A 111,064-nucleotide genomic window follows, 5' to 3' on the forward strand; every position below is an offset into this window, starting at 1 on the left:
AAAGATGGCAACAAATCGAACCCATAATACCGTTCAGCCCGTCTATAGGTTAATGGAATCCAGTGTACTAAATATTTGTGAAATCGGTTGAAAGCGCGGACTTTGCTGCATAGAGAAGATTTTTTATATTTCGGGGCGCCATTTATTAAGAGTAACGTTCCTGCAAATTTTCAGCCTTCTAGGGCAAGAGGTTTGGGCTGGGCGTTTATTATCAGTCAGTCTGTTTTAAGCACCACGTGAACACGGTGGTTTATCGTAACTCAGTCGCTACTTTTTACAGCAATATTGCCAATTACCCTAAACCATAGATACGGCAAGAATGTTTTGTAGGAAACGCTTTTCATTTTCTGTATTACCACACTTCGCGTTTCGCTTACTTTTGCGCTAGACGTGACTTGTTTCATTCAAAACTAAACATTGGAGGAAAACTTCGTATGATTTCCCTCGAGGTATCTCCGAAACTAATTAAGCTCATTGTCTTTCGTGATAAAAAGTTGTTGCGTTTGTTTTGGTTTTGTCGAAAATCGTTAAACGTACCATTTAGTTACACGGTTTAAGGCTTTATTAGCTGATTGATAATCCGAAAGTACTCAAGTACTCAAACGGAAAAATAATTATGAACTTAATTGTGTTTACGTGCGAAGAAAAGAAGAAACTAATCATGATGCTCGATACGAATCTACTTAACCAAGGGAAATTAAACCTAGCTTTGAAACGCTATAGAATTGATTGACAACATTGCATCTTTAAATACATTTCTATGGAGGTAGCGATATAGTCTCCGGACAAAGACAGGCATCGTAACTATTACAGACATAGAACCATCTCTGTGGGTTCAGTAAATTACCGTATTACTTCAACTCCTTCATTGTTCGAAAGATTTATTAGTCTTCAATAATCGCATCCCCGTAATTAAGGCTACGCGGAGCCTCCGAGATATCTAGGCCCATGCATGTCGATTTTTACGTGGGGAAATATCCAGTTTCATAGGGGAAATATTTTTACCCTTTGTGTGTACGAGGTGGCGCTTTAATGACCGTTGCGACCGGGGTCTTCCATAAATTATCGATGACATTTTAGGGGCCAATTATAAACCTTTAATGAAAGAGAAATTTTTCACCTTTAAATTAACGTAATTTTTTAGGGGCTATTCACTTTTTATTGAATCTATTGGTTAGATTGTATGGACAAAAAAGTAATTATGAGATTTTAACATCGTTGTTTTTTTAGTAAAACAAAACTTCTTGAAGTTGCTAATTCACAGTTTTCATATACCATTAGAGGATTTTTTACCCCTTCAAAACCTTTCATTTTTTTAACCTTAACATTTTTATCCTTTACTTCTTTGGAATGATTGTTTAATAAAGGTCTTCGGAAATTTTCAGAAACATTTTTTAACTGTCCGCGAGCTCGGGTTCACCGCTCTACGTCTATACCTTGCCCTAATATTGTAGCAGTCGACGGGGTCATGAAGCTGAACTTGTTTATTTTACGGTGCTGAAAGCGCCACCAAGCGGGAAAACACGGCGAACTAAATTAGTCAAAAAAATATTCTCGCTTCGCTACATGCATGGGCCTAGATATCTCGGAGGCTCCGGGCTACGTTTTATTGCTGAGATAAAAAAAAATCAGTCAATAGGGGCTATAGAATGGCTAGAGTGGACCGCGCACAAACGAAATATATCGATTCAGTCCTCCTTTAGAGGGAGAGAAATCAGAATTCAAAAACTCAAAGTAGATGGTTTTTGCGAAATCAACCAGGAAATATTCGAGTACTGGGGGTGTTTCTATCATGGGTGTAAAATACACTTTCCCTTAAACAGAAACAAGGCTTTGCATGGAGATCCTGCACAGACTTTGAATTCCAGATATTTTAGAAGCATGAACGTGCTAGCCACATTAGAATCCCTCAAAGCTATCGGTTCGCTGTTACGATCAGGTACTGTAATGAAGGCGGATTCTGCCAATTTAGTTGCTTCTTCCCAAGTTGAATCAAAGCGATCAGAATTCCTATATTCTTCTAAGGTCTTTACAGTAGCTTGGCAAATGGCAACGGCTTCCGTAAAATTAACCATAGTACTTTGAAAGTACACCGAGAGGGAATTTGTTTCACCTAATACTTCATCTAATGCAACAATCAATAACAAATTGCTAAAGTTGTGCAACTGGGATATATACCCACGGCACTCAGCAGCTTCCTCGGGTTTTCCATTTTCAATCAGATTCTCTAGTGTTAAAACTACGGAATCGAGTCTGTTTCTAAAATAATTATTACCTTTTTTTACTCCACCACCGAGTGTCGCAGGTTTGTGGCATTTTAAGTATGTCATGGCCTAGATCTTTTTGGGAGCTTTCAAAACATTCGCTTCTAATAGCCGAATTGCTTTGAAAATTGTAGATGGCATGAACCAGACCAAGCAGTTCCCTAACTGTCATTATTTTGGAGCAACAATCAACTAAAACTAAATTAAAGCGGTGCGCGTAGCAATGCACGTGCGGACAATATCCGCCTACTTCGTCTTCTATTTTCAACCTCACTCCTTTTACGTGTCCACTCATTACACTGGCCCCTGTGCAACAAAATTCTGCAGTTTTAAACCACTTGCTGTCAAAAGATTTATTATTGCAAAGCTGATACTCTCATAATCAAACTTATGTAAATCTGTGAACCCTAGAAATCTTTCTACGACTCCTATTTCTATTTTAGTGTATCGAATACAAACACTTAACTGCTCTACCCCTGCATTGTCTCGAATTTCATCGGCAATTACAGAGTAAAAACCAACAGATTCATTAACCTCTTCGACAATCATTCTCCTTACAAAATTGGCACAAATGGCAATTATTTCATTTTGAATTGTGCTATGCATATATTTGGTTTTTTGGCATATTCTCGAACTTGACTTTCAAATCTGGACATTTTCTCTTTAAAAGATCTAATATAGCAATAAAGTTTCCATTATTTTCAATTTTATCGGCAGATGTATTCCCCTGAAGTGCTAGATCTTGTTGGCACATAAAAGTATAACCTCCACATGTGCAGATAGTACCTCTCTATTTCTAATTACGTCTAGCCTATGATGGTCATCAACCTGACATGCTATTGATCCACGAGATTTGGATTCCATATAGTCTAAGTACATTTTATAGGCTAGTTGGTGAGAAGATTTTTTCGAAGTGAAGTGTTCTTCGAATTTTTTCGTCATATTTTTGCAATCCGAAAATCCATTAATATAACCAGTATTTGTACTGTCAAAAAAATAACGGCAACAAAAACAATAAACTGCATCCTTTCCAACAGAATATTCAAGCATTGGGTATTTGTCGTACCAAGAAGAATTGAAACCCCGATTTTTACTACCAATTTGAGTTTTAGGAAAAGGAATGAGTTTAGGCTGAAGTGGAAGACAATCCTTATCTAAACTAGTATCCATTGCAAGCAAGTGCTTTGCTTTCAAATTTTTTGGACTATCTAGCGCATAGTTAGAGTGGTTAATAGGCTTTTTAATTATTTCTCCTTCATTAGTTAGTACGATTTCCAGAGTAGCACTGTCTGGACTATCTAGCGTGTGTTTAGGGTTCTTGATGGTGTTTTCAATTATTTCCGCATTAATAATTAGTACGATTTCCAGAGCAGGAATGTCTAGACTGGATGCACTGCAGTTTGAAAGAACCTCAACAACAATATTCTCCGCATCGGTTTCTGAACCCTCTTTATTGCTTAGACTTTGGCTTTTCCCTAAACTAGCGTTATGCTTATTGGACGACGATTGCAAAAAACGTGCCATTGCAACTTTCTGACTAGTAACAAAATCCTCTTCTCTCTTGTGTTTTTGGGCCCCTGATAAACATTTTCTGGTACTAATAATTAAAAGAGCGAATTAGCCTTGAAAAAGGCTGTTTGAAATAGCAGCTACTGAATGGGCCTTGAAAAAGGCTGTTTGAAATAGCAGCTACTAAGTTAGCCTTGAAAAAGGCTTTTGGAAAAAATCAACTATTTTAGTTAAAGTACTGACTGAGATAGACTCGAAATGGAAAACTAGTCTACTTTGTTCAGAAGTTCAAGTCAAAATGATAGAATCAAATACTAACTTGCGAATGTACCTGCTCGGCGCACATGTGACTTCGCAAAAATGAGAAACTCAAAAATATCATAATGCCCAATTTTTCAAAGTATTATGCTTGGACTTTACCCCGGTTCTAACCCTTTCGTTTCAGATAAAGAGAGAAAACATTATTTACAGATTCCACCCCCACTAACGTCGTCAAAGGCTCAAAGCTCAAATCGTCAAACTCCAAGAAACAAATCTCGTGTCTGTACTTTTGTTGTGTAGAACAGGTGCATATGGCGTACGGTATTTTCCCTCCCAATATTTATCATAGATGGTCCATTATTATGGCGATGGCCTAAGGTATTTTCCCTTCCAGTTTTTTTTTGTAATTTTTATCTTTACAAAAGAGTTGTAAAGAGATAAAAAATTCAATTTTACTTTTTTTTGGACCTCTAACATTTTAGACCCCTGATCAAAAATGTCTTTTGTAAAACATATATTTATACAAAAGAATTCATTTCTAAATACCTAAATTTTCCATTTAGCCGTTAAGAGAGAGAAATTTGGAGTGGCGCGAGTTTTATTCGCCTCAATATAGCCAGGGGCAAAAAAAAGAGATTCTAAAAAAAAGGTCATTAATCGCGCCTTCAGTGAGAGATATTTCCGGAAGCGTTTTTCCAATTTTAACGAGACTCAATTTATAAACTAGATACAGAATAAATCATTATACATTTTTTTAGCTTTAACAACGACAAATAAGACGGGAAAACTAATATTTTCATCCTTTTGTAAGGCGAAAAAAAGAACTCAAATATTGGCCAATTAGTACGATCTTTAAGGGAAGATTCTGGTCCACACCTCGAAAACTCAAAACATTTAATCTGCATTAAGAATGCGTATTGCAGAGCAGGATCCCCCCGTAAATAGTAATTTTAGCATTCCTTAACTACTTTACAAGAACCACCAAAGAACCCTCGTCAGACCCCTTGGTTTATGAATCTCGACAAGTAAACAAGCGGGCTTTTTGTCGCATATAAAAAGATTTCCTGTAAAGCTTTTACAGAAAAACCCCATTATGTGGCAAGAAACTCGCTTCCTTGCCTATTGAAACTCATAGATTAAAGGTAAATGATAACCCATTGGGGCGTCGCGTAATTCCCGGAGAAAAAAATCCGAGCCGCATCTTGACAAAATATTAATAATCCTCAAAAAGCGGGCTGCAACAAAAAGAAGAAATTAGCTAAAGTCTGGTACGTACCAAGTGGCTGTACATACCGAGTCACGCTTCGGAACTTAGCCATCAAATTATCCCTTTTTTTCGGTTTTGAAGACTTTAAATTGGGAAAAACTCGGATTCAAATCCTTTTTTTTGTAATATTTTAGAAGTGACGAGCCCCTCTTTATCGCTTTCTACGAGTTAACGATGGCTTTAAAGTACCGTAAACAAGATCGTAATGCTCAGCCGTCGAATTCAACTTAAACAATTTGCATCAAGAAAATTTTCTCACAAATATTTATTGCTAAGCCTATCGAATAAATTTCTTTAACTTGCACGAAAAAGAGATTTTACCCCGTTACTCACCGATTATAAAGAGAGACGCATTCAGAGTTTCAAAGAGTTTAAATTGTTAACATTTAAAAAACCAGTATATATACCGGCAAAAAATTAGGTCACCCCACCCTTTTTTTACGTCTAGTCTTAGATAGCTTACCTGTCCAATTTTTTCTATTACAAGGAATCCCAGTTGAATATTATGCTAGAGGCAAACCTCTGAAATTGATGCCAATGATAATTACGTCAATCATAGAGGTGATTAAATTGAATATGCTTTAGAGAGTGGAGGGGGGTTTAAAATAAAATGTTAATTAGTGGCTTATTTTTTAAGCTGTATAATTAACATGTTGAATAAATCTGTTTCCTTTTCTATTTTTTATACTAGAGCTATCTTTGGAGTCTGTAATAAGTATACATGCCTCTAAGTAAAAAATATTATAGGATAATTCATTTAATCTTTTGTGACTTAATTATAGTCCTTCTAGAGATAATTTTATAAATTTACCCAAATAAGCAACCGTTACTCTTCCAAACAAATAAGAAACATGACTAGAAGCGTAGATAAATATTACAATAAGCTAACCAATCATTTTTGACAAGTTATGTACTTTGAAATATAACTCTAAGGTAACGCAAAAGAAAAAATCCTAATGTATTTGTGGCTGAAAGGTGAAAAAAAACAAAGCGACTATAATAGAGAAAATTCTTGACATGTCCTATATGACGAATTAATCGTAACACTGTTTCGTGTGTTTCTCAGGTTTTCGAGTATTAACTCGCACATTTTGATTTATGGCAAGCGAAAACACCTTGTATAATGGGAGGAGCAAATGTTAAACTTTCCGCTAACAAATTCATACTTGATTTTTACATATATATTTATAAAGATAGAAATCTCTATTTAGCTCAAGGTCTGAATAATTTAATTTGAATATTTCACATAAGATCGCATTATATAAAGAAAAAAATTTTAATGAAGGTTAAAAGTAATTATTTTGGAGGGAGAAAAATAGTTTTTTAATATGATTTAAATCTAAATAATTGTATATTAATATTAAACTATAGGGGTATTTTTTATATAGGCAGGTATGGTGACATCCTTTATAATCTTTAGTATCAACTCCACAATAAATAAAAATGTATTTTTGGGGCGTAAATAATATCAATTTTTTGAGTATTTAAAGACCAGAGTCTCGTTACTTTCTTCATTCGAAAATTTTCTAGAAGCTCTCTTTCGCTTTACAAGCTCTTAAACACTTGTAAGTAATGTCTATTTTAATTCCTTGCGGTCGCTCGATGATATGGAGGGTAAATAGATAGCTCTATGACAATCCTGATTTAAAGGATTTTACTTGGGAAGATTTATTTAGAGATGTTTGGGATAAAAATACTTTAACGGACGCTCAGAAAAGGAACATTTGGCGTAGATTAACAGGAGCGTACAGTGCTTCTTTCTTAGTGTTTACGATTCAAGATGTCTATAATCACCACTATCGACCTAACGCGAATTTACTCCACGCTCTCGTTAGGGGTTGTTCCAATTACACGGACCATATGTTTTTTAAAGTCGAAAACGATGGTATCTTTACTAACTGGTGGTTTAGCCCCAACGCGGACAAATTTTGGTTTTCAAACCCATTTTGCGTACAGGAGCGAAAAGAACGCGATAGAATAGAAAGCTACGAAATACAATACGATATGGCCGTTGATTATACCTTCAATGCTTTGGAGGATTTATGCTGGCTGAGACTATTTCGCCAACATAGAATCCTGGAAAAACCCCATGTCCAATTTGCATTGCGTTTAATTTCTAAACACCTTTTTCACGGTAGCGTTTTTGTCAGCGTAACCCAATCTTTTACGACTATAAACAACCCCCAAAACGATAGCCCGGTCCGAATGAGTAGATTTACAGCGTGGATAGTTCCCCCGCAAACCTTTTCTAAAATAGAGTGTCCGTACGGGCACATACATCACGCTTCGGTGAAATGTACGGCGCGTTATTGGTATTACGGGGGATATTGTTTTCACGAAGAAACGTTCTATAGACGTGTCTTAGACATGTGTTTTAAACTATGCTTGCTGCAACTCACGAGGATAAATAGACCGTGCCCTAAAGAAATGACTCACTTTCGACAGTCCCTAGCTAGATGGTATTTAAAGAAAGCCATGTATATAGCGGGTGTAGCTCGCCTATATTGCAATACCACCTGGTGTTTAACATTATCAGACATTATGCAAGGACTGATCGACAGCGACGCGTTACCCTTTTTAGTAACGTTGATTTAAAATAATTGAATGGTCAAGCGACGGTGAAGATTTAAAACGGCCGGCGGATAAAGACAAACAGTGAGCTCAAGAATTAAATTATCAAACTGGTCCTTAGTTTTGCTAATTACCCGAATTATATGTTTTTTAATATTAAGGCTGTTAATCTATTCTGTAGTATATTAGAATAGGGTTATAATTAACTTTGCGTAATTATATATAAGTTTCAGTTTAAATAGTACAGAGAGTAGTTGCGATAATACAATTGTGGTGAAATTTTTTTATAAGAAATTCTAATCCATCTTTGAAGCGCTTTTATTCTCCAAAAAAATGTAACTAATATATTTGATATAAATATATTTGTATGTATTTCTTTTTAAAACTTTGGTGATAATTTAAGGCCAGCGTCGAGAGCTTTGTGGACGTTATTAAGAAGCAAGCCTCTGCCCTCATGCCCCGTAACGGGCATCTTTATTGTCCACATGGCGAAGGGACATTAAATGACACGCCCGATTATGGCCAATTAAATTACTATTGCACGACGCGCGAGTGTAATTATTTTAGAAAATGCGTTTTAGTCCAGTGCAAGCAATATATCAGTTTTGCCAAGCGTAGCGACCAGCGGCATTTGCTTAGCACACGGAACTTTTTTTCACTTTGCGGTGAATTTAAGTACCGTGTAAAAGACATATGCCCCTGTTACGAGTGGTCCTGTGATTGACGGGTAATTCTCAATTGGTACTATTATTCGTTTTTAAAAAGTGTAAATTTTTTTGACTGAATGTTTTTGTGTAAAATTTAGGTTGAATCTCAACACAAGGATGCAGATGTTTTTATTTTTTGATTAATTTTATATTTTATTTTTTATGTTAATTTTTTTAGTTATTTATTATTTTATTTTTCTATGTTAATTTTTTTAGTTATTTAATATTTTATTTTTCTATGTTAATTTTTTTTAGTTATTTAATATTTTACTTATATGTTAATTTTTTTAGTTATTTAATATATTATTTTTGTTAGTGATTAAAACACATTAGTTTTAAAATAAATTATATATAAAATATGGTGTTATTATTTTAATTATTGTATTTTGACATGCAAATGTATACATTAAAAAAAAAGGTTCATATTGATTCAAGACGTATTAATTCTTATCTAAACTACCTTGATAACCTCAAAAAGAAATAATCGCACTAAAGTTTACTTTAAAATAAGACAGATTTTAATGTCTGGGAGTTTTAAAAAACCTTTAATAATCTCTGAATAGAGGGAACAGGCAAGAGGTCTTTAAAAAACCTGTTCTCATTTTTTAAAGAAATGTTTGGAAATTAGTTTAGCCTAAAGTGTTTAAGAAAGTATTTGATTAAAAATATCTTTTAATAGCTGTCAATTTTTTGCTTATTAAATTTCAACCCGCTTAAAAATTTAAATTAACCAAAAATGATTTTTTTTCAAAAAAATTTTAAATTTTAAAATTTTTTAAAATTTTAAAAATCTCAGGGAATTTTTAAAATTTTTTTGAAAAAAATCATACATTTGTTATAAAATTTCAACACCTTTGAATGTCAGAATCTTAATGCAGAATGTCACGTTAATGAATCTGATAACGCAACGTATTATTGCCAATGTCCCATTGGTTTGATCCCTGATCCCGATTTGTAGTGCGTCGATATATGCGAAATCGAGGGAGATGATAATTGTTCCGACATCAAAACCGTTTGCAGCCCCAAATCTTCCAATAACAGTACTAAAAAATGCGAGTGTTACCCGGGATTGGTCTTAAGTGAAAACGGACAATGCAAGGATGTTTGCGAACGAGAGGGGAAGGAAATTTGCGCCAAAAAATAACGCGCATTGTGTTTTGGATATTAGTTGCGAATGTACGGATATTTTTTGTTCTATGTGTCAAGATAGTTCCAAATACACTTGCAAATGTAATGAAGGAAAAAAAAGTCATGCAAAATCTCTGCCAATTTTTAATTTTTTTTAAAAAATGCATGCTTTTATTATAAAATTTTAACTTCTTAACGAACGAACCCTATTGAATACAAATGTTCCATTAACATAGAACGTATTTTATCAAATTGAATTTAGTTGTTTTTGTACTTCTAAGTGTCAGAATAAGGTACTGGTATATTTGAAAAAATTGTTACACCCAAGTCAGCAGCACGGTCTAAACTAGAACAAATTTACAAACATTCGCTGGCGTGAAAAGGCCTGAAGTATTACCTAAATTTTGCCCTAGATAACTGACCAATTGTGAACTGAATTCAAATTTTGAAGCGTGAAAAGCTTTCTAAATGAAATCCATTGTTAATACTTAATTTTTCCAGCATCGAAATAATTTAGATCAAGTTGACCTCGATAAATTATTGAAGGCAATTCGTTACGGAGTGTAGTTCCAAGTTGTTTCTCCTCGAAAGAGAATCATTAGGCTTGTTTTAATTGCTTATTTTGTTGCTTAAACTGTAGATTTTTTTAAAACGTTTTCTAATGTGCTGGGTGAAAATGCTAACGTATCGCTGTGTTATGTCGTCCAGTATTTATAAATGGCTGTAATATTATCCGCTTATGAAATCATCACACGAGACACTACATTCTATCGCATTACTACTCTTGTAAAATGGCGTCTTTCTTTGAAAATCGACAGTTTTAAGGTGGGGGGATATCGGAAAAATTAAGTTAAGGAAGATCGTTTTATAACGTACTATACCATTTTTTATTTCACAATAATAATTTCTATTAAATATTTTTGGTTAATTTAAATTTTTAAGCGGGTTGAAATTTAATAAGCAAAAAATTGACAGCTTTTAAAAGATATTTTTAATCAAATACTTTCTTAAACACTTTAGGCTAAACTAATTTCCAAACATTTCTTTAAAAAATGAGAACAGGTTTTTTAAAGACCTCTTGCCTGTTCCGTGTGCTAAGCAAATGCCGCTGGTCGCTACGCGTGGCAAAACTGATATATTGTTTACACTGCACGAGAACGCATTTTCTAAAATAATTACAGTCGCGCGTCGTGCAATAGTAATTTAATTGGCCATAGTCGGGCTATCCTTTAATGTCCCTTCGCAATGTGGACAATAAAGATGCCCGTTACGGGGCATGAGGGCAGAGCCTTGCTTCTTAATAACGACCACAAAGCTCTCGACGCTGGCCCTAAATTATCACCAAAGTTTTAAAAAGAAATACATACAAATATATTTATATCAAATATATTACTTACATTTTTTTTGGAGAATAAAAGCGCTTCAAAGATGGATTAGAATTTCTAATAAAAAAATTTCACCACAATTGTATTATCGCAACTACTCTCTGTACTATTTAAACTGGAAATTATATATAATTACGCAAAGTTAATTATAACCCTATTTTAATATACTACAGAATAGATTTACAGCCTTAATATTAAAAAACATATAATTCGGGTAATTAGCAAAACTAAGGACCAGTTTGATATTGTAATTCTTGAGCTCACTGTTTGTCTTTATCCGCCGGCCGTTTTAAATCTTCACCGTCGCTTGACCATTCAATTATTTTAAATCAACGTTACTAAAAAGGGTAACGCGTCGCTGTCGATCAGTCCTTGCATAATGTCTGATAATGTTAAACACCAGGTGGTATTGCAATATAGGCGAGCTACACCCGCTATATACATGGCTTTCTTTAAATACCATCTAGCTAAGGACTGTCGAAAGTGAGTCTTTTCTTTAGGGCACGGTCTATTTATCCTCGTGAGTTGCAGCAAGCATAGTTTAAAACACATGTCTAAGACACGTCTATAGAACGTTTCTTCGTGAAAACAATATCCCCCGTAATACCAATAACGCGCCGCACATTTCACCGAAGCGTGATGTATGTGCCCGTACGGACACTCTATTTTAGAAAAGGTTTGCGGGGGAACTATCCACGCTGTAAATCTACTCATTCGGACCGGGCTATCGTTTTGGGGGTTGTTTATAGTCGTAAAAGATTGGGTTACGCTGACAAAAACGCTACCGTGAAAAAGGTGTTTAGAAATTAAACGCAATGCAAATTGGACATGGGGTTTTTCCAGGATTCTATGTTGGCGAAATAGTCTCAGCCAGCATAAATCCTCCAAAGCATTGAAGGTATAATCAACGGCCATATCGTATTGTATTTCGTAGCTTTCTATTCTATCGCGTTCTTTTCGCTCCTGTACGCAAAATGGGTTTGAAAACCAAAATTTGTCCGCGTTGGGGCTAAACCACCAGTTAGTAAAGATACCATCGTTTTCGACTTTAAAAAACATATGGTCCGTGTAATTGGAACAACCCCTAACGAGAGCGTGGAGTAAATTCGCGTTAGGTCGATAGTGGTGATTATAGACATCTTGAATCGTAAACACTAAGAAAGAAGCACTGTACGCTCCTGTTAATCTACGCCAAATGTTCCTTTTCTGAGCGTCCGTTAAAGTATTTTTATCCCAAACATCTCTAAATAAATCTTCCCAAGTAAAATCCTCCCAAGTAAAATCCTTTAAATCAGGATTGTCATAGAGCTTTCTATTTACCCTCCATATCATCGAGCGACAGCAAGGAATTAAAATAGACATTGCTTACAAGTGTTTAAGAGCTTGTAAAGCGAAAGAGAGCTACTAGAAAATTTTCGAATGAAGAAAGTAACGAGACTCTGGTCTTTAAATACTCAAAAAATTGATATTATTTACGCCCCAAAAATACATTTTTATTTATTGTGGAGTTGATACTAAAGATTGTAAAGGATGTCACCATACCTGCCTATATAAAAATACCCCTATAGTTTAATATTAATATACAATTATTTAGATTTAAATCATATTAAAAAACTATTTTTCTCCCTCCCAAAATAATTACTTTTAACCTTCATTAAATTTTGTTTCTTTATATAATGCGATCTTATGTGAAATATTCAAATTAAATTATTCAGAACACGCCCAAACAAGCTTTTGCATACAAAAAAACTAGGACCTTGAGCTAAATAGAGATTTCTAACTTTATAAATATATATGTAAAAATCAAGTATGAATTTGTTAGCGGAAAGTTTAACATTTTCTCCTCCCATTATACAGGGTGTTTTCGCTTGCCATAAATCAAAATGTGCGAGTTAATACTCGAAAACCTGAGAAACACACGAAACAGTGTTACGATTAATTCGTCATATAGGACATGTCAAGAATTTTCTCTATTATAGTCGCTGTGTTTTTTTTCACCTTTCAGCCACAAATACATTAGGATTTTTTCTTTTGCGTTACCTTAGAGTTATATTTCAAAGTACATAACTTGTCAAAAATGATTGGTTAGCTTATTGTAATATTTATCTACGCTTCTAGTCATGTTTCTTATTTGTTTGGAAGAGTAACGGTTGCTTATTTCGGTAAATTTATAAAATTATCTCTAGAAGGACTATAATTAAGTCACAAAAGATTAAATGAATTATCCTATAATATTTTTTACTTAGAGGCATGTATACTTATTACAGACTCCAAAGATAGCTCTAGTATAAAAAATAGAAAAGGAAACAGATTTATTCAACATGTTAATTATACAGCTTAAAAAATAAGCCACTAATTAACAGTTTTTTTTAAACCCCCCTCCACTGTCTAAAGCATATTCAATTTAATCACCTCTATGATTGACGTAATTATCATTGGCATCAATTTCAGAGGTTTGCCTCTAGCATAATATTCAACTGGGATTCCTTGTAATAGAAAAAATTGGACAGGTAAGCTATCTATGGGTGATTTTTTTAATCGAGACACATCCTTCCTCTTATAGCTATTTTATCCATTTCTTTGACCCCCCAACGTGTAACTTTAAACCATTCCTAGGTATTTTGTAGTAAGGTAAACATTTACGAAAATATTTCACTCCTCCCTTTCATGGTTAATTGTGAGTCTTTCGCCGCTAAAAGAGAAAGTAAATTACTCCGAAAAAAAATAGTTTTCTGTAGTGGGAAAAAAAAGAAAATCAAGGCGAGTACAAGACTAGACGTAAAAAAGGGTGGGGTGACCTAATTTTTTGCCGGTATATATACTGGTTTTTTAAATGTTAACAATTTAAACTCTTTGAAACTCTGAATGCGTCTCTCTTTACAATCGGTGAGTAACGGGGTAAAATCTCTTTTTCGTGCAAGTTAAAGAAATTTATTCGATAGGCTTAGCAATAAATATTTGTGAGAAAATTTTCTTGATGCAAATTGTTTGGGTTGAATTCGACGGCTGAGCATTACGATCTTGTTTACGGTACTTTAAAGCCATCGTTAACTCGTAGAAAGCGATAAAGAGGGGCTCGTCACTTCTAAAATATTACAAAAAAAGGATTTGAATCCGAGTTTTTCCCAATTTAAATTCTTCAAAACCGAAAAAAAGGGATAATTTGATGGCTAAGTTCCGAAGCGTGACTCGGTATGTACAGCCACTTGGTACGTACCAGACTTTAGCTAATTTCTTCTTTTTGTTGCAGCCCGCTTTTTGAGGATTATTAATATTTTGTCAAGATGCGGCTCGGATTTTTTTCTCCGGGAAGTACGCGGCGCCCCAATGGGTTATCATTTACCTTTAATCTATGAGTTTCAATAGGCATGGAAGCGAGTTTCTTGCCACATAATGGGGTTTTTCTGTAAAAGCTTTACAGGAAATCTTTTTATATGCGACAAAAAGCCCGCTTCTTTACTTGTCGAGATTCATAAACCAAGGGCTCTGACGAGGGTTCTTTGGTGGTTCTTGTAAAGTAGTTAAGGAATGCTAAAATTACTATTTACGGGGGGATCCTGCTCTGCACTACGCATTCTTAATGCAGGTTAAATGTTTTGAGTTTTCGAGGTGTGGACCAGGATCTTCCCTTAAAGATAGTACTAATTGGCTAATATTTGAGTTTTTTTTTCGCCTTACAAAAGGATGAAAATATTAGTTTTCCCGTCTTATTTGTCGTTGTTAAAGCTAAAAAAAATGTAAAATGATTTATTCCGTATCTAGTTTATAAATTGAGTCTCGTTAAAATTGGTAAAACGCTTCCGGAAAATCTCTCACTGAAGGCGCGAAGAATGACCTTCTTTTTTTTAGAATCTCTTTTTTTTTGCCCCTGGCTATATTGAGGCGAATAAATCTCGCTCAACTCCAAATTTCTCTCTCTTAACGGCTAAATGGAAAATTTAGGTATTTAGAAATGAATTCTTTTGTATAAATATATGGACACTTTAAGAACACAAATAACGCCTTTGTTTGGCTACTCATTTGTTTATTTTGTATTTAATTTTCTGTACAAGACGTAAGAGTAAATATCTTTGGTTTTTTAAAATGTGTGTCTGTTTTTTCATTAAATTTTGACTTAGAAGGAAACAAAGTTGATTTGGCTCAAAATCAGGTTTTTTTTGCCGGCGAATAATAAAAGGCAATAAATTGCTGGCGGGAAAATTTAAACAGCGACGGTCTGTACGTGCTCGAGTTAAGGCAAACGTAGTTAAATTGGTTACCCGTATTAATGGCGTAGTCAGGGTAAATGGTCTGATCTACGTACAATTAATTAAACAGTAACACCCTGTATACGAATCCAGGTTAATCCGAGCTTGTTTATTTGTACACCGGGATTTGAACTCGCTACCTCTTTGTTTACAGCATGAGAAAACCTTGCTTTTCGTCAACTAACCACTGGAAACGTTTATTTTCGCTAAGCCAACGGGGACACCCTAGTTAAAACATCATCCTTGGAACATCTACATGGGTAAGTAATCAAACGGTAGCAGGTACATAAGTAATCCACCCATTATTAGTCCAATCAAAGGGGGGTAAATCTATACTTGGACGAAACTTGGTTGGACCAGACATAATTGGGTTTGTTTTGACTAGTTCGGAAACCCTTCAATGGGTGACATCTATTTAAAGTACAGTTTAAGGCATACAATAACAGGGTGAAAGGCAGGGACTGAACTTGTTTCGGGTTTTTTTCTTGGGCTACAACCTCTACATCGATAAGCCTAGACTGATCCGGGCTACTTTCGATTTGTTCAATGGGTAAATTATCTTAATAGTTACTAAAATAGCCCGCTAGAAGCCATGGCTCGTATAATTATATAATTAATATATTTTAGTTTTGGTTTGAGTCTGAGTCTGGAGGATGACGTCATAGTCACCCAGGTTGAAAGCACCCTCTACGACTAGGGCTGGTCCGGACTTGTTTTAATTGATTATATGGGTAAATTACCTTATTAGTTACTAAAATAATCCGCTAGAAGGAGGGGCTGGTTGTAAGTTTTTTAAATTTGGTACCCTTTACTAGTAGGGCTGGTTCGAACTTGTTCATGACCATTGAACGGTCACAGCTATTAATGGTTACTAAAATAGTCCGCTAGAAGGCGGGGCTGGAGAGAAGTTTTTTAAATATGGCGCCAATAATTTCATATTAGTTTGAGTTGGAAGGATGACGTCATGGATGCCCAGGTTGAAAGCAGCTTTACCAGTAGGGCTGGTAGTCCGAGCTTGTTTGGAGGGTTATTAAATAGGTCATTTCCCCTTAATAACACGCTGGAAGGTAGGACTGGAGGTAAGCTTTTTTAAAGTCCGGGCTGGTTTGGGTTTATTAAAGGGGTACCGCCCATTACTAGCACCCTAGCAGGCAGGGTAAGATTGGGGGATGACGCCAAGGTTGAATATAGCTTGTTTTTGTTTTGATTAAGAAGATGACGTCATGGGTGTTGAAAATAACACAAGGTAGGAACTCGTGGTAGTCTGGAGCTATTAAAAGGGGGTAAAACCCCCTTAATAGCATGGTGGAAGGCAGGGTAAGTCAGGTACAGGGTTGGCACACTGGTATCCAGTCCGGTTTTATCCACCTGGATTAAACCGGTTTAAACCACGATGAAAAATCCAGTGGATTTTTCAAAACATATGATAAAGGAGTACAGCGCAGGCACCATAAAGTGAGATGGAAGGAAACGTTTGACCCACATGTCTTTACCTCTTTATTTCATCGAAATGGTCGATTCCCATATGTTGTGGGTTAGTTTGACGCGCCCTCCTCCCACTGCCCACCCGAAACTCTTGAGACTGAGTTGAATTTTTCGCAACGCTATATTGTTGGGTCGGACCCCGCATTTAGAAAAATCTTTATCAGACCCTGCCCTATTGAAGATCACAAAAAAGCCTACCCGGGCCCGACCCTAGCTGCCCTATTGAAGATCACAAAAAAGCCTACCCGGGCCCGACCCTAGCTGCCCTATTGAAGATCACAAAAAAGCCTACCCGGGCCCGACCCTAGCTGCGCTATTGAAGATCACAAAAAAGCCTACCCGGGCCCAACCCTGCCCTATTGAAGATAATAAAAATGTCTACCCGGGAAGACGGAATGATAACCCTACCCGACCCGACCCGACCAGCAAAACATTTTAAGTAATTTTCTCACCCAACCCGACCTAGGATTTTCCGACCCGATATGGGTCGGGTTGGATAGAAAAATCCTGATTAAATCAGGGGCCCTACTCATCTCTAAAGGAAATGTCTATAGTTTTATCAACTTTTATGTACAATAAAAATGATTCTCAATTAGACGGCCTAGCAGAAGACAACTAGCGCGCTAAATGTAAAAAGAAGTGCTAAAATTAAGCACTATAGAGAAGTTTAAAAAAAGCCAGATAAATCCAAAAAAATCCGGTTTAAACCAGCAAAAAACCATACCAGTGGCTTTTTCAAGAAAAATCCGGATTTTTGCCAACCCTGGTCAGGTAGGATTTTTTATGGTCCAATCTTTGGTTGGAGGGTTAATCCGGGCTTGTTTGGGAAAAATGGGTTAAACCCACCCCCGTTAATATTCATAGACGGCGACATAGCACGGTGGAAGGCAGGGTATGTCAGGTAAGATTTTCTCATACAATAACGTAATCTTGGGTCTTAAATTTAAACGGGGATCTTGCAAAAAGAACTACACCCTCCGAGGGTTAGCCGAGCTTGTTTTGGGGGAAAAATAGGTAAAACCCCTCTAAAGAGTCATAGCATGGTGGAAGATAGGGTTCATCAGGTAGGAATTTAGCTTAATCTTTGGGTGGAAATTTTGGTTTCAGTTTGGTAGAGGGCGGCCATCTTGGGTGGCGGCGTTCTTGGATCCATGTCTATCTGTATAGTTCCTACTACTAGTATCAAAACAATACCATTCAACATCTTTAAAAATGTTTTTCATTTTCCACTTTATCGCATTGTAAAGCAACGGCATCACAGACAACCTCAGCGTTCCTTCCTGAGGCATAGCATATCGTTGGGAAATTGATTAAGGGCTTCAGTGAATACCCTGAATCTTGGATTGTTTACTGTTTGATATGAAAGTGAAGCGTCTGCCAACCATGAAAGCAATAAACGATCAAGCATGGGACTCTGTCTTGGATTGCTATAATATCTGTCAATTGTTGAGTGAAATCCACGTGGCAGTGGCGTATGTGCAGATGAAGTTGTTGCAGAAAAAACAGAAGGGCGTGCCAAAATTGGAGACGGGGTACTGCCTGATACGTAATAGTCATCGTGTTGTTCATGACCATCGCTTTGAGCTTCCGCATCTAAATCAGCTGGCGAATCTACTGTTAATTCCTTTACAACATGATGTTGATCACTTCCTGGAAATGACTCAGAGTTGGCCGCATCACCAATTTCAAATTCTTTACTGGTGGACGTGATACGGGAAGTAGTGGAAATAGTGGAAGCTAAGCTTTCTGATACTGTGGTAACTGTACGGTTACTTGCACCAGAAGGATTACCAGCAAATAAACTGTAAATTGAATTGGTTTGCTCTATCGCTCTTTCTTTGTCCCGTTTATGCTTTTCAGAAGCTGCCCTTGCAGACTTTTCATGCAAAGGATGGAATCGTTTCAAGTGGTCCCAAAGACTTTTGGTTGAGGAATGGTTATTACTAACTTGAAAGCACCTTGACGGGCATACTTTTAATTAAGGCTGGCTTGACAAATTTTGAAGTTTGCACCAAAAAAGTTTAAATCTGTAATAAGTTTCTGAGAAGACTGATGTTCAAGAAATTATGATAAATAACCTATTCCGGACTTGCCCGCCAACCTTAATAACCTAAAACTATAAAACATTCGTGTACATGAATGATTACGGTTGTGGCTTGACACTCGCTAGCGCCTGAAGGACCGATCACTCAGTGGAATCGGTGTTCATTTGTAAGTGAGTGGACCATTTTGGAAATTACATAGAGATAATTAAAACACAGGGGTGATGCCACCATTGAGGTCTTCTCTCTCTCTTGCCTAGAAGCCCCGCTATAGGCAGTGAGAGTTGACTAGCCTCTTGCCTGTAGTGAACTTTGGCACAGTCTGGCAGTGACCCTTGGTGTGAGGGTGAATACCCCAATGGTGGCCTTGCCCCTGTGTGTTTTCCGAAATGGTCTTTATGCGTACTAAAATGATTACACGTAATGCGTAACCGGTGTACAAGTAGCGCCAACAATTTAGAAATGACGTTTCAAATGAAGACTGAATTATGACCAAGAAATTCTAAAGCACGGAGAGGGAAATTGCAGTGCAATCTTTTCTTCATAGAGGCGACAATAGAAATGTACCATTTCGATTAACGAAATTAAATGTATAAATTCATGCAACACCCTTGTTTGGCATCCACTATTAAATATTTACATTTTCCTTTCGAATTATGTCAAAGTTCACCTGCTCTTTTTAGAAAGTCAGTAGAATATTTCAAATATTCAATATTGACCCCTCAACACGTACTCCCTTCAAAATAGTTAATATCATGATAAAATGTTTTCGGAAAATGTAATTTTTCTTGAAAAAGCGTAGATATGTAATTTTTTCAATTAATTTAGAGGGAATGGATCAGTAAAATCAGTTGATTGAATTTAATATTGATTAAGGATTAAATGGATAAAAATAACTAAAACAATTGCAATATCTGAAACTTCAGTCAAATGATAAACCTCACACATATCGTTTGTTTTTTCGGACTTGGTCTAAACCAAGACGTTTTTTTATAATATCTGTCACTTCAGTCTTAATGTAATTAAAATTTGAATAATTTTATTTTTGCTTTACCGTCATATATTTGCGGTTGATCTATTTCTAATTCCTTAAAGAAGTACTTAATTATAGTTAATTACATTTAACTTATATCCAATAACATTGATTTTCATAAGCATATAATGTTGTGCTTTATTTATGAAAGTTTAACAAGATGGCCCCGGCCAAATTAGAGCCCCATCGTTTGTAAGGCTCCATCTGTCGAGGGCAATCTATCTTTGGAATAGGTATTAGTTACCCTTAATCCCCATCCATTTAAAATCATCAATAAATCCCTATCACATTTAAAAGCATCAATAAAAATCACCAATGAAAGAAAATCTTCATTAGTGAATAGCCCATCGACGCGTTGCTTTTAACAGTGCTAAAATGATTGCTTGGAACAACTAAATAATCCCTCAAGTACCTACAAACATCCACAAGTACCCGGGGCAAGCACCCGGGGCAAGTACCTCCAAGCACCCACAAGTACCTACAAGCACTTACAAGTACCTACAAACACCCACAAGTACCCGGGCAAGAACCCACAAGTACCCGGGGCAAGAACCCACAAGTACCAACAAACACCCACAAGTACCCGGGGCAAGTACCCACAAGTACCTACAAACACGCACAAGTACCCGGGGCAAGTACCCACAAGTACCTAAAATCACCCACATGTACCTACAAGCACCCACAAGTACCCGGGGCAAGCATCTACAAGTACCCTGGGCAAGCACCCACAAGTACCTACAAGCACCCACAAGTACCTACAAACACCCACAAGTACCTACAAGTACTAAAAAGTACCTACAAGCACTCACAATTACCTACAAGCACCCACAAGTACCTACAAACACCCACAATTACCCGGGGCAAGCACCCACTAGTACCCACAAGTACCTAAGAGCACCCGCAAGTACCTACAAACACCGACAAGCACCTACAAGCACCCACAAGTATCTACAAGCACCCACAAGTACCTACAAGACCCCACAAGTACCAACAAGCACCCACAAGTACCTACAAACACCGACAAGCACCTACAAGCACCCACAAGTATCTACAAGCACCCACAAGTACCTACAAGACCCCACAAGTACCAACAAGCACCCACAAGTACCTACAAACACCCACAAGTACCCGGGGCAAGTACCGACAAGCACCCACAAGTACCCACAAGTACCTACAAGCACCCACAAGTACCTACAAGCACCCACAAGTACCTACAAGTACTCACAAGTACCTACAAGTACTCACAAGTACCTACAAGCACCCACAAGTACCTACAAGTACTCAAAAGTACCTACAAGTACTCACAAGTACCTACAAGCACCCACAAGTACCTACAAACACCGACAAGTACCTACAAGCACCCACAAGTACCTACAAGCACCCACAAGTACCTACAAGCACCCTCAAGTACCTACAAACACCCACAAGTACCCGGGTTAAGCACCCTCAAGTGCCTACAAACACCCACAAGTACCCGGGGCAAGTACCGACAAGCACCCACAAGTACCTACAAGCACCCACAAGTACCTACAAGCACCCACAAGTACCTACAAGCACTTACAAGTACCTACAAGCACTCACAAGTACCCACAAGCACTCACAAGTACCCACAAGCACTCACAAGTACCCACAAGCACCCACAAGTACCTACAAGCACCCACAAGTACCTACAAGCACCCACAAGTACCTACAAGCACTTACAAGTACCTACAAGCACCCACAAGTACCTAAAAGCACCCACAAGTACCCACAAGCACCCACAAGTACCCACAAGCACTCACAAGTACCCACAAGCACTCACAAGTACCCACAAGCACCCACAAGTACCCACAAGCACTCACAAGTACCCACAAGCACTCACAAGCACCAACAAGTACCTACAAGCACCAACAAGTACCTACAAGCACCCACAAGTACCTACAAGCACCCACAAGTACCCACAAGCACTCACAAGCACCCACAAGTACCTACAAGCACCCACAAGTACCTACAAGCACCCACAAGTACCCACAAGCACTCACAAGCACCCACAAGTACCTACAAGCACCCACAAGTACCTTTAAACACCCACAAGCACCTACAAGCAACTACAAGCACCCACAAGTACCTACAAACACCCACAAGTACCCGGGGCAAGCATCTACAAGTACCCTGGGCAAGCACCCGGGACAAGCACCCGGGACAAGTACCCACAAGCACCCACAAGTACCTACAAGCACCCACAAGTACCCACAAGTACCTATAAGCACCCACAAGTACCCAAAATTACCTACAAGCACCCACAAGTACCTACAAGTACCCACAAGAACCCACAAGAACCCACAAGTACCTACAAGCACCCACAAGTACCCACAAGAACCCACAAGTACCTACAAGAACCCACAAGCACCCACAAGCATCTAAAAGTACCCACAAGCACCTACAAGTACTTACAAGTACCTACAAGTACCCACAATTACCTGGATCACGCGACTCGCTATAGGTTCAACTTCCACAGAATGAAGCAAACTGAAAATGTCAACATAACTTGTTATCAGGCACAAAGCTAGGCCCTCCCTTTTTCTCAATCTGGTTGAAAATTGACGAAATGGGTATCAGCGCGCTAACAGGTTAACCTGACGTTTAACTCAAGAGCCGTACTTCCGTAATTAACTAAAATTAACATACTTAGACTTAATTGTTTTTCATGCTACTTGCAAAAGGCACACCCTGAATACTTAATTGTTAAATTAAGAGTATTCCGAAATGTAACTTCGCTCTAGTTTTTCAGTTAGAAGTGGCTAAATATCATGAAAAACCCCATGTTAATCTCCATAGGAAAATTGGTAAAAGCATGTGAATTTTGCTTTAACGTTACAAAAGAGTATCAAGTCATATCTACAAGGGCCTACCGGCCCTGTAGAATTCTTCAAAAGCGGTACAAAAGCACTCACTCCGATACCGGGAATCGAACCCGCCCTTCTGGGTGAGAGCCAGATATCCTAGCCACTAGCCCATATCGGACTTGCTTAATCAAGTCTTAATTCAATTCATAAACCAATATCCTTAAGTCTATTCTTGACAAGCGGTACAAAAGCACTCGCTCCGATACCGGGAATCGAACCCGGACCTTCTGGGTGAGAGCCAGATATCCTAGCCACTAGACCATATCTGACTGGCCGGAACAACCCAAAATATTATTCCTATAAATGTGTCTTTAAGTTTATTCATCAAAAGCGGTACAAAAGCACTCACTCCGATACCGGGAATCGAACCCGCCCTTCTGCGTGACAGCCAGATATCCTAGCCACTAGCCCATATCGGACTTGGTTAAACATGTCTTAATTCTATTCATAAACCTACATCCTTAAGTCTATTCTTGAAAAGCAGTACAAAAGCACTCGCTCCGATACCGGGAATCAAACCCAGGCCTTCTGGGTGAGAGCCAGATATCCTAGCCACAAGACCATATCGGACTTGCTTAGTCAAGTCTTAATTCTATTCATAAACCAATATCCTTAAGTCTATTCTTGAAAAGCGGTACAAAAGCACTCGCTCCGATACCAAGAATCGAACCCGGGCCTTCTGGGTGAGAGCCAAATATCCTAGCCACTAGACCATATCTGACTGGCCGGAACAACCCAAAATTTTATTCCTATAAATGTGTCTTTAAGTTTATTCATCAAAAGCGGTACAAAAGCACTCACTCCGATACCGGGAATCGAACCCGCACTTCTGCGTGACAGCCAGATATCCTAGCCACTAGCCCATATCGGACTTGCTTAATCAAGTCTTAATTCTATTCATAAACCTATATCCTTAAGTCTATTCTTGAAAAGCAGTACAAAAGCACTCGCTCCGATACCGGGAATCAAACCCGGGCCTTCTGGGTAAGAGCCAGATATCCTAGCCACTAGACCATATCGGACTTGGTTAAACAAGTCTTAATTCTATTCATAAACCTACATCCTTAAGTCTATTCTTGAAAAGCGGTACAAAAGCACTCGCTCCGATACCGGGAATCGTACTCTCGCCTTCTGGGTGAGAGCCAGATATCCTAGCCACTAGACTATATCGGACTGGTTGAAACAACCCTAAATATTATTCCTATAAATGTGTCTTTAAGTTTATTCTTCAAAAGCGGTACAAAAGCACTCACTCCGATACCGGGAATCGAACCCGCCCTTCTGGGTGAGAGCCAGATATCCTAGTCACTAGCCCATATCGGACTTGCTTAATCAAGTCTTAATTCTATTCATAAACAAATATCCTTAAATCTATTCTTGAAAAGCGGTACAAAAGCACTCGCTGCGATACCGGGAATCGAACCCGGGCCTTCTGGGTGAGAGCCAGATATCCTAGCCACTAGACCATATCGGACTTGCTTAAACAAGTCTTAATTCTATTCATAAGCCTATATCCTTAAGTCTATTCTTGAAAAGTGGTACAAAACCACGTGCTCCGATACCGGGAATCGAACCCGGGCCTTCCGGGTGAAAGTCAGGTATCCTAGCGAGTAGACCATATCGTACTTGCTCAACCGAGTCTTAACTCTATTCTTAAAAGCGGTACAAAACCACGTGCTTCGATACCGGGAACCGAACCCGGGCCTTCTGGGTGAAAGTCAGGTATCCTAGCGACTAGACCATATCGTACTTGCTCAACCTAGTCTTAATTCTATTCTTGAAAAGCGGTACAAAAGCACTCGCTCCGATACCGGGAATCGAACCCGGGCCTTCTGGGTGAAAGCCAGATATCCTAGCCACTAGACCATATCGGACTTGCTTAACCAAGTCTTAATTCTATTCATAAACCTATATCCTTAAGTCTATTTTTGAAATGCTTTACAAAACACTCGCTGCGATACCGGGAATCGAAGCCGGGCCTTCTGGGTACAAAGCAGTCATCCTAGCCACTAGACCATATCGGACTTCCTCAACCAAGTCTTAATTCTATTTATAAACCTATATCCTTAAGTCTATTCTTGAAAACCGGAACAAAAGCACTCGCTCCGATACCGGGAATCGAACCCGAGCCTTCTGGATGAGAGCCAGATATCCTAGCCACAAGACCATATCTGACTGGTCGTAACAACCCAAAATATTATTCCTATAAATGTGTCTTTAAGTTTATTCATCAAAAGCGGTACAAAAGCACTCACTCCGATACCGGGAACCGAACCCGCCCTTCTGCGTAACAGCCAGATATCCTAGCCACTAGACCATATCGGACTTGCTTAACCAAGTCTTAATTCTATTCACAAACCTATATCATTAAGTCTATTTTTGAAATGCTTTACAAAACACTCGCTGCGATACCGGGAATCGAAGCCGGGCCTTCTGGGTACAAAGCAGTTATCCTAGCCACTAGACCATATCGGACTTCCTCAACCAAGTCTTAATTCTATTCATAAACCTATATCCTTAATTCTATTCTTGAAAAGTGGTACAAAACCACGTGCTCCGATACCGGGAATCGAACCCGGGCCTTCCGGGTGAAAGTCAGGTATCCTAGCGAGTAGACCATATCGTACTTGCTCAACCGAGCCTTAACTCTATTCTTAAAAGCGGTACAAAACCACGTGCTTCGATACCGGGAATCGAACCCGGGCCTTCTGGGTGAAAGTCAGGTATCCTAGCGACTAGACCATATCGTACTTGCTCAACCTAGTCTTAATTCTATTCTTGAAAAGCGGTACAAAAGCACTCGCTCCGATACCGGGAATCGAACCCGGGCCTTCTGGGTGAAAGCCAGATATCCTAGCCACTAGACCATATCTGACTTGCTTAACCAAGTCTTAATTCTATTCACAAACCTATATCCTTAAGTCTATTTTTGAAATGCTTTACAAAACACTCGCTGCGATACCGGGAATCGAAGCCGGGCCTTCTGGGTACAAAGCAGTTATCCTAGCCACTAGACCATATCGGACTTCCTCAACCAAGTCTTAATTCTATTCATAAACCTATATCCTTAAGTCTATTCTTGAAAAGCGGTACAAAAGCACTCGCTCCGATACCGGGAATCGAACCCGGGCCTTCTGGGTGAGAGCCAGATATCCTAACCATTAGACCATATCGGACTTGCTAAATCAAGTCTTAATTCTATTCATAAATCAATTACCTTAAGTCTATTCTTGTAAAGCGGTACAAAAGCACTCGCTCCGATACCGGGAATCGAACCCGGGCCTTCTGGGTGAAAGCCAGCTATCCTAGCCACTAGACAATATCGGACTTGCTTAACCAAGTCTTAATTCTATTCATAAACCTATATCCTTAAGTCTATTTTTGAAATGCTTTACAAAACACTCGCTGCGATACCGGGAATCGAAGCCGGGCCTTCTGGGTACAAAGCAGTCATCCTAGCCACTAGACCATATCGGACTTCCTCAACCAAGTCTTAATTCTATTCATAAACCTATATCCTTAAGTCTATTCTTGAAAACCGGAACAAAAGCACTCGCTCCGATACCGGGAATCGAACCCGAGCCTTCTGGATGAGAGCCAGATATCCTAGCCACTAGACCATATCTGACTGGTCGTAACAACCCAAAATATTATTCCTATAAATGTGTCTTTAAGTTTATTCATCAAAAGCGGTACAAAAGCACTCACTCCGATACCGGGAATCGAACCCGCCCTTGTGGGTGAGAGCCAGATATCCTAGCCACTAGACCATATCGGACTTGCTTAATAAAGTCTTAATTCTATTCATAAACCAATATCCCTAAGTCTATTCTTGAAAAGCGGTACAAAAGCACTCGCTCCGATATCGGGAATCGAACCAGGCCTTCTGGGTGAGAGCCAGATATCCTAGCCACTAGACCATATCGGACTTGCTTAAACAAGTCTTAATTCTATTCATAAACCTATATCCTTAAGTCTATTCTTGAAAAGCGGTACAAAAGCACTCGCTCCGATACCGGGAATCGAACCCGGGCCTTCTGGGTGAGAGCCAGATATCCTAACCATTAGACCATATCGGACTTGCTAAATCAAGTCTTAATTCTATTCATAAATCAATTACCTTAAGTCTATTCTTGTAAAGCGGTACAAAAGCACTCGCTCCGATACCGGGAATCGAACCCGGGCCTTCTGGGTGAAAGCCAGCTATCCTAGCCACTAGACAATATCGGACTTGCTTAACCAAGTCTTAATTCTATTCATAAACCTATATCCTTAAGTCTATTTTTGAAATGCTTTACAAAACACTCGCTGCGATACCGGGAATCGAAGCCGGGCCTTCTGGGTACAAAGCAGTCATCCTAGCCACTAGACCATATCGGACTTCCTCAACCAAGTCTTAATTCTATTCATAAACCTATATCCTTAAGTCTATTCTTGAAAACCGGAACAAAAGCACTCGCTCCGATACCGGGAATCGAACCCGAGCCTTCTGGATGAGAGCCAGATATCCTAGCCACTAGACCATATCTGACTGGTCGTAACAACCCAAAATATTATTCCTATAAATGTGTCTTTAAGTTTATTCATCAAAAGCGGTACAAAAGCACTCACTCCGATACCGGGAATCGAACCCGCCCTTGTGGGTGAGAGCCAGATATCCTAGCCACTAGACCATATCGGACTTGCTTAATAAAGTCTTAATTCTATTCATAAACCAATATCCCTAAGTCTATTCTTGAAAAGCGGTACAAAAGCACTCGCTCCGATATCGGGAATCGAACCAGGCCTTCTGGGTGAGAGCCAGATATCCTAGCCACTAGACCATATCGGACTTGCTTAAACAAGTCTTAATTCTATTCATAAACCTATATCCTTAAGTCTATTCTTGAAAAGTGGTACAAAACCACGTGCTCCGATACCGGGAATCGAACCCGGGCCTTCTGGGTGAAAGTCAGGTATCTTAGCGAGTAGACCATATCGTACTTGCTCAACCAAGTCTTAATTCTATTCTTGAAAAGCGATACAAAAGCACTCGCTCCGATACCGGGAATCGAACCCGGGCCTTCTGGGTGAGAGCCAGATATCCTAGCCACTAGACCATATCGGACTTGCTTAACCAAGTCTTAATTCTATTCATAAACCTATATCCTTAAGTCTATTTTTGAAATGCTTTACAAAACACTCGCTGCGATACCGGGAATCGAAGCCGGGCCTACTGGGTACAAAGCAGTTATCCTAGCCACTAGACCATATCGGACTTCCTCAACCAAGTCTTAATTTTATTCATAAACCTATATCCTTAAGTCTATTCTTGAAAACCGGTACAAAAGCACTCGCTCCGATACCGGGAATCGTACTCTCGCCTTCTGGGTGAGAGCCAGATATCCTAGCCACTAGACTATATCGGACTGGTTGAAACAACCTAAATATTATTCCTATAAATGTGTCTTTAAGTTTATTCTTCAAAAGCGGTACAAAAGCACTCACTCCGATACCGGGAATCGAACCCGCCCTTCTGGGTGAGAGCCAGATATCCTTGCCACTAGACCATATCGGACTTGCTTAATAAAGTCTTAATTCTATTCATAAACCAATATCCTTAAGTCTATTCTTGAAAAGCGGTACAAAAGCACTCGCTCCGATACCGGGAATCGAACCCGGGCCTTCTGGGTGAGAGCCAGATATCCTAGCCACTAGACCATATCGGACTTGGTCAAACATGTCTTAATTCTATTCATAAACCTATATCCTTAAGTCTATTCTTGAAAAGCGGTACAAAACCACGTGCTCCGATACCGGGAATCGAACCCGGGCCTTCTGGGTGAAAGTCACGTATCTTAGCGACTAGACCATATTGTACTTGCTCAACCTAGTCTTAATTCTATTCTTAAAAAACGGTACAAAAGCACTCGCTCCGATACCGGGAATCGAACCCGGGCCTTCTGGGTGAAAGCCAGATATCCTAGCCACTAGACCATATCGGACTTGCTTAACCAAGTCTTAATTCTATTCATAAACCTATATCCTTAAGTCTATTTTTGAAAAGCGGTACAAAAGCACTCGCTCCGATACCGGGAATCGAACCCGGGCCTTCTGGGTGAAAGTCAGGTATCCTAGCGACTAGACCATATTGTACTTGCTCAACCTAGTCTTAATTCTATTCTTAAAAAACGGTACAAAAGCACTCGCTCCGATACCGGGAATCGAACCCGGGCCTTCTGGGTGAAAGCCAGATATCCTAGCCACTAGACCATATCGGACTTGCTTAACCAAGTTTTAATTCTATTCATAAACCTATATCCTTAAGTCTATTTTTGAAATGCTTTACAAAACACTCGCTGCGATACCGGGAATCGAAGCCGGGCCTTCTGGGTACAAAGCAGTCATCCTAGCCACTAGACCATATCGGACTTCCTCAACCAAGTCTTAATTCTATTCATAAACCTATATCCTTAAGTCTATTCTTGAAAACCGGAAAAAAGGCACTCGCTCCGATACCGGGAATCGAACCCGAGCCTTCTGGATGAGAGCCAGATATCCTAGCCACTAGACCATATCTGACTGGTCGTAACAACCCAAAATATTATTCCTATAAATGTGTCTTTAAGTTTACTCATCAAAAGCGGTACAAAAGCACTCACTCCGATACCGGGAATCGAACCCGCCCTTCTGCGTAACAGCCAGATATCCTAGCCACTAGACCATATCGGACTTGCTTAACCAAGTCTTAATTCTATTCACAAACCTATATCATTAAGTCTATTTTTGAAATGCTTTACAAAACACTCGCTGCGATACCGGGAATCGAAGCCGGGCCTTCTGGGTACAAAGCAGTTATCCTAGCCACTAGACCATATCGGACTTCCTCAACCAAGTCTTAATTCTATTCATAAACCTATATCCTTAAGTCTATTCTTGAAAACCGGTACAAAAGCACTCGCTCCGATACCGGGAATCGTACTCTCGCCTTCTGGGTGAGAGCCAGATATCCTAGCCACTAGACTATATCGGACTGGTTGAAACAACCCTAAATATTATTCCTATAAATGTGTCTTTAAGTTTATTCTTCAAAAGCGGTACAAAAGCACTCCTTCCGATACCGGGAATCGAACCCGCCCTTCTGGGTGAGAGCCAGATATCCTAGCCACTAGCCCATATCGGACTTGCTTCATCAAGTCTTAATTCTATTCATAAACCAATATCCTTAAGTCTATTCTTGAAAAGCGGTACAAAAGCACTCGCTCCGATACCGGGAATCGAACCCGGGCCTTCTGGGTGAGAGCCAGATATCCTAGCCACTAGACCATATCGGACTTGCTAAATCAAGTCTTAATTCTATTCATAAATCAATTACCTTAAGTCTATTCTTGAAAAGCGGTACAAAAGCACTCGCTCCGATACCGGGAATCGAACCCGGGCCTTCTGGGTGAAAGTTAGGTATCCTAGCGACTAGACCATATTGTACTTGCTCAACCTAGTCTTAATTCTATTCTTAAAAAACGGTACAAAAGCACTCGCTCCGATACCGGGAATCGAACCCGGGCCTTCTGGGTGAAAGCCAGATATCCTAGCCACTAGACCATATCGGACTTGCTTAACCAAGTCTTAATTCTATTCATAAACCTATATCCTTAAGTCTATTTTTGAAATGCTTTACAAAACACTCGCTGCGATACCGGGAATCGAAGCCGGGCCTTCTGGGTACAAAGCAGTTATCCTAGCCACTAGACCATATCGGACTTCCTCAACCAAGTCTTAATTTTATTCATAAACCTATATCCTTAAGTCTATTCTTGAAAACCGGAACAAAAGCACTCGCTCCGATACCGGGAATCGAACCCGAGCCTTCTGGATGAGAGCCAGATATCCTAGCCACTAGACCATATCTGACTGGTCGTAACAACCCAAAATATTATTCCTATAAATGTGTCTTTAAGTTTATTCATCAAAAGCGGTACAAAAGCACTCACTCCGATACCGGGAATCGAACCCGCCCTTCTGGGTGAGACCCAGATATCCTAGCCACTAGACCATATCGGACTTGCTTAATAAAGTCTTAATTCTATTCATAAACCAATATCCCTAAGTCTACTCTTGAAAAGCGGTACAAAAGCACTCGCTCCGATATCGGGAATCGAACCAGGCCTTCTGGGTGAGAGCCAGATATCCTACCCACTAGATCATATCGGACTTGCTTAAACAAGTCTTAATTCTATTCATAAACCTATATCCTTAAGTCTATTCTTGAAAAGTGGTACAAAACCACGTGCTCCGATACCGGGAGTCGAACCCGGGCCTACTGGGTGAAAGTCAGGTATCTTAGCGAGTAGACCATATCGTACTTGCTCAACCAAGTCTTAATTCTATTCTTGAAAAGCGATACAAAAGCACTCGCTCCGATACCGAAATCGAACCCGGGCCTTCTGAGTGACAGCCAGATATCCTAGCCACTAGACCATATCGGACTTGCTTAACCAAGTCTTAATTCTATTCATAAACCTATATCCTTAAGTCTATTTTTGAAATGCTTTACAAAACACTCGCTGCGATACCGGGAATCGAAGCCGGGCCTTCTGGGTACAAAGCAGTTATCCTAGCCCCTAGATCATATCGGACTTCCTCAACCAAGTCTTAATTCTATTCATAAAACTATATACTTAAGTCTATTCTTGAAAACCGGTACAAAAGCACTCGCTCCGATACCGGGAATCGTACTCTCGCCTTCTGGGTGAGAGCCAGATATCCTAGCCACTAGACTATATCGGACTGGTTGAAACAACCCTAAATATTATTCCTATAAATGTGTCTTTAAGTTTATTCTTCAAAAGCGGTACAAAAGCACTCACTCCGATACCGGGAATCGAACCCGCCCTTCTGGGTGAGAGCCAGATATCCTAGCCACTAGACCATATCGGACTTGCTTAATAAAGTCTTAATTCTATAAATAAACCAATATCCTTAAGTCTATTCTTGAAAAGCGGTACAAAAGCACTCGCTCCGATACCGGGAATCGAACCCAGGCCTTCTGGGTGAAAGCCAGATATCCTAGCCACTAGACCATATCGGACTTCCTCAATCAAGTCTTAATTCTATTCATAAACCTATATCCTTAAGTATATTCTTGAAAAGCGGTACAAAAGCACTCGCTCCGATACCGGGAATCGAACCCGGGCCTTCTGGGTGAGAGCCAGATATCCTAGCCACTTGACCATATCGGACTTGCTTAGTCAAGTCTTAATTCTATTCATAAACCAATATTCTTAAGTCTATTCTTGAAAAGCGGTACAAAAGCACTCGCTCCGATACCGGGAATCGAACCCGGGGCTTCTGGGTGAGAGCCAGATATCCTAGCCACTAGACCATATCGGACTTGCTTAATAAAGTCTTAATTCTATTCATAAACCAATATCCTTAAGTCTATTCTTGAAAAGCGGTACAAAAGCACTCGCTCCGATACCGGGAATCGAACCCAGGCCTTCTGGGTGAAAGCCAGATATCCTAGCCACTAGACCATATCGGACTTCCTCAATTAAGTCTTAATTCTATTCATAAACCTATATCCTTAAGTCTATTCTTGAAAAGCGGTACAAAAGCACTCGCTCCGATACCGGGAATCGAACCCGGGCCTTCTGGGTGAGAGCCAGATATCCTAGCCACTAGACCATATCGGACTTGGTCAAACATGTCTTAATTCTATTCATAAACCTATATCCTTAAGTCTATTCTTGAAAAGCGGTACAAAACCACGTGCTCCGATACCGGGAATCGAACCCGGGCCTTCTGGGTGAAAGTCACGTATCTTAGCGACTAGACCATATTGTACTTGCTCAACCTAGTCTTAATTCTATTCTTAAAAAACGGTACAAAAGCACTCGCTCCGATACCGGGAATCGAACCCGGGCCTTCTGGGTGAAAGTCAGGTATCTTAGCGAGTAGACCATATCGTACTTGCTCAACCAAGTCTTAATTCTATTCTTGAAAAGCGATACAAAAGCACTCGCTCCGATACCGGGAATCGAACCCGGGCCTTCTGAGTGACAGCCAGATATCCTAGCCACTAGACCATATCGGACTTGCTTAACCAAGTCTTAATTCTATTCATAAACCTATATCCTTAAGTCTATTTTTGAAATGCTTTACAAAACACTCGCTGCGATACCGGGAATCGAAGCCGGGCCTTCTGGGTACAAAGCAGTTATCCTAGCCCCTAGACCATATCGGACTTCCTCAACCAAGTCTTAATTCTATTCATAAAACTATATACTTAAGTCTATTCTTGAAAACCGGTACAAAAGCACTCGCTCCGATACCGGGAATCGTACTCTCGCCTTCTGGGTGAGAGCCAGATATCCTAGCCACTAGACTATATCGGACTGGTTGAAACAACCCTAAATATTATTCCTATAAATGTGTCTTTAAGTTTATTCTTCAAAAGCGGTACAAAAGCACTCACTCCGATACCGGGAATCGAACCCGCCCTTCTGGGTGAGAGCCAGATATCCTAGCCACTAGACCATATCGGACTTGCTTCATCAAGTCTTAATTCTATTCATAAACCAATATCCTTAAGTCTATTCTTGAAAAGCGGTACAAAAGCACTCGATCCGATACCGGGAATCGAACACGGGCCTTCTGGGTGAGAGCCAGATATCCTAGCCACTAGACCATATCGGACTTGCTAAATCAAGTCTTAATTCTATTCATAAACCAATATCCTTAAGTCTATTCTTGAAAAGCGGTACAAAAGCACTCGCTCCGATACCGGGAATCGAACCCGGGCCTTCTGGGTGAGAGCCAGATATCCTAGCCACTAGACCATATCGGACTTGCTAAATCAAGTCTTAATTCTATTCATAAATCAATTACCTTAAGTCTATTCTTGAAAAGCGGTACAAAAGCACTCGCTCCGATACCGGGAATCGAACCCGGGCCTTCTGGGTGAAAGTTAGGTATCCTAGCGACTAGACCATATTGTACTTGCTCAACCTAGTCTTAATTCTATTCTTAAAAAACGGTACAAAAGCACTCGCTCCGATACCGGGAATCGAACCCGGGCCTTCTGGGTGAAAGCCAGATATCCTAGCCACTAGACCATATCGGACTTGCTTAACCAAGTCTTAATTCTATTCATAAACCTATATCCTTAAGTCTATTTTTGAAATGCTTTACAAAACACTCGCTGCGATACCGGGAATCGAAGCCGGGCCTTCTGGGTACAAAGCAGTTATCCTAGCCACTAGACCATATCGGACTTCCTCAACCAAGTCTTAATTTTATTCATAAACCTATATCCTTAAGTCTATTCTTGAAAACCGGAACAAAAGCACTCGCTCCGATACCGGGAATCGAACCCGAGCCTTCTGGATGAGAGCCAGATATCCTAGCCACTAGACCATATCTGACTGGTCGTAACAACCCAAAATATTATTCCTATAAATGTGTCTTTAAGTTTATTCATCAAAAGCGGTACAAAAGCACTCACTCCGATACCGGGAATCGAACCCGCCCTTCTGGGTGAGACCCAGATATCCTAGCCACTAGACCATATCGGACTTGCTTAATAAAGTCTTAATTCTATTCATAAACCAATATCCCTAAGTCTACTCTTGAAAAGCGGTACAAAAGCACTCGCTCCGATATCGGGAATCGAACCAGGCCTTCTGGGTGAGAGCCAGATATCCTACCCACTAGATCATATCGGACTTGCTTAAACAAGTCTTAATTCTATTCATAAACCTATATCCTTAAGTCTATTCTTGAAAAGTGGTACAAAACCACGTGCTCCGATACCGGGAATCGAACCCGGGCCTACTGGGTGAAAGTCAGGTATCTTAGCGAGTAGACCATATCGTACTTGCTCAACCAAGTCTTAATTCTATTCTTGAAAAGCGATACAAAAGCACTCGCTCCGATACCGAAATCGAACCCGGGCCTTCTGAGTGACAGCCAGATATCCTAGCCACTAGACCATATCGGACTTGCTTAACCAAGTCTTAATTCTATTCATAAACCTATATCCTTAAGTCTATTTTTGAAATGCTTTACAAAACACTCGCTGCGATACCGGGAATCGAAGCCGGGCCTTCTGGGTACAAAGCAGTTATCCTAGCCCCTAGATCATATCGGACTTCCTCAACCAAGTCTTAATTCTATTCATAAAACTATATACTTAAGTCTATTCTTGAAAACCGGTACAAAAGCACTCGCTCCGATACCGGGAATCGTACTCTCGCCTTCTGGGTGAGAGCCAGATATCCTAGCCACTAGACTATATCGGACTGGTTGAAACAACCCTAAATATTATTCCTATAAATGTGTCTTTAAGTTTATTCTTCAAAAGCGGTACAAAAGCACTCACTCCGATACCGGGAATCGAACCCGCCCTTCTGGGTGAGAGCCAGATATCCTAGCCACTAGACCATATCGGACTTGCTTAATAAAGTCTTAATTCTATAAATAAACCAATATCCTTAAGTCTATTCTTGAAAAGCGGTACAAAAGCACTCGCTCCGATACCGGGAATCGAACCCAGGCCTTCTGGGTGAAAGCCAGATATCCTAGCCACTAGACCATATCGGACTTCCTCAATCAAGTCTTAATTCTATTCATAAACCTATATCCTTAAGTATATTCTTGAAAAGCGGTACAAAAGCACTCGCTCCGATACCGGGAATCGAACCCGGGCCTTCTGGGTGAGAGCCAGATATCCTAGCCACTTGACCATATCGGACTTGCTTAGTCAAGTCTTAATTCTATTCATAAACCAATATTCTTAAGTCTATTCTTGAAAAGCGGTACAAAAGCACTCGCTCCGATACCGGGAATCGAACCCGGGGCTTCTGGGTGAGAGCCAGATATCCTAGCCACTAGACCATATCGGACTTGCTTAATAAAGTCTTAATTCTATTCATAAACCAATATCCTTAAGTCTATTCTTGAAAAGCGGTACAAAAGCACTCGCTCCGATACCGGGAATCGAACCCAGGCCTTCTGGGTGAAAGCCAGATATCCTAGCCACTAGACCATATCGGACTTCCTCAATTAAGTCTTAATTCTATTCATAAACCTATATCCTTAAGTCTATTCTTGAAAAGCGGTACAAAAGCACTCGCTCCGATACCGGGAATCGAACCCGGGCCTTCTGGGTGAGAGCCAGATATCCTAGCCACTAGACCATATCGGACTTGGTCAAACATGTCTTAATTCTATTCATAAACCTATATCCTTAAGTCTATTCTTGAAAAGCGGTACAAAACCACGTACTCCGATACCGGGAATCGAACCCGGGCCTTCTGGGTGAAAGTCACGTATCTTAGCGACTAGACCATATTGTACTTGCTCAACCTAGTCTTAATTCTATTCTTAAAAAACGGTACAAAAGCACTCGCTCCGATACCGGGAATCGAACCCGGGCCTTCTGGGTGAAAGTCAGGTATCTTAGCGAGTAGACCATATCGTACTTGCTCAACCAAGTCTTAATTCTATTCTTGAAAAGCGATACAAAAGCACTCGCTCCGATACCGGGAATCGAACCCGGGCCTTCTGAGTGACAGCCAGATATCCTAGCCACTAGACCATATCGGACTTGCTTAACCAAGTCTTAATTCTATTCATAAACCTATATCCTTAAGTCTATTTTTGAAATGCTTTACAAAACACTCGCTGCGATACCGGGAATCGAAGCCGGGCCTTCTGGGTACAAAGCAGTTATCCTAGCCCCTAGACCATATCGGACTTCCTCAACCAAGTCTTAATTCTATTCATAAAACTATATACTTAAGTCTATTCTTGAAAACCGGTACAAAAGCACTCGCTCCGATACCGGGAATCGTACTCTCGCCTTCTGGGTGAGAGCCAGATATCCTAGCCACTAGACTATATCGGACTGGTTGAAACAACCCTAAATATTATTCCTATAAATGTGTCTTTAAGTTTATTCTTCAAAAGCGGTACAAAAGCACTCACTCCGATACCGGGAATCGAACCCGCCCTTCTGGGTGAGAGCCAGATATCCTAGCCACTAGACCATATCGGACTTGCTTAATAAAGTCTTAATTCTATAAATAAACCAATATCCTTAAGTCTATTCTTGAAAAGCGGTACAAAAGCACTCGCTCCGATACCGGGAATCGAACCCAGGCCTTCTGGGTGAAAGCCAGATATCCTAGCCACTAGACCATATCGGACTTCCTCAATCAAGTCTTAATTCTATTCATAAACCTATATCCTTAAGTATATTCTTGAAAAGCGGTACAAAAGCACTCGCTCCGATACCGGGAATCGAACCCGGGCCTTCTGGGTGAGAGCCAGATATCCTAGCCACTTGACCATATCGGACTTGCTTAGTCAAGTCTTAATTCTATTCATAAACCAATATTCTTAAGTCTATTCTTGAAAAGCGGTACAAAAGCACTCGCTCCGATACCGGGAATCGAACCCGGGGCTTCTGGGTGAGAGCCAGATATCCTAGCCACTAGACCATATCGGACTTGCTTAATAAAGTCTTAATACTATTCATAAACCAATATCCTTAAGTCTATTCTTGAAAAGCGGTACAAAAGCACTCGCTCCGATACCGGGAATCGAACCCGGGCCTTCTGGGTGAGAGCCAGATATCCTAGCCACTAGACCATATCGGACTTGGTCAAACATGTCTTAATTCTATTCATAAACCTATATCCTTAAGTCTATTCTTGAAAAGCGGTACAAAACCACGTGCTCCGATACCGGGAATCGAACCCGGGCCTTCTGGGTGAAAGTCACGTATCTTAGCGACTAGACCATATTGTACTTGCTCAACCTAGTCTTAATTCTATTCTTAAAAAACGGTACAAAAGCACTCGCTCCGATACCGGGAATCGAACCCGGGCCTTCTGGGTGAAAGTCAGGTATCTTAGCGAGTAGACCATATCGTACTTGCTCAACCAAGTCTTAATTCTATTCTTGAAAAGCGATACAAAAGCACTCGCTCCGATACCGGGAATCGAACCCGGGCCTTCTGAGTGACAGCCAGATATCCTAGCCACTAGACCATATCGGACTTGCTTAACCAAGTCTTAATTCTATTCATAAACCTATATCCTTAAGTCTATTTTTGAAATGCTTTACAAAACACTCGCTGCGATACCGGGAATCGAAGCCGGGCCTTCTGGGTACAAAGCAGTTATCCTAACCACTAGACCATATCGGACTTCCTCAACCAAGTCTTAATTCTATTCATAAACCTATATCCTTAAGTCTATTCTTGAAAACCGGAACAAAAGCACTCGCTCAGATACCGGGAATCGAACCCGAGCCTTCTGGATGAGAGCCAGATATCCTAGCCACTAGACCATATCTGACTGGTCGTAACAACCCAAAATATTATTCCTATAAATGTGTCTTTAAGTTTATTCATCAAAAGCGGTACAAAAGCACTCACTCCGATACCGGGAATCGAACCCGCCCTTCTGCGTGACAGCCAGATATCCTAGCCACTAGACCATATCGGACTTGCTTAATCAAGTCTTAATTCTATTCATAAACCAATATCCTTAAGTCTATTCTTGAAAAGCGGTACAAAAGCACTCGCTCCGATACCGGGAATCGAACCCAGGCCTTCTGGGTGAAAGCCAGATATCCTAGCCACTAGACCATATCGGACTTCCTCAATTAAGTCTTAATTCTATTCATAAACCTATATCCTTAATTCTATTCTTGAAAAGCGGTACAAAAGCACTCGCTCCGATACCGGGAATCGAACCCGGGCCTTCTGGGTGAGAGCCAGATATCCTACCCACTTGACCATATCGGACTTGCTTAGTCAAGTCTTAATTCTATTCATAAACCAATATCCTTAAGTCTATTCTTGAAAAGCGGTACAAAACCACTCGCTCCGATACCGGGAATCGAACCCGGGCCTTCTGGGTGAGAGCCAGATATCCTAGCCACTAAACCATATCTGACTGGCCGGAACAACCCAAAATATTATTCCTATAAATGTGTTTTTAAGTTTATTCATCAAAAGCGGTACAAAAGCACTCACTCCGATATCGGGAATCGAACCCGCCCTTCTGCGTGACAGCCAGATATCCAAGCCACTAGCCCATATCGGACTTGCTTAATCAAGTCTTAATTCTATTCATAAACCCATATCCTTAAGTCTATTCTTGAAAAGCGGTACAAAAGCACTCGCTCCGATACCGGGAATCGAACCCGGGCCTTCTGGGTGAGAGCCAGATATCTTAGCCACTAGACCATATCGGACTTGGTTAAACAAGTCTTAATTCTATTCATAAACCTATATCCTTAAGTCTATTCTTGAAAAGCGGTACAAAACCACGTGCTCCGATACCGGGAATCGAACCCGGGCCTTCTGCGTGAAAGTCAGGTATCCTAGCGACCAGACCATATTGTACTTGCTCAACTTAGTCTTAATTCTATTCTTGAAAAGCGGTACAAAAGCACTCGCTCCGATACCGGGAATCGAACCCGGGCCTTCTGGGTGAAAGCCAGATATCCTAGCCACTAGAGCTTATCGGACTTGCTTACCCACGTCTTAATTCTATTCATAAACCAATATCCTTAAGTCTATTCTTGAAAAGCGGTACAAAACCACTCGCTCCGATACCGGGAATCGAACCCGGGCCTTCTGGGTGAGAGCCAGATATCCTAGCCACTAAACCATATCTGACTGGTCGGAACAACCCAAAATATTATTCCTATAAATGTGTCTTTAAGTTTATTCATCAAAAGCGGTACAAAAGCACTCGCTCCGATACCGGGAATCGAACCCAGGCCTTCTGGGTGAAAGCCAGATATCCTAGCCACTAGACCATATCGGACTTCCTCAATTAAGTCTTAATTCTATTCATAAACCTATATCCTTAAGTCTATTCTTGAAAAGCGGTACAAAAGCACTCGCTCCGATACCGGGAATCGAACCCGGGCCTTCTGGGTGAGAGCCAGATATCCTAGCCACTAGACCATATCGGACTTGGTCAAACATGTCTTAATTCTATTCATAAACCTATATCCTTAAGTCTATTCTTGAAAAGCGGTACAAAACCACGTGCTCCGATACCGGGAATCGAACCCGGGCCTTCTGGGTGAAAGTCACGTATCTTAGCGACTAGACCATATTGTACTTGCTCAACCTAGTCTTAATTCTATTCTTAAAAAACGGTACAAAAGCACTCGCTCCGATACCGGGAATCGAACCCGGGCCTTCTGGGTGAAAGTCAGGTATCTTAGCGAGTAGACCATATCGTACTTGCTCAACCAAGTCTTAATTCTATTCTTGAAAAGCGATACAAAAGCACTCGCTCCGATACCGGGAATCGAACCCGGGCCTTCTGAGTGACAGCCAGATATCCTAGCCACTAGACCATATCGGACTTGCTTAACCAAGTCTTAATTCTATTCATAAACCTATATCCTTAAGTCTATTTTTGAAATGCTTTACAAAACACTCGCTGCGATACCGGGAATCGAAGCCGGGCCTTCTGGGTACAAAGCAGTTATCCTAACCACTAGACCATATCGGACTTCCTCAACCAAGTCTTAATTCTATTCATAAACCTATATCCTTAAGTCTATTCTTGAAAACCGGAACAAAAGCACTCGCTCAGATACCGGGAATCGAACCCGAGCCTTCTGGATGAGAGCCAGATATCCTAGCCACTAGACCATATCTGACTGGTCGTAACAACCCAAAATATTATTCCTATAAATGTGTCTTTAAGTTTATTCATCAAAAGCGGTACAAAAGCACTCACTCCGATACCGGGAATCGAACCCGCCCTTCTGCGTGACAGCCAGATATCCTAGCCACTAGACCATATCGGACTTGCTTAATGAAGTCTTAATTCTATTCATAAACCAATATCCTTAAGTCTATTCTTGAAAAGCGGTACAAAAGCACTCGCTCCGATACCGGGAATCGAACCCAGGCCTTCTGGGTGAAAGCCAGATATCCTAGCCACTAGACCATATCGGACTTCCTCAATTAAGTCTTAATTCTATTCATAAACCTATATCCTTAAGTCTATTCTTGAAAAGCGGTACAAAAGCACTCGCTCCGATACCGGGAATCGAACCCGGGCCTTCTGGGTGAGAGCCAGATATCCTACCCACTTGACCATATCGGACTTGCTTAGTCAAGTCTTAATTCTATTCATAAACCAATATCCTTAAGTCTATTCTTGAAAAGCGGTACAAAACCACTCGCTCCGATACCGGGAATCGAACCCGGGCCTTCTGGGTGAGAGCCAGATATCCTAGCCACTAAACCATATCTGACTGGCCGGAACAACCCAAAATATTATTCCTATAAATGTGTTTTTAAGTTTATTCATCAAAAGCGGTACAAAAGCACTCACTCCGATATCGGGAATCGAACCCGCCCTTCTGCGTGACAGCCAGATATCCAAGCCACTAGCCCATATCGGACTTGCTTAATCAAGTCTTAATTCTATTCATAAACCCATATCCTTAAGTCTATTCTTGAAAAGCGGTACAAAAGCACTCGCTCCGATACCGGGAATCGAACCCGGGCCTTCTGGGTGAGAGCCAGATATCTTAGCCACTAGACCATATCGGACTTGGTTAAACAAGTCTTAATTCTATTCATAAACCTATATCCTTAAGTCTATTCTTGAAAAGCGGTACAAAACCACGTGCTCCGATACCGGGAATCGAACCCGGGCCTTCTGCGTGAAAGTCAGGTATCCTAGCGACCAGACCATATTGTACTTGCTCAACTTAGTCTTAATTCTATTCTTGAAAAGCGGTACAAAAGCACTCGCTCCGATACCGGGAATCGAACCCGGGCCTTCTGGGTGAAAGCCAGATATCCTAGCCACTAGAGCTTATCGGACTTGCTTACCCACGTCTTAATTCTATTCATAAACCAATATCCTTAAGTCTATTCTTGAAAAGCGGTACAAAACCACTCGCTCCGATACCGGGAATCGAACCCGGGCCTTCTGGGTGAGAGCCAGATATCCTAGCCACTAAACCATATCTGACTGGTCGGAACAACCCAAAATATTATTCCTATAAATGTGTCTTTAAGTTTATTCATCAAAAGCGGTACAAAAGCAGTCACTCCGATACCGGGAATCGAACCCGCCCTTCTGCGTGACAGCCAGATATCCTAGCCACTAGACCATATCGGACTTGCTTAACCAAGTCTTAATTCTATTCACAAACCTATATCATTAAGTCTATTTTTGAAATGCTTTACAAAACACTCGCTGCGATACCGGGAATCGAAGCCGGGCCTTCTGGGTACAAAGCAGTTATCCTAGCCACTAGACCATATCGGACTTCCTCAACCAAGTCTTAATTCTATTCATAAACCTATATCCTTAAGTCTATTCTTGAAAACCGGAAAAAAGGCACTCACTCCGATACCGGGAATCGAACCCGCCCTTCTGCGTAACAGCCAGATATCCTAGCCACTAGACCATATCGGACTTGCTTAACCAAGTCTTAATTCTATTCACAAACCTATATCATTAAGTCTATTTTTGAAATGCTTTACAAAACACTCGCTGCGATACCGGGAATCGAAGCCGGGCCTTCTGGGTACAAAGCAGTTATCCTAGCCACTAGACCATATCGGACTTCCTCAACCAAGTCTTAATTCTATTCATAAACCTATATCCTTAAGTCTATTCTTGAAAACCGGTACAAAAGCACTCGCTCCGATACCGGGAATCGTACTCTCGCCTTCTGGGTGAGAGCCAGATATCCTAGCCACTAGACTATATCGGACTGGTTGAAACAACCCTAAATATTATTCCTATAAATGTGTCTTTAAGTTTATTCTTCAAAAGCGGTACAAAAGCACTCCTTCCGATACCGGGAATCGAACCCGCCCTTCTGGGTGAGAGCCAGATATCCTAGCCACTAGACCATATCGGACTTGCTAAATCAAGTCTTAATTCTATTCATAAACCAATATCCTTAAGTCTATTCTTGAAAAGCGGTACAAAAGCACTCGCTCCGATACCGGGAATCGAACCCGGGCCTTCTGGGTGAGAGCCAGATATCCTAGCCACTAGACCATATCGGACTTGCTAAATCAAGTCTTAATTCTATTCATAAATCAATTACCTTAAGTCTATTCTTGAAAAGCGGTACAAAAGCACTCGCTCCGATACCGGGAATCGAACCCGGGCCTTCTGGGTGAAAGTCAGGTATCCTAGCGACTAGACCATATTGTACTTGCTCAACCTAGTCTTAATTCTATTCTTAAAAAACGGTACAAAAGCACTCGCTCCGATACCGGGAATCGAACCCGGGCCTTCTGGGTGAAAGCCAGATATCCTAGCCACTAGACCATATCGGACTTCCTCAACCAAGTCTTAATTCTATTCATAAACCTATATCCTTAAGTCTATTCTTGAAAACCGGAACAAAAGCACTCGCTCCGATACCGGGAATCGAACCCGAGCCTTCTGGATGAGAGCCAGATATCCTAGCCACTAGACCATATCTGACTGGTCGTAACAACCCAAAATATTATTCCTATAAATGTGTCTTTAAGTTTATTCATCAAAAGCGGTACAAAAGCACTCACTCCGATACCGGGAATCGAACCCGCCCTTCTGGGTGAGACCCAGATATCCTAGCCACTAGACCATATCGGACTTGCTTAATAAAGTCTTAATTCTATTCATAAACCAATATCCCTAAGTCTACTCTTGAAAAGCGGTACAAAAGCACTCGCTCCGATATCGGGAATCGAACCAGGCCTTCTGGGTGAGAGCCGGATATCCTACCCACTAGACCATATCGGACTTGCTTAAACAAGTCTTAATTCTATTCATAAACCTATATCCTTAAGTCTATTCTTGAAAAGTGGTACAAAACCACGTGCTCCGATACCGGGAATCGAACCCGGGCCTACTGGGTGAAAGTCAGGTATCTTAGCGAGTAGACCATATCGTACTTGCTCAACCAAGTCTTAATTCTATTCTTGAAAAGCGATACAAAAGCACTCGCTCCGATACCGGGAATCGAACCCGGGTTTTCTGAGTGACAGCCAGATATCCTAGCCACTAGACCATATCGGACTTGCTTAACCAAGTCTTAATTCTATTCATAAACCTATATCCTTAAGTCTATTTTTGAAATGCTTTACAAAACACTCGCTGCGATACCGGGAATCGAAGCCGGGCCTTCTGGGTACAAAGCAGTTATCCTAGCCCCTAGACCATATCGGACTTCCTCAACCAAGTCTTAATTCTATTCATAAAACTATATACTTAAGTCTATTCTTGAAAACCGGTACAAAAGCACTCGCTCCGATACCGGGAATCGTACTCTCGCCTTCTGGGTGAGAGCCAGATATCCTAGCCACTAGACTATATCGGACTGGTTGAAACAACCCTAAATATTATTCCTATAAATGTGTCTTTAAGTTTATTCTTCAAAAGCGGTACAAAAGCACTCACTCCGATACCGGGAATCGAACCCGCCCTTCTGGGTGAGAGCCAGATATCCTAGCCACTAGACCATATCGGACTTGCTTAATAAAGTCTTAATTCTATAAATAAACCAATATCCTTAAGTCTATTCTTGAAAAGCGGTACAAAAGCACTCGCTCCGATACCGGGAATCGAACCCAGGCCTTCTGGGTGAAAGCCAGATATCCTAGCCACTAGACCATATCGGACTTCCTCAATCAAGTCTTAATTCTATTCATAAACCTATATCCTTAAGTATATTCTTGAAAAGCGGTACAAAAGCACTCGCTCCGATACCGGGAATCGAACCCGGGCCTTCTGGGTGAGAGCCAGATATCCTAGCCACTTGACCATATCGGACTTGCTTAGTCAAGTCTTAATTCTATTCATAAACCAATATTCTTAAGTCTATTCTTGAAAAGCGGTACAAAAGCACTCGCTCCGATACCGGGAATCGAACCCGGGGCTTCTGGGTGAGAGCCAGATATCCTAGCCACTAGACCATATCTGACTGGTCGTAACAACCCAAAATATTATTCCTATAAATGTGTCTTTAAGTTTACTCATCAAAAGCGGTACAAAAGCACTCGCTCCGATACCGGGAATCGAACCCGGGCCTTCTGAGTGACAGCCAGATATCCTAGCCACTAGACCATATCGGACTTGCTTAACCAAGTCTTAATTCTATTCATAAACCTATATCATTAAGTCTATTTTTGAAATGCTTTACAAAACACTCGCTGCGATACCGGGAATCGAAGCCGGGCCTTCTGGGTACAAAGCAGTTATCCTAGCCACTAGACCATATCGGACTTCCTCAACCAAGTCTTAATTCTATTCATAAACCTATATACTTAAGTCTATTCTTGAAAACCGGTACAAAAGCACTCGCTCCGATACCGGGAATCGTACTCTCGCCTTCTGGGTGAGAGCCAGATATCCTAGCCACTAGACTATATCGGACTGGTTGAAACAACCCTAAATATTATTCCTATAAATGTGTCTTTAAGTTTATTCTTCAAAAGCGGTACAAAAGCACTCACTCCGATACCGGGAATCGAACCCGCCCTTCTGGGTGAGAGCCAGATATCCTAGCCACTAGACCATATCGGACTTGCTTAATAAAGTCTTAATTCTATAAATAAACCAATATCCTTAAGTCTATTCTTGAAAAGCGGTACAAAAGCACTCGCTCCGATACCGGGAATCGAACCCAGGCCTTCTGGGTGAAAGCCAGATATCCTAGCCACTAGACCATATCGGACTTCCTCAATCAAGTCTTAATTCTATTCATAAACCTATATCCTTAAGTATATTCTTGAAAAGCGGTACAAAAGCACTCGCTCCGATACCGGGAATCGAACCCGGGCCTTCTGGGTGAGAGCCAGATATCCTAGCCACTTGACCATATCGGACTTGCTTAGTCAAGTCTTAATTCTATTCATAAACCAATATTCTTAAGTCTATTCTTGAAAAGCGGTACAAAAGCACTCGCTCCGATACCGGGAATCGAACCCGGGGCTTCTGGGTGAGAGCCAGATATCCTAGCCACTAGACCATATCGGACTTGCTTAATAAAGTCTTAATTCTATTCATAAACCAATATCCTTAAGTCTATTCTTGAAAAGCGGTACAAAAGCACTCGCTCCGATACCGGGAATCGAACCCAGGCCTTCTGGGTGAAAGCCAGATATCCTAGCCACTAGACCATATCGGACTTCCTCAATTAAGTCTTAATTCTATTCATAAACCTATATCCTTAAGTCTATTCTTGAAAAGCGGTACAAAAGCACTCGCTCCGATACCGGGAATCGAACCCGGGCCTTCTGGGTGAGAGCCAGATATCCTAGCCACTAGACCATATCGGACTTGGTCAAACATGTCTTAATTCTATTCATAAACCTATATCCTTAAGTCTATTCTTGAAAAGCGGTACAAAACCACGTGCTCCGATACCGGGAATCGAACCCGGGCCTTCTGGGTGAAAGTCACGTATCTTAGCGACTAGACCATATTGTACTTGCTCAACATAGTCTTAATTCTATTCTTAAAAAAACGGTACAAAAGCACTCGCTCCGATACCGGGAATCGAACCCGGGCCTTCTGGGTGAAAGTCAGGTATCTTAGCGAGTAGACCATATCGTACTTGCTCAACCAAGTCTTAATTCTATTCTTGAAAAGCGATACAAAAGCACTCGCTCCGATACCGGGAATCGAACCCGGGCCTTCTGAGTGACAGCCAGATATCCTAGCCACTAGACCATATCGGACTTGCTTAACCAAGTCTTAATTCTATTCATAAACCTATATCCTTAAGTCTATTTTTGAAATGCTTTACAAAACACTCGCTGCGATACCGGGAATCGAAGCCGGGCCTTCTGGGTACAAAGCAGTTATCCTAACCACTAGACCATATCGGACTTCCTCAACCAAGTCTTAATTCTATTCATAAACCTATATCCTTAAGTCTATTCTTGAAAACCGGAACAAAAGCACTCGCTCAGATACCGGGAATCGAACCCGAGCCTTCTGGATGAGAGCCAGATATCCTAGCCACTAGACCATATCTGACTGGTCGTAACAACCCAAAATATTATTCCTATAAATGTGTCTTTAAGTTTATTCATCAAAAGCGGTACAAAAGCACTCACTCCGATACCGGGAATCGAACCCGCCCTTCTGCGTGACAGCCAGATATCCTAGCCACTAGACCATATCGGACTTGCTTAATCAAGTCTTAATTCTATTCATAAACCAATATCCTTAAGTCTATTCTTGAAAAGCGGTACAAAAGCACTCGCTCCGATATCGGGAATCGAACCCGCCCTTCTGGGTGAGAGCCAGATATCCTAGCCACTTGCCCATATCGGACTTGCTTAGTCTAGTCTTAATTCTATTCATAAACCAATATCCTTAAGTCTATTCTTGAAAAGCGGTACAAAAGCACTCGCTCCGATACCGGGAATCGAACCCGGGCCTTCTGGGTGAGAGCCAGATATCCTAGCCACTAGACCATATCGGACTTGCTTAAACAAGTCTTAATTCTATTCATAAACCAATATCCTTAAGTCTATTCTTGAAAAGCGGTACAAAAGCACTCGCTCCGATACCGGGAATCGAACCCAGGCCTTCTGGGTGAAAGCCAGATATCCTAGCCACTAGACCATATCGGACTTCCTCAATTAAGTCTTAATTCTATTCATAAACCTATATCCTTAAGTCTATTCTTGAAAAGCGGTACAAAAGCACTCGCTCCGATACCGGGAATCGAACCCGGGCCTTCTGGGTGAGAGCCAGATATCCTAGCCACTAGACCATATCGGACTTTCTTAATAAAGTCTTAATTCTATAAATAAACCAATATCCTTAAGTCTATTCTTGAAAAGCGGTACAAAAGCACTCGCTCCGATACCGGGAATCGAACCCAGGCCTTCTGGGTGAAAGCCAGATATCCTAGCCACTAGACCATATCGGACTTCCTCAATCAAGTCTTAATTCTATTCATAAACCTATATCCTTAAGTATATTCTTGAAAAGCGGTACAAAAGCTCTCGCTCCGATACCGGGAATCGAACCCGGGCCTTCTGGGTGAGAGCCAGATATCCTAGCCACTTGACCATATCGGACTTGCTTAGTCAAGTCTTAATTCTATTCATAAACCAATATTCTTAAGTCTATTCTTGAAAAGCGGTACAAAAGCACTCGCTCCGATACCGGGAATCGAACCCGGGGCTTCTGGGTGAGAGCCAGATATCCTAGCCACTAGACCATATCGGACTTGCTTAATCAAGTCTTAATTCTATTCATAAACCTATATCCTTAAGTCTATTCTTGAAAAGCGGTACAAAAGCACTCGCTCCGATATCGGGAATCGAACCCGCCCTTCTGCGTGACAGCCAGATATCCTAGCCACTAGACCATATCGGACTTGCTTAATCAAGTCTTAATTCTATTCATAAACCAATATCCTTAAGTCTATTCTTGAAAAGCGGTACAAAAGCACTCGCTCCGATATCGGGAATCGAACCCGCCCTTCTGGGTGAGAGCCAGATATCCTAGCCACTTGCCCATATCGGACTTGCTTAGTCAAGTCTTAATTCTATTCATAAACCAATATCCTTAAGTCTATTCTTGAAAAGCGGTACAAAAGCACTCGCTCCGATACCGGGAATCGAACCCGGGCCTTCTGGGTGAGAGCCAGATATCCTAGCCACTTGACCATATCGGACTTGCTTAGTCAAGTCTTAATTCTATTCATAAACCAATATTCTTAAGTCTATTCTTGAAAAGCGGTACAAAAGCACTCGCTCCGATACCGGGAATCGAACCCGGGGCTTCTGGGTGAGAGCCAGATATCCTAGCCACTAGACCATATCGGACTTCCTCAATTAAGTCTTAATTCTATTCATAAACCTATATCCTTAAGTCTATTCTTGAAAAGCGGTACAAAAGCACTCGCTCCGATACCGGGAATCGAACCCGGGCCTTCTGGGTGAGAGCCAGATATCCTAGCCACTAGACCATATCGGACTTGGTCAAACATGTCTTAATTCTATTCATAAACCTATATCCTTAAGTCTATTCTTGAAAAGCGGTACAAAAGCACTCGCTCCGATATCGGGAATCGAACCCGCCCTTCTGCGTGACAGCCAGATATCCTAGCCACTAGACCATATCGGACTTGCTTAATCAAGTCTTAATTCTATTCATAAACCAATATCCTTAAGTCTATTCTTGAAAAGCGGTACAAAAGCACTCGCTCCGATATCGGGAATCGAACCCGCCCTTCTGGGTGAGAGCCAGATATCCTAGCCACTTGCCCATATCGGACTTGCTTAGTCAAGTCTTAATTCTATTCATAAACCAATATCCTTAAGTCTATTCTTGAAAAGCGGTACAAAAGCACTCGCTCCGATACCGGGAATCGAACCCGGGCCTTCTGGGTGAGAGCCAGATATCCTAGCCACTAGACCATATCGGACTTGCTTAATAAAGTCTTAATTCTATTCATAAACCAATATCCTTAAGTCTATTCTTGAAAAGCGGTACAAAAGCACTCGCTCCGATACCGGGAATCGAACCCAGGCCTTCTGGGTGAAAGCCAGATATCCTAGCCACTAGACCATATCGGACTTCCTCAATTAAGTCTTAATTCTATTCATAAACCTATATCCTTAAGTCTATTCTTGAAAAGCGGTACAAAAGCACTCGCTCCGATACCGGGAATCGAACCCGGGCCTTCTGGGTGAGAGCCAGATATCCTAGCCACTAGACCATATCGGACTTGCTTAATAAAGTCTTAATTCTATAAATAAACCAATATCCTTAAGTCTATTCTTGAAAAGCGGTACAAAAGCACTCGCTCCGATACCGGGAATCGAACCCAGGCCTTCTGGGTGAAAGCCAGATATCCTAGCCACTAGACCATATCGGACTTCCTCAATCAAGTCTTAATTCTATTCATAAACCTATATCCTTAAGTATATTCTTGAAAAGCGGTACAAAAGCACTCGCTCCGATACCGGGAATCGAACCCGGGCCTTCTGGGTGAGAGCCAGATATCCTAGCCACTTGACCATATCGGACTTGCTTAGTCAAGTCTTAATTCTATTCATAAACCAATATTCTTAAGTCTATTCTTGAAAAGCGGTACAAAAGCACTCGCTCCGATACCGGGAATCGAACCCGGGGCTTCTGGGTGAGAGCCAGATATCCTAGCCACTAGACCATATCGGACTTGCTTAATAAAGTCTTAATTCTATTCATAAACCAATATCCTTAAGTCTATTCTTGAAAAGCGGTACAAAAGCACTCGCTCCGATACCGGGAATCGAACCCAGGCCTTCTGGGTGAAAGCCAGATATCCTAGCCACTAGACCATATCGGACTTCCTCAATTAAGTCTTAATTCTATTCATAAACCTATATCCTTAAGTCTATTCTTGAAAAGCGGTACAAAAGCACTCGCTCCGATACCGGGAATCGAACCCGGGCCTTCTGGGTGAGAGCCAGATATCCTAGCCACTAGACCATATCGGACTTGGTCAAACATGTCTTAATTCTATTCATAAACCTATATCCTTAAGTCTATTCTTGAAAAGCGGTACAAAACCACGTGCTCCGATACCGGGAATCGAACCCGGGCCTTCTGGGTGAAAGTCACGTATCTTAGCGACTAGACCATATTGTACTTGCTCAACCTAGTCTTAATTCTATTCTTAAAAAACGGTACAAAAGCACTCGCTCCGATACCGGGAATCGAACCCGGGCCTTCTGGGTGAAAGTCAGGTATCTTAGCGAGTAGACCATATCGTACTTGCTCAACCAAGTCTTAATTCTATTCTTGAAAAGCGATACAAAAGCACTCGCTCCGATACCGGGAATCGAACCCGGGCCTTCTGAGTGACAGCCAGATATCCTAGCCACTAGACCATATCGGACTTGCTTAACCAAGTCTTAATTCTATTCATAAACCTATATCCTTAAGTCTATTTTTGAAATGCTTTACAAAACACTCGCTGCGATACCGGGAATCGAAGCCGGGCCTTCTGGGTACAAAGCAGTTATCCTAACCACTAGACCATATCGGACTTCCTCAACCAAGTCTTAATTCTATTCATAAACCTATATCCTTAAGTCTATTCTTGAAAACCGGAACAAAAGCACTCGCTCAGATACCGGGAATCGAACCCGAGCCTTCTGGATGAGAGCCAGATATCCTAGCCACTAGACCATATCTGACTGGTCGTAACAACCCAAAATATTATTCCTATAAATGTGTCTTTAAGTTTATTCATCAAAAGCGGTACAAAAGCACTCACTCCGATACCGGGAATCGAACCCGCCCTTCTGCGTGACAGCCAGATATCCTAGCCACTAGACCATATCGGACTTGCTTAATCAAGTCTTAATTCTATTCATAAACCAATATCCTTAAGTCTATTCTTGAAAAGCGGTACAAAAGCACTCGCTCCGATATCGGGAATCGAACCCGCCCTTCTGGGTGAGAGCCAGATATCCTAGCCACTTGCCCATATCGGACTTGCTTAGTCAAGTCTTAATTCTATTCATAAACCAATATCCTTAAGTCTATTCTTGAAAAGCGGTACAAAAGCACTCGCTCCGATACCGGGAATCGAACCCGGGCCTTCTGGGTGAGAGCCAGATATCCTAGCCACTAGACCATACCGGACTTGCTTAATAAAGTCTTAATTCTATTCATAAACCAATATCCTTAAGTCTATTCTTGAAAAGCGGTAAAAAAGCACTTGCTCCGATACCGGGAATCGAACCCAGGCCTTCTGGGTGAAAGCCAGATATCCTAGCCACTAGACCATATCGGACTTCCTCAATTAAGTCTTAATTCTATTCATAAACCTATATCCTTAAGTCTATTCTTGAAAAGCGGTACAAAAGCACTCGCTCCGATACCGGGAATCGAACCCGGGCCTTCTGGGTGAGAGCCAGATATCCTAGCCACTTGACCATATCGGACTTGCTTAGTCAAGTCTTAATTCTATTCATAAACCAATATCCTTAAGTCTATTCTTGAAAAGCGGTACAAAACCACTCGCTCCGATACCGGGAATCGAACCCGGGCCTTCTGGGTGAGAGCCAGATATCCTAGCCACTAAACCATATCTGACTGGCCGGAACAACCCAAAATATTATTCCTATAAATGTGTTTTTAAGTTTATTCATCAAAAGCGGTACAAAAGCACTCACTCCGATATCGGGAATCGAACCCGCCCTTCTGCGTGACAGCCAGATATCCAAGCCACTAGCCCATATCGGACTTGCTTAATCAAGTCTTAATTCTATTCATAAACCCATATCCTTAAGTCTATTCTTGAAAAGCGGTACAAAAGCACTCGCTCCGATACCGGGAATCGAACCCGGGCCTTCTGGGTGAGAGCCAGATATCTTAGCCACTAGACCATATCGGACTTGGTTAAACAAGTCTTAATTCTATTCATAAACCTATATCCTTAAGTCTATTCTTGAAAAGCGGTACAAAACCACGTGCTCCGATACCGGGAATCGAACCCGGGCCTTCTGCGTGAAAGTCAGGTATCCTAGCGACCAGACCATATTGTACTTGCTCAACTTAGTCTTAATTCTATTCTTGAAAAGCGGTACAAAAGCACTCGCTCCGATACCGGGAATCGAACCCGGGCCTTCTGGGTGAAAGCCAGATATCCTAGCCACTACAGCTTATCGGACTTGCTTACCCACGTCTTAATTCTATTCATAAACCAATATCCTTAAGTCTATTCTTGAAAAGCGGTACAAAACCACTCGCTCCGATACCGGGAATCGAACCTGGGCCTTCTGGGTGAGAGCCAGATATCCTAGCCACTAAACCATATCTGACTGGTCGGAACAACCCAAAATATTATTCTTATAAATGTGTCTTTAAGTTTATTCATCAAAAGCGGTACAAAAGCAGTCACTCCGATACCGGGAATCGAACCCGCCCTTCTGCGTGACAGCCAGATATCCTAGACACTAGACCATATCGGACTTGCTTAATCAAATCTTAATTCTATTCATAAACCAATATCCTTAAGTCTATTCTTGAAAAGCGGTACAAAAGCACTCGCTCCGATACCGGGAATCGAACCTGGCCTTCAGGGTGAGAGCCAGATATCCTAGCCACTAGACCATATCGGACTTGCTTAAACAAGTCTTAATTCTATTCATAAACTTTTATCCTTAAGTCTATTTTTGATATGCTTTACAAAACACTCGCTGCGATACCGGGAATCGAAGCCGGGCCTTCTGGGTACAAAGCAGTTATCCTAACCACTAGACCATATCGGACTTCCTCAACCAAGTCTTAATTCTATTCATAAACCTATATCCTTAAGTCTATTCTTGAAAACCGGAACAAAAGCACTCGCTCAGATACCGGGAATCGAACCCGAGCCTTCTGGATGAGAGCCAGATATCCTAGCCACTAGACCATATCTGACTGGTCGTAACAACCCAAAATATTATTCCTATAAATGTGTCTTTAAGTTTATTCATCAAAAGCGGTACAAAAGCACTCACTCCGATACCGGGAATCGAACCCGCCCTTCTGCGTGACAGCCAGATATCCTAGCCACTAGACCATATCGGACTTGCTTAATCAAGTCTTAATTCTATTCATAAACCAATATCCTTAAGTCTATTCTTGAAAAGCGGTACAAAAGCACTCGCTCCGATATCGGGAATCGAACCCGCCCTTCTGGGTGAGAGCCAGATATCCTAGCCACTTGCCCATATCGGACTTGCTTAGTCAAGTCTTAATTCTATTCATAAACCAATATCCTTAAGTCTATTCTTGAAAAGCGGTACAAAAGCACTCGCTCCGATACCGGGAATCGAACCCGGGCCTTCTGGGTGAGAGCCAGATATCCTAGCCACTAGACCATACCGGACTTGCTTAATAAAGTCTTAATTCTATTCATAAACCAATATCCTTAAGTCTATTCTTGAAAAGCGGTAAAAAAGCACTTGCTCCGATACCGGGAATCGAACCCAGGCCTTCTGGGTGAAAGCCAGATATCCTAGCCACTAGACCATATCGGACTTCCTCAATTAAGTCTTAATTCTATTCATAAACCTATATCCTTAAGTCTATTCTTGAAAAGCGGTACAAAAGCACTCGCTCCGATACCGGGAATCGAACCCGGGCCTTCTGGGTGAGAGCCAGATATCCTAGCCACTTGACCATATCGGACTTGCTTAGTCAAGTCTTAATTCTATTCATAAACCAATATCCTTAAGTCTATTCTTGAAAAGCGGTACAAAACCACTCGCTCCGATACCGGGAATCGAACCCGGGCCTTCTGGGTGAGAGCCAGATATCCTAGCCACTAAACCATATCTGACTGGCCGGAACAACCCAAAATATTATTCCTATAAATGTGTTTTTAAGTTTATTCATCAAAAGCGGTACAAAAGCACTCACTCCGATATCGGGAATCGAACCCGCCCTTCTGCGTGACAGCCAGATATCCAAGCCACTAGCCCATATCGGACTTGCTTAATCAAGTCTTAATTCTATTCATAAACCCATATCCTTAAGTCTATTCTTGAAAAGCGGTACAAAAGCACTCGCTCCGATACCGGGAATCGAACCCGGGCCTTCTGGGTGAGAGCCAGATATCTTAGCCACTAGACCATATCGGACTTGGTTAAACAAGTCTTAATTCTATTCATAAACCTATATCCTTAAGTCTATTCTTGAAAAGCGGTACAAAACCACGTGCTCCGATACCGGGAATCGAACCCGGGCCTTCTGCGTGAAAGTCAGGTATCCTAGCGACCAGACCATATTGTACTTGCTCAACTTAGTCTTAATTCTATTCTTGAAAAGCGGTACAAAAGCACTCGCTCCGATACCGGGAATCGAACCCGGGCCTTCTGGGTGAAAGCCAGATATCCTAGCCACTACAGCTTATCGGACTTGCTTACCCACGTCTTAATTCTATTCATAAACCAATATCCTTAAGTCTATTCTTGAAAAGCGGTACAAAACCACTCGCTCCGATACCGGGAATCGAACCTGGGCCTTCTGGGTGAGAGCCAGATATCCTAGCCACTAAACCATATCTGACTGGTCGGAACAACCCAAAATATTATTCTTATAAATGTGTCTTTAAGTTTATTCATCAAAAGCGGTACAAAAGCAGTCACTCCGATACCGGGAATCGAACCCGCCCTTCTGCGTGACAGCCAGATATCCTAGACACTAGACCATATCGGACTTGCTTAATCAAATCTTAATTCTATTCATAAACCAATATCCTTAAGTCTATTCTTGAAAAGCGGTACAAAAGCACTCGCTCCGATACCGGGAATCGAACCTGGCCTTCAGGGTGAGAGCCAGATATCCTAGCCACTAGACCATATCGGACTTGCTTAAACAAGTCTTAATTCTATTCATAAACTTTTATCCTTAAGTCTATTTTTGATATGCTTTACAAAACACTCGCTGCGATACCGGGAATCGAAGCCGGGCCTTCTGGGTACTAAGCAGTTATCCTAGCCACTAGACCATATCGGACTTCCTCAACCAACTCTTAATTCTATTCATAAACCTATATCCTTAAGTCTATTCTTGAAAACCGGAACAAAAGCACTCGCTCCGATACCGGGAATCGAACCCGAGCCTTCTGGATGAGAGCCAGATATCCTAGCCACTAGACTATATCGGACTGGTTGAAACAACCCTAAATATTATTCCTATAAATGTGTCTTTAAGTTTATTCTTCAAAAGCGGTACAAAAGCACTCACTCCGATACCGGGAATCGAACCCGCCCTTCTGGGTGAGAGCCAGATATCCTAGCCACTAGACCATATCGGACTTCCTCAATCAAGTCTTAATTCTATTCATAAACCTATATCCTTAAGTATATTCTTGAAAAGCGGTACAAAAGCACTCGCTCCGATACCGGGAATCGAACCCGGGCCTTCTGGGTGAGAGCCAGATATCCTAGCCACTTGACCATATCGGACTTGCTTAGTCAAGTCTTAATTCTATTCATAAACCAATATAATTAAGTCTATTCTTGAAAAGCGGTACAAAAGCACTCGCTCCGATACCGGGAATCGAACCCGGGCCTTCTGGGTGAGAGCCAGATATCCTAGCCACTAGACCATATCGGACTTGCTTAATAAAGTCTAAATTCTATTCATAAACCAATATCCTTAAGTCTATTCTTGAAAAGCGGTACAAAAGCACTCGCTCCGATACCGGGAATCAAACCCAGGCCTTCTAGGTGAAAGCCAGATATCCTAGCCACTAGACCATATCGGACTTCCTCAATTAAGTCTTAATTCTATTCATAAACCTATATCCTTAAGTCTATTCTTGAAAAGCGGTACAAAAGCACTCGCTCCGATACCGGGAATCGAACCTGGCCTTCTGGGTGAGAGCCAGATATCCTAGCCACTAGACCATATCGGACTTGCTTAAACAAGTCTTAATTCTATTCATAAACTTATATCCTTAAGTCTATTTTTGATATGCTTTACAAAACACTCGCTGCGATACCGGGAATCGAAGCCGGGCCTTCTGGGTACTAAGCAGTTATCCTAGCCACTAGACCATATCGGACTTCCTCAACCAAGTCTTAATTCTATTCATAAACCTATATCCTTAAGTCTATTCTTGAAAACCGGAACAAAAGCACTCGCTCCGATACCGGGAATCGAACCCGAGCCTTCTGGATGAGAGCCAGATATCCTAGCCACTAGACTATATCGGACTGGTTGAAACAACCCTAAATATTATTCCTATAAATGTGTCTTTAAGTTTATTCTTCAAAAGCGGTACAAAAGCACTCACTCCGATACCGGGAATCGAACCCGCCCTTCTGGGTGAGAGCCAGATATCCTAGCCACTAGACCATATCGGACTTCCTCAATCAAGTCTTAATTCTATTCATAAACCTATATCCTTAAGTCTATTCTTGAAAAGCGGTACAAAAGCACTCGCTCCGATACCGGGAATCAAACCCAGGCCTTCTAGGTGAGAGCCAGATATCCTAGCCACTAGACCATATCGGACTTGCTTAATAAAGTCTTAATTCTATTCATAAACCAATATCCTTAAGTCTATTCTTGAAAAGCGGTACAAAAGCACTTGCTCCGATACCGGGAATCAAACCCAGGCCTTCTAGGTGAAAGCCAGATATCCTAGCCACTAGACCATATCGGACTTCCTCAATTAAGTCTTAATTCTATTCATAAACCTATATCCTTAAGTCTATTCTTGAAAAGCGGTACAAAAGCACTCGCTCCGATACCGGGAATCGAACCCGGGCCTTCTGGGTGAGAGCCAGAGATCCTAGCCACTAGACCATATCGGACTTGGTAAAACATGTCTTAATTCTATTCATAAACCTATATCCTTAAGTCTATTCTTGAAAAGCGGTACAAAAGCACTCGCTCCGATACCGGGAATCGAACCCGGGCCTTCTGGGTGAGAGCCAGATATCCTAGCCGCTAGACCATATCGGACTTGGTCAAACATGTCTTAATTCTATTCATAAACCTATATCCTTAAGTCTATTCTTGAAAAGCGGTACAAAACCACGTGCTCCGATACCGGGAATCGAACCCGGGCCTTCTGTGTGAAAGTCACGTATCTTAGCGACTAGACCATATTGTACTTGCTCAACCTAGTCTTAATTCTATTCTTAAAAAACGGTACAAAAGCACTCGCTCCGATACCGGGAATCGAACCCGGGCCTTCTGGGTGAAAGCCAGATATCCTAGCCACTAGACCATATCGGACTTGCTTAACCAAGTCTTAATTCTATTCATAAACCTATATCCTTAAGTCTATTTTTGAAATGCTTTACAAAACACTCGCTGCGATACCGGGAATCGAAGCCGGGCCTTCTGGGTACAAAGCAGTTATCCTAACCACTAGACCATATCGGACTTCCTCAACCAAGTCTTAATTCTATTCATAAACCTATATCCTTAAGTCTATTCTTGAAAACCGGAACAAAAGCACTCGCTCCGATACCGGGAATCGAACCCGAGCCTTCTGGATGAGAGCCAGATATCCTAGCCACTAGACCATATCTGACTGGTCGTAACAACCCAAAATATTATTCCTATAAATGTGTCTTTAAGTTTATTCATCAAAAGCGGTACAAAAGCACTCACTCCGATACCGGGAATCGAACCCGCCCTTCTGCGTGACAGCCAGATATCCTAGCCACTAGACCATATCGGACTTGCTTAATCAAGTCTTAATTCTATTCATAAACCAATATCCTTAAGTCTATTCTTGAAAAGCGGTACAAAAGCACTCGCTCCGATATCGGGAATCGAACCCGCCCTTCTGGGTGAGAGCCAGATATCCTAGCCACTTGACCATATCGGACTTGCTTAGTCAAGTCTTAATTCTATTCATAAACCAATATCCTTAAGTCTATTCTTGAAAAGCGGTACAAAAGCACTCGCTCCGATACCGGGAATCGAACCCGGGCCTTCTGGGTGAGAGCCAGATATCCTAGCCACTTGACCATACCGGACTTGCTTAGTCAAGTCTTAATTCTATTCATAAACCAATATCCTTAAGTCTATTCTTGAAAAGCGTTACAAAAGCACTCGCTCCGATACCGGGAATCGAACCCAGGCCTTCTGGGTGAAAGCTAGATATCCTAGCCACTAGACCATATCGGACTTCCTCAATTAAGTCTTAATTCTATTCATAAACCTATATCCTTAAGTCTATTCTTGAAAAGCGGTACAAAAGCACTCGCTCCGATACCGGGAATCGAACCCGGGCCTTCTGGGTGAGAGCCAGATATCCTAGCCACTTGACCATATCGGACTTGCTTAGTCAAGTCTTAATTCTATTCATAAACCAATATCCTTAAGTCTATTCTTGAAAAGCGGTACAAACGCACTCGCTCCGATACCGGGAATCGAACCCGGGCCTTCTGGGTGAGAGCCAGATATCCTAGCCACTAGACCATATCGGACTTGCTTAAACAAGTCTTAATTCTATTCATAAACCTATATCCTTAAGTCTATTCTTGAAAAGTGGTACAAAACCACGTGCTCCGATACCGGGAATCGAACCCGGCCTTCTGGGTGAGAGCCAGATATCCTAGCCACTAGACCATATCGGACTTGCTTAAACAAGTCTTAATTCTATTCATAAACCTATATCCTTAAGTCTATTTTTGAAATGCTTTACAAAACACTCGCTGCGATACCGGGAATCGAAGCCGGGCCTTCTGGGTACAAAGCAGTTATCCTAGTCACTAGACCATATCGGACTTCCTCAACCAAGTCTTAATTCTATTCATAAACCTATATCCTTAAGTCTATTCTTGAAAACCGGAACAAAAGCACTCGCTCCGATACCGGGAATCGAACCCGAGCCTTCTGGATGAGAGCCAGATATCCTAGCCACTAGACCATATCTGACTGGTCGTAACAACCCAAAATATTATTCCTATAAATGTGTCTTTAAGTTTATTCATCAAAAGCGGTACAAAAGCACTCACTCCGATACCGGGAATCGAACCCGCCCTTCTGCGTGACAGCCAGATATCCTAGCCACTAGACCATATCGGACTTGCTTAATCAAGTCTTAATTCTATTCATAAACCAATATCCTTAAGTCTATTCTTGAAAAGCGGTACAAAAGCACTCGCTCCGATTCCGGGAATCGAACCCAGGCCTTCTAGGTGAAAGCCAGATATCCTAGCCACTAGACCATATCGGACTTCCTCAATTAAGTCTTAATTCTATTCATAAACCTATATCCTTAAGTCTATTCTTGAAAAGCGGTACAAAAGCACTCGCTCCGATACCGGGAATCGAACCCGGGCCTTCTGGGTGAGAGCCAGATATCCTAGCCACTAGACCATATCGGACTTGGTCAAACATGTCTTAATTCTATTCATAAACCTATATCCTTAAGTCTATTCTTGAAAAGCGGTACAAAACCACGTGCTCCGATACCGGGAATCGAACCCGGGCCTTCTGGGTGAAAGTCACGTATCTTAGCGACTAGACCATATTGTACTTGCTCAACCTAGTCTTAATTCTATTCTTAAAAAACGGTACAAAAGCACTCGCTCCGATACCGGGAATCGAACCCGGGCCTTCTGGGTGAAAGCCAGATATCCTAGCCACTAGACCATATCGGACTTGCTTAAAGAAGTCTTAATTCTATTCATAAACCTATATCCTTAAGTCTATTTTTGAAATGCTTTACAAAACACTCGCTGCGATACCGGGAATCGAAGCCGGGCCTTCTGGGTACAAAGCAGTTATCCTAACCACTAGACCATATCGGACTTCCTCAACCAAGTCTTAATTCTATTCATAAACCTATATCCTTAAGTCTATTCTTGAAAACCGGAACAAAAGCACTCGCTCCGATACCGGGAATCGAACCCGAGCCTTCTGGATGAGAGCCAGATATCCTAGCCACTAGACCATATCTGACTGGTCGTAACAACCCAAAATATTATTCCTATAAATGTGTCTTTAAGTTTATTCATCAAAAGCGGTACAAAAGCACTCACTCCGATACCGGGAATCGAACCCGCCCTTCTGCGTGACAGCCAGATATCCTAGCCACTAGACCATATCGGACTTGCTTAATCAAGTCTTAATTCTATTCATAAACCAATATCCTTAAGTCTATTCTTGAAAAGCGGTACAAAAGCACTCGCTCCGATATCGGGAATCGAACCCGCCCTTCTGGGTGAGAGCCAGATATCCTAGCCACTTGACCATATCGGACTTGCTTAGTCAAGTCTTAATTCTATTCATAAACCAATATCCTTAAGTCTATTCTTGAAAAGCGGTACAAAAGCACTCGCTCCGATACCGGGAATCGACCCCAGGCCTTCTGGGTGAAAGCTAGATATCCTAGCCACTAGACCATATCGGACTTCCTCAATTAAGTCTTAATTCTATTCATAAACCTATATCCTTAAGTCTATTCTTGAAAAGCGGTACAAAAGCACTCGCTCCGATACCGGGAATCGAACCCGGGCCTTCTGGGTGAGAGCCAGATATCCTAGCCACTTGACCATATCGGACTTGCTTAGTCAAGTCTTAATTCTATTCATAAACCAATATCCTTAAGTCTATTCTTGAAAAGCGGTACAAACGCACTCGCTCCGATACCGGGAATCGAACCCGGGCCTTCTGGGTGAGAGCCAGATATCCTAGCCACTAGACCATATCGGACTTGCTTAAACAAGTCTTAATTCTATTCATAAACCTATATCCTTAAGTCTATTTTTGAAATGCTTTACAAAACACTCGCTGCGATACCGGGAATCGAAGCCGGGCCTTCTGGGTACAAAGCAGTTATCCTAGCCACTAGACCATATCGGACTTCCTCAACCAAGTCTTAATTCTATTCATAAACCTATATCCTTAAGTCTATTCTTGAAAACCGGAACAAAAGCACTCGCTCCGATATCGGGAATCGCACCAGGCCTTCTGGGTGAGAGCCAGATATCCTAGCCACTAGACCATATCGGACTTGCTTAAACAAGTCTTAATTCTATTCATAAACCTATATCCTTAAGTCTATTCTTGAAAAGTGGTACAAAAACACGTGCTCCGATACCGGGAATCGAACCCGGGCCTACTGGGTGAAAGTCAGGTATCTTAGCGAGTAGACCATATCGTACTTGCTCAACCAAGTCTTAATTCTATTCTTGAAAACCGGTACAAAAGCACTCGCTCCGATACCGGGAATCGTACTCTCGCCTTCTGGGTGAGAGCCAGATATCCTAGCCACTAGACTATATCGGACTGGTTGAAACAACCCTAAATATTATTCCTATAAATTTGTCTTTAAGTTTATTCTTCAAAAGCGGTACAAAAGCACTCACTCCGATACCGGGAATCGAACCCGCCCTTCTGGGTGAGAGCCAGATATCCTAGCCACTAGACCATATCGGACTTGCTTAATAAAGTCTTAATTCTATTCATAAACCAATATCCTTAAGTCTATTCTTGAAAAGCGGTACAAAAGCACTCGCTCCGATACCGGGAATCGAACCCGGGCCATCTGGGTGAGAGCCAGATATCCTAGCCACTTGACCATATCGGACTTGCTTAGTCAAGTCTTAATTCTATTCATAAACCAATATCCTTAAGTCTATTCTTGAAAAGCGGTACAAAAGCACTCGCTCCGATACCGGGAATCGCACCCGGGCCTTCTGGGTGAGAGCCAGATATCCTAGCCACTAGACCATATCTGACTGGCCGGAACAACCCAAAATATTATTCCTATAAATGTGTCTTTAAGTTTATTCATCAAAAGCGGTACAAAAGCACTCACTCCGACATCGGGAATCGAACCCGCCCTTCTGCGTGACAGCCAGATATCCAAGCCACTAGCCCATATCGGACTTGCTTAATCAAGTCTTAATTCTATTCATAAACCTATATCCTTAAGTCTATTCTTGAAAAGCGGTACAAAAGCACTCGCTCCGATACCGGGAATCGAACCCGGGCCTTCTGGGTGAGAGCCAGATATCCTAGCCACTAGACCATATCGGAATTGGTTAAACAAGTCTTAATTCTATTCATAAACCTATATCCTTAAGTCTATTCTTGAAAAGCGGTACAAAACCACGTGCTCCGATAACGGGAATCGAACCCGGGCCTTCTGCGTGAAAGTCAGGTATCCTAGCGACTAGACCATATTGTACTTGCTCAACCTAGTCTTAATTCTATTCTTGAAAAGCGGTACAAAAGCACTCGCTCCGATAAAGGGAATCGAACCCGGGCCTTCTGGGTGAAAGCCAGATATCCTAGCCACTAGAGCATATCGGACTTGCTTAACCACGTCTTAATTCTATTCATAAACCTATATCCTTAAGTCTATTTTTGAAATGCTTTACAAAACACTCGCTGCGATACCGGGAATCGAAGCCGGGCCTTCTGGGTACAAAGCAGTTATCCTAGCCACTAGACCATATCTGACTGGTCGGAACAACCCAAAATATTATTCCTATAAATGTGTCTTTAAGTTATTCATCAAAAGCGGTACAAAAGCAGTCACTCCGATACCGGGAATCGAACCCGCCCTTCTGCGTGACAGCCAGATATCCTAGCCACTAGACCATATCGGACTTGCTTAATCAAATCTTAATTCTATTCATAAACCAATATCCTTAAGTCTATTCTTGAAAAGCGGTACAAAAGCACTCGCTCCGATACTGGGAATCGAACCTGGCCTTCTGGGTGAGAGCCAGATATCCTAGCCACTAGACCATATCGGACTTGCTTAAACAAGTCTTAATTCTATTCATAAACCTATATCCTTAAGTCTATTCTTGAAAAGTGGTACAAAACCACGTGCTCCGATACCGGGAATCGAACCCGGGCCTTCCGGGTGAAAGTCAGGTATCCTAGCGAGTAGACCATATCGTACTTGCTCAACCGAGTCTTAATTCTATTCTTAAAAGCGGTACAAAACCACGTGCTCCGATACCGGTAATCGAACCCGGGCCTTCTGTGTGAAAGTCAGGTATCCTAGCGACTAGACCATATCGTACTTGCTCAACCTAGTCTTAATTCTTTTCTTGAAAAGCGGTACAAAAGCACTCGCTCCGATACCGGGAATCGAACCCGGGCCTTCTGGGTGAAAGCCAGATATCCTAGCCACTTGAGCATATCGGACTTCCTCAACCAAGTCTTAATTCTATTCATAAACCTATATCCTTAAGTCTATTCTTGAAAACCGGTACAAAAGCACTCGCCCCGATACCGGGAATTTTACTCTCGCCTTTTGGGTGAGAGCCAGATATCCTAGCCACTTGACTATATCGGACTGGTTGAAACAACCCTAAATATTATTCCTATAAATGTGTCTTTAAGTTTATTCTTCAAAAGCGGTACAAAAGCACTCACTCCGATACCGGGAATCGAACCCGCCCTTCTGGGTGAGAGCCAGATATCCTAGCCACTAGCCCATATCGGACTTGCTTAATACAGTCTTAATTCTATTCATAAACCAATATCCTTAAGTCTATTCTTGAAAAGCGGTACAAAAGCACTCGCTCCGATACCGGGAATCGAACCCGGGCCTTCTGGGTGAGAGCCAGATATCCTAGCCACTAGACCATATCGGACTTGGTCAAACAAGTCTTAATTCTATTCATAAACCTATATCCTTAAGTCTATTCTTGAAAAGCGGTACAAAACCTCGTGCTCCGATACCGGGAATCGAACCCGGGCCTTCTGGGTGAAAGTCAGGTATCCTAGCGACTAGACCATATTGTACTTGCTCAACCTAGTCTTAATTCTATTCTAAAAAAACGGTACAAAAGCACTCGCTCCGATACCGGGAATCGAACCCGGGCCTTCTGGGTGAAAGCCAGATATCCTAGCCACTAGACCATATCGGACTTGCTTAACCAATTCTTAATTCTATTCATAAACCTATATCCTTAAGTCTATTCTTGAAAAGTGGTACAAAACCACGTGCTCCGATACCGGGAATCGAACCCGGGCCTTCTGGGTGAAAGTCAGGTATCTTAGCGAGTAGACCATATCGTACTTGCTCAACAAAGTCTTAATTCTATTCTTGAAAAGCGATACAAAAGCACTCGCTCCGATATCGGGAATCGAACCAGGCCTTCTGGGTGAGAGCCAGATATCCTAGCCACTAGACCATATCGGACTTGCTGAACCAAGTCTTAATTCTATTCATAAACCTATATCCTTAAGTCTATTTTTGAAATGCTTTACAAAACACTCGCTGCGATACCGGGAATCGAAGCCGGGCCTTCTGGGTACAAAGCAGTTATCCTAGCCACTAGACCATATCGGACTTCCTCAACCAAGTCTTAATTCTATTCATAAACCTATATCCTTAAGTCTATTCTTGAAAACCGGTACAAAAGCACTCGCTCCGATACCGGGAATCGTACTCTCGCCTTCTGGGTGAGAGCCAGATATCCTAGCCACTAGACTATATCGGACTGGTTGAAACAACCCTAAATATTATTCCTATAAATTTGTCTTTAAGTTTATTCTTCAAAAGCGGTACAAAAGCACTCACTCCGATACCGGGAATCGAACCCGCCCTTCTGGGTGAGAGCCAGATATCCTAGCCACTAGACCATATCGGACTTGCTTAATAAAGTCTTAATTCTATTCATAAACCAATATCCTTAAGTCTATTCTTGAAAAGCGGTACAAAAGCACTCGCTCCGATACCGGGAATCGAACCCGGGCCATCTGGGTGAGAGCCAGATATCCTAGCCACTTGACCATATCGGACTTGCTTAGTCAAGTCTTAATTCTATTCATAAACCAATATCCTTAAGTCTATTCTTGAAAAGCGGTACAAAAGCACTCGCTCCGATACCGGGAATCGCACCCGGGCCTTCTGGGTGAGAGCCAGATATCCTAGCCACTAGACCATATCTGACTGGCCGGAACAACCCAAAATATTATTCCTATAAATGTGTCTTTAAGTTTATTCATCAAAAGCGGTACAAAAGCACTCACTCCGACATCGGGAATCGAACCCGCCCTTCTGCGTGACAGCCAGATATCCAAGCCACTAGCCCATATCGGACTTGCTTAATCAAGTCTTAATTCTATTCATAAACCTATATCCTTAAGTCTATTCTTGAAAAGCGGTACAAAAGCACTCGCTCCGATACCGGGAATCGAACCCGGGCCTTCTGGGTGAGAGCCAGATATCCTAGCCACTAGACCATATCGGAATTGGTTAAACAAGTCTTAATTCTATTCATAAACCTATATCCTTAAGTCTATTCTTGAAAAGCGGTACAAAACCACGTGCTCCGATAACGGGAATCGAACCCGGGCCTTCTGCGTGAAAGTCAGGTATCCTAGCGACTAGACCATATTGTACTTGCTCAACCTAGTCTTAATTCTATTCTTGAAAAGCGGTACAAAAGCACTCGCTCCGATAAAGGGAATCGAACCCGGGCCTTCTGGGTGAAAGCCAGATATCCTAGCCACTAGAGCATATCGGACTTGCTTAACCACGTCTTAATTCTATTCATAAACCTATATCCTTAAGTCTATTTTTGAAATGCTTTACAAAACACTCGCTGCGATACCGGGAATCAAAGCCGGGCCTTCTGGGTACAAAGCAGTTATCCTAGCCACTAGACCATATCTGACTGGTCGGAACAACCCAAAATATTATTCCTATAAATGTGTCTTTAAGTTATTCATCAAAAGCGGTACAAAAGCAGTCACTCCGATACCGGGAATCGAACCCGCCCTTCTGCGTGACAGCCAGATATCCTAGCCACTAGACCATATCGGACTTGCTTAATCAAATCTTAATTCTATTCATAAACCAATATCCTTAAGTCTATTCTTGAAAAGCGGTACAAAAGCACTCGCTCCGATACCGGGAATCGAACCTGGCCTTCTGGGTGAGAGCCAGATATCCTAGCCACTAGACCATATCGGACTTGCTTAAACAAGTCTTAATTCTATTCATAAACCTATATCCTTAAGTCTATTCTTGAAAAGTGGTACAAAACCACGTGCTCCGATACCGGGAATCGAACCCGGGCCTTCCGGGTGAAAGTCAGGTATCCTAGCGAGTAGACCATATCGTACTTGCTCAACCGAGTCTTAATTCTATTCTTAAAAGCGGTACAAAACCACGTGCTCCGATACCGGTAATCGAACCCGGGCCTTCTGTGTGAAAGTCAGGTATCCTAGCGACTAGACCATATCGTACTTGCTCAACCTAGTCTTAATTCTTTTCTTGAAAAGCGGTACAAAAGCACTCGCTCCGATACCGGGAATCGAACCCGGGCCTTCTGGGTGAAAGCCAGATATCCTAGCCACTTGAGCATATCGGACTTCCTCAACCAAGTCTTAATTCTATTCATAAACCTATATCCTTAAGTCTATTCTTGAAAACCGGTACAAAAGCACTCGCCCCGATACCGGGAATTTTACTCTCGCCTTTTGGGTGAGAGCCAGATATCCTAGCCACTTGACTATATCGGACTGGTTGAAACAACCCTAAATATTATTCCTATAAATGTGTCTTTAAGTTTATTCTTCAAAAGCGGTACAAAAGCACTCACTCCGATACCGGGAATCGAACCCGCCCTTCTGGGTGAGAGCCAGATATCCTAGCCACTAGCCCATATCGGACTTGCTTAATCCAGTCTTAATTCTATTCATAAACCAATATCCTTAAGTCTATTCTTGAAAAGCGGTACAAAAGCACTCGCTCCGATACCGGGAATCGAACCCGGGCCTTCTGGGTGAGAGCCAGATATCCTAGCCACTAGACCATATCGGACTTGGTCAAACAAGTCTTAATTCTATTCATAAACCTATATCCTTAAGTCTATTCTTGAAAAGCGGTACAAAACCACGTGCTCCGATACCGGGAATCGAACCCGGGCCTTCTGGGTGAAAGTCAGGTATCCTAGCGACTAGACCATATTGTACTTGCTCAACCTAGTCTTAATTCTATTCTTAAAAAACGGTACAAAAGCACTCGCTCCGATACCGGGAATCGAACCCGGGCCTTCTGGGTGAAAGCCAGATATCCTAGCCACTAGACCATATCGGACTTGCTTAACCAATTCTTAATTCTATTCATAAACCTATATCCTTAAGTCTATTCTTGAAAAGTGGTACAAAACCACGTGCTCCGATACCGGGAATCGAACCCGGGCCTTCTGGGTGAAAGTCAGGTATCTTAGCGAGTAGACCATATCGTACTTGCTCAACAAAGTCTTAATTCTATTCTTGAAAAGCGATACAAAAGCACTCGCTCCGATATCGGGAATCGAACCAGGCCTTCTGGGTGAGAGCCAGATATCCTAGCCACTAGACCATATCGGACTTGCTTAAACAAGTCTTAATTCTATTCATAAACCTATATCCTTAAGTCTATTCTTGAAAAGTGGTACAAAACCACGTGCTCCGATACCGGGAATCGAACCCGGGCCTTCTGGGTGAAAGTCAGGTATCTTAGCGAGTAGACCATATCGTACTTGCTCAACCAAGTCTTAATTCTATTCTTGAAAAGCGATACAAAAGCACTCGCTCCGATACCGGGAATCGAAGCCGGGCCTTCTGGGTACAAAGCAGTTATCCTAGCCACTAGAACATATCGGACTTCCTCAACCAAGTCTTAATTCTATTCATAAACCTATATCCTTAAGTCTATTCTTGAAAACCGGTACAAAAGCACTCGCTCCGATACCGGGAATCGTACTCTCGCCTTCTGGGTGAGAGCCAGATATCCTAGCCACTAGACTATATCGGACTGGTTGAAACAACCCTAAATATTATTCCTATAAATGTGTCTTTAAGTTTATTCTTCAAAAGCGGTACAAAAGCACTCACTCCGATACCGGGAATCGAACCCGCCCTTCTGGGTGAGAGCCAGATATCCTAGCCACTAGACCATATCGGACTTGCCTAATAAAGTCTTAATTCTATAAATAAACCAATATCCTTAAGTCTATTCTTGAAAAGCGGTACAAAAGCACTCGCTCCGATACCGGGAATCGAACCCAGGCCTTCTGGGTGAAAGCCAGATATCCTAGCCACTAGACCATATCGGACTTCCTCAATCAAGTCTTAATTCTATTCATAAACCTATATCCTTAAGTCTATTCTTGAAAAGCGGTACAAAAGCACTCGCTTCGATACCGGGAATCGAACCCGGGCCTTCTGGGTGAGAGCCAGATATCCTAGCCACTTGACCATATCGGACTTGCTTAATAAAGTCTTAATTCTATTCATAAACCAATATCCTTAAGTCTATTCTTGAAAAGCGGTACAAAAGCACTCGCTCCGATACCGGGAATCGAACCCAGGCCTTCTGGGTGAAAGCCAGATATCCTAGCCACTAGACCATATCGGACTTCCTCAATCAAGTCTTAATTCTATTCATAAACCTATATCCTTAAGTCTATTCTTGAAAAGCGGTACAAAAGCACTCGCTCCGATACCGGGAATCGAACCCGAGCCTTCTGGATGAGAGCCAGATATCCTAGCCACTAGACCATATCTGACTGGTCGTAACAACCCAAAATATTATTCCTATAAATGTGTCTTTAAGTTTATTCATCAAAAGCGGTACAAAAGCACTCACTCCGATACTGGGAATCGAACCCGCCCTTCTGCGTGACAGCCAGATATCCTAGCCACTAGACCATATCGGACTTGCTTAATCAAGTCTTAATTCTATTCATAAACCAATATCCCTAAGTCTATTCTTGAAAAGCGGTACAAAAGCACTCGCTCCGATATCGGGAATCGAACCAGGCCTTCTGGGTGAGAGGCAGATATCTTAGCCACTAGACCATATCGGACCTGCTTAACCAAGTCTTAATTCTATTCATAAACCTATATCCTTAAGTCTATTTTTGAAATGCTTTACAAAACACTCGCTGCGATACCGGGAATCGAAGCCGGGCCTTCTGGGTACAAAGCAGTTATCCTAGCCACTAGACCATATCGGACTTTCTCAACCAAGTCTTAATTCTATTCATAAACCTATATCCTTAAGTCTATTTTTGAAATGCTTTACAAAACACTCGCTGCGATACCGGGAATCGAAGCCGGGCCTTCTGGGTACAAAGCAGTTATCCTAGCCACTAGACCATATCGGACTTCCTCAACCAAGTCTTAATTCTATTCATAAACCTATATCCTTAAGTCTATTCTTGAAAACCGGAACAAAAGCACTAGCTCCGATACCGGGAATCGAACCCGAGCCTTCTGGATGAGAGCCAGATATCCTAGCCACTAGACCATATCGGACTTGGTTAAACAAGTCTTAATTCTATTCATAAACCTACATCCTTAAGTCTATTCTTGAAAAGCAGTACAAAAGCACTCGCCCCGATACCGGGAATCGAACCCGGGCCTTCTGGGTGAGAGCCAGATATCCTAGCCACTAGACCATATTGCACTTGCTTAACCTAGTCTTAATTCTATTCTTGAAAAGCGGTACAAAAACACTCGCTCCGATACCGGGAATCGAACCCGGGCCTTCTGGGTGAAAGCCAGATATCCTAGCCACTATACCATATCGGACTTTCTTAACCAAGTCTTAATTCTATTCATAAACCTATATCCTTAAGTCTATTTTTGAAATGCTTTACAAAACACTCGCTGCGATACCGGGAATCGAAGCCGGGCCTTCTGGGTACAAAGCAGTTATCCTAGCCACTAGACCATATCGGACTTCCTCAACCAAGTCTTAATTCTAATCATAAACCTATATCCTTAAGTCTATTCTTGAAAACCGGTACAAAAGCACTCGCTTCGATACCGGGAATCGAACCCAGGCCTTCTGGGTGAGAGCCAGATATCCTAGCCACTAGACTATATCGGACTGGTTGAAACAACCCTAAATATTATTCCTATAAATGTGTCTTTAAATTTATTCTTCAAAAGCGGTACAAAAGCACTCACTCCGATACCGGGAACCGAACCCGCCCTTCTGGGTGAGAGCCAGATATCCTAGCCACTAGCCCATATCGGACTTGCTTAATCAAGTCTTAATTCTATTCATAAACCAATATCCTTAAGTCTATTCTTGAAAAGCGGTACAAAAGCACTCGCTCCGATACCGGGAATCGAACCCGGGCCTTCTGGGTGAGAGCCAGATATCCTAGCCACTAGACCATATCGGACTTGCTTAATCAAGTCTTAATTCTATTCATAAATCAATTACCTTAAGTCTATTCTTGAAAAGCGGTACAAAAGCACTCACTCCGATACCGGGAATCGAACCCGGGCCTTCTGGGTGAGAGCCAGATATCCTAGCCACTAGACCATATCGGACTTGCTTAATCAAGTCTTAATTCTATTCATAAATCAATTACCTTAAGTCTATTCTTGAAAAGCGGTACAAAAGCACTCGCTCCGATACCGGGAATCGAACCCAGGCCTTCTGGGTGAAAGCCAGATATCCTAGCCACTAGACCATATCGGACTTCCTCAATCAAGTCTTAATTCTATTCATAAACCTATATCCTTAAGTCTATTCTTGAAAAGCGGTACAAAAGCACTCGCTCCGATACCGGGAAACGAACCCGGGCCTTCTGGGTGAGAGCCAGATATCCTAGCCACTTGACCATATCGGACTTGCTTAGTCAAGTCTTAATTCTATTCATAAACCAATATCCTTAAGTCTATTCTTGAAAAGCGGTACAAAAGCACTCGCTCCGATACCGGGAATCGAACACGGGCCTTCTGGGTGAGAGCCAGATATCCTAGCCACTAGACCATATCGGACTTGCTTAATAAAGTCTTAATTCTATTCATAAACCAATATCCTTAAGTCTATTCTTGAAAAGCGGTACAAAAGCACTCGCTCCGATACCGGGAATCGAAACCAGGCCTTCTGGGTGAAAGCCAGATATCCTAGCCACTAGACCATATCGGACTTCCTCAATCAAGTCTTAATTCTATTCATAAACCTATATCCTTAAGTCTATTCTTGAAAAGCGGTACAAAAGCACTCGCTCCGATACCGGGAATCGAACCCGGGCCTTCTGGGTGAGAGCCAGATATCCTAGCCACTTGACCATATCGGACTTGCTTAGTCAAGTCTTAATTCTATTCATAAACCAATATCCTTAAGTCTATTCTTGAAAAGCGGTACAAAAGCACTCGCTCCGATACCGGGAATCGAACCCGGGCCTTCTGGGTGAGAGCCAGATATCCTAGCCACTAGACCATATCGGACTTGCTCAATAAAGTCTTAATTCTATTCATAAACCAATATCCTTAAGTCTATTCTTGAAAAGCGGTACAAAAGCACTCGCTCCGATACCGGGAATCGAATCCAGGCCTTCTGGGTGAAAGCCAGATATCCTAGCCACTAGACCATATCGGACTTCCCCAATCAAGTCTTAATTCTATTCATAAACCTATATCCTTAAGTCTATTCTTGAAAAGCGGTACAAAAGTACTCGCTCCGATACCGGGAATCGAACCCGGGCCATCTGGGTGAGAGCCAGATATCCTAGCCACTTGACCATATCGGACTTGCTTAGTCAAGTCTTAATTCTATTCATAAACCAATATCCTTAAGTCTATTCTTGAAAAGCGGTACAAAAGCACTCACTCCGATACCGGGAATCGAACCCGCCCTTCTGGGTGAGAGCCAGATATCCTAGTCACTAGACCATATCGGACTTGCTTAATAAAGTCTTAATTCTATTCATAAACCAATATCCTTAAGTCTATTCTTGAAAAGCGGTACAAAAGCACTCGCTCCGATACCGGGAATCGAACCCGGGCCTTCTGGGTGAGAGCCAGATATCCTAGCCACTAGACCATGTCGGACTTGCTTAATCAAGTCTTAATTCTATTCATAAACCAATTACCTTAAGTCTATTCTTGAAAAGCGGTACAAACGCACTCGCTCCGATACCGGGAATCGAACCCGGGCCTTCTGGGTGAGAGCCAGATATCCTAGCCACTAGACCATATCGGACTTGCTTAATCAAGTCTTAATTCTATTCATAAATCAATTACCTTAAGTCTATTCTTGAAAAGCGGTACAAAAGCACTCACTCCGATACCGGGAATCGAACCCGGGCATTCTGGGTGAGAGCCAGATATCCTAGCCACTAGACCATATCGGACTTGCTTAATCAAGTCTTAATTCTATTCATAAATCAATTACCTTAAGTCTATTCTTGAAAAGCGGTACAAAAGCACTCGCTCCGATACCGGGAATCGAACCCAGGCCTTCTGGGTGAAAGCCAGATATCCTAGCCACTAGACCATATCGGACTTCCTCAATCAAGTCTTAATTCTATTCATAAACCTATATCCTTAAGTCTATTCTTGAAAAGCGGTACAAAAGCACTCGCTCCGATACCGGGAAACGAACCCGGGCCTTCTGGGTGAGAGCCAGATATCCTAGCCACTTGACCATATCGGACTTGCTTAGTCAAGTCTTAATTCTATTCATAAACCAATATCCTTAAGTCTATTCTTGAAAAGCGGTACAAAAGCACTCGCTCCGATACCGGGAATCGAACCCGGGCCTTCTGGGTGAGAGCCAGATATCCTAGCCACTAGACCATATCGGACTTGCTTAATAAAGTCTTAATTCTATTCATAAACCAATATCCTTAAGTCTATTCTTGAAAAGCGGTACAAAAGCACTCGCTCCGATACCGGGAATCGAAACCAGGCCTTCTGGGTGAAAGCCAGATATCCTAGCCACTAGACCATATCGGACTTCCTCAATCAAGTCTTAATTCTATTCATAAACCCATATCCTTAAGTCTATTCTTGAAAAGCGGTACAAAAGCACTCGCTCCGATACCGGGAATCGAACCCGGGCCTTCTGGGTGAGAGCCAGATATCCTAGCCACTTGACCATATCGGACTTGCTTAGTCAAGTCTTAATTCTATTCATAAACCAATATCCTTAAGTCTATTCTTGAAAAGCGGTACAAAAGCACTCGCACCGATACCGGGAATCGAACCCGGGCCTTCTGGGTGAGAGCCAGATATCCTAGCCACTAGACCATATCGGACTTGCTCAATAAAGTCTTAATTCTATTCATAAACCAATATCCTTAAGTCTATTCTTGAAAAGCGGTACAAAAGCACTCGCTCCGATACCGGGAATCGAATCCAGGCCTTCTGGGTGAAAGCCAGATATCCTAGCCACTAGACCATATCGGACTTCCTCAATCAAGTCTTAATTCTATTCATAAACCTATATCCTTAAGTCTATTCTTGAAAAGCGGTACAAAAGCACTCGCTCCGATACCGGGAATCGAACCCGGGCCATCTGGGTGAGAGCCAGATATCCTAGCCACTTGACCATATCGGACTTGCTTAGTCAAGTCTTAATTCTATTCATAAACCAATATCCTTAAGTCTATTCTTGAAAAGCGGTACAAAAGCACTCACTCCGATACCGGGAATCGAACCCGCCCTTCTGGGTGAGAGCCAGATATCCTAGCCACTAGACCATATCGGACTTGCTTAATAAAGTCTTAATTCTATTCATAAACCAATATCCTTAAATCTATTCTTGAAAAGCGGTACAAAAGCACTCGCTCCGATACCGGGAATCGAACCCGGGCCTTCTGGGTGAGAGCCAGATATCCTAGCCACTAGACCATATCGGACTTGCTTAATCAAGTCTTAATTCTATTCATAAATCAATTACCTTAAGTCTATTCTTGAAAAGCGGTACAAAAGCACTCGCTCCGATACCGGGAATCGAACCCGGGCCTTCTGGGTGAGAGCCAGATATCCTAGCCACTAGACCATATCGGACTTGGTCAAACATGTCTTAATTCTATTCATAAACCTATATCCTTAAGTCTATTCTTGAAAAGCGGTACAAAACCATGTGCTCCGATACCGGGAATCGAACCCGGGCCTTCTGGGTGAGAGCCAGATATTCTAGCCACTAGACCATATCGGACTTGCTAAATCAAGTCTTAATTCTATTCATAAACCAATATCCTTAAGTCTATTCTTGAAAAGCGGTACAAAAGCACTCGCTCCGATACCGGGCATCGAACCCGGGCCTTCTGGGAGAGAGCCAGATATCCTAGCCACTAGACCATATCGGACTTGCTAAATCAAGTCTTAATTCTATTCATAAATCAATTACCTTAAGTCTATTCTTGAAAAGCGGTACAAAAGCACTCGCTCCGATACCGGGAATCGAACCCGGGCCTTCTGGGTGAAAGTCAGGTATCCTAGCGACTAGACCATATTGTACTTGCTCAACCTAGTCTTAATTCTATTCTTAAAAAACGGTACAAAAGCACTCGCTCCGATACCGGGAATCGAACCCGGGCCTTCTGGGTGAAAGCCAGATATCCTAACCACTAGACCATATCGGACTTGCTTAACCAAGTCTTAATTCTATTCATAAACCTATATCCTTAAGTCTATATTTGAAATGCTTTACAAAACACTCGCTGCGATACCGGGAATCGAAGCCGGGCCTTCTGGGTACAAAGCAGTTATCCTAGCCACTAGACCATATCGGACTTCCTCAACCAAGTCTTAATTCTATTCATAAACCTATATCCTTAAGTCTATTCTTGAAAACCGGAACAAAAGCACTCGCTCCGATACCGGGAATCGAACCCGAGCCTTCTGGATGAGAGCCAGATATCCTAGCCACTAGACCATATCGGACTTGCTTAATCAAGTCTTAATTCTATTCATAAATCAATTACCTTAAGTCTATTCTTGAAAAGCGGTACAAAAGCACTCGCTCCGATACCGGGAATCGAACCCGGGCCTTCTGGGTGAGAGCCAGATATCCTAGCCACTAGACCATATCGGACTTGGTCAAACATGTCTTAATTCTATTCATAAACCTATATCCTTAAGTCTATTCTTGAAAGCGGTACAAAACCATGTGCTCCGATACCGGGAATCGATCCCGGGCCTTCTGGGTGAAAGTCACGTATCTTAGCGACTAGACCATATTGTACTTGCTCAACCTAGTCTTAATTCTATTCTTAAAAAACGGTACAAAAGCACTCTCTCCGATACCGGGAATCGAACCCGGGCCTTCTGGGTGAAAGCCAGATATCCTAGCCACTAGACCATATCGGACTTGCTTAACCAAGTCTTAATTCTATTCATAAACCTATATCCTTAAGTCTATTTTTGAAAAGCTTTACAAAACACTCGCTGCGATACCGGGAATCGAAGCCGGGCCTTCTGGGTACAAAGCAGTTATCCTAACCACTAGACCATATCGGACTTCCTCAACCAAGTCTTAATTCTATTCATAAACCTATATCCTTAAGTCTATTCTTGAAAACCGGAACAAAAGCACTCGCTCCGATACCGGGAATCGAACCCGAGCCTTCTGGATGAGAGCCAGATATCCTAGCCACTAGACCATATCTGACTGGTCGTAACAACCCAAAATATTATTCCTATAATTGTGTCTTTAAGTTTATTCATCAAAAGCGGTACAAAAGCACTCACTCCGATATCGGGAATCGAACCCGCCCTTCTGCGTGACAGCCAGATATCCTAGCCACTAGACCATATCGGACTTGCTTAATCAAGTCTTAATTCTATTCATAAACCAATATCCTTAAGTCTATTCTTGAAAAGCGGTACAAAAGCACTCGCTCCGATATCGGGAATCGAACCCGCCCTTCTGGGTGAGAGCCAGATATCCTAGCCACTTGACCATATCGGACTTGCTTAGTCAAGTCTTAATTCTATTCATAAACCAATATCCTTAAGTCTATTCTTGAAAAGCGGTACAAAAGCACTCGCTCCGATACCGGGAATCGAACCCGGGCCTTCTGGGTGAGAGCCAGATATCCTAGCCACTAGACCATATCGGACTTGCTTAATAAAGTCTTAATTCTATTCATAAACCAATATCCTTAAGTCTATTCTTGAAAAGCGGTACAAAAGCACTCGCTCCGATACCGGGAATCGAACCCAGGCCTTCTGTGTGAAAGCCAGATATCCTAGCCACTAGACCATATCGGACTTCCTCAATTAAGTCTTAATTCTATTCATAAACCCATATCCTTAAGTCTATTCTTGAAAAGCGGTACAAAAGCACTCGCTCCGATACCGGGAATCGAACCCGGGCCTTCTGGGTGAGAGCCAGATATCCTAGCCACTAAACCATATCTGACTGGCCGGAACAACCCAAAATATTATTCCTATAAATGTGTCTTTAAGTTTATTCATCAAAAGCGGTACAAAAGCACTCACTCCGATATCGGGAATCGAACCCGCCCTTCTGCGTGACAGCCAGATATCCTAGCCACTAGACCATATCGGACTTGCTTAATCAAGTCTTAATTCTATTCATAAACCAATATCCTTAAGTCTATTCTTGAAAAGCGGTACAAAAGCACTCGCTCCGATACCGGGAATCGAACCCGGGCCTTCTGGGAGAGAGCCAGATATTCTAGCCACTAGACCATATCGGACTTGCTAAATCAAGTCTTAATTCTATTCATAAACCAATATCCTTAAGTCTATTCTTGAAAAGCGGTACAAAAGCACTCGCTCCGATACCGGGCATCGAACCCGGGCCTTCTGGGAGAGAGCCAGATATCCTAGCCACTAGACCATATCGGACCTGCTAAATCAAGTCTTAATTCTATTCATAAATCAATTACCTTAAGTCTATTCTTGAAAAGCGGTACAAAAGCACTCGCTCCGATACCGGGAATCGAACCCGGGCCTTCTGGGTGAAAGTCAGGTATCCTAGCGACTAGACCATATTGTACTTGCTCAACCTAGTCTTAATTCTATTCTTAAAAAACGGTACAAAAGCACTCGCTCCGATACCGGGAATCGAACCCGGGCCTTCTGGGTGAAAGCCAGATATCCTAACCACTAGACCATATCGGACTTGCTTAACCAAGTCTTAATTCTATTCATAAACCTATATCCTTAAGTCTATATTTGAAATGCTTTACAAAACACTCGCTGCGATACCGGGAATCGAAGCCGGGCCTTCTGGGTACAAAGCAGTTATCCTAGCCACTAGACCATATCGGACTTCCTCAACCAAGTCTTAATTCTATTCATAAACCTATATCCTTAAGTCTATTCTTGAAAACCGGAACAAAAGCACTCGCTCCGATACCGGGAATCGAACCCGAGCCTTCTGGATGAGAGCCAGATATCCTAGCCACTAGACCATATCGGACTTGCTTAATCAAGTCTTAATTCTATTCATAAATCAATTACCTTAAGTCTATTCTTGAAAAGCGGTACAAAAGCACTCGCTCCGATACCGGGAATCGAACCCGGGCCTTCTGGGTGAGAGCCAGATATCCTAGCCACTAGACCATATCGGACTTGCTTAATAAAGTCTTAATTCTATTCATAAACCAATATCCTTAAGTCTATTCTTGAAAAGCGGTACAAAAGCACTCGCTCCGATACCGGGAATCGAACCCAGGCCTTCTGTGTGAAAGCCAGATATCCTAGCCACTAGACCATATCGGACTTCCTCAATTAAGTCTTAATTCTATTCATAAACCCATATCCTTAAGTCTATTCTTGAAAAGCGGTACAAAAGCACTCGCTCCGATACCGGGAATCGAACCCGGGCCTTCTGGGTGAGAGCCAGATATCCTAGCCACTAAACCATATCTGACTGGCCGGAACAACCCAAAATATTATTCCTATAAATGTGTCTTTAAGTTTATTCATCAAAAGCGGTACAAAAGCACTCACTCCGATATCGGGAATCGAACCCGCCCTTCTGCGTGACAGCCAGATATCCTAGCCACTAGACCATATCGGACTTGCTTAATCAAGTCTTAATTCTATTCATAAACCAATATCCTTAAGTCTATTCTTGAAAAGCGGTACAAAAGCACTCGCTCCGATACCGGGAATCGAACCCGGGCCTTCTGGGAGAGAGCCAGATATTCTAGCCACTAGACCATATCGGACTTGCTAAATCAAGTCTTAATTCTATTCATAAACCAATATCCTTAAGTCTATTCTTGAAAAGCGGTACAAAAGCACTCGCTCCGATACCGGGCATCGAACCCGGGCCTTCTGGGAGAGAGCCAGATATCCTAGCCACTAGACCATATCGGACCTGCTAAATCAAGTCTTAATTCTATTCATAAATCAATTACCTTAAGTCTATTCTTGAAAAGCGGTACAAAAGCACTCGCTCCGATACCGGGAATCGAACCCGGGCCTTCTGGGTGAAAGTCAGGTATCCTAGCGACTAGACCATATTGTACTTGCTCAACCTAGTCTTAATTCTATTCTTAAAAAACGGTACAAAAGCACTCGCTCCGATACCGGGAATCGAACCCGGGCCTTCTGGGTGAAAGCCAGATATCCTAACCACTAGACCATATCGGACTTGCTTAACCAAGTCTTAATTCTATTCATAAACCTATATCCTTAAGTCTATATTTGAAATGCTTTACAAAACACTCGCTGCGATACCGGGAATCGAAGCCGGGCCTTCTGGGTACAAAGCAGTTATCCTAGCCACTAGACCATATCGGACTTCCTCAACCAAGTCTTAATTCTATTCATAAACCTATATCCTTAAGTCTATTCTTGAAAACCGGAACAAAAGCACTCGCTCCGATACCGGGAATCGAACCCGAGCCTTCTGGATGAGAGCCAGATATCCTAGCCACTAGACCATATCGGACTTGCTTAATCAAGTCTTAATTCTATTCATAAATCAATTACCTTAAGTCTATTCTTGAAAAGCGGTACAAAAGCACTCGCTCCGATACCGGGAATCGAACCCGGGCCTTCTGGGTGAGAGCCAGATATCCTAGCCACTAGACCATATCGGACTTGGTCAAACATGTCTTAATTCTATTCATAAACCTATATCCTTAAGTCTATTCTTGAAAAGCGGTACAAAACCATGTGCTCCGATACCGGGAATCGATCCCGGGCCTTCTGGGTGAAAGTCACGTATCTTAGCGACTAGACCATATTGTACTTGCTCAACCTAGTCTTAATTCTATTCTTAAAAAACGGTACAAAAGCACTCTCTCCGATACCGGGAATCGAACCCGGGCCTTCTGGGTGAAAGCCAGATATCCTAGCCACTAGACCATATCGGACTTGCTTAACCAAGTCTTAATTCTATTCATAAACCTATATCCTTAAGTCTATTTTTGAAAAGCTTTACAAAACACTCGCTGCGATACCGGGAATCGAAGCCGGGCCTTCTGGGTACAAAGCAGTTATCCTAACCACTAGACCATATCGGACTTCCTCAACCAAGTCTTAATTCTATTCATAAACCTATATCCTTAAGTCTATTCTTGAAAACCGGAACAAAAGCACTCGCTCCGATACCGGGAATCGAACCCGAGCCTTCTGGATGAGAGCCAGATATCCTAGCCACTAGACCATATCTGACTGGTCGTAACAACCCAAAATATTATTCCTATAATTGTGTCTTTAAGTTTATTCATCAAAAGCGGTACAAAAGCACTCACTCCGATATCGGGAATCGAACCCGCCCTTCTGCGTGACAGCCAGATATCCTAGCCACTAGACCATATCGGACTTGCTTAATCAAGTCTTAATTCTATTCATAAACCAATATCCTTAAGTCTATTCTTGAAAAGCGGTACAAAAGCACTCGCTCCGATATCGGGAATCGAACCCGCCCTTCTGGGTGAGAGCCAGATATCCTAGCCACTTGACCATATCGGACTTGCTTAGTCAAGTCTTAATTCTATTCATAAACCAATATCCTTAAGTCTATTCTTGAAAAGCGGTACAAAAGCACTCGCTCCGATACCGGGAATCGAACCCGGGCCTTCTGGGTGAGAGCCAGATATCCTAGCCACTAGACCATATCGGACTTGCTTAATAAAGTCTTAATTCTATTCATAAACCAATATCCTTAAGTCTATTCTTGAAAAGCGGTACAAAAGCACTCGCTCCGATACCGGGAATCGAACCCAGGCCTTCTGTGTGAAAGCCAGATATCCTAGCCACTAGACCATATCGGACTTCCTCAATTAAGTCTTAATTCTATTCATAAACCCATATCCTTAAGTCTATTCTTGAAAAGCGGTACAAAAGCACTCGCTCCGATACCGGGAATCGAACCCGGGCCTTCTGGGTGAGAGCCAGATATCCTAGCCACTAAACCATATCTGACTGGCCGGAACAACCCAAAATATTATTCCTATAAATGTGTCTTTAAGTTTATTCATCAAAAGCGGTACAAAAGCACTCACTCCGATATCGGGAATCGAACCCGCCCTTCTGCGTGACAGCCAGATATCCTAGCCACTAGACCATATCGGACTTGCTTAATCAAGTCTTAATTCTATTCATAAACCAATATCCTTAAGTCTATTCTTGAAAAGCGGTACAAAAGCACTCGCTCCGATACCGGGAATCGAACCCGGGCCTTCTGGGAGAGAGCCAGATATTCTAGCCACTAGACCATATCGGACTTGCTAAATCAAGTCTTAATTCTATTCATAAACCAATATCCTTAAGTCTATTCTTGAAAAGCGGTACAAAAGCACTCGCTCCGATACCGGGCATCGAACCCGGGCCTTCTGGGAGAGAGCCAGATATCCTAGCCACTAGACCATATCGGACTTGCTAAATCAAGTCTTAATTCTATTCATAAATCAATTACCTTAAGTCTATTCTTGAAAAGCGGTACAAAAGCACTCGCTCCGATACCGGGAATCGAACCCGGGCCTTCTGGGTGAAAGTCAGGTATCCTAGCGACTAGACCATATTGTACTTGCTCAACCTAGTCTTAATTCTATTCTTAAAAAACGGTACAAAAGCACTCGCTCCGATACCGGGAATCGAACCCGGGCCTTCTGGGTGAAAGCCAGATATCCTAACCACTAGACCATATCGGACTTGCTTAACCAAGTCTTAATTCTATTCATAAACCTATATCCTTAAGTCTATATTTGAAATGCTTTACAAAACACTCGCTGCGATACCGGGAATCGAAGCCGGGCCTTCTGGGTACAAAGCAGTTATCCTAGCCACTAGACCATATCGGACTTCCTCAACCAAGTCTTAATTCTATTCATAAACCTATATCCTTAAGTCTATTCTTGAAAACCGGAACAAAAGCACTCGCTCCGATACCGGGAATCGAACCCGAGCCTTCTGGATGAGAGCCAGATATCCTAGCCACTAGACCATATCGGACTTGCTTAATCAAGTCTTAATTCTATTCATAAATCAATTACCTTAAGTCTATTCTTGAAAAGCGGTACAAAAGCACTCGCTCCGATACCGGGAATCGAACCCGGGCCTTCTGGGTGAGAGCCAGATATCCTAGCCACTAGACCATATCGGACTTGGTCAAACATGTCTTAATTCTATTCATAAACCTATATCCTTAAGTCTATTCTTGAAAAGCGGTACAAAACCATGTGCTCCGATACCGGGAATCGATCCCGGGCCTTCTGGGTGAAAGTCACGTATCTTAGCGACTAGACCATATTGTACTTGCTCAACCTAGTCTTAATTCTATTCTTAAAAAACGGTACAAAAGCACTCTCTCCGATACCGGGAATCGAACCCGGGCCTTCTGGGTGAAAGCCAGATATCCTAGCCACTAGACCATATCGGACTTGCTTAACCAAGTCTTAATTCTATTCATAAACCTATATCCTTAAGTCTATTTTTGAAAAGCTTTACAAAACACTCGCTGCGATACCGGGAATCGAAGCCGGGCCTTCTGGGTACAAAGCAGTTATCCTAACCACTAGACCATATCGGACTTCCTCAACCAAGTCTTAATTCTATTCATAAACCTATATCCTTAAGTCTATTCTTGAAAACCGGAACAAAAGCACTCGCTCCGATACCGGGAATCGAACCCGAGCCTTCTGGATGAGAGCCAGATATCCTAGCCACTAGACCATATCTGACTGGTCGTAACAACCCAAAATATTATTCCTATAATTGTGTCTTTAAGTTTATTCATCAAAAGCGGTACAAAAGCACTCACTCCGATATCGGGAATCGAACCCGCCCTTCTGCGTGACAGCCAGATATCCTAGCCACTAGACCATATCGGACTTGCTTAATCAAGTCTTAATTCTATTCATAAACCAATATCCTTAAGTCTATTCTTGAAAAGCGGTACAAAAGCACTCGCTCCGATATCGGGAATCGAACCCGCCCTTCTGGGTGAGAGCCAGATATCCTAGCCACTTGACCATATCGGACTTGCTTAGTCAAGTCTTAATTCTATTCATAAACCAATATCCTTAAGTCTATTCTTGAAAAGCGGTACAAAAGCACTCGCTCCGATACCGGGAATCGAACCCGGGCCTTCTGGGTGAGAGCCAGATATCCTAGCCACTAGACCATATCGGACTTGCTTAATAAAGTCTTAATTCTATTCATAAACCAATATCCTTAAGTCTATTCTTGAAAAGCGGTACAAAAGCACTCGCTCCGATACCGGGAATCGAACCCAGGCCTTCTGTGTGAAAGCCAGATATCCTAGCCACTAGACCATATCGGACTTCCTCAATTAAGTCTTAATTCTATTCATAAACCCATATCCTTAAGTCTATTCTTGAAAAGCGGTACAAAAGCACTCGCTCCGATACCGGGAATCGAACCCGGGCCTTCTGGGTGAGAGCCAGATATCCTAGCCACTAAACCATATCTGACTGGCCGGAACAACCCAAAATATTATTCCTATAAATGTGTCTTTAAGTTTATTCATCAAAAGCGGTACAAAAGCACTCACTCCGATATCGGGAATCGAACCCGCCCTTCTGCGTGACAGCCAGATATCCTAGCCACTAGACCATATCGGACTTCCTCAACCAAGTCTTAATTCTATTCATAAACCTATATCCTTAAGTCTATTCTTGAAAACCGGAACAAAAGCATTCGCTCCGATACCGGGAATCGAACCCAGGCCTGCTGTGTGAAAGCCAGATATCCTAGCCACTAGACCATATCGGACTTCCTCAATTAAGTCTTAATTCTATTCATAAACCCATATCCTTAAGTCTATTCTTGAAAAGCGGTACAAAAGCACTCGCTCCGATACCGGGAATCGAACCCGGGCCTTCTGGGTGAGAGCCAGATATCCTAGCCACTAAACCATATCTGACTGGCCGGAACAACCCAAAATATTATTCCTATAAATGTGTCTTTAAGTTTATTCATCAAAAGCGGTACAAAAGCACTCACTCCGATATCGGGAATCGAACCTGCCCTTCTGCGTGACAGCCAGATATCCTAGCCACTAGACCATATCGGACTTGCTTAATCAAGTCTTAATTCTATTCATAAACCAATATCCTTAAGTCTATTCTTGAAAAGCGGTACAAAAGCACTCGCTCCGATATCGGGAATCGCACCAGGCCTTCTGGGTGAGAGCCAGATATCCTAGCCACTAGACCATATCGGACTTAATTAAGCAAGTCTTAATTCTATTCATAAACCTATATCCTTAAGTCTATTCTTGAAAAGTGGTACAAAAACACGTGCTCCGATACCGGGAATCGAACCCGGGCCTACTGGGTGAAAGTCAGGTATCTTAGCGAGTAGACCATATCGTACTTGCTCAACCAAGTCTTAATTCTATTCTTGAAAAGCGATACAAAAGCACTCGCGCCGATACCGGAAATCGAACCCGGGCCTTCTGAGTGAGAGCCAGATATCCTAGCCACTAGACCATATCGGACTTGCTGAACCAAGTCTTAATTCTATTCATAAACCTATATCCTTAAGTCTATTTTTGAAATGCTTTACAAAACACTCGCTGCGATACCGGGAATCGAAGCCGGGCCTTCTGGGTACAAAGCAGTTATTCTAGCCACTAGACCATATCGGACTTCCTCAACCAAGTCTTAATTCTATTCATAAACCTATATCCTTAAGTCTATTCTTGAAAACCGGTACAAAAGCACTCGCTCCGATACCGGGATTCGTACTCTCGCCTTCTGGGTGAGAGCCAGATATCCTAGCCACTAGACTATATCGGACTGGTTGAAACAACCCTAAATATTATTCCTATAAATGTGTCTTTAAGTTTATTCTTCAAAAGCGGTACAAAAGCACTCACTCCGATACCGGGAATCGAACCCGCCCTTCTGGGTGAGAGCCAGATATCCTAGCCACTAGACCATATCGGACTTGCTTAATAAAGTCTTAATTCTATAAATAAACCAATATCCTTAAGTATATTCTTGAAAAGCGGTACAAAAGCACTCGCTCCGATACCGGGAATCGAACCCAGGCCTTCTGGGTGAAAGCCAGATATCCTAGCCACTAGACCATATCGGACTTCCTCAATTAAGTCTTAATTCTATTAATAAACCTATATCCTTAAGTCTATTCTTGAAAAGCGGTACAAAAGCACTCGCTCCGATACCGGGAATCGAACCCGGGCCTTCTGGGTGAGAGCCAGATATCCTAGCCACTTGACCATATCGGACTTGCTTAGTCAAGTCTTAATTCTATTCATAAACCAATATCCTTAAGTCTATTCTTGAAAAGCGGTACAAAAGCACTCGCTCCGATACCGGGAATCGAACCCGGGCCTTCTGGGTGAGAGCCAGATATCCTAGCCACTAAACCATATCTGACTGGCCGGAACAACCCAAAATATTATTCCTATAAATGTGTCTTTAAGTTTATTCATCAAAAGCGGTACAAAAGCACTCACTCCGATATCGGGAATCGAACCCGCCCTTCTGCGTGACAGCCAGATATCCAAGCCACTAGCCCATATCGGACTTGCTTAATCAAGTCTTAATTCTATTCATAAACCCATATCCTTAAGTCTATTCTTGAAAAGCGGTACAAAAGCACTCGCTCCGATACCGGGAATCGAACCCGGGCCTTCTGGGTGAGAGCCAGATATCTTAGCCACTAGACCATATCGGACTGGTTGAAACAACCTTAATATTATTCCTATAAATGTGTCTTTAAGTTTATTCTTCAAAAGCGGTACAAAAGCACTCCTTCCGATACCGGGAATCGAACCAGCCCTTCTGGGTGAGAGCCAGATATCCTAGCCACTAGCCCATATCGGACTTGCTTAATCAAGTCTTAATTCTATTCATAAACCAATATCCTTAAGTCTATTCTTGAAAAGCGGTACAAAAGCACTCGCTCCGATACCGGGAATCGAACCCGGGCCTTATGGGTGAGAGCCAGATATCCTAGCCACTAGACCATATCGGACTTGCTAAATCAAGTCTTAATTCTATTCATAAACCAATATCCTTAAGTCTATTCTTGAAAAGCGGTACAAAAGCACTCGCTCCGATACCGGGAATCGAACCCGGGCCTTCTGGGTGAGAGCCAGATATCCTAGCCACTAGACCATATCGGACTTGCTAAATCAAGTCTTAATTCTATTCATAAACCAATATCCTTAAGTCTATTCTTGAAAAGCGGTACAAAAGCACTCGCTCCGATACCGGGAATCGAACCCGGGCCTTCTGGGAGAGAGCCAGATATCCTAGCCACTAGACCATATCGGACTTGCTAAATCAAGTCTTAATTCTATTCATAAATCAATTACCTTAAGTCTATTCTTGAAAAGCGGTACAAAAGCACTCGCTCCGATACCGGGAATCGAACCCGGGCCTTCTGGGTGAAAGTCAGGTATCCTAGCGACTAGACCATATTGTACTTGCTCAACCTAGTCTTAATTCTATTCTTAAAAAACGGTACAAAAGCACTCGCTCCGATACCGGGAATCGAACCCGGGCCTTCTGGGTGAAAGCCAGATATCCTAGCCACTAGACCATATCGGACTTGCTTAACCAAGTCTTAATTCTATTCATAAACCTATATCCTTAAGTCTATTTTTGAAATGCTTTACAAAACACTCGCTGCGATACCGGGAATCGAAGCCGGGCCTTCTGGGTACAAAGCAGTTATACTAGCCACTAGACCATATCGGACTTCCTCAACCAAGTCTTAATTCTATTCATAAACCTATATCCTTAAGTCTATTCTTGAAAACCGGAACAAAAGCACTCGCTCCGATACCGGGAATCGAACACGAGCCTTCTGGATGAGAGCCAGATATCCTAGCCACTAGACCATATCTGACTGGTCGTAACAACCCAAAATATTATTCCTATAAATATGTCTTTAAGTTTATTCATCAAAAGCGGTACAAAAGCACTCACTCCGATACCGGGAATCGAACCCGCCCTTCTGGGTGAGAGCCAGATATCCTAGCCACTAGACCATATCGGACTTGCTAAATAAAGTCTTAATTCTATTCATAAACCAATATCCTTAAGTCTATTCTTGAAAAGCGGTACAAAAGCACTCGCTCCGATACCGGGAATCGAACCCGGGCCTTCTGGGTGAGAGCCAGATATCCTAGCCACTTGACCATATCGGACTTGCTTAGTCAAGTCTTAATTCTATTCATAAACCAATATCCTTAAGTCTATTCTTGAAAAGCGGTACAAAAGCACTCGCTCCGATACCGGGAATCGAACCCGGGCCTTCTGGGTGAGAGCCAGATATCCTAGCCACTAAACCATATCTGACTGGCCGGAACAACCCAAAATATTATTCCTATAAATGTGTCTTTAAGTTTATTCATCAAAAGCGGTACAAAAGCACTCACTCCGATATCGGGAATCGAACCCGCCCTTCTGCGTGACAGCCAGATATCCAAGCCACTAGCCCATATCGGACTTGCTTAATCAAGTCTTAATTCTATTCATAAACCCATATCCTTAAGTCTATTCTTGAAAAGCGGTACAAAAGCACTCGCTCCGATACCGGGAATCGAACCCGGGCCTTCTGGGTGAGAGCCAGATATCTTAGCCACTAGACCATATCGGACTGGTTGAAACAACCTTAATATTATTCCTATAAATGTGTCTTTAAGTTTATTCTTCAAAAGCGGTACAAAAGCACTGCTTCCGATACCGGGAATCGAACCAGCCCTTCTGGGTGAGAGCCAGATATCCTAGCCACTAGCCCATATCGGACTTGCTTAATCAAGTCTTAATTCTATTAATAACCAATATCCTTAAGTCTATTCTTGAAAAGCGGTACAAAAGCACTCGCTCCGATACCGGGAATCGAACCCGGGCCTTCTGGGTGAGAGCCAGATATCCTAGCCACTAGACCATATCGGACTTGCTAAATCAAGTCTTAATTCTATTCATAAACCAATATCCTTAAGTCTATTCTTGAAAAGCGGTACAAAAGCACTCGCTCCGATACCGGGAATCGAACCCGGGCCTTCTGGGTGAGAGCCAGATATCCTAGCCACTAGACCATATCGGACTTGCTAAATCAAGTCTTAATTCTATTCATAAACCAATATCCTTAAGTCTATTCTTGAAAAGCGGTACAAAAGCACTCGCTCCGATACCGGGAATCGAACCCGGGCCTTCTGGGAGAGAGCCAGATATCCTAGCCACTAGACCATATCGGACTTGCTAAATCAAGTCTTAATTCTATTCATAAATCAATTACCTTAAGTCTATTCTTGAAAAGCGGTACAAAAGCACTCGCTCCGATACCGGGAATCGAACCCGGGCCTTCTGGGTGAAAGTCAGGTATCCTAGCGACTAGACCATATTGTACTTGCTCAACCTAGTCTTAATTCTATTCTTAAAAAACGGTACAAAAGCACTCGCTCCGATACCGGGAATCGAACCCGGGCCTTCTGGGTGAAAGCCAGATATCCTAGCCACTAGACCATATCGGACTTGCTTAACCAAGTCTTAATTCTATTCATAAACCTATATCCTTAAGTCTATTTTTGAAATGCTTTACAAAACACTCGCTGCGATACCGGGAATCGAAGCCGGGCCTTCTGGGTACAAAGCAGTTATACTAGCCACTAGACCATATCGGACTTCCTCAACCAAGTCTTAATTCTATTCATAAACCTATATCCTTAAGTCTATTCTTGAAAACCGGAACAAAAGCACTCGCTCCGATACCGGGAATCGAACACGAGCCTTCTGGATGAGAGCCAGATATCCTAGCCACTAGACCATATCTGACTGGTCGTAACAACCCAAAATATTATTCCTATAAATATGTCTTTAAGTTTATTCATCAAAAGCGGTACAAAAGCACTCACTCCGATACCGGGAATCGAACCCGCCCTTCTGGGTGAGAGCCAGATATCCTAGCCACTAGACCATATCGGACTTGCTAAATAAAGTCTTAATTCTATTCATAAACCAATATCCTTAAGTCTATTCTTGAAAAGCGGTACAAAAGCACTCGCTCCGATACCGGGAATCGAACCCGGGCCTTCTGGGTGAGAGCCAGATATCCTAGCCACTAGACCATATCGGACTTGCTTAATCAAGTCTTAATTCTATTCATAAATCAATTACCTTAAGTCTATTCTTGAAAAGCGGTACAAAAGCACTCGCTCCGATACCGGGAATCGAACCCGGGCCTTCAGGGTGAGAGCCAGATATCCTAGCCACTAGACCATATCGGACTTGGTCAAACATGTCTTAATTCTATTCATAAACCTATATCCTTAAATCTATTCTTGAAAAGCGGTACAAAACCATGTGCTCCGATACCGGGAATCGAACCCGGGCCTTCTGGGTGAGAGCCAGATATCCTAGCCACTAGACCATATCGGACTTGCTAAATCAAGTCTTATTTCTATTCATAAACCAATATCCTTAAGTCTATTCTTGAAAAGCGGTACAAAAGCACTCGCTCCGATACCGGGAATCGAACCCGGGCCTTCTGGGAGAGAGCCAGATATCCTAGCCACTAGACCATATCGGACTTGCTAAATCAAGTCTTAATTCTATTCATAAATCAATTACCTTAAGTCTATTCTTGAAAAGCGGTACAAAAGCACTCGCTCCGATACCGGGAATCGAACCCGGGCCTTCTGGGTGAAAGTCAGGTATCCTAGCGACTAGACCATATTGTACTTGCTCAACCTAGTCTTAATTCTATTCTTAAAAAACGGTACAAAAGCACTCGCTCCGATACCGGGAATCGAACCCGGGCCTTCTGGGTGAAAGCCAGATATCCTAGCCTCTAGACCATATCGGACTTGCTTAACCAAGTCTTAATTCTATTCATAAACCTATATCCTTAAGTCTATTTTTGAAATGCTTTACAAAACACTCGCTGCGATACCGGGAATCGAAGCCGGGCCTTCTGGGTACAAAGCAGTTATCCTAGCCACTAGACCATATCGGACTTCCTCAACCAAGTCTTAATTCTATTCATAAACCTATATCCTAAAGTCTATTCTTGAAAACCGGTACAAAAGCACTCGCTCCGATACCGGGAATCGTACTCTCGCCTTCTGGGTGAGAGCCAGATATCCTAGCCACTAGACTATATCGGACTGGTTGAAACAACCCTAAATATTATTCCTATAAATGTGTCTTTAAGTTTATTCTTCAAAAGCGGTACAAAAGCACTCACTCCGATACCGGGAATCGAACTCGCCCTTCTGGGTGAGAGCCAGATATCCTAGCCACTAGACCATATCGGACTTGCTTAATAAAGTCTTAATTCTATAAATAAACCAATATCCTTAAGTCTATTCTTGAAAAGCGGTACAAAAGCACTCGCTCCGATACCGGGAATCGAACTCGCCCTTCTGGGTGAGAGCCAGATATCCTAGCCACTAGACCATATCGGACTTGCTTAATAAAGTCTTAATTCTATAAATAAACCAATATCGTTAAGTCTATTCTTGAAAAGCGGTACAAAAGCACTCGCTCCGATACCGGGAATCGAACCCGGGCCTTCTGGGTGAGAGCCAGATATCCTAGCCACTTGACCATATCGGACTTGCTTAGTCAAGTCTTAATTCTATTCATAAACCAATATCCTTAAGTCTATTCTTGAAAAGCGGTACAAAAGCACTCGCTCCGATACCGGGAATCGAACCCGGGCCTTCTGGGTGAGAGCCAGATATCCTAGCCACTAGACCATATCGGACTTGCTTAATAAAGTCTTAATTCTATTCATAAACCAATATCCTTAAGTCTATTCTTGAAAAGCGGTACAAAAGCACTCGCTCCGATACCGGGAATCGAACCCGGGCCTTTGGGTGAGAGCCAGATATCCTAGCCACTAGACCATATCGGACTTGCTTAATCAAGTCTTAATTCTATTCATAAATCAATTACCTTAAGTCTATTCTTGAAAACCGGAACAAAAGCACTCGCTCCGATACCGGGAATCGAACACGAGCCTTCTGGATGAGAGCCAGATATCCTAGCCACTAGACCATATCTGACTGGTCGTAACAACCCAAAATATTATTCCTATAAATATGTCTTTAAGTTTATTCATCAAAAGCGGTACAAAAGCACTCACTCCGATACCGGGAATCGAACCCGCCCTTCTGGGTGAGAGCCAGATATCCTAGCCACTAGACCATATCGGACTTGCTAAATAAAGTCTTAATTCTATTCATAAACCAATATCCTTAAGTCTATTCTTGAAAAGCGGTACAAAAGCACTCGCTCCGATACCGGGAATCGAACCCGGGCCTTCTGGGTGAGAGCCAGATATCCTAGCCACTAGACCATATCGGACTTGCTTAATCAAGTCTTAATTCTATTCATAAATCAATTACCTTAAGTCTATTCTTGAAAAGCGGTACAAAAGCACTCGCTCCGATACCGGGAATCGAACCCGGGCCTTCAGGGTGAGAGCCAGATATCCTAGCCACTAGACCATATCGGACTTGGTCAAACATGTCTTAATTCTATTCATAAACCTATATCCTTAAATCTATTCTTGAAAAGCGGTACAAAACCATGTGCTCCGATACCGGGAATCGAACCCGGGCCTTCTGGGTGAGAGCCAGATATCCTAGCCACTAGACCATATCGGACTTGCTAAATCAAGTCTTATTTCTATTCATAAACCAATATCCTTAAGTCTATTCTTGAAAAGCGGTACAAAAGCACTCGCTCCGATACCGGGAATCGAACCCGGGCCTTCTGGGAGAGAGCCAGATATCCTAGCCACTAGACCATATCGGACTTGCTAAATCAAGTCTTAATTCTATTCATAAATCAATTACCTTAAGTCTATTCTTGAAAAGCGGTACAAAAGCACTCGCTCCGATACCGGGAATCGAACCCGGGCCTTCTGGGTGAAAGTCAGGTATCCTAGCGACTAGACCATATTGTACTTGCTCAACCTAGTCTTAATTCTATTCTTAAAAAACGGTACAAAAGCACTCGCTCCGATACCGGGAATCGAACCCGGGCCTTCTGGGTGAAAGCCAGATATCCTAGCCTCTAGACCATATCGGACTTGCTTAACCAAGTCTTAATTCTATTCATAAACCTATATCCTTAAGTCTATTTTTGAAATGCTTTACAAAACACTCGCTGCGATACCGGGAATCGAAGCCGGGCCTTCTGGGTACAAAGCAGTTATCCTAGCCACTAGACCATATCGGACTTCCTCAACCAAGTCTTAATTCTATTCATAAACCTATATCCTAAAGTCTATTCTTGAAAACCGGTACAAAAGCACTCGCTCCGATACCGGGAATCGTACTCTCGCCTTCTGGGTGAGAGCCAGATATCCTAGCCACTAGACTATATCGGACTGGTTGAAACAACCCTAAATATTATTCCTATAAATGTGTCTTTAAGTTTATTCTTCAAAAGCGGTACAAAAGCACTCACTCCGATACCGGGAATCGAACTCGCCCTTCTGGGTGAGAGCCAGATATCCTAGCCACTAGACCATATCGGACTTGCTTAATAAAGTCTTAATTCTATAAATAAACCAATATCCTTAAGTCTATTCTTGAAAAGCGGTACAAAAGCACTCGCTCCGATACCGGGAATCGAACTCGCCCTTCTGGGTGAGAGCCAGATATCCTAGCCACTAGACCATATCGGACTTGCTTAATAAAGTCTTAATTCTATAAATAAACCAATATCCTTAAGTCTATTCTTGAAAAGCGGTACAAAAGCACTCGCTCCGATACCGGGAATCGAACCCGGGCCTTCTGTGTGAGAGCCAGATATCCTAGCCACTTGACCATATCGGACTTGCTTAGTCAAGTCTTAATTCTATTCATAAACCAATATCCTTAAGTCTATTCTTGAAAAGCGGTACAAAAGCACTCGCTCCGATACCGGGAATCGAACCCGGGCCTTCTGGGTGAGAGCCAGATATCCTAGCCACTAGACCATATCGGACTTGCTTAATAAAGTCTTAATTCTATTCATAAACCAATATCCTTAAGTCTATTCTTGAAAAGCGGTACAAAAGCACTCGCTCCGATACCGGGAATCGAACCCGGGCCTTCTGGGTGAGAGCCAGATATCCTAGCCACTAGACCATATCGGACTTGCTTAATCAAGTCTTAATTCTATTCATAAATCAATTACCTTAAGTCTATTCTTGAAAACCGGAACAAAAGCACTCGCTCCGATACCGGGAATCGAACACGAGCCTTCTGGATGAGAGCCAGATATCCTAGCCACTAGACCATATCTGACTGGTCGTAACAACCCAAAATATTATTCCTATAAATATGTCTTTAAGTTTATTCATCAAAAGCGGTACAAAAGCACTCACTCCGATACCGGGAATCGAACCCGGGCCTTCTGGGTGAGAGCCAGATATCCTAGCCACTTGACCATATCGGACTTGCTTAGTCAAGTCTTAATTCTATTCATAAACCAATATCCTTAAGTCTATTCTTGAAAAGCGGTACAAAAGCACTCGCTCCGATACCGGGAATCGAACCCGGGCCTTCTGGGTGAGAGCCAGATATCCTAGCCACTAGACCATATCGGACTTGCTTAATAAAGTCTTAATTCTATTCATAAACCAATATCCTTAAGTCTATTCTTGAAAAGCGGTACAAAAGCACTCGCTCCGATACCGGGAATCGAACCCGGGCCTTCTGGGTGAGAGCCAGATATCCTAGCCACTAGACCATATCGGACTTGCTTAATCAAGTCTTAATTCTATTCATAAATCAATTACCTTAAGTCTATTCTTGAAAAGCGGTACAAAAGCACTCGCTCCGATACCGGGAATCGAACCCGGGCCTTCTGGGTGAGAGCCAGATATCCTAGCCACTAGACCATATCGGACTTGGTCAAACATGTCTTAATTCTATTCATAAACCTATATCCTTAAATCTATTCTTGAAAAGCGGTACAAAACCATGTGCTCCGATACCGGGAATCGAACCCGGGCCTTCTGGGTGAGAGCCAGATATCCTAGCCACTAGACCATATCGGACTTGCTGAATCAAGTCTTATTTCTATTCATAAACCAATATCCTTAAGTCTATTCTTGAAAAGCGGTACAAAAGCACTCGCTCCGATACCGGGAATCGAACCCGGGCCTTCTGGGAGAGAGCCAGATATCCTAGCCACTAGACCATATCGGACTTGCTAAATCAAGTCTTAATTCTATTCATAAATCAATTACCTTAAGTCTATTCTTGAAAAGCGGTACAAAAGCACTCGCTCCGATACCGGGAATCGAACCCGGGCCTTCTGGGTGAAAGTCAGGTATCCTAGCGACTAGACCATATTGTACTTGCTCAACCTAGTCTTAATTCTATTCTTAAAAAACGGTACAAAAGCACTCGCTCCGATACCGGGAATCGAACCCGGGCCTTCTGGGTGAAAGCCAGATATCCTAGCCTCTAGACCATATCGGACTTGCTTAACCAAGTCTTAATTCTATTCATAAACCTATATCCTTAAGTCTATTTTTGAAATGCTTTACAAAACACTCGCTGCGATACCGGGAATCGAAGCCGGGCCTTCTGGGTACAAAGCAGTTATCCTAGCCACTAGACCATATCGGACTTCCTCAACCAAGTCTTAATTCTATTCATAAACCTATATCCTAAAGTCTATTCTTGAAAACCGGTACAAAAGCACTCGCTCCGATACCGGGAATCGTACTCTCGCCTTCTGGGTGAGAGCCAGATATCCTAGCCACTAGACTATATCGGACTGGTTGAAACAACCCTAAATATTATTCCTATAAATGTGTCTTTAAGTTTATTCTTCAAAAGCGGTACAAAAGCACTCACTCCGATACCGGGAATCGAACTCGCCCTTCTGGGTGAGAGCCAGATATCCTAGCCACTAGACCATATCGGACTTGCTTAATAAAGTCTTAATTCTATAAATAAACCAATATCCTTAAGTCTATTCTTGAAAAGCGGTACAAAAGCACTCGCTCCGATACCGGGAATCGAACCCGGGCCTTCTGGGTGAGAGCCAGATATCCTAGCCACTTGACCATATCGGACTTGCTTAGTCAAGTCTTAATTCTATTCATAAACCAATATCCTTAAGTCTATTCTTGAAAAGCGGTACAAAAGCACTCGCTCCGATACCGGGAATCGAACCCGGGCCTTCTGGGTGAGAGCCAGATATCCTAGCCACTAGACCATATCGGACTTGCTTAATAAAGTCTTAATTCTATTCGTAAACCAATATCCTTAAGTCTATTCTTGAAAAGCGGTACAAAAGCACTCGCTCCGATACCGGGAATCGAACCCAGGCCTTCTGCGTGAAAGCCAGATATCCTAGCCACTAGACCATATCGGACTTCCTCAATTAAGTCTTAATTCTATTCATAAACCTATATCCTTAAGTCTATTCTTGAAAAGCGGTACAAAAGCACTCGCTCCGATACCGGGAATCGAACCCGGGCCTTCTGGGTGAGAGCCAGATATCCTAGCCACCAGACCATATCGGACTTGGTCAAACATGTCTTAATTCTATTCATAAACCTATATCCTTAAGTCTATTCTTGAAAAGCGGTACAAAACCACGTGCTCCGATACCGGGAATCGAACCCGGGCCTTCTGGGTGAAAGTCACGTATCTTAGCGACTAGACCATATTGTACTTGCTCAACCTAGTCTTAATTCTATTCTTAAAAAACGGTACAAAAGCACTCGCTCCGATACCGGGAATCGAACCCGGGCCTTCTGGGTGAAAGCCAGATATCCTAGCCACTAGACCATATCGGACTTGCTTAACCAAGTCTTAATTCTATTCATAAACCTATATCCTTAAGTCTATTTTTGAAATGCTTTACAAAACACTCGCTGCGATACCGGGAATCGAAGCCGGGCCTTCTGGGTACAAAGCAGTTATCCTAACCACTAGACCATATCGGACTACCTCAACCAAGTCTTAATTCTATTCATAAACCTATATCCTTAAGTCTATTCTTGAAAACCGGAACAAAAGCACTCGCTCCGATACCGGGAATCGAACCCGAGCCTTCTGGATGAGAGCCAGATATCCTAGCCACTAGACCATATCTGACTGGTCGTAACAACCCAAAATATTATTCCTATAAATGTGTCTTTAAGTTTATTCATCAAAAGCGGTACAAAAGCACTCGCTCCGATATCGGGAATCGAACCCGCCCTTCTGGGTGAGAGCCAGATATCCTAGCCACTAGACCATATCGGACTTGCTTAATCAAGTCTTAATTCTATTCACAAACCAATATCCTTAAGTCTATTCTTGAAAAGCGGCACAAAAGCACTCGCTCCGATACCGGGAATCGAACCCGGGCCTTCTAGGTGAGCCAGATATCCTAGCCACTAGACCATATCGGACTTCCTCAATTAAGTCTAAATTCTATTCATAAACCTATATCCTTAAGTCTATTCTTGAAAAGCGGTACAAAAGCACTCGCTCCGATACCGGGAATCGAACCCGGGCCTTCTGGGTGAGAGCCAGATATCCTAGCCACTTGACCATATCGGACTTGCTTAGTCAAGTCTTAATTCTATTCATAAACCAATATCCTTAAGTCTATTCTTGAAAAGCGGTACAAAAGCACTCGCTCCGATACCGGGAATCGAACCCGGGCCTTCTGGGTGAGAGCCAGATATCCTAGCCACTAAACCATATCTGACTGGCCGGAACAACCCAAAATATTATTCCTATAAATGTGTCTTTAAGTTTATTCATCAAAAGCGGTACAAAAGCACTCACTCCGATATCGGGAATCGAACCCGCCCTTCTGCGTGACAGCCAGATATCCAAGCCACTAGCCCATATCGGACATGGTTAAACAAGTCTTAATTCTATTCATAAACCCATATCCTTAAGTCTATTCTTGAAAAGCGGTACAAAAGCACGTGCTCCGATACCGGGAATCGAACCCGGGCCTTCTGCGTGAAAGTCAGGTATCCTAGCGACTAGACCATATTGTACTTGCTCAACCTAGTCTTAATTCTATTCTTGAAAAGCGGTACAAAAGCACTCGCTCCGATACCGGGAATCGAACCTGGCCTTCTGGGTGAGAGCCAGATATCCTAGCCACTAGACCATATCGGACTTGCTTAAACAAGTCTTAATTCTATTCATAAACCTATATCCTTAAGTCTATTTTTGAAATGCTTTCCAAAACACTCGCTGCGATACCGGGAATCGAAGCCGGGCCTTCTGGGTACAAAGCAGTTATCCTAGCCACTAGACCATATCGGACTTCCTCAACCAAGTCTTAATTCTATTCATAAACCTATATCCTTAAGTCTATTCTTGAAAACCGGAACAAAAGCACTCGCTCCGATACCGGGAATCGAACCCGAGCCTTCTGGATGAGAGCCAGATATCCTAGCCACTAGACCATATCTGACTTGCTTAATCAAGTCTTAATTCTATTCATAAACCAATATCCTTAAGTCTATTCTTGAAAAGCGGTACAAAAGCACTCGCTCCGATATCGGGAATCGCACCAGGCCTTCTGGGTGAGAGCCAGATATCCTAGCCACTAGACCATATCGGACTTGCTTAAACAAGTCTTAATTCCATTCATAAACCTATATCCTTAAGTCTATTCTTGAAAAGTGGTACAAAAACACGTGCTCCGATACCGGGAATCGAACCCGGGCCTACTGGGTGAAAGTCAGGTATCTTAGCGAGTAGACCATATCGTACTTGCTCAACCAAGTCTTAATTCTATTCTTGAAAAGCGATACAAAAGCACTCGCTCCGATACCGGGAATCGAACCCGGGCCTTCTGAGTGAGAGCCAGATATCCTAGCCACTAGACCATATCGGACTTGCTGAAGCAAGTCTTAATTCTATTCATAAACCTATATCCTTAAGTCTATTCTTGAAAACCGGTACAAAAGCACTCGCTCCGATACCGGGAATCGTACTCTCGCCTTCTGGGTGAGAGCCAGATATCCTAGCCACTAGACCATATCGGACTTGCTTAATAAAGTCTTAATTCTATAAATAAACCAATATCCTTAAGTCTATTCTTGAAAAGCGGTACAAAAGCACTCGCTCCGATACCGGGAATCGAACCCAGGCCTTCTGGGTGAAAGCCAGATATCCTAGCCACTAGACCATATCGGACTTCCTCACTCAAGTCTTAATTCTATTCATAAACCTATATCCTTAAGTATATTCTTGAAAAGCGGTACAAAAGCACTCGCTCCGGTACCGGGAATCGAACCCGGGCCTTCTGGGTGAGAGCCAGATATCCTAGCCACTTGACCATATCGGACTTGCTTAGTCAAGTCTTAATTCTATTCATAAACCAATATCCTTAAGTCTATTCTTGAAAAGCGGTACAAAAGCACTCGCTCCGATACCGGGAATCGAACCCGGGCCTTCTGGGTGAGAGCCAGATATCCTAGCCACTTGACCATATCGGACTTGCTTAGTCAAGTCTTAATTCTATTCATAAACCAATATCCTTAAGTCTATTCTTGAAAAGCGGTACAAAAGCACTCGCTCCGATACCGTGAATCGAACCCGAGCCTTCTGGGTGAGAGCCAGATATCCTAGCCACTAGACCATATCTGACTGGCCGGAACAACCCAAAATATTATTCCTATAAATGTGTCTTTAAGTTTATTCATCAAAAGCGGTACAAAAGCACTCACTCCGACATCGGGAATCGAACCCGCCCTTCTGCGTGACAGCCAGATATCCAAGCCACTAGCCCATATCGGACTTGCTTAATCAAGTCTTAATTCTATTCATAAACCTATATCCTTAAGTCTATTCTTGAAAAGCGGTACAAAAGCACTCGCTCCGATACCGGGAATCGAACCCGAGCTTTCTGGATGAGAGCCAGATATCCTAGCCACTAGACCATATCTGACTGGTCGTAACAACCCAAAATATTATTCCTATAAATGTGTCTTTAAGTTTATTCATCAAAAGCGGTACAAAAGCACTCACTCCGACATCGGGAATCGAACCCGCCCTTCTGCGTGACAGCCAGATATCCAAGCCACTAGACCATATCGGACTTCCTCAACCAAGTCTTAATTCTATTCATAAACCTATATCCTTAAGTCTATTCTTGAAAACCGGAACAAAAGCACTCGCTCCGATACCGGGAATCGAACCCGAGCTTTCTGGATGAGAGCCAGATATCCTAGCCACTAGACCATATCGAACTTGCTTAATAAAGTCTTAATTCTATTCATAAACCAATATCCTTAAGTCTATTCTTGAAAAGCGGTACAAAAGCACTCGCTCCCATACCGGGAATCGAACCCGGGCCTTCTGGGTGAGAGCCAGATTTCCTAGCCACTAGACCATATCGGACTTGCTCAATCAAGTCTTAATTCTATTCATAAATCAATTACCTTAAGTCTATTCTTGAAAAGCGGTACAAAAGCACTCGCTCCGATACCGGGAATCGAACCCGTGCCTTCTGGGTGAGAGCCAGATACCCTAGCCACTAGACCATATCGGACTCGGTCAAACAAGGCTTAATTCTATTCATAAACCTATATCCTTAAGTCTATTCTTGACAAGCGGTACAAAACCACGTGCTCCGATACCGGGAATCGAACTCGGGCCTTCTGGGTGAAAGTCACGTATCCTAGCGACTAGACCATATTGTACTTGCTCAACCTAGTCTTAATTCTATTCTTAAAAAACGGTACAAAAGCACTCGCTCCGATACCGGGAATCGAACCCGGGCCTTCTGGGTGAGAGCCAGATATCCTAGCCACTAGACCATATCGGACTTGCTTAACCAAGTCTTAATTCTATTCATAAACCTATATCCTTAAGTCTATTTTTGAAATGCTTTACAAAACACTCGCTGCGATACCGGGAATCGAAGCCGGGCCTTCTGGGTACAAAGCAGTTATCCTAGCCACTAGACCATATCGGACTTCCTCAACCAAGTCTTAATTCTATTCATTAACCTATATCCTTAAGTCTATTCTTGAAAACCGGAACAAAAGCACTCGCTCCGATACCGGGAATCGAACCCGAGCCTTCTGGATGAGAGCCAGATATCCTAGCCACTAGACCATATCTGACTGGTCGTAACAACCCAAAATATTATTCCTATAAATGTGTCTTTAAGTTTATTCATCAAAAGCGGTACAAAAGCACTCACTCCGATACCGGGAATCGAACCCGCCCTTCTGGGTGAGAGCCAGATATCCTAGCAACTAGACCATATCGGACTTGCTTAATAAAGTCTTAATTCTATTCATAAACCAATATCCTTAAGTCTATTCTTGAAAAGCGGTACAAAAGCACTCGCTCCGATACCGGGAATCGAACCCGGGCCTTCTGGGTGAGAGCCAGATATCCTAGCCACTAGACCATATCGGACTTGCTTAATCAAGTCTTAATTCTATTCATAAATCAATTACCTTAAGTCTATTCTTGAAAAGCGGTACAAAAGCACTCGCTCCGATACCGGGAATCGAACCCGGGCCTTCTGGGTGAGAGCCAGATATCCTAGCCACTAGACCATATCGGACTTGCTTAGTCAAGTCTTAATTCTATTCATAAACCAATATCCTTAAGTCTATTCTTGAAAAGCGGTACAAAAGCACTCGCTCCAATACCGGGAATCGAACCCGGGCCTTCTGGGTGAGAGCCAGATATCCTAGCCACTAGACCATACCGGACTTGCTTAATAAATCTTAATTCTATTCATAAACCAATATCCTTAAGTCTATTCTTGAAAAGCGGTACAAAAGCACTCGCTCCGATACCGGGAATCGTACTCTCGCCTTCTGGGTGAGAGCCAGATATCCTAGCCACTAGACTATATCGGACTGGTTGAAACAACCCTAAATATTATTCCTATAAATGTGTCTTTAAGTTTATTCTTCAAAAGCGGTACAAAAGCACTCACTCCGATACCGGGAATCGAACCCGTCCTTCTGGGTGAGAGCCAGATATCCTAGCCACTAGACCATATCGAACTTGCTTAATAAAGTCTTAATTCTATTCATAAACCAATATCCTTAAGTCTATTCTTGAAAAGCGGTACAAAAGCACTCGCTCCGATACCGGGAATCGAACCCGGGCCTTCTGGGTGAGAGCCAGATTTCCTAGCCACTAGACCATATCGGACTTGCTCAATCAAGTCTTAATTCTATTCATAAATCAATTACCTTAAGTCTATTCTTGAAAAGCGGTACAAAAGCACTCGCTCCGATACCGGGAATCGAACCCGGGCCTTCTGGGTGAGAGCCAGATACCCTAGCCACTAGACCATATCGGACTCGGTCAAACAAGGCTTAATTCTATTCATAAACCTATATCCTTAAGTCTATTCTTGACATGCGGTACAAAACCACGTCCTCCGATACCGGGAATCGAACCCGGGCCTTCTGGGTGAAAGTCACGTATCCTAGCGACTAGACCATATTGTACTTGCTCAACCTAGTCTTAATTCTATTCTTAAAAAACGGTACAAAAGCACTCGCTCCGATACCGGGAATCGAACCCGGGCCTTCTGGGTGAGAGCCAGATATCCTAGCCACTAGACCATATCGGACTTCCTCAACCAAGTCTTAATTCTATTCATAAACCTATATCCTTAAGTCTATTCTTGAAAACCGGAACAAAAGCACTCGCTCCGATACCGGGAATCGAACCCGAGCCTTCTGGATGAGAGCCAGATATCCTAGCCACTAGACCATATCTGACTGGTCGTAACAACCCAAAATATTATTCCTATAAATGTGTCTTTAAGTTTATTCATCAAAAGCGGTACAAAAGCACTCACTCCGATACCGGGAATCGAACCCGCCCATCTGGGTGAGAGCCAGATATCCTAGCAACTAGACCATATCGGACTTGCTTAATCAAGTCTTAATTCTATTCATAAATCAATTACCTTAAGTCTATTCTTGAAAAGCGGTACAAAAGCACTCGCTCCGATACCGGGAATCGAACCCGGGCCTTCTGGGTGAGAGCCAGATATCCTAGCCACTAGACCATATCGGACTTGCTTAATCAAGTCTTAATTCTATTCATAAATCAATTACCTTAAGTCTATTCTTGAAAAGCGGTACAAAAGCACTCGCTCCGATACCGGGAATCGAACCCGGGCCTTCTGGGTGAGAGCCAGATATCCTAGCCACTAGACCATATCGGACTTGCTTAGTCAAGTCTTAATTCTATTCATAAACCAATATCCTTAAGTCTATTCTTGAAGAGCGGTACAAAAGCACTCGCTCCAATACCGGGAATCGAACCCGGGCCTTCTGGGTGAGAGCCAGATATCCTAGCCACTAGACCATACCGGACTTGCTTAATAAATCTTAATTCTATTCATAAACCAATATCCTTAAGTCTATTCTTGAAAAGCGGTACAAAAGCACTCGCTCCGATACCGGGAATCGAACCTGGGCCTTCTGGGTGAAAGCCAGATATCCTAGCCACTAGACCATATCGGACTTCCTCGACCAAGTTTTAATTCTATTCATAAACCTATATCCTTAAGTCTATTCTTGAAAAGCGGTACAAAAGCACTCGCTCCGATACCGGCAATCGAACCCGAGCCTTCTGGATGAGAGCCAGATATCCTAGCCACCAGACCATATCTAACTGGTCCGAACAACCCAAAATATTATTCCTATAAATGTGTCTTTAAGTTTATTCATCAAAAGCGGTACAAAAGCAATCAGTCCGATACCGGGAATCGTACTCTCGCCTTCTGGGTGAGAGCCAGATATCCTAGCCACTAGACTATATCGGACTGGTTGAAACAACCCTAAATATTATTCCTATAAATGTGTCTTTAAGTTTATTCTTCAAAAGCGGTACAAAAGCACTCACTCCGATACCGGGAATCGAACCCGCCCTTCTGCGTGCCAGCCAGATATCCTAGCCACTAGACCATATCGGACTTGCTTAATCAATTCTTAATTCTATTCATAAACCTATATCCTTAAGTCTATTCTTGAAAAGCGGTACAAAACCACGTGCTCCGATACCGGGAATCGAACCCGGACCTTCTGGGTGAAAGTCAGGTATCCTAGCGACTAGACCATATTGAACTTGCTCAACCTAGTCTTAATTCTATTCTTGAAAAGCGGTACAAAAGCACTCGCTCCAATCCCGGGAATCGAACCCGGGCCTTCTGGGTGAGAGCCAGATATCCTAGCCACTAGACCATAGCGGACTTCCTCAACCAAGTCTTAATTCTATTCATAAACCTATATCCTTAAGTCTATTCTTGAAAAGCGGTACAAAAGCACTCGCTCCGATACCGGGAATCGAACCCGAGCCTTCTGGATGAGAGCCAGATATCCTAGCCACTAGACCATATCTAACTGGTCCAAACAACCCAAAATATTATTCCTATAAATGTGTCTTTAAGTTTATTCATCAAAAGCGGTACAAAAGCACTCACTCCGATACCGGGAATCGAACCCGCCCTTCTGCGTGACAGCCAGATATCCTAGCCACTAGACCATATCGGACTTGCTTAATCAATTCTTAATTCTATTCATAAACCTATATCCTTAAGTCTATTCTTGAAAAGCGGTACAAAACCACGTGCTCCGATACCGGGAATCGAACCCGGGCCTTCTGGGTGAAAGTCAGGTATCCTAGTGACTAGACCATATTGAACTTGCTCAACCTAGTCTTAATTCTATTCTTGAAAAGCGGTACAAAACCACCCGCTCCGATACCAGGAATCGAACCCGGGCCTTCTGGGTGAAAGCCAGATATCCTAGCCACTAGACCATATCGGACTTGCTTAACCAAGTCTTAAATCTATTCATAAACTTATATCCTTAAGTCTATTTTTGAAATGCTTTACAAAACACTCGCTGCGATACCGGGAATCGAAGCCGGGCCTTCTGGGTACAAAGCAGTTATCCTAGCCACTAGACCATATCGGACTTCCTCAACCAAGTCTTAATTCTATTCATAAACCTATATCATTAAGTCTATTTTTTAAAAGCGGTACAAAAGCACTCGCTCCGATACCGGGAATCGAACCCGGGCCTTCTGGGTGAAAGTCAGGTATCCTAGCGACTAGACCATATCGTACTTACACAACCTAGTCTTAATTCTATTCTTGAAAAGCGGTACAAAAGCACTCGCTCCGATACCAGGAATCGAACCCGGGCCTTCTGGGTGAAAGCTGATATCCTAGCCACTAGACCATATCGGACTTGCTTAACCAAGTCTTAATTCTATTCATAAACCAATATCCTTAAGTCTATTCTTGAAAAGCGGTACAAAAGCACTCGCTCCGATACCGGGAATCGAACCAGGCCTTCTGGGTGAGAGCCAGATATCCTAGCCACTAGACCATATCGGACTTGCTTAAACAAGTCTTAATTCTATTCATAAAGCTATATCCTTAAGTCTATTCTTGAAAAGTGGTACAAAACCACGTGCTCCGATACCGGGAATCGAACCCGGGCCTTCTGGGTGAAAGTCAGGTATGTTAGCGAGTAGACCATATCGTACTTGCTCAACCAAGTCTTAATTCTATTCTAGAAAAGCGGTGCAAAAGCACTCGCTCCGATACCGGGAATCGAACCAGGCCTTCTGGGTGAGAGCCAGATATCCTAGCCACTAGACCATATCGGACTTGCTTAAACAAGTCTTAATTCTATTCATAAACCTATATCCTTAAGTCTATTCTTGAAAAGTGGTACAAAACCACGTGCTCCGATACCGGGAATCGAACCCGGGCCTTCTGGGTGAAAGTCAGGTATCTTAGCGAGTAGACCATATCGTACTTGCTCAACCAAGTCTTAATTCTATTCTAGAAAAGCGGTGCAAAAGCACTCGCTCCGATACCGGGAATCGAACCCGGGCCTTCTGGGCGAGAGCCAGATATCCTAGCCACTAGACCATATCGGACTTGCTTAACCAAGTCTTAATTCTATTCGTAAACCTATATCCTTAAGTCTATTTTTGAAATGCTTTACAAAACACTCGCTGTGATACCGGGAATCGAGGCCGGGCCTTCTGGGTACAAAGCAGTTATCCTAGCCACTAGACCATATCGGACTGCCTCAACCAAGTCTTAATTCTATTCATAAACCTATATCCTTAAGTCTATTCTTGAAAACCGGTACAAAAGCACTCGCTCCGATACCGGGAATCGTACTCTCGCCTTCTGGGTGAGAGCCAGATATCCTAGCCACTAGACCATATCTAACTGGTCCGAACAACCCAAAATATTATTCCTATAAATGTGTCTTTAAGTTTATTCATCAAAAGCGGTACAATAGCACTCACTCCGATACCAGGAATCGAACCCGCCATTCTGCGTGACAGCCAGATATCCTAGCCACTAGACCATATCGGACTTGCTTAATCATTTCTTAATTCTATTCATAAACCTATATCCTTAAGTCTAATCTTGAAAAGCGGTACAAAACCACGTGCTCCGATACCGGGAATCGAACCCGGGCCTTCTGGGTGAAAGTCAGGTATCCTAGCGACTAGACCATATTGAACTTGCTCAACCTAGTCTTAATTCTATTCTTGAAAAGCGGTACAAAACCACCCGCTCCGATACCAGGAATCGAACCCGGGCCTTCTGGGTGAAAGCCAGATATCCTAGCCACTAGACCATATCGGACTTGCTTAACCAAGTCTTAATTCTATTCATAAACCTATATCCTTAAGTCTGTTTTTGAAATGCTTTACAAAACACTCGCTGCGATACCGGGAATCGAAGCCGGGCCTTCTGGGTACAAAGCAGTTATCCTAGCCACTAGACCATATCGGACTTCCTCAACCAAGTCCTAATTCTATTCATAAACCTATATCCTTAAGTCTATTTTTTAAAAGCGGTACAAAAGCACTCGCTCCGATACCGGGAATCGAACCCGGGCCTTCTGGGTGAAAGTCAGGTATCCTAGCGACTAGACCATATCGTACTTACACAACCTAGTCTTAATTCTATTCTTGAAAAGCGGTACAAAAGCACTCGCTGCGATACCGGGAATCGAAGCCGGGCCTTCTGGGTACAAAGCAGTTATCCTAGCCGCTAGACAATATCGGACTTCCTCAATCAAGTCTTAATTCTATTCATAAACCTATATCCTTAAGTCTATTCTTGAAAACCGGTACAAAAGCACTCGCTCCGATACCGGGAATCGTACTCTCGCCTTCTGGGTGAGAGCCAGATATACTAGCCAATAGACTATATCGGACTGGTTGAAACAACCCTAAATATTATTCCTATAAATGTGTCTTTAAGTTTATTCTTCAAAAGCGGTACAAAAGCACTCACTCCGATACCGGGAATCCAACCCGCCCTTCTGGGTGAGAGCCAGATATCCTAGCCACTAGACCATATCGGACTTGCTTAGTCAAGTCTTAATTCTATTCATAAACCAATATCCTTAAGTCTATTCTTGAAAAGCGGTACAAAAGCACTCGCTCCGATACCGGGAATCGAACCCGGGCCTTCTGGGTGAAAGCCAGATATCCTAGCCTCTATACCATATCGGACTTGCTAAACCAAGTCTTAATTCTATTCATAAACCTATATCCTTAAGTTTATTTTTGAAATGCTTTACAAAACACTCGCTCCGATACCGGGAATCGAAGCCGGGCCTTCTGGGTAAAAAGGAGTTATCCTAGCCACTAGACCATATCGGAGTTCCTCAACCAAGCCTTAATTCTATTCATAAACCTATATCCTTAAGTCTATTCTTGAAAACCGATACAAAAGCACTCGCTCCGATACCGGGAATCGTACTCTCGCCTTCTGTGTGAGAGCCAGATATACTAGCCAATAGACTATATCGGACTGGTTGAAACAACCCTAAATATTATTCCTATAAATGTGTCTTTAAGTTTATTCTTCAAAAGCGGTACAAAAGCACTCACTCCGATACCGGGAATCCAACCCGCCCTTCTGGGTGAGAGCCAGATATCCTAGCCACTAGACCATATCGGACTTGCTTAATCAAGTCTTAATTCTATTCATAAACCAATATCCTTAAGTCTATTCTTGAAAAGCGGTACAAAAGCACCCGCTCCGATACCGGGAATCGAACCCGGGCCTTCTGGGTGAAAGCCAGATATCCTAGCCACTATACCATATCGGACTTGCTAAACCAAGTCTTAATTCTATTCATAAACCTATATCCTTAAGTTTATTTTTGAAATGCTTTACAAAACACTCGCTCCGATACCGGGAATCGAAGCCGGGCCTTCTGGGTAAAAAGGAGTTATCCTAGCCACTAGACCATATCGGAGTTCCTCAACCAAGCCTTAATTCTATTCATAAACCTATATCCTTAAGTCTATTCTTGAAAACCGGTACAAAAGCACTCGCTCCGATACCGGGAATCGTACTCTCGCCTTCTGGGTGAGAGCCAGATATACTAGCCAATAGACTATATCGGACTGGTTGAAACAACCCTAAATATTATTCCTATAAATGTGTCTTTAAGTTTATTCTTCAAAAGCGGTACAAAAGCACTCACTCCGATACCGGGAATCCAACCCGCCCTTCTGGGTGAGAGCCAGATATCCTAGCCACTAGACTATATCGGACTGGTTGAAACAACCCTAAATATTATTCCTATAAATGTGTCTTTAAGTTTATTCTTCAAAAGCGGTACAAAAGGAATCACTCCGATACCGGGAATCGAACCCGCCCTTCTGCGTGCCAGCAAGATATCCTAGCCACTAGACCATACCGGACTTGCTTAATAAAGTCTTAATTCTATTCATAAACCAATATCCTTAAGTCTATTCTTGAAAAGCGGTACAAAACCATGTGCTCCGATACCGGGAATCGAACCCGGGCCTTCTGGGTGAAAGTCAGGTATCCTAGCGACTAGACCATATTGAACTTGCTCAACCTAGTCTTAATTCTATTCTTGAAAAGCGGTACAAAACCACCCGCTCCGATACCAGGAATCGAACCCGGGCCTTCTGGGTGAAAGCCAGATATCCTAGCCACTAGACCATATCGGACTTGCTTAACCAAGTCTTAATTCTATTCATAAACCTATATCCTTAAGTCTATTTTTGAAATGCTTTACAAAACACTCGCTGCGATACCGGGAATCGTACTCTCGCCTTCTGGGTGAGAGCCAGATATCCTAGCCACTAGACTATATCGGACTGGTTGAAACAACCCTAAATATTATTCCTATAAATGTGTCTTTAAGTTTATTCTTCAAAAGCGGTACAAAAGCACTCACTCCGATACCGGGAATCGAACCCGCCCTTCTGGGTGAGAGCCAGATATCCTAGCCACTAGACCATATCGGACTTGCTTAGTCAAGTCTTAATTCTATTCATAAACCAATATCCTTAAGTCTATTCTTGAAAAAGCGGTACAAAAGCACTCGCTCCGATACCGGGAATCGAACCCGGGCCTTCTGGGTGAAAGCCAGATATCCTAGCCACTATACCATATCGGACTTGCTAAACCAAGTCTTAATTCTATTCATAAACCTATATCCTTAAGTTTATTTTTGAAATGCTTTACAAAACACTCGCTCCGATACCGGGAATCGAAGCCGGGCCTTCTGGGTAAAAAGGAGTTATCCTAGCCACTAGACCATATCGGAGTTCCTCAACCAAGCCTTAATTCTATTCATAAACCTATATCCTTAAGTCTATTCTTGAAAACCGATACAAAAGCACTCGCTCCGATACCGGGAATCGTACTCTCGCCTTCTGGGTGAGAGCCAGATATACTAGCCAATAGACTATATCGGACTGGTTGAAACAACCCTAAATATTATTCCTATAAATGTGTCTTTAAGTTTATTCTTCAAAAGCGGTACAAAAGCACTCACTCCGATACCGGGAATCCAACCCGCCCTTCTGGGTGAGAGCCAGATATCCTAGCCACTAGACCATATCGGACTTGCTTAATCAAGTCTTAATTCTATTCATAAACCAATATCCTTAAGTCTATTCTTGAAAAAAGGTACAAAACCACCCGCTCCGATACCGGGAATCGAACCCGGGCCTTCTGGGTGAAAGTCAGATATCCTAGCCACTATACCATATCGGACTTGCACAACCTAGTCTTAATTCTATTCTTGAAAAGCGGTACAAAAGCACTCGCTCCGATACCGGGAATCGAACCCGGGCCTTCTGGGTGAAAGCCAGATATCCTAGCCACTATACCATGTCGGACTTGCTAAACCAAGTCTTAATTCTATTCATAAACCTATATCCTTAAGTCTATTTTTGAAATGCTTTACAAAACACTCGCTGCGATACCGGGAATCGTACTCTCGCCTTCTGGGTGAGAGCCAGATATCCTAGCCACTAGACTATATCGGACTGGTTGAAACAACCCTAAATATTATTCCTATAAATGTGTCTTTAAGTTTATTCTTCAAAAGCGGTACAAAAGCACTCACTCCGATACCGGGAATCGAACCCGCCCTTCTGGGTGAGAGCCAGATATCCAAGCCACTAGACCATATCGGACTTGCTTAGTCAAGTCTTAATTCTATTCATAAACCAATATCCTTAAGTCTATTCTTGAAAAAGCGGTACAAAAGCACTCGCTCCGATACCGGGAATCGAACCCGGGCCTTCTGGGTGAAAGCCAGATATCCTAGCCACTATACCATATCGGACTTGCTAAACCAAGTCTTAATTCTATTCATAAACCTATATCCTTAAGTTTATTTTTGAAATGCTTTACAAAACACTCGCTCCGATACCGGGAATCGAAGCCGGGCCTTCTGGGTAAAAAGGAGTTATCCTAGCCACTAGACCATATCGGAGTTCCTCAACCAAGCCTTAATTCTATTCATAAACCTATATCCTTAAGTCTATTCTTGAAAACCGGTACAAAAGCACTCGCTCCGATACCGGGAATCGTACTCTCGCCTTCTGGGTGAGAGCCAGATATACTAGCCAATAGACTATATCGGACTGGTTGAAACAACCCTAAATATTATTCCTATAAATGTGTCTTTAAGTTTATTCTTCAAAAGCGGTACAAAAGCACTCACTCCGATACCGGGAATCCAACCCGCCCTTCTGGGTGAGAGCCAGATATCCTAGCCACTAGACCATATCGGACTTGCTTAACAGAGTCTTAATTCTATTCATAAACCTATTCTGAGAGAGCGATTGCTCTCTTAGATAAGACTTCATACTGCTCTTAATGTATAAGGAGGGTTTTTTGTTTGGATGTAGTTTTTTTTGTATTGTATTAATTGTTTTGAAAAAAATCCACTGAACTAAACTTCGGACCCTTAATATGTGGTTAAAATTTCAAAGAGATCCCTCCATTAGTGTTTTTTATAGAAAATAATGTTGCTAAGGGTGGTTTTCATTTCTATAAAAAAATTAAGACATTTTGGCAAAAAAAGGGAAATTTTCCCATAGGAATAACATGGGAAATGTTTGCTGTGATGGCCAAATTGACTCGAGCATTTTTTGAAGACTATTTATTCGATAGGTCTGAAAATGGTTTTAAATGAAAGGTTGAACATTAAACTGGTGCCTTTCGAAGTTTTATTGAAAACAATTAATATTAAGTATTACTTTTTGTACTTTTAAGCACATGCTTAAACTTACGACCTTTTATTCTGTTGGACTTACGTGTTTTAGTCCTGGCTAAAATCATTGAGAAACGAACTGTTGGACTTACGCTGTTTTACCTCTAATAGAAAGACTGAGCGAAGATTTTTGTTTACACAACGAGTGTGGCTGTGTCGAGCTTAAGGCGAATTTTTAACTTTTCACATAAAAGAAGGGGTTAATTCGTCCTCATTTTATTTTAATTTCGTAAGTTAAACCTTATTATAATTTAATACAAAAGAATTTAAATTTAGGATTTAGCCGATAATTTTTAAATTCACTGATTTCACTAAGCCTTGGTCAAAATTTAAATACAGCTGATTGTATGTAGAGAGTCGACTAGAGACCAATTGGCCGTGTTGCGTTCGTTTTAAGGTGTTTCACCTGGTGCCATCGGCCAACGATAGCCGCTAATTAGGTAATTTGTTTTAAATAAATCAATTTTTGTTGTTTAAACTACGCACAAGGGTTCGTTCCCTGCTTTCTCGACTGGTGCCACCAGCGGCCAGCCAAGTGCCAACGGTTACCGCTACGAAGATACGTTTTTTACTGGTAAAATAAATGATGGATTCAATCACACTATCACTAAATCCTGTCACCAAATCAACCAATATTTTTAATTCAGGTCCTTCCAATCATTTGTATTAGGTAACAATTGTATTATTAATTATTTTGCGCCAATTCTAACGTTGCCTAAGAAAACAGTAAACAATGGCCAGATTGCCAACGATAAACGCTACAAAGATTATATCTGGTGCAACCGGCAAACGATAACCCCTGCTTAGATCATTTTGAATGTTTCATTAGTGGTAAAATAATTGATAGATTAAATCACACGATCACTAAACCCTGTCAACAAACCAACCAATGTTTTTTATTCCGGCTCTTCCAATAATTTTTATTAGGTAACATTTAAATTTTTATTATTTATTAGTGCCATCGACCAACAATAACCGCTAATTAGAATAATTTTTTTTAAATTAGACAAATTTTTGTTGTTTAAGATTAATGCAAACTCTACACATAGGTTTGTTACCTGGTTTCTAAACTGGTGCCAAGGGTAA

At 42.2% G+C, this 111,064-nt stretch overlaps 1 long non-coding RNA gene and 259 other non-coding genes across 260 annotated transcripts in view; 1 reads left to right on the forward strand and 259 right to left on the reverse strand.

Moving 5' to 3' along the window:
- Positions 1 to 22,981: 22,981 nt before the first annotated feature.
- TRNAE-CUC (transfer RNA glutamic acid (anticodon CUC)) lies at positions 22,982 to 23,053 on the reverse strand. The gene has a single exon. It is a non-coding gene; the product is annotated as a tRNA-Glu (tRNA).
- A 681-nt stretch (positions 23,054 to 23,734) lies between these two features.
- TRNAK-CUU (transfer RNA lysine (anticodon CUU)) lies at positions 23,735 to 23,806 on the reverse strand. Its single transcript has one exon. It is a non-coding gene; the product is annotated as a tRNA-Lys (tRNA).
- A 380-nt stretch (positions 23,807 to 24,186) lies between these two features.
- Positions 24,187 to 24,258, reverse strand: TRNAE-CUC (transfer RNA glutamic acid (anticodon CUC)). The gene has a single exon. It is a non-coding gene; the product is annotated as a tRNA-Glu (tRNA).
- A 328-nt stretch (positions 24,259 to 24,586) lies between these two features.
- On the reverse strand, positions 24,587 to 24,658 carry TRNAE-UUC (transfer RNA glutamic acid (anticodon UUC)). Its single transcript has one exon. It is a non-coding gene; the product is annotated as a tRNA-Glu (tRNA).
- Positions 24,659 to 25,587: 929 nt separating this feature from the next.
- On the reverse strand, positions 25,588 to 25,659 carry TRNAE-UUC (transfer RNA glutamic acid (anticodon UUC)). Its single transcript has one exon. It is a non-coding gene; the product is annotated as a tRNA-Glu (tRNA).
- Positions 25,660 to 25,888: 229 nt separating this feature from the next.
- On the reverse strand, positions 25,889 to 25,960 carry TRNAE-CUC (transfer RNA glutamic acid (anticodon CUC)). Its single transcript has one exon. It is a non-coding gene; the product is annotated as a tRNA-Glu (tRNA).
- A 380-nt stretch (positions 25,961 to 26,340) lies between these two features.
- TRNAE-CUC (transfer RNA glutamic acid (anticodon CUC)) lies at positions 26,341 to 26,412 on the reverse strand. The gene has a single exon. It is a non-coding gene; the product is annotated as a tRNA-Glu (tRNA).
- A 379-nt stretch (positions 26,413 to 26,791) lies between these two features.
- TRNAE-CUC (transfer RNA glutamic acid (anticodon CUC)) lies at positions 26,792 to 26,863 on the reverse strand. Its single transcript has one exon. It is a non-coding gene; the product is annotated as a tRNA-Glu (tRNA).
- A 380-nt stretch (positions 26,864 to 27,243) lies between these two features.
- On the reverse strand, positions 27,244 to 27,315 carry TRNAE-CUC (transfer RNA glutamic acid (anticodon CUC)). Its single transcript has one exon. It is a non-coding gene; the product is annotated as a tRNA-Glu (tRNA).
- Positions 27,316 to 27,819: 504 nt separating this feature from the next.
- Positions 27,820 to 27,891, reverse strand: TRNAE-CUC (transfer RNA glutamic acid (anticodon CUC)). Its single transcript has one exon. It is a non-coding gene; the product is annotated as a tRNA-Glu (tRNA).
- Positions 27,892 to 28,420: 529 nt separating this feature from the next.
- TRNAE-CUC (transfer RNA glutamic acid (anticodon CUC)) lies at positions 28,421 to 28,492 on the reverse strand. The gene has a single exon. It is a non-coding gene; the product is annotated as a tRNA-Glu (tRNA).
- Positions 28,493 to 28,696: 204 nt separating this feature from the next.
- TRNAE-UUC (transfer RNA glutamic acid (anticodon UUC)) lies at positions 28,697 to 28,768 on the reverse strand. The gene has a single exon. It is a non-coding gene; the product is annotated as a tRNA-Glu (tRNA).
- A 204-nt stretch (positions 28,769 to 28,972) lies between these two features.
- Positions 28,973 to 29,044, reverse strand: TRNAE-UUC (transfer RNA glutamic acid (anticodon UUC)). The gene has a single exon. It is a non-coding gene; the product is annotated as a tRNA-Glu (tRNA).
- Positions 29,045 to 29,273: 229 nt separating this feature from the next.
- TRNAE-CUC (transfer RNA glutamic acid (anticodon CUC)) lies at positions 29,274 to 29,345 on the reverse strand. The gene has a single exon. It is a non-coding gene; the product is annotated as a tRNA-Glu (tRNA).
- Positions 29,346 to 30,025: 680 nt separating this feature from the next.
- Positions 30,026 to 30,097, reverse strand: TRNAE-CUC (transfer RNA glutamic acid (anticodon CUC)). Its single transcript has one exon. It is a non-coding gene; the product is annotated as a tRNA-Glu (tRNA).
- Positions 30,098 to 30,301: 204 nt separating this feature from the next.
- On the reverse strand, positions 30,302 to 30,373 carry TRNAE-UUC (transfer RNA glutamic acid (anticodon UUC)). Its single transcript has one exon. It is a non-coding gene; the product is annotated as a tRNA-Glu (tRNA).
- A 229-nt stretch (positions 30,374 to 30,602) lies between these two features.
- TRNAE-CUC (transfer RNA glutamic acid (anticodon CUC)) lies at positions 30,603 to 30,674 on the reverse strand. The gene has a single exon. It is a non-coding gene; the product is annotated as a tRNA-Glu (tRNA).
- Positions 30,675 to 31,779: 1,105 nt separating this feature from the next.
- TRNAE-UUC (transfer RNA glutamic acid (anticodon UUC)) lies at positions 31,780 to 31,851 on the reverse strand. The gene has a single exon. It is a non-coding gene; the product is annotated as a tRNA-Glu (tRNA).
- A 79-nt stretch (positions 31,852 to 31,930) lies between these two features.
- TRNAE-CUC (transfer RNA glutamic acid (anticodon CUC)) lies at positions 31,931 to 32,002 on the reverse strand. Its single transcript has one exon. It is a non-coding gene; the product is annotated as a tRNA-Glu (tRNA).
- Positions 32,003 to 32,081: 79 nt separating this feature from the next.
- On the reverse strand, positions 32,082 to 32,153 carry TRNAE-CUC (transfer RNA glutamic acid (anticodon CUC)). Its single transcript has one exon. It is a non-coding gene; the product is annotated as a tRNA-Glu (tRNA).
- Positions 32,154 to 32,232: 79 nt separating this feature from the next.
- TRNAE-UUC (transfer RNA glutamic acid (anticodon UUC)) lies at positions 32,233 to 32,304 on the reverse strand. Its single transcript has one exon. It is a non-coding gene; the product is annotated as a tRNA-Glu (tRNA).
- A 79-nt stretch (positions 32,305 to 32,383) lies between these two features.
- TRNAE-CUC (transfer RNA glutamic acid (anticodon CUC)) lies at positions 32,384 to 32,455 on the reverse strand. Its single transcript has one exon. It is a non-coding gene; the product is annotated as a tRNA-Glu (tRNA).
- Positions 32,456 to 32,784: 329 nt separating this feature from the next.
- TRNAD-GUC (transfer RNA aspartic acid (anticodon GUC)) lies at positions 32,785 to 32,856 on the reverse strand. The gene has a single exon. It is a non-coding gene; the product is annotated as a tRNA-Asp (tRNA).
- Positions 32,857 to 33,386: 530 nt separating this feature from the next.
- On the reverse strand, positions 33,387 to 33,458 carry TRNAE-CUC (transfer RNA glutamic acid (anticodon CUC)). The gene has a single exon. It is a non-coding gene; the product is annotated as a tRNA-Glu (tRNA).
- A 79-nt stretch (positions 33,459 to 33,537) lies between these two features.
- On the reverse strand, positions 33,538 to 33,609 carry TRNAE-CUC (transfer RNA glutamic acid (anticodon CUC)). The gene has a single exon. It is a non-coding gene; the product is annotated as a tRNA-Glu (tRNA).
- Positions 33,610 to 33,813: 204 nt separating this feature from the next.
- TRNAE-UUC (transfer RNA glutamic acid (anticodon UUC)) lies at positions 33,814 to 33,885 on the reverse strand. The gene has a single exon. It is a non-coding gene; the product is annotated as a tRNA-Glu (tRNA).
- Positions 33,886 to 34,114: 229 nt separating this feature from the next.
- On the reverse strand, positions 34,115 to 34,186 carry TRNAE-CUC (transfer RNA glutamic acid (anticodon CUC)). The gene has a single exon. It is a non-coding gene; the product is annotated as a tRNA-Glu (tRNA).
- A 1,105-nt stretch (positions 34,187 to 35,291) lies between these two features.
- TRNAE-UUC (transfer RNA glutamic acid (anticodon UUC)) lies at positions 35,292 to 35,363 on the reverse strand. Its single transcript has one exon. It is a non-coding gene; the product is annotated as a tRNA-Glu (tRNA).
- Positions 35,364 to 35,442: 79 nt separating this feature from the next.
- On the reverse strand, positions 35,443 to 35,514 carry TRNAE-CUC (transfer RNA glutamic acid (anticodon CUC)). Its single transcript has one exon. It is a non-coding gene; the product is annotated as a tRNA-Glu (tRNA).
- Positions 35,515 to 35,593: 79 nt separating this feature from the next.
- On the reverse strand, positions 35,594 to 35,665 carry TRNAE-CUC (transfer RNA glutamic acid (anticodon CUC)). Its single transcript has one exon. It is a non-coding gene; the product is annotated as a tRNA-Glu (tRNA).
- A 79-nt stretch (positions 35,666 to 35,744) lies between these two features.
- On the reverse strand, positions 35,745 to 35,816 carry TRNAE-UUC (transfer RNA glutamic acid (anticodon UUC)). Its single transcript has one exon. It is a non-coding gene; the product is annotated as a tRNA-Glu (tRNA).
- Positions 35,817 to 35,895: 79 nt separating this feature from the next.
- On the reverse strand, positions 35,896 to 35,967 carry TRNAE-CUC (transfer RNA glutamic acid (anticodon CUC)). Its single transcript has one exon. It is a non-coding gene; the product is annotated as a tRNA-Glu (tRNA).
- A 329-nt stretch (positions 35,968 to 36,296) lies between these two features.
- TRNAD-GUC (transfer RNA aspartic acid (anticodon GUC)) lies at positions 36,297 to 36,368 on the reverse strand. Its single transcript has one exon. It is a non-coding gene; the product is annotated as a tRNA-Asp (tRNA).
- Positions 36,369 to 36,898: 530 nt separating this feature from the next.
- Positions 36,899 to 36,970, reverse strand: TRNAE-UUC (transfer RNA glutamic acid (anticodon UUC)). The gene has a single exon. It is a non-coding gene; the product is annotated as a tRNA-Glu (tRNA).
- Positions 36,971 to 37,049: 79 nt separating this feature from the next.
- Positions 37,050 to 37,121, reverse strand: TRNAE-CUC (transfer RNA glutamic acid (anticodon CUC)). The gene has a single exon. It is a non-coding gene; the product is annotated as a tRNA-Glu (tRNA).
- A 79-nt stretch (positions 37,122 to 37,200) lies between these two features.
- Positions 37,201 to 37,272, reverse strand: TRNAE-CUC (transfer RNA glutamic acid (anticodon CUC)). The gene has a single exon. It is a non-coding gene; the product is annotated as a tRNA-Glu (tRNA).
- Positions 37,273 to 37,351: 79 nt separating this feature from the next.
- TRNAE-CUC (transfer RNA glutamic acid (anticodon CUC)) lies at positions 37,352 to 37,423 on the reverse strand. Its single transcript has one exon. It is a non-coding gene; the product is annotated as a tRNA-Glu (tRNA).
- Positions 37,424 to 37,752: 329 nt separating this feature from the next.
- On the reverse strand, positions 37,753 to 37,824 carry TRNAD-GUC (transfer RNA aspartic acid (anticodon GUC)). Its single transcript has one exon. It is a non-coding gene; the product is annotated as a tRNA-Asp (tRNA).
- Positions 37,825 to 38,053: 229 nt separating this feature from the next.
- Positions 38,054 to 38,125, reverse strand: TRNAE-CUC (transfer RNA glutamic acid (anticodon CUC)). The gene has a single exon. It is a non-coding gene; the product is annotated as a tRNA-Glu (tRNA).
- Positions 38,126 to 38,354: 229 nt separating this feature from the next.
- TRNAE-UUC (transfer RNA glutamic acid (anticodon UUC)) lies at positions 38,355 to 38,426 on the reverse strand. The gene has a single exon. It is a non-coding gene; the product is annotated as a tRNA-Glu (tRNA).
- A 79-nt stretch (positions 38,427 to 38,505) lies between these two features.
- TRNAE-CUC (transfer RNA glutamic acid (anticodon CUC)) lies at positions 38,506 to 38,577 on the reverse strand. The gene has a single exon. It is a non-coding gene; the product is annotated as a tRNA-Glu (tRNA).
- A 79-nt stretch (positions 38,578 to 38,656) lies between these two features.
- Positions 38,657 to 38,728, reverse strand: TRNAE-CUC (transfer RNA glutamic acid (anticodon CUC)). The gene has a single exon. It is a non-coding gene; the product is annotated as a tRNA-Glu (tRNA).
- A 229-nt stretch (positions 38,729 to 38,957) lies between these two features.
- Positions 38,958 to 39,029, reverse strand: TRNAE-CUC (transfer RNA glutamic acid (anticodon CUC)). The gene has a single exon. It is a non-coding gene; the product is annotated as a tRNA-Glu (tRNA).
- Positions 39,030 to 39,384: 355 nt separating this feature from the next.
- On the reverse strand, positions 39,385 to 39,456 carry TRNAE-CUC (transfer RNA glutamic acid (anticodon CUC)). Its single transcript has one exon. It is a non-coding gene; the product is annotated as a tRNA-Glu (tRNA).
- Positions 39,457 to 39,535: 79 nt separating this feature from the next.
- TRNAE-UUC (transfer RNA glutamic acid (anticodon UUC)) lies at positions 39,536 to 39,607 on the reverse strand. Its single transcript has one exon. It is a non-coding gene; the product is annotated as a tRNA-Glu (tRNA).
- Positions 39,608 to 39,686: 79 nt separating this feature from the next.
- Positions 39,687 to 39,758, reverse strand: TRNAE-CUC (transfer RNA glutamic acid (anticodon CUC)). The gene has a single exon. It is a non-coding gene; the product is annotated as a tRNA-Glu (tRNA).
- Positions 39,759 to 40,087: 329 nt separating this feature from the next.
- On the reverse strand, positions 40,088 to 40,159 carry TRNAD-GUC (transfer RNA aspartic acid (anticodon GUC)). Its single transcript has one exon. It is a non-coding gene; the product is annotated as a tRNA-Asp (tRNA).
- A 229-nt stretch (positions 40,160 to 40,388) lies between these two features.
- TRNAE-CUC (transfer RNA glutamic acid (anticodon CUC)) lies at positions 40,389 to 40,460 on the reverse strand. The gene has a single exon. It is a non-coding gene; the product is annotated as a tRNA-Glu (tRNA).
- Positions 40,461 to 40,689: 229 nt separating this feature from the next.
- On the reverse strand, positions 40,690 to 40,761 carry TRNAE-UUC (transfer RNA glutamic acid (anticodon UUC)). The gene has a single exon. It is a non-coding gene; the product is annotated as a tRNA-Glu (tRNA).
- A 79-nt stretch (positions 40,762 to 40,840) lies between these two features.
- Positions 40,841 to 40,912, reverse strand: TRNAE-CUC (transfer RNA glutamic acid (anticodon CUC)). The gene has a single exon. It is a non-coding gene; the product is annotated as a tRNA-Glu (tRNA).
- A 79-nt stretch (positions 40,913 to 40,991) lies between these two features.
- Positions 40,992 to 41,063, reverse strand: TRNAE-CUC (transfer RNA glutamic acid (anticodon CUC)). Its single transcript has one exon. It is a non-coding gene; the product is annotated as a tRNA-Glu (tRNA).
- A 229-nt stretch (positions 41,064 to 41,292) lies between these two features.
- Positions 41,293 to 41,364, reverse strand: TRNAE-CUC (transfer RNA glutamic acid (anticodon CUC)). Its single transcript has one exon. It is a non-coding gene; the product is annotated as a tRNA-Glu (tRNA).
- Positions 41,365 to 41,719: 355 nt separating this feature from the next.
- On the reverse strand, positions 41,720 to 41,791 carry TRNAE-CUC (transfer RNA glutamic acid (anticodon CUC)). The gene has a single exon. It is a non-coding gene; the product is annotated as a tRNA-Glu (tRNA).
- An 830-nt stretch (positions 41,792 to 42,621) lies between these two features.
- On the reverse strand, positions 42,622 to 42,692 carry TRNAE-CUC (transfer RNA glutamic acid (anticodon CUC)). Its single transcript has one exon. It is a non-coding gene; the product is annotated as a tRNA-Glu (tRNA).
- Positions 42,693 to 42,771: 79 nt separating this feature from the next.
- Positions 42,772 to 42,843, reverse strand: TRNAE-CUC (transfer RNA glutamic acid (anticodon CUC)). The gene has a single exon. It is a non-coding gene; the product is annotated as a tRNA-Glu (tRNA).
- Positions 42,844 to 43,047: 204 nt separating this feature from the next.
- Positions 43,048 to 43,119, reverse strand: TRNAE-UUC (transfer RNA glutamic acid (anticodon UUC)). Its single transcript has one exon. It is a non-coding gene; the product is annotated as a tRNA-Glu (tRNA).
- Positions 43,120 to 43,198: 79 nt separating this feature from the next.
- On the reverse strand, positions 43,199 to 43,270 carry TRNAE-CUC (transfer RNA glutamic acid (anticodon CUC)). Its single transcript has one exon. It is a non-coding gene; the product is annotated as a tRNA-Glu (tRNA).
- Positions 43,271 to 43,774: 504 nt separating this feature from the next.
- On the reverse strand, positions 43,775 to 43,846 carry TRNAD-GUC (transfer RNA aspartic acid (anticodon GUC)). Its single transcript has one exon. It is a non-coding gene; the product is annotated as a tRNA-Asp (tRNA).
- Positions 43,847 to 44,376: 530 nt separating this feature from the next.
- TRNAE-UUC (transfer RNA glutamic acid (anticodon UUC)) lies at positions 44,377 to 44,448 on the reverse strand. Its single transcript has one exon. It is a non-coding gene; the product is annotated as a tRNA-Glu (tRNA).
- Positions 44,449 to 44,527: 79 nt separating this feature from the next.
- Positions 44,528 to 44,599, reverse strand: TRNAE-CUC (transfer RNA glutamic acid (anticodon CUC)). The gene has a single exon. It is a non-coding gene; the product is annotated as a tRNA-Glu (tRNA).
- A 79-nt stretch (positions 44,600 to 44,678) lies between these two features.
- On the reverse strand, positions 44,679 to 44,750 carry TRNAE-CUC (transfer RNA glutamic acid (anticodon CUC)). Its single transcript has one exon. It is a non-coding gene; the product is annotated as a tRNA-Glu (tRNA).
- A 79-nt stretch (positions 44,751 to 44,829) lies between these two features.
- On the reverse strand, positions 44,830 to 44,901 carry TRNAD-GUC (transfer RNA aspartic acid (anticodon GUC)). The gene has a single exon. It is a non-coding gene; the product is annotated as a tRNA-Asp (tRNA).
- A 530-nt stretch (positions 44,902 to 45,431) lies between these two features.
- Positions 45,432 to 45,503, reverse strand: TRNAE-UUC (transfer RNA glutamic acid (anticodon UUC)). The gene has a single exon. It is a non-coding gene; the product is annotated as a tRNA-Glu (tRNA).
- A 79-nt stretch (positions 45,504 to 45,582) lies between these two features.
- TRNAE-CUC (transfer RNA glutamic acid (anticodon CUC)) lies at positions 45,583 to 45,654 on the reverse strand. The gene has a single exon. It is a non-coding gene; the product is annotated as a tRNA-Glu (tRNA).
- Positions 45,655 to 45,733: 79 nt separating this feature from the next.
- TRNAE-CUC (transfer RNA glutamic acid (anticodon CUC)) lies at positions 45,734 to 45,805 on the reverse strand. The gene has a single exon. It is a non-coding gene; the product is annotated as a tRNA-Glu (tRNA).
- Positions 45,806 to 45,884: 79 nt separating this feature from the next.
- TRNAE-UUC (transfer RNA glutamic acid (anticodon UUC)) lies at positions 45,885 to 45,956 on the reverse strand. The gene has a single exon. It is a non-coding gene; the product is annotated as a tRNA-Glu (tRNA).
- A 79-nt stretch (positions 45,957 to 46,035) lies between these two features.
- On the reverse strand, positions 46,036 to 46,107 carry TRNAE-CUC (transfer RNA glutamic acid (anticodon CUC)). Its single transcript has one exon. It is a non-coding gene; the product is annotated as a tRNA-Glu (tRNA).
- Positions 46,108 to 46,437: 330 nt separating this feature from the next.
- Positions 46,438 to 46,509, reverse strand: TRNAD-GUC (transfer RNA aspartic acid (anticodon GUC)). The gene has a single exon. It is a non-coding gene; the product is annotated as a tRNA-Asp (tRNA).
- Positions 46,510 to 46,738: 229 nt separating this feature from the next.
- TRNAE-CUC (transfer RNA glutamic acid (anticodon CUC)) lies at positions 46,739 to 46,810 on the reverse strand. The gene has a single exon. It is a non-coding gene; the product is annotated as a tRNA-Glu (tRNA).
- Positions 46,811 to 47,189: 379 nt separating this feature from the next.
- On the reverse strand, positions 47,190 to 47,261 carry TRNAE-CUC (transfer RNA glutamic acid (anticodon CUC)). The gene has a single exon. It is a non-coding gene; the product is annotated as a tRNA-Glu (tRNA).
- A 79-nt stretch (positions 47,262 to 47,340) lies between these two features.
- On the reverse strand, positions 47,341 to 47,412 carry TRNAE-UUC (transfer RNA glutamic acid (anticodon UUC)). The gene has a single exon. It is a non-coding gene; the product is annotated as a tRNA-Glu (tRNA).
- Positions 47,413 to 47,491: 79 nt separating this feature from the next.
- On the reverse strand, positions 47,492 to 47,563 carry TRNAE-CUC (transfer RNA glutamic acid (anticodon CUC)). Its single transcript has one exon. It is a non-coding gene; the product is annotated as a tRNA-Glu (tRNA).
- Positions 47,564 to 47,642: 79 nt separating this feature from the next.
- Positions 47,643 to 47,714, reverse strand: TRNAE-UUC (transfer RNA glutamic acid (anticodon UUC)). Its single transcript has one exon. It is a non-coding gene; the product is annotated as a tRNA-Glu (tRNA).
- A 79-nt stretch (positions 47,715 to 47,793) lies between these two features.
- Positions 47,794 to 47,865, reverse strand: TRNAE-CUC (transfer RNA glutamic acid (anticodon CUC)). Its single transcript has one exon. It is a non-coding gene; the product is annotated as a tRNA-Glu (tRNA).
- Positions 47,866 to 47,944: 79 nt separating this feature from the next.
- On the reverse strand, positions 47,945 to 48,016 carry TRNAE-CUC (transfer RNA glutamic acid (anticodon CUC)). The gene has a single exon. It is a non-coding gene; the product is annotated as a tRNA-Glu (tRNA).
- Positions 48,017 to 48,395: 379 nt separating this feature from the next.
- TRNAE-CUC (transfer RNA glutamic acid (anticodon CUC)) lies at positions 48,396 to 48,467 on the reverse strand. Its single transcript has one exon. It is a non-coding gene; the product is annotated as a tRNA-Glu (tRNA).
- Positions 48,468 to 48,546: 79 nt separating this feature from the next.
- On the reverse strand, positions 48,547 to 48,618 carry TRNAE-CUC (transfer RNA glutamic acid (anticodon CUC)). The gene has a single exon. It is a non-coding gene; the product is annotated as a tRNA-Glu (tRNA).
- Positions 48,619 to 48,697: 79 nt separating this feature from the next.
- TRNAE-CUC (transfer RNA glutamic acid (anticodon CUC)) lies at positions 48,698 to 48,769 on the reverse strand. The gene has a single exon. It is a non-coding gene; the product is annotated as a tRNA-Glu (tRNA).
- Positions 48,770 to 49,148: 379 nt separating this feature from the next.
- On the reverse strand, positions 49,149 to 49,220 carry TRNAE-CUC (transfer RNA glutamic acid (anticodon CUC)). The gene has a single exon. It is a non-coding gene; the product is annotated as a tRNA-Glu (tRNA).
- A 79-nt stretch (positions 49,221 to 49,299) lies between these two features.
- Positions 49,300 to 49,371, reverse strand: TRNAE-UUC (transfer RNA glutamic acid (anticodon UUC)). Its single transcript has one exon. It is a non-coding gene; the product is annotated as a tRNA-Glu (tRNA).
- A 79-nt stretch (positions 49,372 to 49,450) lies between these two features.
- On the reverse strand, positions 49,451 to 49,522 carry TRNAE-CUC (transfer RNA glutamic acid (anticodon CUC)). Its single transcript has one exon. It is a non-coding gene; the product is annotated as a tRNA-Glu (tRNA).
- A 79-nt stretch (positions 49,523 to 49,601) lies between these two features.
- Positions 49,602 to 49,673, reverse strand: TRNAE-UUC (transfer RNA glutamic acid (anticodon UUC)). Its single transcript has one exon. It is a non-coding gene; the product is annotated as a tRNA-Glu (tRNA).
- A 79-nt stretch (positions 49,674 to 49,752) lies between these two features.
- On the reverse strand, positions 49,753 to 49,824 carry TRNAE-CUC (transfer RNA glutamic acid (anticodon CUC)). Its single transcript has one exon. It is a non-coding gene; the product is annotated as a tRNA-Glu (tRNA).
- Positions 49,825 to 49,903: 79 nt separating this feature from the next.
- TRNAE-CUC (transfer RNA glutamic acid (anticodon CUC)) lies at positions 49,904 to 49,975 on the reverse strand. Its single transcript has one exon. It is a non-coding gene; the product is annotated as a tRNA-Glu (tRNA).
- A 79-nt stretch (positions 49,976 to 50,054) lies between these two features.
- TRNAE-UUC (transfer RNA glutamic acid (anticodon UUC)) lies at positions 50,055 to 50,126 on the reverse strand. Its single transcript has one exon. It is a non-coding gene; the product is annotated as a tRNA-Glu (tRNA).
- Positions 50,127 to 50,205: 79 nt separating this feature from the next.
- On the reverse strand, positions 50,206 to 50,277 carry TRNAE-CUC (transfer RNA glutamic acid (anticodon CUC)). Its single transcript has one exon. It is a non-coding gene; the product is annotated as a tRNA-Glu (tRNA).
- A 329-nt stretch (positions 50,278 to 50,606) lies between these two features.
- On the reverse strand, positions 50,607 to 50,678 carry TRNAD-GUC (transfer RNA aspartic acid (anticodon GUC)). The gene has a single exon. It is a non-coding gene; the product is annotated as a tRNA-Asp (tRNA).
- A 229-nt stretch (positions 50,679 to 50,907) lies between these two features.
- On the reverse strand, positions 50,908 to 50,979 carry TRNAE-CUC (transfer RNA glutamic acid (anticodon CUC)). Its single transcript has one exon. It is a non-coding gene; the product is annotated as a tRNA-Glu (tRNA).
- A 379-nt stretch (positions 50,980 to 51,358) lies between these two features.
- On the reverse strand, positions 51,359 to 51,430 carry TRNAE-CUC (transfer RNA glutamic acid (anticodon CUC)). The gene has a single exon. It is a non-coding gene; the product is annotated as a tRNA-Glu (tRNA).
- Positions 51,431 to 51,509: 79 nt separating this feature from the next.
- On the reverse strand, positions 51,510 to 51,581 carry TRNAE-UUC (transfer RNA glutamic acid (anticodon UUC)). The gene has a single exon. It is a non-coding gene; the product is annotated as a tRNA-Glu (tRNA).
- A 79-nt stretch (positions 51,582 to 51,660) lies between these two features.
- On the reverse strand, positions 51,661 to 51,732 carry TRNAE-CUC (transfer RNA glutamic acid (anticodon CUC)). Its single transcript has one exon. It is a non-coding gene; the product is annotated as a tRNA-Glu (tRNA).
- Positions 51,733 to 51,811: 79 nt separating this feature from the next.
- TRNAE-CUC (transfer RNA glutamic acid (anticodon CUC)) lies at positions 51,812 to 51,883 on the reverse strand. Its single transcript has one exon. It is a non-coding gene; the product is annotated as a tRNA-Glu (tRNA).
- A 229-nt stretch (positions 51,884 to 52,112) lies between these two features.
- TRNAE-CUC (transfer RNA glutamic acid (anticodon CUC)) lies at positions 52,113 to 52,184 on the reverse strand. The gene has a single exon. It is a non-coding gene; the product is annotated as a tRNA-Glu (tRNA).
- A 956-nt stretch (positions 52,185 to 53,140) lies between these two features.
- Positions 53,141 to 53,212, reverse strand: TRNAE-CUC (transfer RNA glutamic acid (anticodon CUC)). The gene has a single exon. It is a non-coding gene; the product is annotated as a tRNA-Glu (tRNA).
- A 379-nt stretch (positions 53,213 to 53,591) lies between these two features.
- Positions 53,592 to 53,663, reverse strand: TRNAE-CUC (transfer RNA glutamic acid (anticodon CUC)). The gene has a single exon. It is a non-coding gene; the product is annotated as a tRNA-Glu (tRNA).
- Positions 53,664 to 53,742: 79 nt separating this feature from the next.
- Positions 53,743 to 53,814, reverse strand: TRNAE-UUC (transfer RNA glutamic acid (anticodon UUC)). The gene has a single exon. It is a non-coding gene; the product is annotated as a tRNA-Glu (tRNA).
- A 79-nt stretch (positions 53,815 to 53,893) lies between these two features.
- Positions 53,894 to 53,965, reverse strand: TRNAE-CUC (transfer RNA glutamic acid (anticodon CUC)). The gene has a single exon. It is a non-coding gene; the product is annotated as a tRNA-Glu (tRNA).
- Positions 53,966 to 54,044: 79 nt separating this feature from the next.
- Positions 54,045 to 54,116, reverse strand: TRNAE-CUC (transfer RNA glutamic acid (anticodon CUC)). Its single transcript has one exon. It is a non-coding gene; the product is annotated as a tRNA-Glu (tRNA).
- Positions 54,117 to 54,345: 229 nt separating this feature from the next.
- On the reverse strand, positions 54,346 to 54,417 carry TRNAE-CUC (transfer RNA glutamic acid (anticodon CUC)). The gene has a single exon. It is a non-coding gene; the product is annotated as a tRNA-Glu (tRNA).
- A 956-nt stretch (positions 54,418 to 55,373) lies between these two features.
- Positions 55,374 to 55,445, reverse strand: TRNAE-CUC (transfer RNA glutamic acid (anticodon CUC)). The gene has a single exon. It is a non-coding gene; the product is annotated as a tRNA-Glu (tRNA).
- Positions 55,446 to 55,674: 229 nt separating this feature from the next.
- On the reverse strand, positions 55,675 to 55,746 carry TRNAE-CUC (transfer RNA glutamic acid (anticodon CUC)). The gene has a single exon. It is a non-coding gene; the product is annotated as a tRNA-Glu (tRNA).
- A 79-nt stretch (positions 55,747 to 55,825) lies between these two features.
- Positions 55,826 to 55,897, reverse strand: TRNAE-CUC (transfer RNA glutamic acid (anticodon CUC)). Its single transcript has one exon. It is a non-coding gene; the product is annotated as a tRNA-Glu (tRNA).
- Positions 55,898 to 56,427: 530 nt separating this feature from the next.
- On the reverse strand, positions 56,428 to 56,499 carry TRNAE-CUC (transfer RNA glutamic acid (anticodon CUC)). The gene has a single exon. It is a non-coding gene; the product is annotated as a tRNA-Glu (tRNA).
- A 229-nt stretch (positions 56,500 to 56,728) lies between these two features.
- Positions 56,729 to 56,800, reverse strand: TRNAE-CUC (transfer RNA glutamic acid (anticodon CUC)). The gene has a single exon. It is a non-coding gene; the product is annotated as a tRNA-Glu (tRNA).
- A 230-nt stretch (positions 56,801 to 57,030) lies between these two features.
- Positions 57,031 to 57,102, reverse strand: TRNAE-CUC (transfer RNA glutamic acid (anticodon CUC)). Its single transcript has one exon. It is a non-coding gene; the product is annotated as a tRNA-Glu (tRNA).
- A 79-nt stretch (positions 57,103 to 57,181) lies between these two features.
- TRNAE-CUC (transfer RNA glutamic acid (anticodon CUC)) lies at positions 57,182 to 57,253 on the reverse strand. The gene has a single exon. It is a non-coding gene; the product is annotated as a tRNA-Glu (tRNA).
- Positions 57,254 to 57,457: 204 nt separating this feature from the next.
- TRNAE-UUC (transfer RNA glutamic acid (anticodon UUC)) lies at positions 57,458 to 57,529 on the reverse strand. Its single transcript has one exon. It is a non-coding gene; the product is annotated as a tRNA-Glu (tRNA).
- A 229-nt stretch (positions 57,530 to 57,758) lies between these two features.
- Positions 57,759 to 57,830, reverse strand: TRNAE-CUC (transfer RNA glutamic acid (anticodon CUC)). The gene has a single exon. It is a non-coding gene; the product is annotated as a tRNA-Glu (tRNA).
- Positions 57,831 to 58,209: 379 nt separating this feature from the next.
- TRNAE-CUC (transfer RNA glutamic acid (anticodon CUC)) lies at positions 58,210 to 58,281 on the reverse strand. Its single transcript has one exon. It is a non-coding gene; the product is annotated as a tRNA-Glu (tRNA).
- A 79-nt stretch (positions 58,282 to 58,360) lies between these two features.
- On the reverse strand, positions 58,361 to 58,432 carry TRNAE-UUC (transfer RNA glutamic acid (anticodon UUC)). Its single transcript has one exon. It is a non-coding gene; the product is annotated as a tRNA-Glu (tRNA).
- A 79-nt stretch (positions 58,433 to 58,511) lies between these two features.
- Positions 58,512 to 58,583, reverse strand: TRNAE-CUC (transfer RNA glutamic acid (anticodon CUC)). Its single transcript has one exon. It is a non-coding gene; the product is annotated as a tRNA-Glu (tRNA).
- Positions 58,584 to 58,662: 79 nt separating this feature from the next.
- Positions 58,663 to 58,734, reverse strand: TRNAE-CUC (transfer RNA glutamic acid (anticodon CUC)). Its single transcript has one exon. It is a non-coding gene; the product is annotated as a tRNA-Glu (tRNA).
- A 79-nt stretch (positions 58,735 to 58,813) lies between these two features.
- Positions 58,814 to 58,884, reverse strand: TRNAE-CUC (transfer RNA glutamic acid (anticodon CUC)). Its single transcript has one exon. It is a non-coding gene; the product is annotated as a tRNA-Glu (tRNA).
- Positions 58,885 to 59,113: 229 nt separating this feature from the next.
- On the reverse strand, positions 59,114 to 59,185 carry TRNAE-CUC (transfer RNA glutamic acid (anticodon CUC)). The gene has a single exon. It is a non-coding gene; the product is annotated as a tRNA-Glu (tRNA).
- Positions 59,186 to 59,565: 380 nt separating this feature from the next.
- On the reverse strand, positions 59,566 to 59,637 carry TRNAE-CUC (transfer RNA glutamic acid (anticodon CUC)). Its single transcript has one exon. It is a non-coding gene; the product is annotated as a tRNA-Glu (tRNA).
- Positions 59,638 to 59,841: 204 nt separating this feature from the next.
- On the reverse strand, positions 59,842 to 59,913 carry TRNAE-UUC (transfer RNA glutamic acid (anticodon UUC)). The gene has a single exon. It is a non-coding gene; the product is annotated as a tRNA-Glu (tRNA).
- A 229-nt stretch (positions 59,914 to 60,142) lies between these two features.
- On the reverse strand, positions 60,143 to 60,214 carry TRNAE-CUC (transfer RNA glutamic acid (anticodon CUC)). Its single transcript has one exon. It is a non-coding gene; the product is annotated as a tRNA-Glu (tRNA).
- A 530-nt stretch (positions 60,215 to 60,744) lies between these two features.
- On the reverse strand, positions 60,745 to 60,816 carry TRNAE-CUC (transfer RNA glutamic acid (anticodon CUC)). The gene has a single exon. It is a non-coding gene; the product is annotated as a tRNA-Glu (tRNA).
- Positions 60,817 to 60,895: 79 nt separating this feature from the next.
- TRNAE-CUC (transfer RNA glutamic acid (anticodon CUC)) lies at positions 60,896 to 60,967 on the reverse strand. The gene has a single exon. It is a non-coding gene; the product is annotated as a tRNA-Glu (tRNA).
- Positions 60,968 to 61,772: 805 nt separating this feature from the next.
- On the reverse strand, positions 61,773 to 61,844 carry TRNAE-CUC (transfer RNA glutamic acid (anticodon CUC)). Its single transcript has one exon. It is a non-coding gene; the product is annotated as a tRNA-Glu (tRNA).
- A 380-nt stretch (positions 61,845 to 62,224) lies between these two features.
- TRNAE-CUC (transfer RNA glutamic acid (anticodon CUC)) lies at positions 62,225 to 62,296 on the reverse strand. Its single transcript has one exon. It is a non-coding gene; the product is annotated as a tRNA-Glu (tRNA).
- Positions 62,297 to 63,801: 1,505 nt separating this feature from the next.
- Positions 63,802 to 63,873, reverse strand: TRNAE-CUC (transfer RNA glutamic acid (anticodon CUC)). Its single transcript has one exon. It is a non-coding gene; the product is annotated as a tRNA-Glu (tRNA).
- A 204-nt stretch (positions 63,874 to 64,077) lies between these two features.
- TRNAE-UUC (transfer RNA glutamic acid (anticodon UUC)) lies at positions 64,078 to 64,149 on the reverse strand. Its single transcript has one exon. It is a non-coding gene; the product is annotated as a tRNA-Glu (tRNA).
- An 805-nt stretch (positions 64,150 to 64,954) lies between these two features.
- TRNAE-CUC (transfer RNA glutamic acid (anticodon CUC)) lies at positions 64,955 to 65,026 on the reverse strand. Its single transcript has one exon. It is a non-coding gene; the product is annotated as a tRNA-Glu (tRNA).
- Positions 65,027 to 65,406: 380 nt separating this feature from the next.
- TRNAE-CUC (transfer RNA glutamic acid (anticodon CUC)) lies at positions 65,407 to 65,478 on the reverse strand. The gene has a single exon. It is a non-coding gene; the product is annotated as a tRNA-Glu (tRNA).
- Positions 65,479 to 66,983: 1,505 nt separating this feature from the next.
- TRNAE-CUC (transfer RNA glutamic acid (anticodon CUC)) lies at positions 66,984 to 67,055 on the reverse strand. Its single transcript has one exon. It is a non-coding gene; the product is annotated as a tRNA-Glu (tRNA).
- A 204-nt stretch (positions 67,056 to 67,259) lies between these two features.
- TRNAE-UUC (transfer RNA glutamic acid (anticodon UUC)) lies at positions 67,260 to 67,331 on the reverse strand. The gene has a single exon. It is a non-coding gene; the product is annotated as a tRNA-Glu (tRNA).
- A 931-nt stretch (positions 67,332 to 68,262) lies between these two features.
- TRNAE-UUC (transfer RNA glutamic acid (anticodon UUC)) lies at positions 68,263 to 68,334 on the reverse strand. The gene has a single exon. It is a non-coding gene; the product is annotated as a tRNA-Glu (tRNA).
- Positions 68,335 to 68,413: 79 nt separating this feature from the next.
- Positions 68,414 to 68,485, reverse strand: TRNAE-CUC (transfer RNA glutamic acid (anticodon CUC)). The gene has a single exon. It is a non-coding gene; the product is annotated as a tRNA-Glu (tRNA).
- A 79-nt stretch (positions 68,486 to 68,564) lies between these two features.
- Positions 68,565 to 68,636, reverse strand: TRNAE-UUC (transfer RNA glutamic acid (anticodon UUC)). The gene has a single exon. It is a non-coding gene; the product is annotated as a tRNA-Glu (tRNA).
- A 79-nt stretch (positions 68,637 to 68,715) lies between these two features.
- Positions 68,716 to 68,787, reverse strand: TRNAE-CUC (transfer RNA glutamic acid (anticodon CUC)). Its single transcript has one exon. It is a non-coding gene; the product is annotated as a tRNA-Glu (tRNA).
- A 679-nt stretch (positions 68,788 to 69,466) lies between these two features.
- Positions 69,467 to 69,538, reverse strand: TRNAE-CUC (transfer RNA glutamic acid (anticodon CUC)). Its single transcript has one exon. It is a non-coding gene; the product is annotated as a tRNA-Glu (tRNA).
- A 77-nt stretch (positions 69,539 to 69,615) lies between these two features.
- On the reverse strand, positions 69,616 to 69,688 carry TRNAE-CUC (transfer RNA glutamic acid (anticodon CUC)). Its single transcript has one exon. It is a non-coding gene; the product is annotated as a tRNA-Glu (tRNA).
- A 54-nt stretch (positions 69,689 to 69,742) lies between these two features.
- TRNAE-UUC (transfer RNA glutamic acid (anticodon UUC)) lies at positions 69,743 to 69,814 on the reverse strand. The gene has a single exon. It is a non-coding gene; the product is annotated as a tRNA-Glu (tRNA).
- Positions 69,815 to 70,043: 229 nt separating this feature from the next.
- Positions 70,044 to 70,115, reverse strand: TRNAE-CUC (transfer RNA glutamic acid (anticodon CUC)). Its single transcript has one exon. It is a non-coding gene; the product is annotated as a tRNA-Glu (tRNA).
- Positions 70,116 to 70,344: 229 nt separating this feature from the next.
- Positions 70,345 to 70,416, reverse strand: TRNAE-CUC (transfer RNA glutamic acid (anticodon CUC)). The gene has a single exon. It is a non-coding gene; the product is annotated as a tRNA-Glu (tRNA).
- A 79-nt stretch (positions 70,417 to 70,495) lies between these two features.
- On the reverse strand, positions 70,496 to 70,567 carry TRNAE-CUC (transfer RNA glutamic acid (anticodon CUC)). The gene has a single exon. It is a non-coding gene; the product is annotated as a tRNA-Glu (tRNA).
- A 79-nt stretch (positions 70,568 to 70,646) lies between these two features.
- TRNAE-UUC (transfer RNA glutamic acid (anticodon UUC)) lies at positions 70,647 to 70,718 on the reverse strand. The gene has a single exon. It is a non-coding gene; the product is annotated as a tRNA-Glu (tRNA).
- Positions 70,719 to 70,797: 79 nt separating this feature from the next.
- Positions 70,798 to 70,869, reverse strand: TRNAE-CUC (transfer RNA glutamic acid (anticodon CUC)). The gene has a single exon. It is a non-coding gene; the product is annotated as a tRNA-Glu (tRNA).
- Positions 70,870 to 70,948: 79 nt separating this feature from the next.
- Positions 70,949 to 71,020, reverse strand: TRNAE-CUC (transfer RNA glutamic acid (anticodon CUC)). The gene has a single exon. It is a non-coding gene; the product is annotated as a tRNA-Glu (tRNA).
- A 230-nt stretch (positions 71,021 to 71,250) lies between these two features.
- On the reverse strand, positions 71,251 to 71,322 carry TRNAE-CUC (transfer RNA glutamic acid (anticodon CUC)). The gene has a single exon. It is a non-coding gene; the product is annotated as a tRNA-Glu (tRNA).
- A 79-nt stretch (positions 71,323 to 71,401) lies between these two features.
- Positions 71,402 to 71,473, reverse strand: TRNAE-CUC (transfer RNA glutamic acid (anticodon CUC)). The gene has a single exon. It is a non-coding gene; the product is annotated as a tRNA-Glu (tRNA).
- Positions 71,474 to 71,703: 230 nt separating this feature from the next.
- TRNAE-CUC (transfer RNA glutamic acid (anticodon CUC)) lies at positions 71,704 to 71,775 on the reverse strand. Its single transcript has one exon. It is a non-coding gene; the product is annotated as a tRNA-Glu (tRNA).
- A 229-nt stretch (positions 71,776 to 72,004) lies between these two features.
- On the reverse strand, positions 72,005 to 72,076 carry TRNAE-CUC (transfer RNA glutamic acid (anticodon CUC)). Its single transcript has one exon. It is a non-coding gene; the product is annotated as a tRNA-Glu (tRNA).
- A 79-nt stretch (positions 72,077 to 72,155) lies between these two features.
- On the reverse strand, positions 72,156 to 72,227 carry TRNAE-CUC (transfer RNA glutamic acid (anticodon CUC)). Its single transcript has one exon. It is a non-coding gene; the product is annotated as a tRNA-Glu (tRNA).
- A 79-nt stretch (positions 72,228 to 72,306) lies between these two features.
- On the reverse strand, positions 72,307 to 72,378 carry TRNAE-CUC (transfer RNA glutamic acid (anticodon CUC)). The gene has a single exon. It is a non-coding gene; the product is annotated as a tRNA-Glu (tRNA).
- A 79-nt stretch (positions 72,379 to 72,457) lies between these two features.
- TRNAE-UUC (transfer RNA glutamic acid (anticodon UUC)) lies at positions 72,458 to 72,529 on the reverse strand. The gene has a single exon. It is a non-coding gene; the product is annotated as a tRNA-Glu (tRNA).
- Positions 72,530 to 72,608: 79 nt separating this feature from the next.
- Positions 72,609 to 72,680, reverse strand: TRNAE-CUC (transfer RNA glutamic acid (anticodon CUC)). The gene has a single exon. It is a non-coding gene; the product is annotated as a tRNA-Glu (tRNA).
- Positions 72,681 to 72,759: 79 nt separating this feature from the next.
- TRNAE-CUC (transfer RNA glutamic acid (anticodon CUC)) lies at positions 72,760 to 72,831 on the reverse strand. The gene has a single exon. It is a non-coding gene; the product is annotated as a tRNA-Glu (tRNA).
- Positions 72,832 to 73,061: 230 nt separating this feature from the next.
- Positions 73,062 to 73,133, reverse strand: TRNAE-CUC (transfer RNA glutamic acid (anticodon CUC)). The gene has a single exon. It is a non-coding gene; the product is annotated as a tRNA-Glu (tRNA).
- Positions 73,134 to 73,212: 79 nt separating this feature from the next.
- On the reverse strand, positions 73,213 to 73,284 carry TRNAE-CUC (transfer RNA glutamic acid (anticodon CUC)). The gene has a single exon. It is a non-coding gene; the product is annotated as a tRNA-Glu (tRNA).
- Positions 73,285 to 73,514: 230 nt separating this feature from the next.
- Positions 73,515 to 73,586, reverse strand: TRNAE-CUC (transfer RNA glutamic acid (anticodon CUC)). The gene has a single exon. It is a non-coding gene; the product is annotated as a tRNA-Glu (tRNA).
- Positions 73,587 to 73,815: 229 nt separating this feature from the next.
- TRNAE-CUC (transfer RNA glutamic acid (anticodon CUC)) lies at positions 73,816 to 73,887 on the reverse strand. The gene has a single exon. It is a non-coding gene; the product is annotated as a tRNA-Glu (tRNA).
- Positions 73,888 to 73,966: 79 nt separating this feature from the next.
- TRNAE-CUC (transfer RNA glutamic acid (anticodon CUC)) lies at positions 73,967 to 74,038 on the reverse strand. Its single transcript has one exon. It is a non-coding gene; the product is annotated as a tRNA-Glu (tRNA).
- A 79-nt stretch (positions 74,039 to 74,117) lies between these two features.
- Positions 74,118 to 74,189, reverse strand: TRNAE-CUC (transfer RNA glutamic acid (anticodon CUC)). Its single transcript has one exon. It is a non-coding gene; the product is annotated as a tRNA-Glu (tRNA).
- A 79-nt stretch (positions 74,190 to 74,268) lies between these two features.
- TRNAE-CUC (transfer RNA glutamic acid (anticodon CUC)) lies at positions 74,269 to 74,340 on the reverse strand. Its single transcript has one exon. It is a non-coding gene; the product is annotated as a tRNA-Glu (tRNA).
- Positions 74,341 to 74,544: 204 nt separating this feature from the next.
- TRNAE-UUC (transfer RNA glutamic acid (anticodon UUC)) lies at positions 74,545 to 74,616 on the reverse strand. Its single transcript has one exon. It is a non-coding gene; the product is annotated as a tRNA-Glu (tRNA).
- A 229-nt stretch (positions 74,617 to 74,845) lies between these two features.
- On the reverse strand, positions 74,846 to 74,917 carry TRNAE-CUC (transfer RNA glutamic acid (anticodon CUC)). The gene has a single exon. It is a non-coding gene; the product is annotated as a tRNA-Glu (tRNA).
- Positions 74,918 to 74,996: 79 nt separating this feature from the next.
- Positions 74,997 to 75,068, reverse strand: TRNAE-CUC (transfer RNA glutamic acid (anticodon CUC)). The gene has a single exon. It is a non-coding gene; the product is annotated as a tRNA-Glu (tRNA).
- A 203-nt stretch (positions 75,069 to 75,271) lies between these two features.
- TRNAE-UUC (transfer RNA glutamic acid (anticodon UUC)) lies at positions 75,272 to 75,343 on the reverse strand. Its single transcript has one exon. It is a non-coding gene; the product is annotated as a tRNA-Glu (tRNA).
- A 229-nt stretch (positions 75,344 to 75,572) lies between these two features.
- On the reverse strand, positions 75,573 to 75,644 carry TRNAE-CUC (transfer RNA glutamic acid (anticodon CUC)). Its single transcript has one exon. It is a non-coding gene; the product is annotated as a tRNA-Glu (tRNA).
- Positions 75,645 to 76,023: 379 nt separating this feature from the next.
- On the reverse strand, positions 76,024 to 76,095 carry TRNAE-CUC (transfer RNA glutamic acid (anticodon CUC)). The gene has a single exon. It is a non-coding gene; the product is annotated as a tRNA-Glu (tRNA).
- Positions 76,096 to 76,325: 230 nt separating this feature from the next.
- On the reverse strand, positions 76,326 to 76,397 carry TRNAE-CUC (transfer RNA glutamic acid (anticodon CUC)). The gene has a single exon. It is a non-coding gene; the product is annotated as a tRNA-Glu (tRNA).
- A 229-nt stretch (positions 76,398 to 76,626) lies between these two features.
- Positions 76,627 to 76,698, reverse strand: TRNAE-CUC (transfer RNA glutamic acid (anticodon CUC)). The gene has a single exon. It is a non-coding gene; the product is annotated as a tRNA-Glu (tRNA).
- Positions 76,699 to 76,777: 79 nt separating this feature from the next.
- Positions 76,778 to 76,849, reverse strand: TRNAE-CUC (transfer RNA glutamic acid (anticodon CUC)). The gene has a single exon. It is a non-coding gene; the product is annotated as a tRNA-Glu (tRNA).
- A 204-nt stretch (positions 76,850 to 77,053) lies between these two features.
- On the reverse strand, positions 77,054 to 77,125 carry TRNAE-UUC (transfer RNA glutamic acid (anticodon UUC)). The gene has a single exon. It is a non-coding gene; the product is annotated as a tRNA-Glu (tRNA).
- A 229-nt stretch (positions 77,126 to 77,354) lies between these two features.
- TRNAE-CUC (transfer RNA glutamic acid (anticodon CUC)) lies at positions 77,355 to 77,426 on the reverse strand. Its single transcript has one exon. It is a non-coding gene; the product is annotated as a tRNA-Glu (tRNA).
- A 79-nt stretch (positions 77,427 to 77,505) lies between these two features.
- Positions 77,506 to 77,577, reverse strand: TRNAE-CUC (transfer RNA glutamic acid (anticodon CUC)). The gene has a single exon. It is a non-coding gene; the product is annotated as a tRNA-Glu (tRNA).
- A 230-nt stretch (positions 77,578 to 77,807) lies between these two features.
- TRNAE-CUC (transfer RNA glutamic acid (anticodon CUC)) lies at positions 77,808 to 77,879 on the reverse strand. The gene has a single exon. It is a non-coding gene; the product is annotated as a tRNA-Glu (tRNA).
- A 229-nt stretch (positions 77,880 to 78,108) lies between these two features.
- TRNAE-CUC (transfer RNA glutamic acid (anticodon CUC)) lies at positions 78,109 to 78,180 on the reverse strand. Its single transcript has one exon. It is a non-coding gene; the product is annotated as a tRNA-Glu (tRNA).
- Positions 78,181 to 78,259: 79 nt separating this feature from the next.
- Positions 78,260 to 78,331, reverse strand: TRNAE-CUC (transfer RNA glutamic acid (anticodon CUC)). Its single transcript has one exon. It is a non-coding gene; the product is annotated as a tRNA-Glu (tRNA).
- Positions 78,332 to 78,535: 204 nt separating this feature from the next.
- Positions 78,536 to 78,607, reverse strand: TRNAE-UUC (transfer RNA glutamic acid (anticodon UUC)). Its single transcript has one exon. It is a non-coding gene; the product is annotated as a tRNA-Glu (tRNA).
- Positions 78,608 to 78,836: 229 nt separating this feature from the next.
- On the reverse strand, positions 78,837 to 78,908 carry TRNAE-CUC (transfer RNA glutamic acid (anticodon CUC)). The gene has a single exon. It is a non-coding gene; the product is annotated as a tRNA-Glu (tRNA).
- A 79-nt stretch (positions 78,909 to 78,987) lies between these two features.
- Positions 78,988 to 79,059, reverse strand: TRNAE-CUC (transfer RNA glutamic acid (anticodon CUC)). Its single transcript has one exon. It is a non-coding gene; the product is annotated as a tRNA-Glu (tRNA).
- A 204-nt stretch (positions 79,060 to 79,263) lies between these two features.
- TRNAE-UUC (transfer RNA glutamic acid (anticodon UUC)) lies at positions 79,264 to 79,335 on the reverse strand. The gene has a single exon. It is a non-coding gene; the product is annotated as a tRNA-Glu (tRNA).
- A 229-nt stretch (positions 79,336 to 79,564) lies between these two features.
- On the reverse strand, positions 79,565 to 79,636 carry TRNAE-CUC (transfer RNA glutamic acid (anticodon CUC)). The gene has a single exon. It is a non-coding gene; the product is annotated as a tRNA-Glu (tRNA).
- A 379-nt stretch (positions 79,637 to 80,015) lies between these two features.
- TRNAE-CUC (transfer RNA glutamic acid (anticodon CUC)) lies at positions 80,016 to 80,087 on the reverse strand. Its single transcript has one exon. It is a non-coding gene; the product is annotated as a tRNA-Glu (tRNA).
- A 230-nt stretch (positions 80,088 to 80,317) lies between these two features.
- Positions 80,318 to 80,389, reverse strand: TRNAE-CUC (transfer RNA glutamic acid (anticodon CUC)). The gene has a single exon. It is a non-coding gene; the product is annotated as a tRNA-Glu (tRNA).
- Positions 80,390 to 80,618: 229 nt separating this feature from the next.
- Positions 80,619 to 80,690, reverse strand: TRNAE-CUC (transfer RNA glutamic acid (anticodon CUC)). Its single transcript has one exon. It is a non-coding gene; the product is annotated as a tRNA-Glu (tRNA).
- A 79-nt stretch (positions 80,691 to 80,769) lies between these two features.
- Positions 80,770 to 80,841, reverse strand: TRNAE-CUC (transfer RNA glutamic acid (anticodon CUC)). The gene has a single exon. It is a non-coding gene; the product is annotated as a tRNA-Glu (tRNA).
- Positions 80,842 to 81,045: 204 nt separating this feature from the next.
- On the reverse strand, positions 81,046 to 81,117 carry TRNAE-UUC (transfer RNA glutamic acid (anticodon UUC)). Its single transcript has one exon. It is a non-coding gene; the product is annotated as a tRNA-Glu (tRNA).
- Positions 81,118 to 81,346: 229 nt separating this feature from the next.
- On the reverse strand, positions 81,347 to 81,418 carry TRNAE-CUC (transfer RNA glutamic acid (anticodon CUC)). Its single transcript has one exon. It is a non-coding gene; the product is annotated as a tRNA-Glu (tRNA).
- A 79-nt stretch (positions 81,419 to 81,497) lies between these two features.
- Positions 81,498 to 81,569, reverse strand: TRNAE-CUC (transfer RNA glutamic acid (anticodon CUC)). Its single transcript has one exon. It is a non-coding gene; the product is annotated as a tRNA-Glu (tRNA).
- A 204-nt stretch (positions 81,570 to 81,773) lies between these two features.
- Positions 81,774 to 81,845, reverse strand: TRNAE-UUC (transfer RNA glutamic acid (anticodon UUC)). Its single transcript has one exon. It is a non-coding gene; the product is annotated as a tRNA-Glu (tRNA).
- A 229-nt stretch (positions 81,846 to 82,074) lies between these two features.
- TRNAE-CUC (transfer RNA glutamic acid (anticodon CUC)) lies at positions 82,075 to 82,146 on the reverse strand. The gene has a single exon. It is a non-coding gene; the product is annotated as a tRNA-Glu (tRNA).
- A 379-nt stretch (positions 82,147 to 82,525) lies between these two features.
- On the reverse strand, positions 82,526 to 82,597 carry TRNAE-CUC (transfer RNA glutamic acid (anticodon CUC)). The gene has a single exon. It is a non-coding gene; the product is annotated as a tRNA-Glu (tRNA).
- Positions 82,598 to 82,827: 230 nt separating this feature from the next.
- TRNAE-CUC (transfer RNA glutamic acid (anticodon CUC)) lies at positions 82,828 to 82,899 on the reverse strand. The gene has a single exon. It is a non-coding gene; the product is annotated as a tRNA-Glu (tRNA).
- Positions 82,900 to 83,279: 380 nt separating this feature from the next.
- Positions 83,280 to 83,351, reverse strand: TRNAE-CUC (transfer RNA glutamic acid (anticodon CUC)). Its single transcript has one exon. It is a non-coding gene; the product is annotated as a tRNA-Glu (tRNA).
- Positions 83,352 to 84,457: 1,106 nt separating this feature from the next.
- TRNAE-UUC (transfer RNA glutamic acid (anticodon UUC)) lies at positions 84,458 to 84,529 on the reverse strand. Its single transcript has one exon. It is a non-coding gene; the product is annotated as a tRNA-Glu (tRNA).
- A 79-nt stretch (positions 84,530 to 84,608) lies between these two features.
- On the reverse strand, positions 84,609 to 84,680 carry TRNAE-CUC (transfer RNA glutamic acid (anticodon CUC)). Its single transcript has one exon. It is a non-coding gene; the product is annotated as a tRNA-Glu (tRNA).
- A 79-nt stretch (positions 84,681 to 84,759) lies between these two features.
- Positions 84,760 to 84,831, reverse strand: TRNAE-CUC (transfer RNA glutamic acid (anticodon CUC)). The gene has a single exon. It is a non-coding gene; the product is annotated as a tRNA-Glu (tRNA).
- Positions 84,832 to 85,060: 229 nt separating this feature from the next.
- On the reverse strand, positions 85,061 to 85,132 carry TRNAE-CUC (transfer RNA glutamic acid (anticodon CUC)). The gene has a single exon. It is a non-coding gene; the product is annotated as a tRNA-Glu (tRNA).
- A 228-nt stretch (positions 85,133 to 85,360) lies between these two features.
- On the reverse strand, positions 85,361 to 85,432 carry TRNAE-CUC (transfer RNA glutamic acid (anticodon CUC)). Its single transcript has one exon. It is a non-coding gene; the product is annotated as a tRNA-Glu (tRNA).
- A 79-nt stretch (positions 85,433 to 85,511) lies between these two features.
- Positions 85,512 to 85,583, reverse strand: TRNAE-CUC (transfer RNA glutamic acid (anticodon CUC)). Its single transcript has one exon. It is a non-coding gene; the product is annotated as a tRNA-Glu (tRNA).
- A 79-nt stretch (positions 85,584 to 85,662) lies between these two features.
- TRNAE-CUC (transfer RNA glutamic acid (anticodon CUC)) lies at positions 85,663 to 85,734 on the reverse strand. Its single transcript has one exon. It is a non-coding gene; the product is annotated as a tRNA-Glu (tRNA).
- Positions 85,735 to 85,938: 204 nt separating this feature from the next.
- TRNAE-UUC (transfer RNA glutamic acid (anticodon UUC)) lies at positions 85,939 to 86,010 on the reverse strand. Its single transcript has one exon. It is a non-coding gene; the product is annotated as a tRNA-Glu (tRNA).
- Positions 86,011 to 86,540: 530 nt separating this feature from the next.
- Positions 86,541 to 86,612, reverse strand: TRNAE-CUC (transfer RNA glutamic acid (anticodon CUC)). The gene has a single exon. It is a non-coding gene; the product is annotated as a tRNA-Glu (tRNA).
- Positions 86,613 to 86,691: 79 nt separating this feature from the next.
- Positions 86,692 to 86,763, reverse strand: TRNAE-CUC (transfer RNA glutamic acid (anticodon CUC)). The gene has a single exon. It is a non-coding gene; the product is annotated as a tRNA-Glu (tRNA).
- A 229-nt stretch (positions 86,764 to 86,992) lies between these two features.
- Positions 86,993 to 87,064, reverse strand: TRNAE-CUC (transfer RNA glutamic acid (anticodon CUC)). The gene has a single exon. It is a non-coding gene; the product is annotated as a tRNA-Glu (tRNA).
- A 227-nt stretch (positions 87,065 to 87,291) lies between these two features.
- TRNAE-CUC (transfer RNA glutamic acid (anticodon CUC)) lies at positions 87,292 to 87,363 on the reverse strand. Its single transcript has one exon. It is a non-coding gene; the product is annotated as a tRNA-Glu (tRNA).
- A 79-nt stretch (positions 87,364 to 87,442) lies between these two features.
- TRNAE-CUC (transfer RNA glutamic acid (anticodon CUC)) lies at positions 87,443 to 87,514 on the reverse strand. The gene has a single exon. It is a non-coding gene; the product is annotated as a tRNA-Glu (tRNA).
- Positions 87,515 to 87,593: 79 nt separating this feature from the next.
- Positions 87,594 to 87,665, reverse strand: TRNAE-CUC (transfer RNA glutamic acid (anticodon CUC)). The gene has a single exon. It is a non-coding gene; the product is annotated as a tRNA-Glu (tRNA).
- Positions 87,666 to 87,869: 204 nt separating this feature from the next.
- On the reverse strand, positions 87,870 to 87,941 carry TRNAE-UUC (transfer RNA glutamic acid (anticodon UUC)). The gene has a single exon. It is a non-coding gene; the product is annotated as a tRNA-Glu (tRNA).
- A 530-nt stretch (positions 87,942 to 88,471) lies between these two features.
- Positions 88,472 to 88,543, reverse strand: TRNAE-CUC (transfer RNA glutamic acid (anticodon CUC)). The gene has a single exon. It is a non-coding gene; the product is annotated as a tRNA-Glu (tRNA).
- Positions 88,544 to 88,622: 79 nt separating this feature from the next.
- TRNAE-CUC (transfer RNA glutamic acid (anticodon CUC)) lies at positions 88,623 to 88,694 on the reverse strand. The gene has a single exon. It is a non-coding gene; the product is annotated as a tRNA-Glu (tRNA).
- A 79-nt stretch (positions 88,695 to 88,773) lies between these two features.
- Positions 88,774 to 88,845, reverse strand: TRNAE-CUC (transfer RNA glutamic acid (anticodon CUC)). Its single transcript has one exon. It is a non-coding gene; the product is annotated as a tRNA-Glu (tRNA).
- Positions 88,846 to 88,924: 79 nt separating this feature from the next.
- Positions 88,925 to 88,996, reverse strand: TRNAE-CUC (transfer RNA glutamic acid (anticodon CUC)). Its single transcript has one exon. It is a non-coding gene; the product is annotated as a tRNA-Glu (tRNA).
- Positions 88,997 to 89,200: 204 nt separating this feature from the next.
- TRNAE-UUC (transfer RNA glutamic acid (anticodon UUC)) lies at positions 89,201 to 89,272 on the reverse strand. Its single transcript has one exon. It is a non-coding gene; the product is annotated as a tRNA-Glu (tRNA).
- Positions 89,273 to 89,952: 680 nt separating this feature from the next.
- On the reverse strand, positions 89,953 to 90,024 carry TRNAE-CUC (transfer RNA glutamic acid (anticodon CUC)). The gene has a single exon. It is a non-coding gene; the product is annotated as a tRNA-Glu (tRNA).
- Positions 90,025 to 90,103: 79 nt separating this feature from the next.
- On the reverse strand, positions 90,104 to 90,175 carry TRNAE-CUC (transfer RNA glutamic acid (anticodon CUC)). The gene has a single exon. It is a non-coding gene; the product is annotated as a tRNA-Glu (tRNA).
- A 79-nt stretch (positions 90,176 to 90,254) lies between these two features.
- Positions 90,255 to 90,325, reverse strand: TRNAE-CUC (transfer RNA glutamic acid (anticodon CUC)). The gene has a single exon. It is a non-coding gene; the product is annotated as a tRNA-Glu (tRNA).
- A 380-nt stretch (positions 90,326 to 90,705) lies between these two features.
- TRNAE-CUC (transfer RNA glutamic acid (anticodon CUC)) lies at positions 90,706 to 90,777 on the reverse strand. Its single transcript has one exon. It is a non-coding gene; the product is annotated as a tRNA-Glu (tRNA).
- A 79-nt stretch (positions 90,778 to 90,856) lies between these two features.
- Positions 90,857 to 90,928, reverse strand: TRNAE-CUC (transfer RNA glutamic acid (anticodon CUC)). Its single transcript has one exon. It is a non-coding gene; the product is annotated as a tRNA-Glu (tRNA).
- A 79-nt stretch (positions 90,929 to 91,007) lies between these two features.
- On the reverse strand, positions 91,008 to 91,079 carry TRNAE-CUC (transfer RNA glutamic acid (anticodon CUC)). Its single transcript has one exon. It is a non-coding gene; the product is annotated as a tRNA-Glu (tRNA).
- Positions 91,080 to 91,158: 79 nt separating this feature from the next.
- Positions 91,159 to 91,230, reverse strand: TRNAE-CUC (transfer RNA glutamic acid (anticodon CUC)). Its single transcript has one exon. It is a non-coding gene; the product is annotated as a tRNA-Glu (tRNA).
- A 204-nt stretch (positions 91,231 to 91,434) lies between these two features.
- Positions 91,435 to 91,506, reverse strand: TRNAE-UUC (transfer RNA glutamic acid (anticodon UUC)). Its single transcript has one exon. It is a non-coding gene; the product is annotated as a tRNA-Glu (tRNA).
- Positions 91,507 to 92,337: 831 nt separating this feature from the next.
- On the reverse strand, positions 92,338 to 92,409 carry TRNAE-CUC (transfer RNA glutamic acid (anticodon CUC)). Its single transcript has one exon. It is a non-coding gene; the product is annotated as a tRNA-Glu (tRNA).
- Positions 92,410 to 92,488: 79 nt separating this feature from the next.
- On the reverse strand, positions 92,489 to 92,560 carry TRNAE-CUC (transfer RNA glutamic acid (anticodon CUC)). Its single transcript has one exon. It is a non-coding gene; the product is annotated as a tRNA-Glu (tRNA).
- A 230-nt stretch (positions 92,561 to 92,790) lies between these two features.
- On the reverse strand, positions 92,791 to 92,862 carry TRNAE-CUC (transfer RNA glutamic acid (anticodon CUC)). The gene has a single exon. It is a non-coding gene; the product is annotated as a tRNA-Glu (tRNA).
- A 79-nt stretch (positions 92,863 to 92,941) lies between these two features.
- Positions 92,942 to 93,013, reverse strand: TRNAE-CUC (transfer RNA glutamic acid (anticodon CUC)). The gene has a single exon. It is a non-coding gene; the product is annotated as a tRNA-Glu (tRNA).
- Positions 93,014 to 93,092: 79 nt separating this feature from the next.
- On the reverse strand, positions 93,093 to 93,164 carry TRNAE-CUC (transfer RNA glutamic acid (anticodon CUC)). Its single transcript has one exon. It is a non-coding gene; the product is annotated as a tRNA-Glu (tRNA).
- A 79-nt stretch (positions 93,165 to 93,243) lies between these two features.
- TRNAE-CUC (transfer RNA glutamic acid (anticodon CUC)) lies at positions 93,244 to 93,315 on the reverse strand. Its single transcript has one exon. It is a non-coding gene; the product is annotated as a tRNA-Glu (tRNA).
- A 79-nt stretch (positions 93,316 to 93,394) lies between these two features.
- On the reverse strand, positions 93,395 to 93,466 carry TRNAE-CUC (transfer RNA glutamic acid (anticodon CUC)). Its single transcript has one exon. It is a non-coding gene; the product is annotated as a tRNA-Glu (tRNA).
- Positions 93,467 to 93,545: 79 nt separating this feature from the next.
- TRNAE-CUC (transfer RNA glutamic acid (anticodon CUC)) lies at positions 93,546 to 93,617 on the reverse strand. The gene has a single exon. It is a non-coding gene; the product is annotated as a tRNA-Glu (tRNA).
- Positions 93,618 to 93,821: 204 nt separating this feature from the next.
- TRNAE-UUC (transfer RNA glutamic acid (anticodon UUC)) lies at positions 93,822 to 93,893 on the reverse strand. The gene has a single exon. It is a non-coding gene; the product is annotated as a tRNA-Glu (tRNA).
- A 530-nt stretch (positions 93,894 to 94,423) lies between these two features.
- Positions 94,424 to 94,495, reverse strand: TRNAE-CUC (transfer RNA glutamic acid (anticodon CUC)). Its single transcript has one exon. It is a non-coding gene; the product is annotated as a tRNA-Glu (tRNA).
- Positions 94,496 to 94,574: 79 nt separating this feature from the next.
- TRNAE-CUC (transfer RNA glutamic acid (anticodon CUC)) lies at positions 94,575 to 94,646 on the reverse strand. Its single transcript has one exon. It is a non-coding gene; the product is annotated as a tRNA-Glu (tRNA).
- Positions 94,647 to 94,876: 230 nt separating this feature from the next.
- Positions 94,877 to 94,948, reverse strand: TRNAE-CUC (transfer RNA glutamic acid (anticodon CUC)). The gene has a single exon. It is a non-coding gene; the product is annotated as a tRNA-Glu (tRNA).
- A 204-nt stretch (positions 94,949 to 95,152) lies between these two features.
- TRNAE-UUC (transfer RNA glutamic acid (anticodon UUC)) lies at positions 95,153 to 95,224 on the reverse strand. The gene has a single exon. It is a non-coding gene; the product is annotated as a tRNA-Glu (tRNA).
- A 229-nt stretch (positions 95,225 to 95,453) lies between these two features.
- Positions 95,454 to 95,525, reverse strand: TRNAE-CUC (transfer RNA glutamic acid (anticodon CUC)). Its single transcript has one exon. It is a non-coding gene; the product is annotated as a tRNA-Glu (tRNA).
- A 378-nt stretch (positions 95,526 to 95,903) lies between these two features.
- Positions 95,904 to 95,975, reverse strand: TRNAE-CUC (transfer RNA glutamic acid (anticodon CUC)). The gene has a single exon. It is a non-coding gene; the product is annotated as a tRNA-Glu (tRNA).
- Positions 95,976 to 96,054: 79 nt separating this feature from the next.
- Positions 96,055 to 96,126, reverse strand: TRNAE-CUC (transfer RNA glutamic acid (anticodon CUC)). The gene has a single exon. It is a non-coding gene; the product is annotated as a tRNA-Glu (tRNA).
- A 654-nt stretch (positions 96,127 to 96,780) lies between these two features.
- TRNAE-CUC (transfer RNA glutamic acid (anticodon CUC)) lies at positions 96,781 to 96,852 on the reverse strand. Its single transcript has one exon. It is a non-coding gene; the product is annotated as a tRNA-Glu (tRNA).
- A 354-nt stretch (positions 96,853 to 97,206) lies between these two features.
- Positions 97,207 to 97,278, reverse strand: TRNAE-CUC (transfer RNA glutamic acid (anticodon CUC)). The gene has a single exon. It is a non-coding gene; the product is annotated as a tRNA-Glu (tRNA).
- A 230-nt stretch (positions 97,279 to 97,508) lies between these two features.
- On the reverse strand, positions 97,509 to 97,580 carry TRNAE-UUC (transfer RNA glutamic acid (anticodon UUC)). Its single transcript has one exon. It is a non-coding gene; the product is annotated as a tRNA-Glu (tRNA).
- A 79-nt stretch (positions 97,581 to 97,659) lies between these two features.
- TRNAE-CUC (transfer RNA glutamic acid (anticodon CUC)) lies at positions 97,660 to 97,731 on the reverse strand. Its single transcript has one exon. It is a non-coding gene; the product is annotated as a tRNA-Glu (tRNA).
- Positions 97,732 to 97,810: 79 nt separating this feature from the next.
- Positions 97,811 to 97,882, reverse strand: TRNAE-CUC (transfer RNA glutamic acid (anticodon CUC)). Its single transcript has one exon. It is a non-coding gene; the product is annotated as a tRNA-Glu (tRNA).
- Positions 97,883 to 98,714: 832 nt separating this feature from the next.
- Positions 98,715 to 98,786, reverse strand: TRNAE-CUC (transfer RNA glutamic acid (anticodon CUC)). The gene has a single exon. It is a non-coding gene; the product is annotated as a tRNA-Glu (tRNA).
- A 79-nt stretch (positions 98,787 to 98,865) lies between these two features.
- TRNAE-CUC (transfer RNA glutamic acid (anticodon CUC)) lies at positions 98,866 to 98,937 on the reverse strand. The gene has a single exon. It is a non-coding gene; the product is annotated as a tRNA-Glu (tRNA).
- Positions 98,938 to 99,141: 204 nt separating this feature from the next.
- On the reverse strand, positions 99,142 to 99,213 carry TRNAE-CUC (transfer RNA glutamic acid (anticodon CUC)). Its single transcript has one exon. It is a non-coding gene; the product is annotated as a tRNA-Glu (tRNA).
- A 229-nt stretch (positions 99,214 to 99,442) lies between these two features.
- Positions 99,443 to 99,514, reverse strand: TRNAE-CUC (transfer RNA glutamic acid (anticodon CUC)). The gene has a single exon. It is a non-coding gene; the product is annotated as a tRNA-Glu (tRNA).
- Positions 99,515 to 99,743: 229 nt separating this feature from the next.
- On the reverse strand, positions 99,744 to 99,815 carry TRNAE-CUC (transfer RNA glutamic acid (anticodon CUC)). The gene has a single exon. It is a non-coding gene; the product is annotated as a tRNA-Glu (tRNA).
- A 79-nt stretch (positions 99,816 to 99,894) lies between these two features.
- Positions 99,895 to 99,966, reverse strand: TRNAE-CUC (transfer RNA glutamic acid (anticodon CUC)). Its single transcript has one exon. It is a non-coding gene; the product is annotated as a tRNA-Glu (tRNA).
- Positions 99,967 to 100,045: 79 nt separating this feature from the next.
- On the reverse strand, positions 100,046 to 100,117 carry TRNAE-CUC (transfer RNA glutamic acid (anticodon CUC)). The gene has a single exon. It is a non-coding gene; the product is annotated as a tRNA-Glu (tRNA).
- Positions 100,118 to 100,496: 379 nt separating this feature from the next.
- Positions 100,497 to 100,568, reverse strand: TRNAE-CUC (transfer RNA glutamic acid (anticodon CUC)). The gene has a single exon. It is a non-coding gene; the product is annotated as a tRNA-Glu (tRNA).
- Positions 100,569 to 100,647: 79 nt separating this feature from the next.
- TRNAE-CUC (transfer RNA glutamic acid (anticodon CUC)) lies at positions 100,648 to 100,719 on the reverse strand. The gene has a single exon. It is a non-coding gene; the product is annotated as a tRNA-Glu (tRNA).
- A 204-nt stretch (positions 100,720 to 100,923) lies between these two features.
- Positions 100,924 to 100,995, reverse strand: TRNAE-CUC (transfer RNA glutamic acid (anticodon CUC)). Its single transcript has one exon. It is a non-coding gene; the product is annotated as a tRNA-Glu (tRNA).
- A 79-nt stretch (positions 100,996 to 101,074) lies between these two features.
- Positions 101,075 to 101,146, reverse strand: TRNAE-CUC (transfer RNA glutamic acid (anticodon CUC)). The gene has a single exon. It is a non-coding gene; the product is annotated as a tRNA-Glu (tRNA).
- Positions 101,147 to 101,375: 229 nt separating this feature from the next.
- On the reverse strand, positions 101,376 to 101,447 carry TRNAE-CUC (transfer RNA glutamic acid (anticodon CUC)). The gene has a single exon. It is a non-coding gene; the product is annotated as a tRNA-Glu (tRNA).
- A 79-nt stretch (positions 101,448 to 101,526) lies between these two features.
- Positions 101,527 to 101,598, reverse strand: TRNAE-CUC (transfer RNA glutamic acid (anticodon CUC)). Its single transcript has one exon. It is a non-coding gene; the product is annotated as a tRNA-Glu (tRNA).
- A 79-nt stretch (positions 101,599 to 101,677) lies between these two features.
- TRNAE-CUC (transfer RNA glutamic acid (anticodon CUC)) lies at positions 101,678 to 101,749 on the reverse strand. Its single transcript has one exon. It is a non-coding gene; the product is annotated as a tRNA-Glu (tRNA).
- A 78-nt stretch (positions 101,750 to 101,827) lies between these two features.
- Positions 101,828 to 101,899, reverse strand: TRNAE-UUC (transfer RNA glutamic acid (anticodon UUC)). The gene has a single exon. It is a non-coding gene; the product is annotated as a tRNA-Glu (tRNA).
- A 1,233-nt stretch (positions 101,900 to 103,132) lies between these two features.
- On the reverse strand, positions 103,133 to 103,204 carry TRNAE-UUC (transfer RNA glutamic acid (anticodon UUC)). The gene has a single exon. It is a non-coding gene; the product is annotated as a tRNA-Glu (tRNA).
- Positions 103,205 to 104,258: 1,054 nt separating this feature from the next.
- TRNAE-CUC (transfer RNA glutamic acid (anticodon CUC)) lies at positions 104,259 to 104,330 on the reverse strand. Its single transcript has one exon. It is a non-coding gene; the product is annotated as a tRNA-Glu (tRNA).
- A 655-nt stretch (positions 104,331 to 104,985) lies between these two features.
- Positions 104,986 to 105,057, reverse strand: TRNAE-UUC (transfer RNA glutamic acid (anticodon UUC)). The gene has a single exon. It is a non-coding gene; the product is annotated as a tRNA-Glu (tRNA).
- Positions 105,058 to 106,465: 1,408 nt separating this feature from the next.
- On the reverse strand, positions 106,466 to 106,537 carry TRNAE-UUC (transfer RNA glutamic acid (anticodon UUC)). The gene has a single exon. It is a non-coding gene; the product is annotated as a tRNA-Glu (tRNA).
- An 805-nt stretch (positions 106,538 to 107,342) lies between these two features.
- Positions 107,343 to 107,414, reverse strand: TRNAE-UUC (transfer RNA glutamic acid (anticodon UUC)). Its single transcript has one exon. It is a non-coding gene; the product is annotated as a tRNA-Glu (tRNA).
- Positions 107,415 to 107,794: 380 nt separating this feature from the next.
- TRNAE-UUC (transfer RNA glutamic acid (anticodon UUC)) lies at positions 107,795 to 107,866 on the reverse strand. The gene has a single exon. It is a non-coding gene; the product is annotated as a tRNA-Glu (tRNA).
- Positions 107,867 to 108,973: 1,107 nt separating this feature from the next.
- TRNAE-UUC (transfer RNA glutamic acid (anticodon UUC)) lies at positions 108,974 to 109,045 on the reverse strand. The gene has a single exon. It is a non-coding gene; the product is annotated as a tRNA-Glu (tRNA).
- A 1,030-nt stretch (positions 109,046 to 110,075) lies between these two features.
- The window catches only part of LOC149624206 (uncharacterized), a 1,721-nt gene continuing 732 nt past the window's right edge, over positions 110,076 to 111,064 (forward strand). Inside the window, exons 1-4 of the long non-coding RNA XR_016374649.1 lie at positions 110,076 to 110,207; positions 110,318 to 110,552; positions 110,626 to 110,905; positions 110,985 to 111,064. The exon at positions 110,985 to 111,064 is cut by the window's right edge and continues 448 nt beyond it. This is a non-coding gene — a long non-coding RNA (uncharacterized LOC149624206). The remainder of the gene's footprint in view (positions 110,208 to 110,317; positions 110,553 to 110,625; positions 110,906 to 110,984) is intronic.

Source organism: Phalangium opilio, unplaced genomic scaffold (genome assembly GCF_054372755.1).
Source record: "Phalangium opilio isolate 3A_F unplaced genomic scaffold, DU_Popi_V2 ptg000106l_1, whole genome shotgun sequence".
Classification (NCBI taxonomy): Eukaryota; Metazoa; Arthropoda; class Arachnida; order Opiliones; family Phalangiidae; genus Phalangium; species Phalangium opilio.